Genomic DNA, 139902 nt, shown 5'->3' on the forward strand with positions numbered 1-139902 from the left:
TTTCCCACTAAAGTCATCTGGATCTGAAGTTTTGACTAGTTTAATTTCTTTAGTAGTTATAGGACTATTCAGATTTTTAAATTTCTTTTGGAGTCAGTCGTTTTCCCCTCTGGGAATTTATCAAAGCTATCTAAAATTTTCAAGTTTGCTGGCATAAAATTGTTCATAATCTCTTTATCCAGTGCTCTTCTAGCCCGTAAGGTATCTTCAGGTAGGTTAGAAAAAGACACCCCTCCTTGAGGCGATTGAAGCTCTGGGTGGGGCACACAGCGTGGTGGACAGAAAGAGTCTTTGTGAAGTGGCATTTGCCCTGCTCTCATTTTTTGAATGTTTCAAAAACCATAATAATGTCTCCCCACGCCCCCACCATTTCCCATAATAGCTGTTGTGCCTTTTTTTTATCTTGCTCAAAATTTCCACCAGTTTTTCAATTTCATTCATCTCTTAAAATAGCCGACTCGTTTTGTGGATTCTCTTTATTGATTTTTCTATTCCCTTCACATCTGCTCTTTATTATTTTCTATCTATACTCTTAGGTTTATTTGGTTGTTCTTTTTCTAACTTCTTGAGATGGATGTTTAGCTCATCATTTTCAGTCTTTCTTTTATAATATATATTTTATCAATGTATATAATGTATTACATATTACACATATGCAACATATATTGCATATGTTTTAATATCTAGCATTTATACACTTAAGGCTACAAATCTTCAAAATGCTACTTTAGCTGCATTGCACGTTTTTAAATGCTGTATTTTCATTATCCCTCAGTTCAAGATATTTCATAATTTTCCTAAAATTTCTTCCTTGATCAATGGGTTATTTAGGCCTGGTTTCCAAAAAATGGATATTTTTCTTATTATTGTTTTAAAGTTGATTCCTAACTAAATAGAGTTTTGGTCAAGGGACTGTTTCCTTCAATCTTGCTTTATAACCCAGTGTGTGCTTCAAAGAAAAATGTATCCTGTAGTTGCTGAATACAATGTCCTGCATATATAGGCCTATTAGATCACATTTATTAACTGGATTGTTCAAATATTCTGTATCTTTACTGACTTTTTTGGTTTACTTGTCCTATCAATTACTGAGAGAGATGAATTTAAATTGTTCATTATTCCTGTGATTTTAACTGTCTCTACTGGTAGTTGTGTCAATTTTTGCTTTACGTATTTTGAGGCCATGTTATTAGGGTCACACAAATTAAACATTTTTATCTTCCTGAAGAAGTGAATCTTTTATTATTATTATTATTATCATCATCATCATCATCATCATCATCATGTCCCTCTTTATCTCCAGCAATGATTTTGCCTTAAAGCATATGTTGTCTAATATTAATATAACCATTCTAGCTGTCATGGTATTTCTATGGTTATTTTCCCCATCCTGTTATTTTTAAACTTTCTGCATTTTAGTGGTTTTTATGTGTCCCTTATAAATAAGATAGAGTTGAAATTTTAAAAAATCCAGTTTGACAAACTGACCTTTAGTGGAACTGTTTAGCCCACTTACATTTAATGTAATAACTGATATCACACTTAAACCTGGAGTTAAATCTACCCTTTGATTTATTTTCTACTTTTACCCTTCTATGTTCCTTTGTATCTCCCCTTGGCCTCTCTGGCCTTCTTTTAGATCGTTTGTGGGTTTTGAAAACAAACCATTGTTTTCCCTCTGAACATCTGGAAGTTACAATTCTGCTTTGATCATTTTAGTGATTTCTTTAGAAATTATAATGCATGCTTATCAACATGCAGAGTTCATCAGTGTTGTCTTACTTTTGTCCCATGCAACCGCAGACCTGGAACACTTGAACTCCATGTACTCCCTGAGGACTTGTTTTTTTTCTGCTGTACATTTTAATTCTATCATTTTTTTTAACTTCAGGAGACATTCTTATTGTTTTACGCAACTTACGTTTGTTGAGGTTTTCCCAAGTGTTTACTCCTTCTTTATTCTTTATTCCTTCTTATAATCTTGACCTTCCATCAGGGATCACTATCCTTTTGCCTGAAGTCATATAATTTAGAATTTTCTTTAGTTGTGAGTCCGCTGATGGCAAAAACTCTTTATGAGTTTCGTCTGAAAAAACTTTTATTTCAACCTCATTCTTGAAACATTTTTGTTGTGTTGGCATTTTTCTTTCAGCACATTGAAAATGTCATTTTGCTTTCATCTCGCTTCCTGTGCTGCTGATGAAAAGTAGGCTGTTTACCTTGTCACGCTTTTGAAGTTAATGTGTTTTTCCCCCACTAGCTGCTTTACAGACTTGTTGTCTTTTTTTTCTCTATAAACATTTTACTGAAGTGTAACATATATACAGAAGAGTGAGCAATCATGTGCTTGACAAATTTTCAAAAGTGAGAACACTCATGTACCCTGCCTCCAAATTAAAAAAAAGTCACGAATATTTTCTAACTTCCATTATATTTTCTTCTTTAATGACACATGGTAATTTAGAAGTGTTCTTAAAAACTTATTTGGAGCTAGTTTTAAGAAATACATTTGTTGTTGAATGCTAACTCAATTCTCTTGAGAATTGCTTAGCGAATGTGGACTCTAATACTAAGAATTCTGGGGAATTTGTGATTACTTTCTCAGGGTCTAGTACACTGACTTTTTTTTTTTTTTTGGCCAGAAGTCTATTTGGTCTGATATTGATATAACTACATGAGGTTTACTTTGGTATCAGCATTATTTTCCTTTTAACTATGTTGTGTACTTATATTTCTGGTGTGTAGGTCACAAACTGGATACAGATGGATTCTGTGTCTTAAACTAGCAGATTTGCTTCATTTACACTCATGTGACTCCTAACGTTTGGATTTCTATAGTCTTATTTTGTGATTTCTATGGCACAGAATGAAAAGCTGTAGTGCCGTTTTCAGTGCTGTCTATTATTAAGACATTCTTAAGGCACCCGGTATTTATCCTAAGTGTTTATGCCCCTCTCGCCTTTCCTGTTGGTTAGTTAACATTTTCTTTAAACCATTTCCTAACCACTGGTTTGGAAGTTATACATGAATATGTAGCTTTTTTAGACTTTAGTCCACCTTCCTCCCAAACCGTATAAAGACTTTGGGAGGTATTGATGCCAACTGCCTCTCTGTTTTGCAGGATGCTGTCCAGAATTTTAGTTGTACCTTATGTTACTACTCAGACATTACTAACTCATCATTACCACTGCTTCATACAGTCAATGATAGTTTAGATATTCCCCATGGTTTCCAAGCGTTTTCAGCATTCCTCATCAAGTCTCTTTCCTTCCTCCTGCACTGAATCTCCTTCTTGATGTATGCAAGCTGCTTGATGTATGCAAGCTGCTTCCAGTGTTATTGTTACACTTCTAATTTTGTCCTTTTGCAGTTTAGCTGGGCACGGAATCGGTCATCACAGACTGGTTATCTTCTCTCAGCAATTTGAGCCTATTCTTTATCTTCTGACTTCCATTCTTGCAGTTGTGAAGCCAGCTCTCAGCCTAATTGTTTTTTTCTTTTTTGCGTGTGTTGTGTGTTTTTATCTTCTTTGCATTGCTTTTATGATCTTTACTGAGACTGCGTTCTGACTGTGATGTTTTTCAGTTTTAGACTTAGGTTTACTTATCCTGATTTGGGCTCACTGGTTTCCTGAATCTGCGAATTTAAAGATTTTCATTGATTTTGGAAAATTCTCTTTGTATATTGTGGCTCCCCAGGGTCTTCTGGAGGGAGGCCACGGGGGTTTGCTGTAGATGCGGGCATGGCAGTGAGGGGTGGGGCATCAAGGGTGACTGCAAGGGCTCTGGCCTGAGCCCTGGGCCAGGGCAGCGTCCTTTACTCCATGTGGTGGAAGGCCAGCTATCCTCTCAGGCTGACGCCCACTAGACCTCCAAGGAGGAGCAGAGTGATACGGCAGAGGGAGAAGAAAACACAGCCCTTGAAGGCCAGAGGGTGTGGGCCAGGCAGGGCCGTCAGTGTTGAAGGGACAGGGGTGCAGGTGCCTGCAGGGGGAGACAAGCGGCCTCTTGCCCATGTTACCGCCATGATCCCCTCTGTGGACCAGGCAGCAGTTTTCAGACTTCACTGTGTGTAAGAATCCCAGAGCCTGTTAACCGGTCTCCTGGGCCCCATCCCCAGAGACTCTGCCTCCGCAGGTCAGCGTGGGCCTATGAACCTGCATTTGTAGTGAGCTTGAAGGGGATGTTGATGTTGCTGGTACTAGGACCACACTCTAAGGAAGACCACTGGGCTGGGGAGGGATGGGGGCAAGTTGTGGGTGATCTGAGGGTTGAAACAGTCACCTTAGACGAGAGGGAAACATTTTGCCTTGTGCTCTCCCCTGTGCTGCCCCCCTAGGAGGCCCCCTGGGCGGTGGCTCTGCTGTCCCACTGGCTGTTCCCATCTTCCCCTGGGGGACGTAGGGGCGCCGGGAGCTGGTGACACCACACGGAGCCACACACAGCTTAGTGTGACCCTGCACCTCCCCCTGGGTGACCAGGGTGCGTCGCACCACGCTGCATCACAGGAAAGGCAAGCAGCATGTTTAATTGATGGAATTTAATGTACTCATGACACAAACACAGACAGGGTTGAAGGGGGTGGCGTCCAAGCACGGACATTGATAACCCATGCCTCCCACCCTCCGAGGCCAGGGGCCCTCGCTGGACCCCACCTCCCCTGGTGGGACAAACACTGATGTGGCCAAGTGACAGCATCGTGTGGCATGGGCTGGCCCTGAGAAGGCGCCTACGTTGAAGCCTATGGGTCCAGGCCAAGGAGCCTCCAAGGAGCAGCCAGAAGCTGCAGCCTCCAATCAAAGTGCCAGGTTCTGGCCTGACGTGGGAGGGCGACCCAGCGTCAGCCTCACTAGGGAGGAGGGCGAGGAAAGGGGAAGTCCTGTCCTCGCTAAGTGCTGCCTGAGCGCTTCAGGATGAGGGGCAGGAGGCGCGGACAGTGAGGTTCACGTAAACAGCAACGGACCAAGACAAAAATCCAGGAACACTCAATAAACCTACAGCGTTCAACAGAACGGCAACAAAACGGCAGCCCTGCCAGCCCGGCCAGACAGCGGTTCTGGTGAGCGTTTCCCAATCTTTTTGTGACTAGGAGCTAAACAGCACAGAAGGCTGTATTTGACCTCTGGAGAGAAAGATTTCCTTCCTTCCCCCCAAACTGACTCGGGGGCAAAGAGATGAGACTTCTCGAAGACGAGCCTCTTCTGAGAAAAGGGACTTCGGGGACGAGGGGGGCAATGGCAGCGCAGGTGCACCTGGAGGAGGCGGGGCCCCTGGGTGGAGCCGGGAGGGTGGCTGGTGTCGGGGGAGCCCCGCCCTCCGGCAGGCTCGGCAGGCGCTTCCTCCCGGTGCTTCCCCCAGGAGCCCCAGCGCCAGGGCCGGGAGCGCGGGCCACCGCGGCCCCTCACTGGGTCCGGAGCTGGTAATCTAGGAGTAGGGAGGGAGGCGTCCGTTGTCTGCTCTGCACCCTGGAGGAGAGGCCGCCCCCACCTGCCCTGACCCTGGGTCGGCTCCACGAGCAGCGCCACCCTGGCAACAGTGGCACGCCCACCGGGGATCTTCTCAGCCCCACTCCCCCATGCCCCATGGGTGGGCCACACGCACCTCCATTCTGAGTGATGTAACGAACCCATGGTAGGGCCTGGTAGCCGCTCTTCTCGATGATCTTCAGGTAGCGCACCTGGGGCACAGGTACCAGGACCGTAAGCGTGCACACGCCCCCATCCCCCTTCCCGCTCCCCCTTGAGTCATTCCTCCCGGGGCTGGGCTGTGGCCAGGAGGGTGAGGGAGGGGGTCGAAGGGCCTTGATCTGTCTGCACCACTCTGAGGCCAAGGGAGGGTGGAGGTGCTTCTAGAAGGTGCAGCAAAGAGCTAGATGTGCACTCATGGGCACAGCCCTCCTGGAGAAGGGGTCCAGTCCAGGGTTCTCTTCCCTGTGCAGGTTTCCCGCAGAGGTGCCCAGGAAAACGGGTCCCATGGTGGTAAGTGTATGGATGCTAGAGCCTCAAAACTCTAGTTTGGCGGCTAAATGTGCCTCTGAGCTTGGAGCTCAAGCACAAGTCAGGTCTGGGTAGACAACTGTGGGCCTCTTTCCTTCAGGGCTGGGCTGCCTGCGGAGGTAGGCAGAGCCGGGGAGCACCATGGAGCCCCAGGAGAAGCCAATTAGCACCCTTTTCTAACTGGTTGCACTGATGTCTGTCACCTGCAACCCTCGGAGCCTGAACTGACACCTGGTTCCTGTATCTGCTCTGGGGCCCCGGCCGCCCTGGTTGCATGTACCTGGATGCCGGAGGTAGTGAAGTAGGGGATCTCAAACTTGACACTGATTGGGGGCTTGCCCTCCTTGTCCTCCGCCTCCACACTGGGCAGGCCGAAGTGAGCCCGCATCAGGTACTCCTTGCCGCCCTGGGGGAGCAGACCATTTCAGAGACGGTCAGGCCAGGGCCCCGGGCAAGCTCCGCCAACAGCCGCTTCTGGAGAACACCAGGCTGCCGGCCCAACTGCCGGGCCCCTTCCTGCATGGCCCGCAGTCACCCAGAGCCTTGGTTCCTCCAACACACTCACACTTGTCCTCCAGGCCTCACAGGCTGCCCCCCCCAGCCCTGCTGGGGAAAACCGTTGAATTCTGAGGCTGAAGAGAAAGTTTCACACGTTGTCAGGCACAGAAGCCTAGCTGCTTCAAGGAAAATTAGACCAACAGGCCTTGGGAAGGAAGAGGGGAGAGGGAGAGCGAGCACAGACAGTGCAGGTGCGGGCTGCTGCGGGACGAGGGCCCCACCTGCCCGGGCCACCGTCCAAGTGAGCACCCCCCCAGCCCAGTGTCAGGAAGGTGTGCGACAGCAAGAGGGAAATGTCAAAGAAAAGAGAGCAGGGAGAGGCAACAAAAGTAAGAGACCAAGGTCGGGGGCGGACTGATGAGCTGGCCCTGGGTCCTGCCCCCGAAGGGGGTGACCCTGGCCCCGGAAGCGGAGCAACGACTCCAGAGATGGAGCTCGGAGCGGGGCCAGGTATGACTGGAACCCTCCACTCGGCCACGAGGAGTCAGGAGTCTTGGCCTGGTTGTCCAAGTGCCCGGTGACTCTTGCCCAGAACAGCAGGGAGCAGTGGGGAGCACAGCTCTCGTCACACCCGGGACACGGAGGGTTTTGATCCCCAGGCCTCTGGCAACAGGAGTCACTGCCGGCCAGGGCTGCTTCTCCCGCCAGGGCTGCTTCTCCCGGCCTCCCCGGGCACAGCACGGCAGAGCCACGCCTCCCCAGTGCTGGGCTCAGGCTCTCCTCCCTGGGCAAGGAAGCGAGCGGTCCGTCTCCGCTCATCAGTGCAGGAGTGTGGACTCTGCCTGACTTGCTGCTGTGCGCTGAGTGAAGATTCTGGGACAACGAGGGGAGATGAATGTGGTCTCATCAACAGACAAAGCAGGCAGCATAGGAATAAAATCAGCTCCATCAGCCTGTGTGCGAAACAATAACCGGACCGAAAATCTGAGCCTTATGAAAACAAAGTGGAAAATGAAAGCAAAAGAGGGAGGCCCTCTCTGGGGGGTGGTGGAAGTCTGCAAGCCTACCTTGTGTCAGTCATGTCCATGTAAATGGGTTTACTTCTCCTCTTAATGAGAAAGACTTAGAGGTTGGCTCACAGACTAAAACCCAACTCTACACTATAAAAGCAGAGTGAGAAAGGCTAAACCAGTAGAAATAATGGTTGAAGGTGTGCCAGCCAAAGTCAAACAAAATAGAGCAGGCCTGCTGCCACAGGGGAGAATTCAGGGCAAAGAATTACAGGTGCAAAGGACAACAGTCCACAATCCTAAGGGCTACTGTCCTATGATGCATAGGGAGGATACAATAATTAGAAGCATCTTTGCTCCAAATCACATGACAGCAACTTTTGTTAAGCAGACGCTGTAAGCGATGAGAGGGAACAGAGGAAGGCATAGCTGACCCAGCTCTCTGTCTGGCTGGTGCTGTCGTGGCATCATGGCCGAGCTCGTGGCTCATGTGTCAAATTCTCTACCCCACTAACAGAGGCCTTATCTTCTTCTCAACTACATACGGGATATTCACAGACTCTGATCTTATATGAGCATACAATGAACACGCCAATAAATTCTAAAAGTAGAAACAGCATGAATAACATTCTCTGGTCTCAATGCACCAAATTTGTAGTGAAGAGAAAATGGAAAAGGCCCCCTAGACCAGGAAATTTAGACAAAACAAAGCAAAATAAAAAAACACTCTCTATTCAATTACAGAATTTCTAGATAATAATATCAAATATTACATGCCAGATCTACGGGCTAAACAGCTAAGGCAGGGTTCAGAGGAGCATTTGTGGCTTTCATATTCATTTACATCAATACAAATTTTAAAACAAAATAATCAAATTAAAATATCTAACTTGAAAACTAGAATAAAGAAAGGATGAAGAAACTAAAATTAAAGACTTATAAAACTGAAAACTATTACAACAAATAAACCAAAAAATGAATCTGGAAAAAAAAAATGCAAACCACCAGGTAACCTTATTAAGGAAAAAAGAAGGCACAAATATGCAAAATAAGATATAACAAGGAAGAAGTAATTGTCATAAAAGAAGGGGAAACATCTTCTACAACTCTGTGTAGACAAATCTGAAAACCTGGTTAGGATGGATAATTTTGTAGGAAAATACAATTTACCCAAACTGACTCCAACAGAAATAGAAACTCTAAATGTCCTAATTTCCACAGATGAGGTAGAGAAAGTAACACAGATACAGACGGTCACACAGCCAAATTCTATCAGTCCTCTCAAGGCCAGATGATCTCAAGGCTACTGAAACTGTTCTGCAGCATGGAAAAGGGAGACAAAGAAATGATGACATGGGAACAATATTGATACTTGATAGACACTGTACCAAAAAAAAAAAAACCAATCTCAGTTATGAATCCCAATGTAAAAATCCTATATATAATGTTAACCAACAGAATTAATAGCACATTAAAGAGAAAATATATCATGATCAAGTGGAGCTTGCCAGAATGCACGGATGGTTCAAGATCCATCCTATATTAACATCTGAACTTATAGACACCAAACAGGCATTTGGGTAAATTTGTTGCTCATTTGTGCTAAAAGCACACTAAAGTAGGACTGGAATGAATTGTAGCCCAAAGCAGGAATGCAATTAGAGGGGAAACCTTGGAAGCTCCAGCTGGGGGCAAAATCAGCAGGCTGCTCTCTCCATGGCCACTCACTGGCCCTGGAGACAGCAACTGAAGCAGAGAGACACCAGAAGCCATCAGGTGCCCAAGAACAGAAGCGGAGAAGGGGAAACTGAATCTGGCTGCAAACAATATGAAAGAATATCTACAAACCCATGAGAACTGAAAGAAAAACTACCACGAACAAAAATTTTGGTACGGTGCCAGGACACAAAATTACCATACAGATGTTGGAAGATATAATGGAAGAGAAAACCCCATTTACCAAAACGTCAACTTAAAAATTATCTTAATGAGAAATATGCAAAATCAGAAGAGATCCTTGGGGTGTCCTGGAGGCAGGGAGTGTTCTGTGGCTGTTATCTGGCTCAGATGTGTTCACTCTGAGGAAATTAACTGAGTTGTTCACATATCGCTTCTCACTTTTTGGCATGTTCTATTTAAATAAAAGTACCTTTTTTTTTTAAAAAACAGTGGGAAAGTGCATATGAGGTATATAAGGTAAACATTAAAACATTCCCAAAGGGCACAAAGGTGAGAGTGGAACAAGGCTATTGATAGGATAATTCAGACTCATAAAAGTGTTAATTCTTCCCAATGAACTTACAAATTCAGTGCAAATAAACTGATTCCAAAATTTATAAGGAAAATGAAACAAGCAAGCGTTGTCAGGAAACAGACAAGCAGTGCAGCTGTGGGGAGTCAGGGTGGGTGGGGGTAGGGCTGGCCCTACCAGATGTTAAAACATAGTAAAGTCAAAATGTGGCCTCACGGCATGGATAGGCAGACAAGAGGATGTCCAGAAAGAGACCTGATGCCTCATGAAAATGTGATCTTTGAGAAACACGGCGTTTCAAACAACTGGGGAAAAGATGGGACTTTTGAGTAAATGCTGTTAGGAAACTGGATAGCCACTTGGGAAAAGATAACATTGGATCTGTATGTCACCCATTTACCAGGCCCTGCTCCGAAGGGACCTCAAGTCTAAGGTGAAAAATACTACTGTGCTCTTTCTAGAAGCAAACACGGGTGAATTGCTTTATAACCTGGAATGGGCAAGGCTTTCAAAGCATGACTTAAAATCCAAACACAATAAAAGCAAGAGACTGAGAAATGTGACTACATTAAACAACAATGAAAAAAAGAGGCAATCAAAAAAAGGTTACACAGCAGAAAACACCAGAAGCAAAGTCAAGAGACAAACACCAAAGTAAGGAATACCATTAGCGACTGATAACAAAGAAAAGGTACTAACCTTGCCCATGTATAAAGAGCTCTTGGAAACTAAGAAGAAAACTTGATAGAGAAGTGAGCAGGAGACAGCTACTACAGTGCAAGAGAAAGAAGTACAACCAGCCCTTGAGACGTAAAAGAGGCGCTCCATCTCGTTTATCACGAGAATGGCGACGGGCCACACGCAGTCAGTGCAGCCGCTTACCCGCCTTCCAGTCCCCGGGCACTCTTCCCACAAACCCAGACTCAAGCGCTCACAATCCTGACCGCAAGCCAGGCAGCCGCTCCAGCCTGTGGGGCGGGGCAGGAAGTGCTCTACGTTCCCGGAGCTGGTGCTGGATTCCCAAAACCCGTGAGGCTCTGGCCCCAAGGCAGTCTGTTCCCCTGGAGAGAAGCTGAGTTCTGAACAGGAGTGTCAGAGGGAGAAAAGAGGGATGGGGTGGGGGCCCTGCCTTGACTCTGAAGACAGGCTGGTTCACACACAAGAGGAAGGTGGAGCGCAGCCCGCCCTCCCCCCGCGAGCCAAGCCGAGCCGAGCCAGCCTCGGCCCCTGCCTGTCTGGAGAGGGTGCCCCGCCGAGAAGGGTGCTCACCGGGAAGGACTTGATGGACCACACGATCTCGCTGTTCTCAGGGACCCACTTGACGCTCCCCACTGTCGTCTTGAACTTGGGCGAGTCGGCGTCGTTGGGCACGGGGATGTGGATCTCCACGTTGTTGGCTGTTGACCGCCGCTTGAACTGACTCTTGGCCTGAAGACAAGGCCAATGTGGCCAGGGTTGTGGAGGGCGAAGGTGAGGCAGCCCAGCTCCCACCCAGCCTGCTCCCACAAGGGCCACACGCCTCTTGGCCTCGCCTGTGGGAATCCCACCCCCGGCACCGAGCTGACCCCCACCCCCTCCCCCACCCCCTGAGATTTCCCTTAAGCTCAACTTTGGAAGGTCAGTCTCCGCCCTCCTGTCCCCTCAGCCTTTGGGATTCCCCATCCCGCTCTCTGGCCCCGGCCTCTGGGGACAACGTCTGTGTCATCAGGGCTGGCCTGGGCTAGACAAGGTCACTGAGTGGCAGGAGTGTTTCACCTGGACGCTGGGTCACAGGCCGCTGCCACAGTGGCTGCACTCAGGACCTGAGCAGTGTGTCCTCTCTGTGCCCCAGGCTCTGCCTGCGTGAGCTCACAGTGAGGCAGCGCGGATGACAACCACGGGCCTCACGCCCGGGACAGGGCTCACAGAGCCCCAGAGCACCCCCAGTCCTGGGTTAGGACCCTGTGCCAAAGGCCCTGGACAGGCCAGAGAAACCGGAAGGCCTGCACCAGGTGGGCCACCCACACCCCCCTCTTAGGCCCCGCACACCCAGCTGATGCCGCGTGCAGGACGCACACGCACCTTGATCATGTACTCGATGCGGCTGTGGGAGTGCTTTTCAATCACGGACTCGATCCAGATCAAGGGCTTGACCTGTGGGGGAGAGTGAAGATGGCGCTCACAACCAGTCGTCTTACAAAACCCTGTTTCACAGAGGGGAACTGAGGGCAAGGGACCACCGGGCCAGGTGAGCCCAGCGCACTGCTGCTTGGGGCTCTTGGAGGAGTCCGCAGCCGGTGCCAGGATGGCTCAGAGCATCAGAGAAAATGCAGAAACGTGCTGGTGGGGCTGCCTGGGAAAAGGGGCAGTGGTGCCAAAGCGGTCTGGCTCCTCAGTTCAGAAAGTTCAGAGCCTTGCATTGTCAAACAGGCTCCTTGGAGCCTGGGTTGCCCGTGGGGAGCTGTGCCCACCCTGGGCATCACCTTGCAGACGTGAGGCTCGCCGTGGATGGGGACGGCTCCCACCCAGCAGGGAAAGCGGGGGAGGCTGCCCCAGGGGAGGAGCAGGGGTGGGGGCCTGGGGGCCCTCTTGGCGGGCGGCTGGTGCACTCACATGGGTGTTGAGGCGGTAGGACATGAGCTCAAACTCGCCATCCGGTGGGATGAAAGAGATAGTGCGGTCGTTCTCAAAGCGTGAGAGCCGCACACACTGGTGGAACTTCACATCCTCCAGCTCCACGGACTTGCTTTTGCCACCTAAGGGGAGGTGGGGGTGAGGGCCGGACAGACCCAAGGCCCTCTGGGCCACTTTCTCACTTTCTGGGGCCCACCCTGACAGAGCAGAGTTGCCCCCCAAATCTGTGATAGCATCTTGGGCCACGAACACCAAGGGAGCCAGTTTCCTAGAGGCAGCCACCTCCATCTCTCCTTACTCCTGTGGAAGCCCCATTACGTCCCAACACTGGGCTGAAGGCAGGGCTGGTAGAGCTGGTTTGCACTGAGTCCCCAGCCAGGGTTGCTGCTTGCGGCGTGTTTGCTGAATGATTAACAGACCCCACTGGGGGTGCTCGGCGATGACTTGGGACTCCCTGAGGGCCCTGGTCCTGTCATCCCTGGGGTCCTGTCTTGGTTTTCCAGCCCAGAGAGGCTGTGTGGGTCAGGCTCAGTCCTGGGAAGGGAGCTGCTCTGATGCACTAATGTCTGAAAGGCCCTCTCTAGCGATGCTGCAGATGTAACCATGACAACACGGGCCACTGCTCCAGCTGCTGGTGGGCCTGTGGTTGGCGCTGGTGGGCCTGTGGTTGGCGGGGAGGCTGGTGGTCCAGTTTGCAAACACGGAGCCTCTGCAACCCTGAGCTCCTGAGGCCGCTCTGGTCATGCCCCACCACAGGAAGCACTACACCCAAGCCAGGCAGTCCATGCTCGAACCACTGTGTGTGGCTTTTGAACAGCTCAGACCCAGCGCCAGAGGTGAGGGCAGAAACTGGGCCCGGGAGGGAAGACAGAGGTCGGCAGTACCTCCAGTAGGTGGGGATGAAGGTCTGTGGTATGATCCTCCAGGTGCTTGGCACCTAAGGTGTTCACCTGCGCCTCTGGCCCTCTGAGTGACGAGGGGACCTGATGAGGATTTTCACTCTCCCATGTCCTCTAAGTCCAGGTGTTAGTTTATTAGTTTTCACAGCTGTCTTGTAAACAACGTGAAAATGTTTCTAAGCCAAGTGCTTGAGGTGAAGTTGTTCACCATGCAGGTGAACAGCCTCTTGGCGGCCCCAGGGGCGAAATCTGCTCTGTCCACGGGGCTGCCCTGGGCCCGGGTGGGATACTCACGGCCCGTGTTGTCGAAGAGAACCTTGTCATTGAGGCCCAGGCGCAGCTCGGGCATGCCCGACAGGAAGACCCGCATCTTGATGGAGCCCACGATCTCACTGCGTAGGACGTTACCGTTGGCACTGACCTAGAGGGTGGCGGGGTGCGGGTGAGGGGAGGCTCCGTGACCCTCCCAGCCACTCCCATTCTCAAAGCCCTTCTCACTGTCCCCTGAGCTGGGAAGGCAATGCCAGGCCAGGCCAGGGATGCAGACACGTATAGGCCCCCACTCAAGGCCTCAGGCCACACTAGGCTCCTCCTGGGATGGGTCAGATGATACTGTGCCTGGAATCCAGTCTGAGGGTCTTTCATGCACTACTCCCCGCTCTGAGTTGCTCCTAGGATGCCCGGGACAGACCTGGTGGGTTGAGGTCGTGTGCTCGGCTGTCCTGGACAGGGACTCTACAAGTGTCTGCTCATCTGCTAGGCCTTGTGGGGCTCTCTTGGAGCAGGCCAGACTCACTTTCCTGGAAATGTCTGTTTCTCCATGTGGGGCCTGGGCAAAGCCCCTAGGGCTTGTGAAGATGGAGCATCCTGGGCCCTGCTCCCAGGGCTGCCTTGATGTCTGATAACCACTGATCCCAAATAACAATACAATTGAGCAAACACTGACTGAGCACTTCCTTCTCGACAGGGTGGGGCTGTGACTTGGGTGACCTTTAACTCCTGTGCAAACCGGAAGGGATCTGAGAGTGCAACTAAAAATCACAGCAGGACAATGGCCAAACTTGGAGACTGTCCTCAGGGAGCCAGGCTCCTGGAACACCTCTCCTCGGGCCCATTTTAGAGACGAAGACATGCAGGCACAGAGGGGATGCCACTTGCCGAGGGCAGAGAGCGCTGGCAGAGGTGCTGGGCCTGCATCCCGGACCACCACCCCGCAGGGCCATTCTGCATGAGGCCACATCCACACCAGCAAGTGAGACAGAGGGCTACGAACTCAGAGGCCCTAGGGCCATACGGGATGTTCCTAGGAGGGCCTGAGTTTCCAATTTCTGCACAGAAGCAGGAAAATCTGTCCAGAATTTAACTCACATGTCTGGAAGTAACACGTGCACACATGAAAGCCCTTTGCCTCTGAGGGAATTGGAGAACTGAGGCTCCAAGTGGACGACAACCTCAAGAAAAGCACAGAACAGGACAGAAGGCCCTGCAGAGTGTGGCTCTGTCACCTCCCGTGGCTCATTATATCCTGATCACGCCGCCTCTCACTGTCCTCGCCTCCGCAGGCAGCAACTTGACCCCACAGTGCATAGCAGCTGCCTCTTGCCAGCCCTGTCTGCCTGTCCGTCCATCTCTGTCCATGCTCTGGTGTCAGGCTGCTCACTGCTGGGTCCGGCACAAGGACAGTGCCCGGGGCAGCGGGCACTCAGTGAGCCTGTGCAGACACGGCCCCTCGCCCCTGGGCTCTGGGCAGCTGCAACTTCCACCTGCCTGACTCTGCGGGTCCTCCATGCTCCCCCTGACAGTCTGCCCTTAGACCGCCTTCTCTGGGGGGCTATCTCCCCTTGGGGAGTCGGGACTGCACCGCCCTCTATAGCTGAACGATGGGAAGGAAGGCTCAGGAAGTGGAGACAAAAGCCACGCAGCCTCTAGGGCTAACCCTGGCCCTACGAGCAGCAACCAGGACGGCACTGAGGCGTGACTGGCGGCCCAAAGCCGGTGCCTTCCCCAGGGCGGGCGTGGAGGAGATGTCTGCCGGGGGATCGGCTGCCTAATTACACCAGTACAACCAGACTGTCAGAATCTGGAGGCCAGTGTTGACTCTGGAGGCCGCCCGTTCTGCAAACTGACTTAGGAAGGTGTGTTCTAACATGCCTGGGATGTCCACACCTGCCTCGTGCTGCCCTGTGTATGGAAGAACAGGGGTCACTGGGCAGTGCCATGTGTAGGGACACAGTGGCTGGGACGCCCCTGAACGCCTATCACTTTCCCAGGCAGCTATTTATAAGCTGCTCCCTGGAACTTATTTCTCCACCTCAGGACACCCCAGAGTCATGTTCCGGGCTCACTAAACAATTCAGATGAAGGTCCTCAGGCAGGAGCGGAAAGCAGTGAGCGAGGCTGAGGCCACTGTCTTGCCTCACGGCTTAGAAAGTAAGAGGGCAAACATGTTTACATTCAATCCACTAGAAGAATCTTTTTGGAACGCACTGTCACTTAGCAACTGCATGTCTGGGAACTCAGCCCTCCAGAAATCCTGCCCAGGTAAGCAAGATGCCCAAACACACATCTGAGGATAAACAATCATGCTCATTTCTGCACTGGCTGCAACAGCAAGAAACGGGCACACCTAAGTGGCCCACATGACGAGACTGGCCCAGCCAGCCCTGGTCGGCCCCAGCAATGGGAGTCAGAGCCTCTCCCATGTGGAGACGGGCAGGCTGCAGGTGAGATGGAACTGGCTCGCATCACTCTTTCTCTGCTACCGACTACAGCTATAAAGCCTGGGCAATGAACAGGCAACTACTAGAGGACTGAAAAGGTGGATCTGGAAGGAGCCGACCGAATGAGCAGGGTCCCCACCTCCACCCCACCCCATGTGAAAGTGCAGCAGAAACCTGGAAGTGGAAGTGAGCCGTGGAGTGCAATCAGAGCTTGCGGAAGCCTCTGGCTCTGGCTCCAGGGCCAGAAGGGGAACTCTTGCCGCTCAGAGGGAGTATGGAAATCCCCCATTTCCCCCTTCACTCTGTTTTTACTCTGTTTTCTCATGTCCTGGGCCCCAGGCAATTCAGCTGCCTTTCTGAGCGGGTGTGGTGTACCCAGGATTCTGGCCCAAGTGCAGACAAGCATGAGAGTGGGGATCTACAGCCCCAGGTTTTTGGCCACAGAACCAAAAAGTGAAGCCCCGGGCATCCAGAAAGCACCAGGTAGACAGCAGAGTGTGAAAGGTTCAGGTGAGCAACCTCATGAAGTTGTTTATGTCTCCAGATCGCTCTAGAACCAGGCATGCATGGATGTGACCCTAACTGGCATGCCAAAGACTTCAAGAACCAAACTGTCCCCAGTCCCAGATGGACCGCTGGGCAGTGCATATTTGGGAGAGATTCAAATAGCAAACGGCACAAAGGATTTGAAAACTGAACTGATACTCATGGCCAATAAATTGGGGGTTGAAACTTGTGGCCTGAACCTAACCAGGTCGACTGTCAGCTAAAACAAACAAACAAACAAACAAACAAATATCAACATTTTCTGTATAATTTAAATAAGACCGAGAATCTTACTCCAGGATATAATCTAAAATTACTCAGCATACAAAGAACCTGAAGAGCTGAAAGAGCTGAAAATTTCAGCTCACATGGAAAATGCAATCAACAGACACCCACAATGACATGGATGCTGGTATTATCAGACAAAGGCCTTAAATAGCTATGATAAGAATTGCAAACACTCTTGCAACAAAGGTCAAACTAGAAAGTCTTGGGAAAGAAACACGACTACAAGAAGAAGAATCAAACGGAAATTTTAGAACCGAAAAATACCATAACAAATAAAAACTCACTGGATGGGCTCAATAGCAGAATGAAGATAACATAGGAAGGGGTCAGTGAACTTGAAAGCAGATCAATAGGAATTATCCCATCTAAATAATAGAGAGAACAGAAGATGAAATAGAATGAACAGAGCCTCAGAGACCCTGGGACAATATTAAAAGGTCTAACATTCATGTCACTGGAATCCAGAAGGAAATGAGAAAGAGTGAAATGGTGAAAACATATTTGAAGAAACAATTGATGAAAACATCCCAAGTTTGGTAAGATACATAAGTCTTCAGATCCAAGAAGCTGAACAAACCCCAAAGAGTAGGAAAACAAAGATCCATACCTAGACACACCATAAACTATCTGCTGAAAATTAAAGAAAAAGAAAAAATCTGGAAGGCAGCCAGAGAAAAACAACACATTACCTGCAGGGGATTATGGATTCGAATGACTGTGGATTATCATCAGAAACCATGGAGCCCGGAAGGAAGTGGCACAACATTTTTAAGGTACTAAAAGAGAACTTTCAAATTAAGCAGCAGGCTCCACTCCTGTTGGTGCCCTCACCCGGCCCGGACACAGACAGGATTGACAGATTGATAGCTCCTTCTCAATTTTGTGGGTGGTGGTGCATGGCTGTTCTTAGTTGGTGGAGTGATTTGTCTGGTTAATTCCAATAACACATGAGACTCTGGCATGCTAACTAGTTATGCGACCCCCAAGCACATTTCTCCAAAGAAGACATACAGATGGCCAAGAGGCACATGAAAAGATGCTCCACATCACAAATTATTAGAGAAATGCAACTCAAAACTACAATGAAGTATCACCTAACACTAGTCAGAATGGGCATCATCAAAAAATCTACAAACAGTAAATGCTGGAGAGGGTGTGGAGAGAAGGGAACCCTCTTGCACTGTTGGTGGGAATGTAAATTGATACACCCACTACAGAGAACAGTAGGTATGTTCGTTAAAAAGTTAAAAATAGAACTACCACATGACCCAGCAATCCCACTACTGGGCATATACCCTGAGAAAACCATAATTCAAAAAGACACATGTACCCCAATGTTCACTGTAGCACTATTTACAATAGTCAGGACGTGGAAGCAAGCTAAATGTCCGTTGACAGATGAATGGATAAAGAAGATGTGGTGTATATACAGTGGAATATTAGCCATAAAAAGGAACGAAACTGGGTCATTTGCAGAGATATGGATGTACCTAGAGTCTGTCATACAGAGTGAAGTAAGTCAGAAAGAGAAAAAACAAGTATCATATATTAATGCACATATGTGGAATTTAGAAAAATGGTACAGATGAACCTATTTGGAGGGCAGGAATAGAGATGCAGATATAGACACTGGACATGTGGATATGGCGGGGAAGGGGAGGGTGGGAAGAATTGGGAGATTAGCACTGACATACATACACGACTGTGTGTAAAATAGATAGCTAGAGGGAACCTGCTCTATAGAACAGGGAGCTCAGCTGGGTGCTCAGTTACGACCTAGATGGGTGGGATGGGGGGGAGTGGAAGGGAGGTCCAGGACGGAGGGGATATGTATATACTTACAGCTGATTCACTTTGTTGTACAGCACAAACTACCACCACATTGTAAAGCAACTGTACCACAATAAAGAATAACAATAAATAAAAGAGAACTTTCAACCTGGAATTTGATATCCAGTGATAATATCCTTTTGGAATGCAGGTAAAATAAAGACATTCTCAAATGAAGGAAAGACAAGGAAATTTGTAGCCAGTAGGCCTGTTCTGAAAGAACTGCTAAAAGAAGCTTTTTAGATGGAAGTGGCAGAAGAAAACCTGGAAAATTGGGAATGAGGGGACAGCAACTGAGATGGTAAACATCTGGGTAAATATGGTAGAGTCTTCTCCTCTTGAGTTCTTTGACAATTGAAAGCAAAAATTTTAACACTGTCTAATATGGTTTTCAACGTATGTAGATGAATATATAGGACAACTCTTATAAGGGGTAGTAAAATTTCTAAATTCCACTTGAAGTTGTAAAATATTAACTCTAAGTAGATGATAAGAAGGTAAGTATGTATTTTATAGTAACCACTAAAAAAATTATACAAAGAAAAAACCTATAGAGTGAAGAAACAAAATGGAACACTAAAAATGTTCAAATAGATCACAGAAAGATAGGAAAAGGAACAAAGGAATGAAAAACAGAGGGAATAAACAGAAAACAAATAAAATGGTACACTTTAACCCAAGCAAATTAATAGTTCACAGTAAGTATAAATGCTCTGAACATATCAAAGAGACTGACAAAATGGATTTTAAAAATGACCTAACTATATGTTTTTCTACAAGATACATGACACAGGTAAGTTAAAAGTAAAAGGATTTATCAAAAAGAAGTAGAAGGATAGAAAGACACATACCATGTAAACACTAATCAAAAGAATTCTGGAGTGACAACATGAGTGGCAAGATAGACCTTCGAGCAAAAAAATCATCAGTGATAAAGTGGGACATTATATAATGATAAAAGGGTCAGTTCTCCAAGAAAACAGAAGAATTCTAAGTCTGCTTGCGCCTAATTAGCAGAGCTTCAAAATGTGTGAAGCAAAGACATAGACAAATTCACAATCACAGCCGGAGATGTTAATGCTCCTTTGTCAGTAACAGTTAGAACCAACAGACAGAAAATTAGCAAGAACCGCTAGAAGAACTAAACAATGCCATTAACCAACTGGGTTTAACTGGCATTTATAGAACACTCGATCCAACAAGAGCAGAATATACATTTTTTTTCAAGTGCACATGGAACAGTCACCAAGATAAATCATATTCTAGATCATTAAAATGAACCTTAACAAACTGTAAAGCATTGACAGTATATATTCTATATTCTCAGACAATAATGGAATTAAATTAAAAACCAGTGACAACAAGATAGAAAAATCTGCAAACATTTTGAAATTAAACCACACACTTTTATTAAATAATCCTTGGGTCAAAAAGGAAGTCTCAAGGGAAATTTGAAAATATTTTGAACAAAAATGAAAATACAACATCTCAGTGTAGGATAAAGCTAAAGTAGTGCTTAGAGAGACACTGATAGCATTAAATGTTTATATTAGAAAAGAAGAAAGGTTTCAAATTAGTATCTTCAGTTTCCACCTTAAGAAACTAGGAAAAGAAGAGCAAAATAAGCCAAAATCACGACGGAGAACATGCTACAGGTGAGAGCAGACATCAGTGAGACTGAAAATGGAAAAATAACAGAGAAAATCAATGAAATCAAAAGCTGATTCTTTGTGAAGATCAATAAAACAGATGAACCTCTCACAAGATTGACAAAGAGAAAAGGCAGATGCCATAAATTACCAATATCAGAAATGAAAGGGGGGGGGGTATGAGTACAGACCCTGCACACATTAAAAAGCTAATAAGGGAATGCTATAAACAACACTATACATATAAACTCAAGCGACTTAGATGAAATAGACCAATTTCTTAAAAACAGCAAACTACCAAAGCTCACTCAAGATGAAATAGAAAGCCCAAATAATCCTATAACCATTAAATAATTGAAATTTGTAGTGAAAAATATTCTGAAAAAGAAATCTCCAAGCTCAGATAGTTTTACAGATGAATTCTACCAAATAAAATAAAAAATAAGCAATTGACAATAGCCTCAAAAAAATGAAATACTTAGGTATAAATCTAACAAAAAAATTTGTACATGGTAAAAACTATAAAATGCTGATGAATGAAATCAAAAATGACCTAAATATATAGAGAGACATATTGCACTCATGGATAGTGAGACTAAAGATATCAAATCTCCTCAAATTGATTAACAGAGTTATTTAAGACAATACCAATCAAAATCCCATATAAGCGGATTCTAAAATTCTATACAAAGGAACTAAATAGCTAAAACAATTTTGAAAAAGAAGAATGTTGAGAGAATCACATTATCTGATTTTCAGACTTACTATAAAGTTACAGTTATTAAGCAGTATGGTATTGGTGAAGGAAAAGACATACAGATCAATGGAAAAGAACAGAGTCTAGAAATAGATGTGCAAAATACGGCCACTGATTCTTGACAAAAATGCAAAGGCAATTCAATGGAGAAAGGATAATCTTTTCAAAAGATTGGAACAAATGAAAAAAATTGTTTGAAACGCTGGAACAAATTAAAAAAATTGTTCAATATGCAAAAAAATGGATATAAGACTCATACTTTACATAAAATTTAACTCAAAATTGATCATAAATCGAAATGTAAAACTACAAAACTTTTAGAAGAAAACTTAGGAGAAAATCTATGTGACCTTGGGTTTGGTAGTGAGTTCTCAGACATAGCACCAAAAGCATAATCAATTTAAAAAACTGATATTTGGACTTTCTTGAAATTAAAAACTTTCGCTCTATGAAAGACAATGCCAAGAGAATGAAAAGACAAATGATAGACTAGGAGAAAATATTTGCAAATCACATATCTGACAAAAGACTTTATCCAGAATATATAAAGAACTTTCAAAACTCAACAATCAGAAAACAAACAACTCAAAAATGATCAAAAGTCATGAACAGACACTTCTCCAAAGAGCATATATGGATGACAAAGAAGCACAAAGAAATATGCTCAACAGCATTAACCATTAGGGACATGCACATTAAAGCCATAATGAGATATCTATTAGGATGACAAAAATAAAAATGGTGATCAAGGAGGTGGAGCAACCGGAACTCTCATCCACTGCCGGTGAAATGCAAAAATGTTACAGCCACTCCAGAAAACAGTTTGGCAGTTTCTTATAAAGTTAAACATATACTTACCATATGACCCAGCAATCCCACTCCTGGGTATTTGCCCTAGAGAGATGAAAACTTCTGTCCACACATAAACCTATACATGAAATGTTTACAGCAACTCTTTTCACAACTGCTAAACATTGGAAACAACCCAAATGTCCTTTGTGGGTGAATGGATAAACAAACTATGGTTTAGAATATAAAGTAAACAAATATAAAGAAGAAACAAATTTTTGATAAACAGAGCAACTCAGATGAATCTCAAAGGCATTATATTGAAGGAAGCCAGACTCAAATTGTCACACGCTGTGTGATGCCACTCACATGACAATCCCAGAAAGACAAAATTACACCAGATGGAGCCCAGATCAGCAGCTGCCAGGGGTTGAGAACAGGCAGGAGGGCACAACTACCAAGAAGCAGCATGAGGGAGACTTTCAAGGTGATGGAGCTGTTCTGTTTCTTGGTTATGGTAATGGGTACACAAATCTGTACATGCACTAAAATTCACACAAAATATGGTTGATTACCAAATAATAACTAAAAAGATAAAGAAAGAACACACATACACAAAACGGTAAAAACCAAAAACCAAAAAAAAACCCCCAAAACAAGTTGCAGGAGAACTACATCTTATGTTCTCTGTTTTATAGAAAAACAACATATGTCTGTATATCTATAGCATGGGGTCCCAAAGGGTGACAATGAATCCTTAAGCACTGTGGCCTTTCTGATTATGGAGGCCTTTGCTTTCTAACTCTATATACTGCTTTGCTTTTTTTTTTTTTAAAACGATGCGCATGCGCTCATTCTAAATAAGAACAAAAACTAATTAAGATAAAGCAAGCTCGCGCTGCAATGAGCAGCCCAAACTGAATCCTGCTGATCTGCTATCACATGGGAACTGTTTCTCAGGGCCTTGCTAGTTTTAGGAGCTGTTTTTATTTCCAATCGTGGAAAAGACAAAATTTTTAAAAAAGAAAAGGAAGCCTACCAGGAGATTGACGGACTCAATGACGTCCAAGAACACCTCGTTCTTCCGGTACTTGATGCCCTCGGAGCGCCAGGACACTGCATTGGTGACGGTGGCTGGGGGCCGTGGGGCCCCCGTTTCCAGCTTGTGGCCCTCCTGAGTGATGTACCTGTGGGCCCGGGCTCAGAGTTAAGCAGCTCAGGCACTGACATTCTTGAAAAAAGCCCCTCCCTGAAGCAGGCACCAGGAAAGGCAGGCTCTGGTTTAACACAAGAATATTTTACAATTTCCAAAATTCCCAACAAACTCTTCAGTTACAATGAGTGCAGAGAGGTCACTTTTAGGGGGCCAAGGAGACAGTGTTGGTGAGGAAAACAAGAAGTAATCATGAAGTGCTCCCCCGCTGGCTGTGCAGAAGCGACCAGCCTCCTGGGAGAGTAACCTAGTGACCCTGATCCCACTTGCGTAACAACAGATGTGAGGTGTGTGGAAGTTACATGGCTTCTCTAAGTGTCCCTTTGCTCCCTTGTGAAATAGGAAAACAGAGCCCCTGATTGTAAATGGAGTGAAAAAAAGTGCTTGCACAAGGGTCTGGTTCACAGAAAAGTGCTCAGTCCACGGTGACTGTTATTTGATGGGCAGGATTCCAAAGGAGGGAGATTTTTTTTCATCACAGCCTTACTTATGACAGTAAAAACAAAGGCAGGTGACTCCCTAATAACAAGGCATTTAGTGCACTCCTGTGGATGGAAATGAGACCTAGTAACAGGAAATACACTCATACTACGCAGGGATGCTGAGTGGAAAAAGGACCCACAACTGCCTCAGTAACGTAGTAAACTTCAGGTGCGGCTGGAGATGGGTGGGGGGACTGACAACATGACTATACGTTTGCTTCCTCCACCTCCAATCCCGCCGATGACATCAGTGTTGTGACATCCCCTGGGGCCTGACCCCCGCCCCCCATCCCCGGGCCCCATCCCACCCACTCACTCCTGCAGGATCTTGCTGTCTGTGGTCTGGGGGTAGCCGAAGTCCATGAGCTCATCCAGCAGCTCGTAGATGATGACGAAGTTGTCGCGGATGCTCTCCTCCTCCAGCTCCTTGAAATATTCTGAAAATACCTGCGGTGTTGGTGTGGGAGGCAGATGGTTGAGAGGAAGGATGAGAAGGGGGTGAACACGTGCACAAGTTCATTTGCCCTCTGTGCCCCGAGGGCCCTGCCAACAGCCCTTTTGTCCACAAGCTGAGTCTGCCTGTTTCCCAGAGTGCTACGAACGAGGACTTGGGCTCAGGGAACATGGACAGGAGGACAGCAGTGGCTGCCTGTGAGGCGGAAACCAGGCTGGGGCGGTGCAGACATCCTCTGAGGCCTGGTCAGAGGCCCGAGTTCCCACCCCTGCGGGCCCACTCTCCTCCCCTCCCTGACAGACACCACCAGGCGTGGGGCCCCTGCCCAGCTTCTCTTTAATCCTGACTTGTGAGGGACAAGAGCCACTGTGGACAGACAAGTGGCTCTTCCCGCCTCTTCTGGCCTCCCTGAATTCCAGTCTGTACAGCTGTGCCTGCAGACTAATCTGCCCCATTTCAACAGAAAATTAAGAGGATCAAAACAGGAACGCCAAAGGAGACAAGGGGAAGAGGAGCTTGGTAGAAGCCCTTTCATGAGCACAAACACTGAAGCAAAAAGGCAATGCCAAACACTGCAGGGAGGAGACCCTTTCTGCTTCCCACTTCCCTGTCTCCACATGCCAGGACTGCAACCGCTGGGCCTCTCCTATGAAATCACAAGCAGTGCGGCACGGCCTGTGACAGCTCCGGAACGCAGGCCTACTCCTCAGCCCACACTCGGGGCCTCCCTGGCGGACGCACTGTTCTCCTGCCCCGTGTCCTCAGCGCCCACACCAGCCTGTTCCCCAACATTTGGCAAAGGTGGCTCCTGAGTGGGCGGCACGTGGCACCACCTGAGGGATGAAAACTCTCCTGGGCCCATCCCAGGCCTCCTGGGTCCGACTGTCCACTTTCTTCAACCCCACAGCCCCCACTTCAGCCAGGCCCTTCCCTTTCTCTCCTGGAAACCTGCCTGCCGCAACCTCCTCACTGGCATCCCTGCTGCCGTCAAGTTCTTTTTCTACTCAGCAGCCAGAGACGATCTTCACTCAAATCGGGGCTTGCCTGTCTCCTGCTTAAAGCCCCCAACATCTCTTATCAGACTTGTAGCAAAATCTAAACTCCTCACTAGGCCCTGGGCATCAACCCCCTACCCCGTGGTCCAGCCCCACCAGCCTGTTGACTCAGCCCCACACTCTGTCCTGGGTAGACTGGACACCACATCACTCCTGCCCCAGGGCCTTTGCATGTACCGCTTTCTGCCTCCCCATCTCGCTGTGAGCTGGGCCTGACATGTGTCATCTCTTCCTAAGGGGGGGCCTCAGGCCTCTGTGCCTTTAGAGCCCCCTGAGGAGATTCTGAGCAGAACTTGGCTCCACCCTCCTCCTGGTTATCCCACCTCCCTAATTGCTGCCCTTCCACCCTTCCACAGCCAGCTGGGGGTATGCCTCTCCCTCTTGGAATCGGGCTGCACCCCTGGCCTGAGCCCCTCCTCCTGTTCACTTTCCTCTCCTCACCAGACAGAGGGGCAATGAAGGCTGCAGAATCCCACTCACGGATCAGGTGGAGCTCCCCTATCCCACTTTTGGGGTTCCAGCTCCAGAACTCTCTAAGGCTGCTGCAGCCCTCGGGGGGCTGGTATGGGGAGGCACACTGCAGGGCCAGGGGGACAGATACCCCGCGTGGCCCCTGTGGCTGGACTCACCTGCACCACCTTATAGAGGAAGGAGAACACCAGCGACACGCATGCATTCTTCTTGGAGGTGGCGACCACTGCATGGCAGCCGCAGTTAAGGATCATTCCAAGGCCTGGGCCGCCGTCTCACAGACCCCAGTTCCCCGCATCTTTTGGAGCCACCCCCAGCCATTGACTTGGCCCTCAGCGGGTGACTGAGCTCCTGGTCTGAGCCAGGACTGGGACACAGCAGTTACAGCCAGAGGAGGTCCCGGCTCCCAAGGAGCGCTTGGCTGACAGAGGGGCAGCAAGGGGCACAGGGAACCCACCCTGGCTGCTGGGTTGGGTTGGGGTGGGTGATGCCTAAGCGCAGGGCTGAAGCCCCAGGTATGGTAGAGGGCACTTCACGGGGTGGGGGAAGCCTGGGGCAGGAGGAGGTAGTGTGGCTCATCCCAGAGTGGAAAGCAGGAGCACCATCGGCCCTTCTCCAAAGCCCATTGCTTACGTGACCCACCTGAGGTCCAGGGCTCCCCAGCCAGGCTCTGAGGGAAGCAGCCAGGGCCAATTCTGGCTCGAGACTTTCTTTGAGCCTTTGCCCCTGAAGCAAACCTTCTGAATGAAGCTTCCATTTTCTCACCAGTGTGATGGGGGCCTGAGAGTGGATCCACATATAAAGTGTCTGACACACACTACCTCTGAAGGGGGGCCGGGGGGGCGCCGCCCCACCTCTTGGGGTCCGTGTGTACTGTGCACTTCCTATTCCTCTGTCCCTAAAGGGCCTTGAGCCACCTGGAGAGACCAGTTTCTGTGCACTGTGCCCTGGCCATTCACAACAATGGCCACCCCAATGCCAAGCTGTGAGCTCCAGGAGGGAGAAAGGGGCCGCCTCCACCTCACTTCCTGCCTTATCCTGGCCCAGCGCAGGGCCCCAGGAAATGGACATGGGGACAATCAAAGGAGTGCTGGCTTCCCGCCTCCAGTCCGGGCAACATGCCCTCCAGGTGCTTTCTAAGGAGGGTCAGCGGGCCTCATGGCCAGGCCTTGCTGACGATGGAACTCAGGCTGGAGGTGAGAGGGTATCCACTCAGGCAGGGTGTGCTGGGCACTGGCACCCAGAGGGGCAAGCCCTCACTGTCTCCTCCCTGGCTGCCCACGCGTGAAACCCTGGGGCCCAACTGGGAACTGGTCTGACGGCTCCTGCTGAGCTGGCACAGCCGCCCTTCCTTCCTCTCCACACCTGGGTAACCCCTGCCCAGACCCAGGGCAGCTTCCAAGACTCACTCTTGGCTCACAGGCCACCTGCCATATTCTGCAGAGCTGCTCCTGAGGCCTTCCAGAGAGAGGTGCAGAAACAGAGGTGTGCTGAAGGGAGCCAGACATCAGGGTACTGGATGAGGGTCCTGGGCCAACACCTCCCACCCTGTTACGTGCCCACAAATCACTAGGGATGGCCTTACTAAAATGTAGATTCTGACCTGGCAAGGCTGCGTGGAGCCTGGGATTCTGCATTTCCAAAAGGCTCCTGGGGGATGCTCTGGCCCGTGGACCACACCTGCACTAGCAAGGTCCTATATGTCTCCTCGAATATGGGAAAGGGGACAGAACCCAGTTCTGTTGGGTGCGATGCACACGCACCAGCTCAACTGACCCTAACAATCCTGCAGGGAGGGGTCGTTGCTCTCACTGGACCGTGGGAAGGTGAGGACTTGCCTCCAGTCACATAGCTACTGGAGCTCGGGCCTGAACGGGGCTGTGCGTTGCAAAGCCAGGCCCTTCTTGAGCAGTGCAGATACCAGAATGTGCCTAGGGGGCTGACCAGAGCCAAGGAGTGGCTGGTCAGACCACGTGGATAGAAACTGGCTTAGCCAGGTCTTCACATGAGCCTGAGTGCGGTGGCGGGGCTCTGAGATCTGGGCAGGATTGGGAGGAATCTCTCCCCTCCTCTGTATCCCACCACCCTTCATGGTCCAGGCCACTGCCCCTTCCACTTGGATGCCAACTCCTGCCTCCCCACCCCTCCCCATGTCCACTTCTGATCCCTGAAGTGTGGCCTCCACTCAGCAGCCGGAGACTTTCAGCAAATGCAAATCTGACTGTGTCACCCCTCTGCCTGAAACCTTCCAAAGACTTCCCAACATGCTTAAGGTGATTTTCTATGAGGCCCTGCAGTGTACACGCTGCTCACCACTTGGGTCCTGCTCCTACCATGCAACCCCCTCCAGTGCTCCAGCCACCCCCACTGTAGCTTCGGAATGAGACTTCACCTGGGCCTAGGGCTCCTCGTGCCGGCCAACTCCTGTGGCTGGCAGACACCTGGCCTTCCTGCAGGTCTCCTCCAGGATGCTGCCTCCTCAATGAAGCCTTCCTGGCTCCTTGGGCCTCTGTCACACTTGTCATCCTCGGGCAGCAAGGAGCTCCAAAAAGACCAGGCTGTGCCTAATGGCCCCCGCTGGCCCGAGCCAGCCCTGGGCCAGCCAGCACAGGGGCCGGCAGCTCTCAACTGCATGCGCGTGTGTATGCACACACATACAAGCCCACACAGGAGCCCCCCGGGAGCACCCTCACAAAGGGATACGATACAGGTTGTTGTGCTTTATCCACATGAAGCGGACTCCCCCATGCGCCAGGATGGGTGACAGCATCCCTTCCTCCTCCTTCTCCATCAGGATGGGCATGAAGTGCTCCACCTCTGACATGTCCACGTCGCCGCGGTAGTTTCGGCAGATGAGCACCTGGGTGGAGGTGGAAGAGAGGGAAGACGCTTTCATCTTGAGTTCCACCAGCTGGACGGCTGGGGTGTGGGTGAGACGCACCAGCTTCCTTCCCTCCAGAGACCCCAATCACACCTGTCCATCAAAGGGCTATCCAATCTCCATTCCTCAGGGAATTCCTCAAGGAATGCATTTCCCCAAGTGAACTTCCACAGGGACCAGCGGGAATCTTTGCAGGGGGAGTGTGGGAGGGGACTATGGGGCAAGAGTCCAGGACTGCATCACTTGGGAGACGCCAGGTTAAATGTCCTGCAGGCTTTTACTGCGGACCTTCTCAGAGCCTTTCTGTGCTAATGCGCCCTGCTCTTCTGTCTGTGTCAGGAGAGGGACAGTGCTGAGTGTTCACATCTACTGGAACCTGCCTGTGGCCTGAAGAGAAGCCCTTCTCCTCCTCTCTCTCTGCCCGTGGGTTTGGATGTGCAGCCTCACTGCCAATGGGAATGTAAAATGGGACAACCACGCTGGTAAAGTTTGACAGGTTTTCAAAAAGTTAAAACCAGCTTATAACCCAGCCCTTCCTCCCTCAGGTATTTCCCCAAGAGAAAGGAAACCATATGGACATGTGAAGATGTGTGCGCAGGTGTTCATGACAGCTTTACTTTAAATAGACTCAGACTGGCGAGAATGCGAATGCTGTCCTTCAACAGGTGAATGGAGACACAAACTGTGTCCACCCATACCACGGAACACTCCTCAGCTATGAAAAAGAATGACTACTGACACTGGCGACAGCATGACAGAATCTCAGGATTACCGAGCCAAGTGAAGAGAGAAACCAGACAATGGAGAACCTACCTACATGATTCCACTTAAATACATCCTGGGAAACGGTAACAGAAAACAAATCAGTGGCTACCTGGGGACAGGCCGGACACAGACAGGTGTGAAGAAGATTTAGGGGGTGATAGAATGTGTGCTTGTGGTTTCCTGCGTATATATGATGACTGAACTCATCAAACTATATAATTTAAACAAGCACAGTCTGTTACATGTAAGTTACACCTCCCTGAAGGAATGAAAAAGGAGCTGTGAAGCTACACTACTCTGAGCAAGGCCCTATTTGGAGATACCACCTAGAGCTGCTGCCACTCTCATGTGTCTGTGAGGACAGCTGGCTGCAGGACTCAGTAACATGCTGAGAATGACACTACCGAGCTGACCAGCCTGGAAACTGCCTGCTTCAGAACCTGTAGTTTCATAAGATACATTGTCTTACTGTTTCAAGCCAGGGGGAGAAGAACCTTCCTTTCCTAGTTTCTCCTTTGTGGCCTCTGGGCAATGGAGCCTGTGCCCTCATTGCTGTTCAGAAGGCCTCTTAGAGACCCAGCACTCAGTGGGTGAGCTTGTGGGTACCTGGACCAAGCCCTGGCCCAGGGACTCCCAAGTTACCCTCTCATATATTCTTTGCCAGGAGTATATACTGCCTCATATACTGGCCCCAACATGAAGTAGGACTGACAGTTTTAAAGAGATGGACAGTGATGTCCAGAGAAGTGGCGCCACCTGCCTGAGGTCACAAAGTGAACAAAAGTGAGCCAGGATCCTAATCCCACTTCTCACTCCCTGCAGGGCCACTTCTGCTCAATACACATTGCTTTCCTTGGCTTCCCAAGCCCACCTTCTACCCCAGGTATCCTATTTTGGGGGATGCCATGGGCATGGAGCCCTTGGGCCCCCAGTGTGTTCAAAGCAAAGGGCAGAGAGCAATTTATTTTGCTTGCTTTCGTCACCAGGGTTGCACACAGGTCCACTCATTCATATCTTCTACTGTACACTATGCTGATCCTGGGGACACAGGGTGACCGAGACAAACAGGCTTCCTGCACTGAGACACTTGCTCAGGGGGAAATGAGAGACTCTGCAAGGGTGTGATCTTCAAACTGAGGCCTGAGGGGACAGGTAGGATAGAAGCAGAGGGACCAGTGTGGCGCAGCCATGGGGAGTACCTAAGAGCACTGGTTAGGCAGAATGAGAGCAGCCTCGCAGCTGGGGCTGCAGGTCACGACAAAGGCAGGAAACAGGACAGACTGGAGGGAGGCAGGCAACAATGAAGTGACAATCCGCTCCCCCTGCTGCTAATCATGACCCCACAATTCCTTCCTCACAAAGAGTGAGATGGGCCTTCTTAAACAGAACTCAGATCAGATCTCTTCCCTGTTGAAATTGCTGTCTACCCCAGCCACGCCTCATACAGAACAAACTGCAACTCCATCCCTATGGCCATTTGGCTCTTCATAGCCCCTTCAATGCCTCTCTATCCATGCTCCCTGGGCTCACCTGATTCCAGCCATCCTGGCCAGTACCCTATCTCTCTCTGAGCAATCTATACCTGCTCCTACCTCAGGGCCTTTGCACTTGCAGTTTCCACTGGCCAGAATGCCTTGCCCTAGATATTCTCAGTTTTCAGGCCTCAGCTCAGATGGCACCTCCTCCAAGAAGTCTTCCCTGCTTGCCCTGGCTGAGATGATATCCCGTCCCTTTCTACTCCCAACCCTACTTTACCTTCACTGCCCACATCACCACTGTATTATCCATTCACATCCTCACTTATCACCTGTTGCTTCTACCAGAGTCTAACACTCCCTGAGAATAGTGACCACTTCAGTCTCATTTATGGCTGTGTCCCAGCACCCACCAGAGCCTAGCCTACAGTAGCTGCTCAGTAAATGTCTGTGCAGTGAACGTGGCGGTGAGGAAAAGGAGGACAGTATAATGCCCAGGTCTCCAACAGGGCAGCTGCACGGATGGCGGTGTCACTCACTGAGATGGGGAGAGAGAGCAGGGCTGGGGGGAGAGGGGAGCTCATCTGGGGAAATTCCGAGTTTGCAGTGACTGTGAGACCTTCAAGGTGTCCTGGAGGCCAGTGGATCTCCAGATAACTGTTCTGGACTTTGATTCAAATTTGAGTCATTTATGTCACAGTGACATAAATCAAAGCCTGCCCCAAGGAGAGCCACAGAATGGGAGGCATGCCAGGCCCAAGCATGCGGAGCCGACATCCAAGGGGAGGGCAGGAGAGGGGGGGCAACAGTCAGTGAGAGAAATGGGGAAAATATAGAGCGCAGCAACCTTGAGGCCAACGGAAGCCTGCTGAGGAGAAGCATGGTAGTGGTGTCAGAAGCTGCAGAGAAGAAGAAAAGATAAGGACAGAGACGTATCCATGGAGGGCTTTCTATCAGTTGAATGTGGCCCCGTTGGTTTCCTTGGTGATCAGAGGCTCTGGCTGGCAGGTAGACATGTGGTTGTGAATTTCCTGATGTGCCATTACCTTATTTTTTATTAAATGCAGTCTGCTCAGAAGGCAAACTTTCAAAATGTGAGGACCATGGGGAGTGGAATAATAAATGGCGTGATGGCCACTGAGGACGGGAGGCAAACCCACAGCTGCCTAAGGAGCTTCCTGAAAGGCACGTATAATCATGCTTCTCCTGGGCTACAGTCTCCTCACGGTGGCTGTTCCTTCTTGGGATCAAAGTGGTCTCCTCTGTCCCGCTCTCCCGTGTGGACATCCTCAACACCCACGGCTCTCTGGGTGCCATTCTCCAGGCTCCAGCAGTAGGCTTGCCAGTCCCAATGGGCCCACTGTGACACTTCTTCGTTTGCCTGACTACCACCTGGTCACCTTCCCAGCTCTGGCACCTCCCTCCTCCAGGAAGCCTTTCATAACCGCTTCTCCTCCTGCCAGCCCAAACTGAGGTTGGGTAACTGCATTACCTGGGGCCTTGTCCCTGACACTGTGGCTAACTGGATCTGATCGTTTGGATCCATGCGTCTGCTTAGATCTGTCAGCTTCCATGCCTTCCATGCATCTCTCCTGCCAGAGCTCAAGGTCTGCGGGGACTAACATGGCCTGTGGACCATGGCTGGTGCCAAGCCTGTCTCATGCGTCTGCTCAGCAAGTTCACACACCTGCCTTAGGTCACACAACTGAGCAGCAGAGACAGGTTTTGAGCTCAGCCCTAACTCCTCAGTCACACAGCGATGGTCAGCACCAGACCCAGTGCATGCTAGGTGCTCATGAAATGTCTGCTGAAGAAACGAGTGATCTGAGTAGGCAGCCTGTGGGACCTCTGGCGACACGGTGGTCAGTGAGGAAACAAGAACGTGTGCTACAAAGACTCGGGGAACACTGCACCCTCCCAGCCCCTGGTGTGCCCTGTGTCTTACCTTGCCTCCAAGAAGGTTGAGGAAGGGAGCCCAGCACTGGGCCTCACTAGCTGTTGACTTTGGGTGGCATCCAAGGCAGGCAACCCACTTAAGGGACTCTGGGAAAGTGCTGGGGGTGGGGAGTGGGGCAGCAAGGGACAGTCACTTCACCTCTTCACTCCCTACTGCTTCTAACTCCTGCCCACTCCACCTAGGCCCGACACCCACGTTTCTCTTACCCATTGATGTAGGGCTTCTTTAATACTGTTGGTCCTGTCCTATTCTTGTTACTCCCCAATACAAGAGGCCAGATACTCACTTGCCTTCTAGCCGGGACAGACTTTTCAGAAGGTGGCAGGCCACTTCTGAAAGGCTTTGAGATCCCTCCTTTAAGAAGCTTTCCCAGAAACCCCTGAGAAAGGCACCTAGGTCCTGGTTATGTCCAATTCCTCCTTCGTGTCTCAGCCAGATTTGTCACTCTCCCTGGGCAGCCCCAGCAGAGGCTGACTCTCCCTACTATATCCTCACTGCTCCAGCACCGCAATTTACATTTATTTGTGCTTTTTTGAGGTCAGTGTCTCCTCACCCACCAGATTGTGAGCTCCAGAAGGACAGGGACTGGCTGTGGTTTTGCTCCCCAAAGTCAGCCCAGGGCTTAGCACCCTGCCTGGCACTTAGTAGGTGCTCCTCAAATATCAGCTGAATGAACAAATGATTCTGGGTTCAACTCCTAGACCTGCCACTTCTCTGAGATCCGTGTGACCTTGGGCAGGTTGCACTGCCTCTCTGTGCCTCAGTTTCTCCCTCCGTTAAAATGGCACTCCCACCACTCACCTCACCAAACTCTTGTAACTCAATGTCTCAGTGAACGTTAAGAAATCCCTACAGGGACTGGCACAGAAAAAATCTTTGGATAAACAGAAGCTGCTGCGCTCCCAGAGGGCGGGACTGGCCCGAGGGCACATTGCCCCGCCACGCCTCACCACCTCTGGTCAAGGGTCACGCAGCCCCTCAGCGCCAGGCCTGACTTCCAAGCCGGCTGCGGCCCGCGCTCCTCATGGCCTCGGGCTCCCCAGGGTCCCCACGGAGGCCTGAGCCCCCAGCCCACAGGGCTGGGGATGAGGGTTGTCCATCCGGTTACCGAGCAACGGCGGCAGCCCACCGCGTTACCTAGCAACGAGGCGGGCCTCGCGGACCGAAGACCCCTTCCTGGTTACCTAGCAACAGGATGGAGGCCTCAGGTGAGGCCAAACGGCTTCCTTGCCTAAGACCAGGGTGGCTCCCATTGGCCAGTTACCTAGCAACAGGGTGGGTCCCCATGGGGCGAGGCCCCCGCCGGTTGCCTGGCAACGCGGAGGGTGGGACGCCCTCGGTACCTTGCCCTTCAGGTCCAGCACGTAGACGGCACTGGCGGACATGGCGGCTGCGGAAACCCTCGGTAGTGGCCGAGGGCGGCGGCGACAGCGGGGACTGCCAGGCGGTGAGCCAGGCCAGGCGCGCCCCGCGACAGTTCGTCTCCACTTCCGGTCCGGGGAGCCGCGCGCGGACCGTTATGCCCGTCCGGGGAGGAGCTGACAAGAATGCGCCGGCGCAGGGCGCAGTGTGCGCAGGCGCAATATGTCCGATGCGCCCTTATTTCCCGCTCCTCCCTCAAGCATCCCGGAAGTAAGCCCAGAGGGGCGGGGCGAGGTGGGCGGGGCCGAGAGGGGCCAGGCGGGGCCGACTGAAGCTGAGCTCTCTACCGCCTGACTGGGCGAAGCTGTGGCAGCTCGAAAACCCCACTCTGTGGGCCAAGCTAGGTAAGCGATCCTGGTGGTTGAACCCACCTAGGCGCCAGCCGTATGGAACTCACAGCCTGGTGCGGAAGTCTAGGAAATTATACCGTCACCAGTTGTGATACCCTTTATAGGGAGGGGTAAGGTAGCGGTTACTTGGAAAGAAGTCAGGCAAACTCTCTGAATGGCAATCGAGGCTTATCAACAGTAAGTTCCTGTCACCTCTCAGTGTCAACATTTGTCAGTGAACAAGCGTGCCAGTTTATTGCCTGAAATGATCTCCTGAAAGCCACACCCCACTGAACCCAGGCAAAAAGCAGGTGATTTCTCTAATTAGTGATCACTGTGGGTAATGCAAATTGTGATCCATGATTAATATAATTGAATTTTATCTCATTTGCTTTTATGAATACTCGGCCTTTGGAGAAATGCCTGCATTCTGTCCCAATGAACCATCATAGTGTCCTGGGCCCAGTCCTGCAGTATCAGAACCATATATCCTGGCTGCCTGCCTCTCTCTTGTCTTTTATCATCTCTACTACCTCCATTTGGGGTTTTGAAAGATAGTTTTCGCAACTCTGTGGTTATATATCCTCTACTTGGGGTAGAGATGTGAGTGCAAGAAAATCCAGAGAAGAAAACTGGAATCTTTAAAGGTCATCAAGTGAATCCTGGGCTGGAAGAATTCTTCCACAAAGCAGCCAAGAGAGGCTTTTTGTTTTTACATTTATTTATTTGGTTGCGCTGGGTGTTAGCTGCAGCTCACAGGCTCCTTAGTTGCAGCCTGCACATGGGATCTAGTTCTCTGACCAGGGATCGAACCTGGGTCCCCTGCACTGGGAGCGCAGAGTCTTATCCACTGTGCCATCAGGGAAGTCCCCAACAGAGGCTTTTTGACACCAACCATCTCTTAAGAAATCCTACCACACCTGGCCTCATATTTTACCCAATTTATTGCAGTGTTTTAGAAAAACATGTCTTTTTTCTAATTACAAAATTTTACATCTCACGGAAGAAAAACTGAGGAAATGACAAAAAGCATAAGGTGAAAAGAAATACCATCCAGGAGAGGTAACCCCTCCTGTTATGCACCATTTCCTTTCAGGGTTGCTCTGGGCATTTTAGGTGTTTAATACAGTATCAAGGGGGCTAAAAGGACACAACTCTTTTGAAGAAACAAAGACTTCCAAGTGCCAAGAGTACTGTCACAGTAAATACTCTACACATAAACTGCTTGTAACCTCCTTTTCTCCATATGTGGAGGAATTTAAATCACATCTGAATTTCATCCTTGGCAGTTACTGTATAAGCCTGATTTGACCTCTGTGACATCTCAGCAAAAACCATACTGACTGTGCTAGATCATTGTTTCTCAAACCTTGCTGCATGCTGGGATCACCTGGGGAGCTCTGAAAAATCTCAGTGACGGAACCCCACCCCAGGCAGCATCAGTGGTTCTTAATGCTCTCTGGGAGAACCTAACATACAGACTTTGAGAACCACTGTGGTAGACTGTAAGTGATGGCCCTCAATACTACACCTCCTGGTTGTTCGTGCCCTGTGTAGCGCCCTCCCAGGGTGGGTCTGGCAATGACTCCTGTTGGCCGATGGAATAGGTTGTGTGAAGAGAGATTCTGGAGGACTTTCTGGCCCCAGGCAAGTCAGTGTAACTTACGCATGAGCTAAACTATACTTCGTGAATCAGACATATCCAGCTGAGCATGGTCAACCCACAGAATCATGAGCGAAATTCTGTTGTTTGCAGTCACTCCGTTTCGGAGTGGCCTGAAGGGCAGGGAGAATTGGAATAGCTGTCTTCCCCACCACTGATGCAGGCTTTTCACAGCACCACGGCATCACGCTCATAGTCCCCAGCTGCTGGCTCGTGGACGGCAAGGGCCTGAGAGGGCCTTTCCACCAGTCGAGGGGAACTCCACCTCAAGGAGCCACTCCACCTCAAGAGAGTACGTCACCTCCTTTAGGCGGTTTGCAAACCGCAGGTGGAAACACACATCATGTAATTTGCTCCATCCTGAGGGAGAACAGTCGTTTTGCTGTATGCACATCCTTTGTGTGTGATTATCCTAAAGGCAGTGTTTCTAGTCACAATCAAACAGCCTGCAATTAAGATACTCAGACTTATATTTAGTAACTTTTCTGTTGTTGTTTTATTCTGCATTTCACATATAACAGTCCCAAACCCAATACTTGGTTTTTCTTTTTTGCCTTTCTTATTCTTTCAGCATCTATGCCAACACACTTTCTCCCAATAGCATATGCAATCTGATCCTCGTCTGGTGGGTACACACAGGCCCTCAAAGATCCTGGCTCTCCAGCATGGGAACCTTTCGGCTATACCCACGTCTGTCTATGCTGGGGCTCTGCCTTGGTCCCATCACCCCTGAGGGGTCCTTAGACCAGGAACACCAAACACGTCATGTGCCAACTCTGAACAAATACGGGGGGGCTGCTTGGAGCCCAGGGTTGAGGGTAAGATGGCAGGCTGTGTCTGGGTTCCATTACAAAGAATGCTGTGCTCGACTGGCAATGTCTGCGATGGCCACACTCACGTCTGGAATGGGGATATTGGGAGAAGAGGCTACACGCTGGCCACAGGTTCAGAAAGGGACAAGGTGTATGTTCCATCCTTGCCTTCGGTGGTTGTTCTGTTTCCCAGGCCATGTTGTCTCACTGGCCAGGTGGCTAAAGAGGCAGTCTGAAGGCCATAAAGCTGCAAGTGGCTTCCCCAGGCCCTGGATGGGAGAGCACGAGCCCCAAGCTAGAGGGAGCTTGGAAGGGCAGCCCATGCAGGGCCCTACAGGGGTCTACATGCTGTAGGCCACGCTGGCATTAGCTCCTTGTCCTCTGGAGTCGGTTTCATCCAGGCAAAGCCAGCTGGCTGGCTGTCAAAGAGTCACATGCAACTTGAGGGTAAAAACACTTTTCCATGGCACTTACACAGAAATAACCTTAATCTCTGGATACACTTTCCAAACTTAAAAGGTTTCTCTTCTATGTGCTACTGAGAAATCAAAATAGAGTAAAGGGATGGTCTTACTTTAATCAAGTTCCAGAATAAGGACATACAGCTCTGAAAAGCACTGTCTCAGCAGAAGATGCAACGGTGTGTGTAAAAGAATATTTCTAGAAAATACCAAAGGCACCAAACATAACCTCAGCTTTGCCTTCTGCTTCTCCTTGATACTACTCCATACCCTGGGCAGGGAGGCTACTTTGTCCAGCTGACTTTGGGAATGTCATAGTGCTCGGTGAGTGTGTCCAGGTGTCTGTTGAAGTCCTGGGAAAGCCGAGGAGAAAGCCCATGTCAGCACAGACCCAAGCAGGGCACCAGATACACAGCTCTGCCCACTCCCACTTCTCCACATCCTGTCTCTCCTCAGTGAGCCCCTCCTCTCAAAGCCACCCTGCTCGTCCTTATGGATGCCTGAACCCTGGCCTTGCCCTTAAATGACCCTGGGGACTGGGTAAACGCCCCTCCCCGATGACACTCCAATGGCTCCTTTGCCAGCCTCCCAGCCTCGGGGCCCAGCCTGGTCCCTACATGGCTGTCTCCCCCACTGGCACGTGACTTACCTCTACTCTCTGCTTGTGGGTTTTGGATGCCTTCTTCAGGATCCTTTCCATTTGCTGAAGAGAGGAGAGAAATGGAGGTGAGTCACACCTGTGATGCAGCACAGGGCAGCATGGGATGGAAGATAGGAGCCCCGGCCAGCCTGGCTCTCACGCTTAGAATGGCTGGAGGTCTCCGGGTGTACACCTCGCCCCTCCCTCAACTCCACACAGGCGGGTCCAGCAGGGATGCCTGACCATAACACACGCCAGTGGGAACCCACATCAGCTGCCCTTTGGTCTGAGTGGCGGGAAACAGACCAGCACTAACCTAAGAAGACTCCGCTAGGAGCTGTACATGTACTTCCTGTATCCTCAGGCAACTAACTGAATTCCCAGTTTGCAGAAAAAGAAAGTCTGAGGAAGGATGATCAATGAGGAAGGTAAAGAGCCTGACACAGAGTAGGTGCCTGAGTGACAGTACGCAGTGCCAAGGGGGCTATGAGATCCAGCTCGCCTTGACAAGTATGACCCTGGTACATGCATCCTGTACCACCACGACCCACCCTACTTCTCATGCTTAACACCCGTGGTACCTGGTGTGAGTTAAGAGCACGGGATGCAGAGCCAGACAGACCTGGGGCCGCACCTGGCTCTACACTTACTAGCTGGGTGACTGTGGCTGACTCACGTTGGTGCCCCCTCACGAACTGAGCTGCCTGGTATTGGTGCCCTGGTGAAGTCCTCTGTCGCACTGACTCTGGGTTGGTCCTGTGACACAGTTTACTTAACGGAATGCAGTGCCGGTGCTGGGCTGAAGCTGTAAGAAGACCTAGCAGGTTTTGCCTTGTGTTTCTGGAAGCGAGCCACCATGCGGGAAGTCTGATGACCTTGCTGGAAAGAAAGGACCTGGAGAATGAGATGACATGTGGGGAGGGAGGCTGTGAAAGGAGCACTGAAGCACCAGACACGTGATGGTGAAGCCACCTTGGATGTTCCAGCCCACTTGGGCCTCCAGCCCCAGCTGCCATCTGATTGTACCAGTTTCCAAGGGAGGCCAGCAGAAGAACCACCGAGCTAAGCCCAGTCAAACCCACAAAAGCATGAGATATACTATAGACTGTAGGACCGCTCCTCTCTTCCCCTCCTCTTCTCCTTTGCTGCCTCCTCATCTCCCTCTACATCCAGTCAGCTCCCACCGGGCTGACACTCCCTCTGCCTCTGAAGTAGCTGTCTCGTCCATCCCTGCCTCTTCCTGCTGCCATGAGCCCACGTGAGGCCCGTGTCTCCTCAAGAGAGGCCACCCTGACTTGATCAGCTGTCACCAATGTGAGGCACTTGGTGGGGCTCTGCTCTCCCTCTTCTCACTCCATGCACCAAGTTCACAGGGTATCATGGGTGCTGTTGCAAACCCCACTTCACAGACAAGAGAAAAGGAGGACTAGAGTGCACAGTGGGTGATGGGGCTACAGGTGCCAAACCCTGACCCTTTCCACCAGGTTGGCGCCTTCCTTCCAGAATCTGTCCAGCCTATAAAACCCACCGTGCTCAATCCACCACTCTTCTGTGAGGGAATCCACATTTCCCAACGGTACCTTGCTTTGTCCACACCTGCTCCATTCTCTCACTCATCCACCTCGTATACGTCCCTCTCTCCCTCCCTCCCTCCCTCCCTCTGCTGGGTCAAACAAAACCCTCAGGAGTACTTCTGGTTTCCACTGCCAACAACAAAAATTTCACCTTGACGTTCTACCTCCAGCTAGAGGCCCATTTCTCCATTCCTTTTGACAGCAAATCTCCCAAGACTTATTTCTAATCCTCGTCTCCACCTCTGCCTTTCCCACCCCCACTTGGATCCACTCTAATCAGCCTTTCCTCCTCCTCCTTCCAAATGCCAGCTAAGGGCTCCGAGCACTCACCTGACTAGACCTCCTACCAGCATATGACACAGTTGATCGCTTCTTCATTTTTTAAAAATTTTTGGCTGCGTTGGGCCTTTGTTGCTGTGTGCAGGCTTTCTCTAGTTGTGGCAAGTGAGAGCTACTCTTCGTTGCAAAGCATGGACTCTAGGGGTGTGGGCTTCAGTAGTTGCAGCACGTGAGCTCAGTAGTTGTCGCATGCAGGTCCTAGAGTGCACGGGCTTCAGTAGTTGTGGCATGCGGGCTCAGCAGTTGTGGTGCACTGGCTTAGTTGCTGCGCACCATGTGGGATCTTCCTGGACCAGGGATTGAACCCGTGTCCCCTTGCATTGGCAGGCGGATTCTTAACCACTGCGCCACCAGTGGACCAGGGAAGTCCATTTCTTCCTTCTTGAAACACTTTCTCCACTCGGCTCCTAAGAGCACGCTCTCTCCTAGTATCCCTCTGTCCTGTGCTCCTTTGCAATTTCTTTTCTGCCACCTTCTGATCACCAGAGGTCAGATCCTAGACCTCCTCTATAACTATCACTCCTCAAAGGATCTCATGCAGTCCCAAATCAATTCCCAAATGTTTATCTGGGCCCAGAGCTTTCCTCTAAACAGCAGATTCAGGTACCAAACAGTCCATGAGAATTCACCACTTGGGTTTCTAACAGACACCTCAAATTTAACTTCTAAGATGAAGATCTTGATCCTCCACTTTAGAAACCTGCTTTACTGGGGACTTCCCTGGTGGCACAGTGGTTAAGAATTCGCCTGCCAATGCAGGGGACATGGGTTCGATCCCTGGTCCAGGAAGATCCCACATGCTGCAGAGCAACTAAGCCCGTGTGCCACAACTACTAAGCCCGCACCACAACTACTGAAGCCCACACGCCTAGAGCCTGTGCTCCACACTAAGAGAAGCCTCCGCAATGAGAAGCCCATGCACTGCAATGAAGAGTAGCCCCTGCTCATCGCAACGAGAGAGAAAAAGCCTGTGTGCGGCAATGAAGACCCAACACAGCCAAGAAAAAAAAAAAAAAACCACAAAAGAAACCAAAAAAAACTTTACAGAAAAAAAAAATCTGCTTTACTTACAGTCCTTCCTAGTTCGGTAAAATAGAACCTTCACTGATCCAGATTCTCCCACCAAAAATCTTGGTCATCCTTGATTCCTCTTTGCCAGCTCACACCCAACTCAACAGCTAATCTGGTTGTTCTTCCTTCAAAACCCATCACAAACCCGATACCGTCCATCACCTCCACTATTACTGCCCTACTCTGAGGGGCCATGTTGAGTCACTTTGATGGTTGCATGAGCCTCTCTCCCCACCCCACTGGCCCCAGCAGTAGAATCCCAGCCCTCTAACTATAACCTTAAAGAAGGGGCTTATGTGTAATCACTTGTTAAATCCTCACCACAAACCTATGAGGTTGGGCTTGAGTCCCACTTTACAGATGAAGAAATTAAGGTGTGCGAGGTGAGCCAACTTGCCCAGAGTTACAGCACCAACAGCAGTAGAGACAGAATGGGACGCTGGTGAGTCCTGTCAAAGCTGGTGAGTGTTTCTCTCCCACGATTCAGTTAGGCCTGGGAGCAATGAGTTAATGTTTACTGATGTTATGGGACCAAATCACCAAGACCAGCATTAGTGTTTCTCAGCCCGGGCACTATCGACATTTTGGCCCAGGTCAGTCTTTGCTGTTGGGGGACATTGTCTCAGGCACTTCAGGAGGCTGAGCAGCATTCCTGCCACTCCACCCCCCCCCCAATCTGTTATAACAAACAAAAATGTCTAAACATCATCAAATGTCTTCTTGGGGGTGGAGGTGGGGGACGAAACGACCCTCAGTTGAGAACCACCGACCTAGACTGACTATTCCCTTCCCCAAGCATAATGGGCTGAACTTATCTGTCCTACACGGACCTCTCCTCTCCTTTGCCACCTGAATTTATTAAGTATTTAACATTAAGAGAAATCATTTATCAGAGCCTGAATATACAGTGTATGTGAGGCTGCCAAAGTTGTCACGGAAACACTCCGTGGTGACTTACAGCAGCAAGGATGCCCATTTAATATCAACAGCTAACATCAATTGAGCACCGACTTTATGCCAGACGTAGTGCCATGTATCTGCGTTATGTTATCCAAAGTTCCCATCGCTCTTAGGAGAAAGCATGATCCTGACCCCTACATATGTGGAAACTGAGGCATCGAGAGGTGAGTCACTGAACCCAGTGTCCCGGGGCAAATAAGCGACAGCGCTGGAATCCAAAAGCGGGTATCTAGTTCTCCCCTCTGCGGTCCAATCCGGCCTGAGGTCCTTCCCATCCTCGGAGCTCCCCCATTGTGGACTCTTCCTCTCTTACTCAAGCAGCATCTTCTCCCCGGAATTAAGGTCCTCACTGACCGCTCGCCCTCCCCGGAGCGTTCCGGGGCAGACCTCGGTTACGGGTCTCCGGGTCCTGCCTCTGAATCCACCCCGCGAGACCCAGGCCAGCGATGCCGGGCATCCCCAGGCTTTCCATCCGCCTTACCCTCTTTTCCTGCATCTTCTCGAAGGCCGCCTGGGCCGGTGTCCGCTTGTCCAGGCCGCGCCGCTTCTCCTCCTCGTTCTTTTTGCTTGTTCCCATCGCTTCCAGGAGTTTCGCCTTGTCTTTATCCTTCTTTTTCTTCTTCCTGGGAGGGGAGATGGAGTAACGGTGGGTCAGGGGGCAACGCCCAGGGACCTCAAGAAAAGGCTTAAAGGAGCAGAATACGGGGTACCGCAGGCCCTCGGGACTCACCGCTTAGTCACTCCGAGCTCTGCAACACCTTTCAGCTTCAGAGGCCCCTTTTGGACCTGCTCATAGGCCTCCATGGCGCCCGGCTGACGTTCGGGTCGTAAAATGCCACACTTCCTGTTTGAGTTCCACCTGAACGCCCGCCTTCCTTCGTCTTGATTGGCCAATCTAGGCGGCGAGCATGCGTCGGTGGAATCTGGGCTTCGGCCACACCTTCGGGTTCCGGGGCGGACTTGGAGAATCAGATGCGTCTCCAGCCTCTGCGTCCTGTCGGCTGCCACACTTCCGGCTCTGGTAGCCACTTCCAATTTCCTCTGTCTTAGGCGCGTAGACGTGGGAAGCCTATTTGACAAAACACTTGTTTTCAAAAACCCCGTTTTCTTGAATGTTTTGCTCGTATTTGGATGTTCTGTTCTCCTTCATTGCCGTATTTTGAGGATTCAATAGATAACCTAATTTTGTAAACCTAATAAGTACTCGTTAGTTTTTCAGCTTTTGGTAAATGACGGTAGTATGCGAAATATGTGCTCGTGGTATTTAAAATATTTTAAAAATCGATTTCATTGAGGTACAATTTGTAAACAGTAAAATGCTCCCGTTTAAATTGTACTTTTCCACGAGTATTGTCACATTTATACACCTATGTAATCGCCTTTAGAATCAAGATATAGAACATTCCTTTGCCCCCAAATTCCTTTGTTCCACCTTACAGTTAATCTTCCCATCTCCCTTCCCAGGCGGTTCCAAATCTGCTTTCTCTCACTATAGGTCATAATTGTCTTTTTTTTCAAGTTTCATGTAGGCGGAATCATAACACGTGTTCTCTTGAGTTAGAGTACTTTAACTAGGCATAGTGTGTTTGAGATTCTTCCTGTTGTTGGGTGTATGTCATTCATTTTTATTGGTAAGTGATATTCCATTGTAGCTGAGTAGGACCCTTCCTGGAATAGTACCCCCCACTCACCCACCGTGTCCTCTGCCTGCCTCTTGTTTGTAGAAAAGCTTTAGTCTCCTAGGCCTTCCCCAAGTTCCAAAGTGTAAATTTAATCAGAGAAGTGAGACAATGAAGAAAGAAGAGAAAACAGTCAAGCAAGACAAAGTAATAATAGTTCAGCCATTAAACAAAGTTAAGGGGACTTTTCTGGTGGTCCAGTGGGTAAGACTCCATGCTCCCAATGCAGGGGGCCCGGATTTGATCCCTGGTTAGGGAACTAGATCCTGCATGCATGCCACAACTAAGAGTTCCAATGGCACAACTAAGAGTCTGCATGCCATAACTAAGAAGTCCACATGCTGCAGCTAAAAAAGATCCCACATGCCACAACAAAGATCCTGTGTGCCACAACTAAGACCTGGTGTAGCCAAAATAAATTTAAAAAAAGAAACAAAAAAAACCCAACAAAGTCAAGGACTTTTAGTTCCTCCTCAAGGTTTATAGATAATATTCTGAGCCATATCCTTTGAGCTGTTTTGCAGATACTGTAACCCCCACCAGGTGGAAGAAATTAACTGTATGATGACCTCAAGCACATAGACCCCAGAACTGTTGGAACCAGAAGATTGGTGATGTTGACTCCCAATTGCCTCATAACAAACCAATCAGAAGAATGTCCATGAGCTGATCACAATACCCCACAACCCTCCTTCCTCATACTGTCATTAAAAATCTTTCTCTGAAAGACTTTGGGGAGTTCAGACCTTTTAAGCACCAGCTACCTGGATTCCTTGCTTGATGCCCTGCAATAAATGCTCTACTTTCCTTCACCACAACCCAGTGTTAGTAGATTGGCTTTACTGCATACAGGCAAGTGGACCCAAGTTTGGTTTGGTAACACCATTTTGTATAAATGTATTCAATTTGCTTTTCCAGTCACCTGTGGATAGATATCTGGGTTGTTTCCAGTTTGTGGCTATGATTAATAGAGCTTCTGTGAACATCAGTATATATCTGTGTATAGACATATATCTCATTTCTCTTGGACTCACTCCAGATGCATTTGCTACTTGAGGTAGAATTGTAGCAAGGTTTGGTTTTCCTCAGAATAAAGTGTTGATTCTTAGCCACTCTGGCGTTGAGGCTGTGATAAGAGAAAATAGTTACAGAAGGTGTACCAAAAAAACCCTGATCTAATAGTGTCATAACACTTGGGACTCCAATGAGTTGGGCTTTTTATTACTTATTAACACAAGTAATTTGTTTGTTGAATAAGCAGAACTATTGTCATAACCAAAACACAGTTCTATCTTTGTTTCTTTCCATCCTTTTAAACATTATGTTTTCCAATGTGGGTCATCTTCCTCTGCCCTGGATGAAAATGCTGTCAGCTCCAAGACTCTCCTCTCATTTTTCCATGTGACATAGAGGAAACTCTCTTCACATAGTAAATAAGCCTCAATTCAATAAGTGGAATGTCCAGAACTTGATTTAGAGACAATAATCTCTTCTCTCCCTCAGCTGGAACCTACACACTGCTAAAAAACAAACAGACAACAGACCTCATATACACTTATGCTAAGTGCCACATCACCAAATTGAGACTTAATTACAGTTTTGGCTCTTCCAGAGATGGAATCTTAAACCAGCCAATCACGAATTGCCCAGTCAGCACAAATTAGGTCATCTTCCTGATAGACTCCTACCATCCCCTAAAGAAAAGTAACCTTGGGGGACTTCCCTGGTGGCCCAGTGGGTAAGACTCCCCAATCCCAATGCAGGGGCCCAGGTTTGATCCCTGGTCAGGGAACAATATCCCACAAGCCACATCTAAAGATCCTACATGCAGCAACGAAGATCCCATGTGCTGCAACTAAGACTCGGCACAGCCAAATAAATAAATAAATATTAAAATAAAGAAAGAAAAGTAACCTTGCAATAACCAACCAAACTTTAAATTGTACAACTCATCAACATTAAATACATTCACAATGTTGTGCATCTATTTATTTTTATCAGATTACAAAAGATATAGAAACATTAACTGTGGAATATGTAATTGAAAAAAATACAGAGAAACCCAAAGAACAGTAGAAATCACTCCCATCCAGAAAAAAAATCTGTTAGTGTTTTGATTTCTTTGTTTCAGTCTATTATTATCTATAATTTAAAAAAAATTAAAATTGAATTTTACTCTATACCTGCTTTGTCACTGACCCTTTCCCCATCAGAATATTGTGACTGCTTTCATGTATTTATTGAGTTAAAAATTTTTGTCATTGGGTTTTTAATACTGAGGGAAACAGGGAAGAAACCCAAAATCTCCTATAATTCTTTTCTGACATTAAATATATACATACATGCAGATGTTCCATGCAAGAAAACAACACAGTAAAAAAAAAAAAAAAGGAAAACAAAAAAAGTAGAAACTTCCCTTCCCACATCTATCCAAAGTGATTAAGTTCATTTTGATTCTTTGCAGCACAAAATGTGTATATGCCAACACACACACACACACACACACACAATCTGTGTGATGTTCTTTTATTTCTGGCCTCAGCTTTTTATTTATCGAAATGTCTTGAAGCTCTTTACAAGACAGCAGGTACGTCTCTACCCCACCTTCTTCAAAGCTGGATGTCCTGTAGCTGAGTGAAGCCTCCCCACCCAATGACCATCTAGGTGCCCGCACATCTTATCTGACATTTGCAAGTGACCTGAATCTGTAGCAGTGGAATTGCTGAGTCCAAGAGTATGTGCATTTGTGCATTCAAATTTGGACTACCGTCGCCCAAATTGTGCTAGGGACTTTTTTGTTTGTTTGTTTGAGAGCATTAGGTGGGTGGAGGAGGGAGAAGCAGCAAGAAGAAGCAAGCACCTGCAGACCTAGAGGCGGCCGCGACAAAGGAGGGCACGGAGCCGGCCTTTTCCTGTTCTACCTGCAGGGGGCAGCAAACAACAACCGAATTCTCTAGCCATAGGCTCAACCTTTGGCGATGCGGAATTGATGATATCGCCAAGAAAGGAGTGGATATACATATATATGTAACAGATTCACTTTGCTGTACACCTGAAACTAACCCAACATTGTAAATCCACTATACCCCAATAAAAATTCAAATAAAAAAGAAAGAACGGCCTTCCCCGTGCCAGCAGATGGAGGCGACCAGGCGGTGCCAGCTTACTCGTGGGGCTGTCCACGACAGAATCAACTCCACAGGGAGGGACAGGACAGACTCAGATGTGGAAATCTGTCCTCCTCCAGCCAACCCAGCAGCTTTAGAACTCCTTTTCGGGCACTTCCAAGGCTGTGCGCCCTGGAGCAAGTGGTCTGACCTCTCTGAGCTGCTCTTTCCTCCTTTATAAAATGGCGATGGTGATGGAGATGACGACAGCAGCTGATACTTTATATGGATTCATATGGGTCACCTCATTTACTCTCACAGCCACCCTATTATGTAAACCATCCAGATTTTATAGGTAGGGAAACTGAGGCACAAACATAATCCAATGTACACTGAGTGTTCAATCAAATAAGATGCATCACTATTTATAAACCTTGAGAAAGTGTTTTTCAACATTTTCCCCCCTATTATTACCCCCTAAAGAGACTACTTTACTTTAACTTAATGAAAGAAGTTAAATACTGATGCATAAGGTTTTGCCAGGGAGGGTTAAGCTTTGGAGGACCACAAACCATGGACATATCTAAGTTTTTTTTTGTCACCTCCTCCCCTCAAACCAATTTTCACCCTCTGGGGGGCAGTATTACCCCCATTGATAACTTGTGCTCTAAGGGGGAAAATGTGCCAAATGAACTACGACACAATGCTTTTGATAACTTAGAATTTTAATTTTATATCCTTTTCAAGAGCCTTGAGATTTTCATCATGTACTACTGCCTTGTATACGTGCAAAGAAAAGCAGTAAATCAGTTAAGGCTTCCTAAACGTCTTCATATTCAGAGTATACTCTTCAAAATCACTTTCCAACTCTAGGTTGTCAATGTCTGTGCTTCATCACATGACATCTCCCTCTGCACCATCACGGACCCCTGTAAGGAGCATGTGTTTAAGACAATTTCCATTGTTTCCAAAGAATAGGGTGTGGAAAGGGAAAAAAACTTGGGGTATGCTGGGAAAACATGGGAAATATCACCTTTCAAGCAATCGAAGCCAACCATTGCTGGTGAAGTGGTATAGCTCTCAAGTAATCCCTGGTTCGGTGTGGTGATGAAACTGAGCAGGACCCTGCAGGGCCCTCCCAGGGACAGACCCCCACGTCCTCCACATCTTGTTTGTAGAAAAGCTTTAGCCTCCTAATCCTTCCTCAAGTTCCAAAGAGCAAACAGAGAAGTGATAACATGAAGAAACAAAGGAAAACAGTCAAGCAAGACAAAATAATAATAGTTTAGCCATTAAACAAAGTGAAGACCCTTTGGTTCCTCCTCAAAGGCCATAGATAATATTCTGAGCCATATCCTTGAGTCGTTTTGCAGATGCTAAAACCCCTAACAGGTGGGAGAAGTTAACTGCATGCTGACCACTAGCACGTAGACCCCAGACTTGTTGGAACCAGAAGGCTGATGATGGAAATTCCCCAAATACCACCCTGCTACCTCACCACCAACCAACCAAAAGGACACACGTGAGCTGATCATGCACTCTGTGACCCTCTCCCTCACCTTGCCTTTAAAAACCCTTATTTGAAAGCCATTGGGGGGGTTCAGGTCTTTTGAGTGTGAGCTGCCTGTTCTTCTTGTTTGGCCCTACATCAGGCACCTTGCAATAAACACTGAACTTTCCTTTACCAAGACCTGGTGTCAGTAGATTGGCTTTATTTCATGCAGGCAAGCAGACCCAAGTTTGCTTCAGTTACAAAGAGGAGAGTCTGAGGTCTTCCCCCAACCAACCCATAAATCCAGTCCAATCATGAGGAAACATCAGGCAAATCAAAATGAGGGACGTTCTAGAAAGTACATGACTAGCACTCCTCAAGACTATCAAGGTCATGGAAAAACAAACAAAAACAACCCCAAAACAAACAAACAAATAAACAAACCCAACCCCCCACACAAATCCGAAACCAACAGACTGATGATCAGGAGCCTAAGGAGACATGATGATTAAACACAATGTGGGATCCTGGAACAGAAAAAATGGACATTACTGCTTGTGTACACCCATGTTCACAGCAGCATTATTCACGATAGCCAAAAGGTGGAAGCACCCAAAGTGTCCATCAGTGGATGAATGGATAAACAAAATAGGGTAGATCCATGCAATGGAATATGATTCAGCCTTTTAAAAAGAAGGAAATTCTGACACATCGTATGACATGGAGGACCTTGAAGACATTATGCTAACTGAAAGATGCCAGTCACAAAAGGACAAATACTGTGTGCTTCCTGGAATAGGCAAATTCATAGAAACACAGTAGGATTGTGGGTCCCAGGGGCTGGGGGAGGGAGAATGAGGAGTTCGTGTTTAATGGGGACAGGGTTTCAATTCTACAAGATGAAAGAGCTATAGGGATGGATGGTGGTGATGGATGCCTAACAGTGTGAATGTATTTAATGTCACTGGACTGTATACTTAAAATTGGTTACGTTTGGGGGGGAGGGGAAGCTGGAACAAAATGAGAGAGTAGCATTGACACATATACACTACCAAATGTAAAATAGATAGCTAGTGAGAAGCTGCTGCATAACACAGGGAGATCAACTCCATGATGGGTGATGACCTAGAGGGGTAGGATAGGGAGGGTGGGAGGGAGGGAATATGGGGATATATGTATAAATACAGCAGATTCACTTTGTTGTACAGCAGAAACTGGTACAACAGTGTAAAGCAATTATATTCCAATAAAGATCTGAAAAAATTTTTTTAAATGGTTAAGATGGTAAACATTACATTATGTGTATTTCATCACAATAAAATATTTTGAAAACAAAGAAATAGTACAGAAAGATCCCATCTACCCTTTGCTAAGTTTTCTCCAATGGTCATATCTTGCAAAGTTATAGTACAATGTTACAACCTGACATTGACATTGCTGCAGGCAGGATACAGAACAATTCCATCATCACCAAGTTTCTCCTGGTTGCACTTTTATAGCCAAACCCACCTCCCCTGCATCTCTGCACCCTGGCAGCCAGCAATCTGTTGTTCATTTCTATAATTTCATCATTTTAAGAATGTCATATAAATGGAATTCATACAGTAAAAATCTCTCAGGATTGGCCCTTTTTTCCCCCACTCAGCATAATTCCCAGAGATTCATTTGAATTGTCATGTGTATCCCATTTTCATTGTTGAATATTCTGTGAGTCTGGATGCATCAGTTTGTTTCACTATTCACCTATTGAAGGACAAATGAGATGTTTCCTGTTTTGGGTTATTATGAGTAAAACATCCATTACAGTTTTTTGTGTGAGAGTAAGTTTTCATTTCTCTGGGATTGCCCATGAGTGCGAGTGCTGGGTCATATGGTAGTTGCATGTTTATTTTATTTTATTTTATTTTATTTTATTTTATTTTATTTTATTTTATCTTATCTTATTGTGGCAATAACAATTAACATGAGATCTACCTTCTTAACAAAGTGTATAACACATTATTTTTGGCTATAGATACAATGCTGTCCAGCAGATCTCTGGAGTTTATTCATCTTGCATGATTGAAGCATTATGCCTATTGACTAGTAAGTCTCGTTTCCTCCTTCCCCAAATCCCTGTCAACCATTTCTACTCTCTGCTTCCAAGAATTTAATTATTTTAGATATCTCATATAAGTGGAATCACATGCAGTGTTTGTCTTTCTGTGACTGGTTTATTTCATTTAGCAAACATCCTCGAAGTTCATCCATATTGTCACATGTTGCAGAATTCCCTTCTTTTTATGGGTTGAATAATATTCCGCTGTTTATATAAATAGCACATCTTTATCCATTCATTCATCGATGGACTTTTAGGCTGTTTCCACGTTGCGGGTATTGTGAATAGTGCTAAAATGGACTTAAGAATGCTAACATCTCTTCAAGGTCCTGATTTCCATTCTTTTAGATATATACCCAGAAGTGGGGTTGCTGGATCACATGGTAGTTCTATTTTTAATTTTTGGGGAACCTCCATACTGTTTTCCACAGAGCCTGCACCATTTTTGCATTCCCACTAACAGTGTGCAAGGGTTCCAATTTCTCCACATCCTCTGGGATTGCCCATGAGTGCGAGTGCTGGGTCATATGGTAGTTGCATGTTATTCTATTTTATTTATTTTATTTTATTTTATTGTGGCAATAACAGTTAACATGAGATCTACCTTCACTTACTGTCTTTGGGTTTGTTTGTTTGCTTGCTTGCTTGCTTGCTTGTTTTTGATAGTAGCTATCCTGACAGGTGTGAAGTGATATCTCATTGTGGTTTTGATTTGCATTTCCCTCATGATTAATGACATGCAATATTCTTATTATTATGATTCTGAGTTCTGTATCCTATATGGTAAGGGGATTTTTAAAAGACCTCTTTGTTCCCCATTGCTCATGATTGAAGTCCAGGATGTAATATAAGGTATTGTTGGACGTTGTTTATTATAATAAAGCTGAAATTGATCTATGCCAAGGTAAATTTATTTATATCATGAAAAATGATTTCTTGGAGATGCAAAAAAGAAAAAAAATTCCATCATTGGAGCTGGTGTACCAGAGAAGCAGTCTCTAATAGCAGACATGAACAGCAGCTTAATTAATAATGATTAATTAACTTAATCATAGTTAGTGCTTGCTGAGCCCCTGTAGAGGACTGGCCAGCTCGTTCTCTCTATCAACTATGTGATGCTCGCTCCAGCCTCAGGGCCTTTGCACTTGTGTTCCCACTGCCAAGGACTCTTCCATCAGCTTATTCCATCACTTCCTTCCAGTCACTACTCATATGTCACCCCATCAGAGGTGCCTTCCCTTCTTAATCTATATAGTGCTCACCCTCACTTCTCTCTCTCTCTGCCCTGTTTTATTTTTTTTCCTAGAACTTAGCATTCCTGATAATTATGTGTTTATTTGGTTGTTTGCCCACTGGAATGTGAGCTCCATGAGAGCAGGAACTCAGTTTTGTTCACGGATGTATTACCGGGACCTAGGACAGTGCCTGGCACATAGTAGATGTTCAATCATTAATTGTTGATGGGAGGAGGGTACATAACCAAATCACAAATTGTCTGATGGGGTCAGGCATAGGAATCTGGACTTCAACCATGAGGCAATGGAGAGCAATGAGGTCTTTAAAAATTAGTTTTGTTACTGTTTTTATTTATTTATTTATTTATTTATGGCTGCGTTGGGTCTTTGTTGCTGCAGGCAGGCTTTCTCTAGTTGTGGTGAGTGGGGGCTACTTTTCATTGCAGTGTGTGGACTTAGTGTGGTGGCTTCTCTTGTTGCTGAGCACAGGCTCTAGGTGCTCAGGCTTCAGTAGCTTGTGGCGTGCTGGCTCGATAGTTGTGGCACACAGGCTTAGTTGCTCCACGGCATGTGGGATCTTCCCAGACCAGCAATCGAACCTGTGTCTCCTGCATTGGCAGGAGGATTCTTAACCACTGAGCCACCAGGGAAGTCCTATTGTCTTCATTGAAAAAAAAATGTATTTATAAGCAATAAAATTCACCCTTTCATTGTCCAGTACTATGAATTTTGAGAAATGAATACAGCCATGTCACCAACACTACAATCAAGATATAGAACAGTTCCATCACCCCCCAAATTCCCTTGTTCCCCCTCCCACCCCCCAGCCCTTGGCAACCATTAATATATTTTCTGTTCCTATAGTCTTGTCTTTTTGAGAATGTCACATACGTGGAATCATCCAGTAGGTGGCTTCTTGACTCACTTGAAAGAAGTGAGGCTTCCTTCACTTAGCATAATGCATTTGAGATTGTTTCACGTTGTGTATATCAACAGTTCATTCCTTTTTATGGCTGAGTAGTACTGTATTGTATGGAAAAACCACAGTTTGTTTATCCATTCCCCAGGTGAAGGGCATTTGTGTTGTTTCTTGTTTTTGAAGATTATGAATAAGACTGCTATAAAAATTTATGTACAAATATTTTTAAAGCTGAAATATAATTCACACACCACAAAAATCACCCTTTAAAGTGTGCACAATTCATTCACATTGAGTACATTCACAATGTTGTGTAACCTTCACCACTATTCAATTCCAGAACATTTTCATCACCTCAAAAAGAAACTCTGTACCCATTAGCAGTCACTCCCCATTCCCCCTCCCTCAGCCCCTGGCAACCATGTTTCTATTTTCTGTCTCTATGGATTTGCCTGTTCTGGACATTTCATATAAATGGGATCATACAACATTGTGGCCTTTTGTGTCTGGCTTCTTTCACTCAGCATAATGGTTTTGAGGTTCATCCACGTTATAGCATGACTCAGTGCATCATTCCTTGTTATGACTGGATAATATTCCATTGTGTGGATAGACCACAGTTTCTTTATCCATTCATCCATTGATGGCCATTTGGGTTGTTTCTATTTTTCACTCATGTACAAGTTTTCATGTGGACGTATATTTTCAATCCTTTCCACTTAGAAGTAAAAATTTCTGGGTCATATGGTAACTCTTAAGTTTAATTTTTGAAAGAACTGCCAGACTGTCTCCCAAAGCGGCTGCATCATTTTACATTCCCATCAGCCAGTGTATGAAGTTTCCAATAACTCCACATCTGGGCTACACCTATTAATCTGTCTTTTTTATCATAGCCATCCTCGTGGGTGTGACGTGGTATTTCATTGTGGTTTTGATTTCCATTTACCTAATGACTAGTGATGTTGAGCATCTTTTCATGTGCTTATTGGCCATTTGTATATCTTCTTTGGAGAGATGTCTATTAAAATCCTTTACCCATTTTGTTTTGTTTTAATGGGCTTTATTTTTAGAGCAGTTTTAGGTTCACGGCAAAATCGAGAGGAAGGTACAGAGATTTCCCTTACATCTCCTGCCCCACCAATGCACAGCCTCCCCAGTTATCAACATCTCCCACCAGAGAAGTGCATTTGTCACAACTGATGAACCTGCATTGACCCATCATCTGCCAGAGTCCATAGTTTACATTAGAATTTACTCTTTGTGTTGTACATTCTATGGGTTTGGACAAATGTATAACAATGCATAGCCATCATTATAATATCATACAGAGTAGTTTCACTGTCCTAAAAATCCTCTGTGTTTCACCTATTCATCCCTCCCTCCCCCAAACCTTTGCCCATTTTGTCTTGGGTTATTTGTCTTTTTGTTGTAGACTTGTAACAGTTCTTTATATAGCTTGGAGACTAGTCCCTTACCAATTATATGATAGCAGATATTGTCTCTATTTTGTGGGCACATATAGGTTTTTGTGTGCACATAGGCCTTCATTTCTGCTGGACAAATACCCAGGAATGGGATTGCTGTGTTATGTGTAAGCATATGTTTACCTTTATAAAAAAACTGCCAACCCATCTTCCAGAGTGGCTGTACCATTTTCCATCACCACTAGCAATGTATAAGAGTTTCAGTTGCTCCATATCCTTGTCAACACTTGATATTGTCAGGTTTTTTCCCAAAAAAAATCATCCTCAGGGGGTCTTTAAGGCTTGATCATAGCCATATTTTACAAGACGGCTTCACACGGTTGTCAAAGGTTGGAAGCTGAGGCAGGGGCCAGAGGAGCCTGGTGGGAGGAACTGTGATGGTCCAGGCCAGGGAGAGTGGGATGAGGGAAGGGGAAGACTCGAGAGTGATTCAGGGGGCCTGGGGTGTGGGGCTGGAACTAGCTGAGCAGAAGAGGAACGTGGAAGGAGGCCAGATCCAGAGTGAGAAGCGCAGGGAGTGCCAGGCTGGGAACTTCCAACTCCCAGATTTTCTGCCCAAGAGGATTCTAGATCTTAATTAGGTTGGCAGCTGCTACGTTGTATTTACCTCTTGAGGATGCATGGTGCACATTAACATATTAAAGGCTCTGACAAGTCCTGCAGTAAAGAACTCTGGTGTTATTTAACCCAAACTTAGACATTAGATTGCTTTTCTCAAACCATAACATCATCTTTGCCATTGTCCTCATCATCATCTCCAATGCATACGTCATCCAGCTTGTTCATCGTTATGTGCCTAGAACTGGCTTATATCCAGTGGTCAAATATTTTTCAGGGCCTTGTGTTAATGATCTCATTAAGTTTTCAGAACAACTCTATGAAGTAGGTACTAATACAATTCCCATCTTACAAATAAGGCTCAGAGAAGCCAGATGACTTGCCTAAGGCCGCACAGCCAGTGGGTAGAGAGCTGGAATTTGACCAGGGATGTGGTGTGAGCCTCTCCACCACCCTGCCCATCTCTCGAAGGTGTCCCATATCCCCAGTCTCACTTGGTGGTGGCAGGTGTGGTCTCCCCACTGAGGCCTGCCCTGACCTCCCATGGACCTTCTCCTTGCCCTCGTGGCTGTGGACATACTCAGGCTATTGCCCAGAGAGCTCAGCTGTAACTTGAGTCTCACCCAGGCTGGGGGTGATGAGGAGGGTGGGCAGGTGACAGCCAGGGCAGGGAGATTTGCCCAGACACTGGTGCTCAGCAGCCTGGCAACCGCTGTGGCCCCGGGCAGACTGGGGGCTCTGGGAGCTTGCTCCGGAGTCCTGGCAGTGGGCTTCACCATGGGCAACAAGCAGACAGTTTTCACTCACGAGCAGCTGGAAGCATATCAGGTAGGGGTAAAGGCCTGGGCCCTTGGTGGGTTTGGAGCCTTGGTTTCCTGGTCCAAGAAATGAGGATGGCATGCCTTCATCCTCGGTGTGCGGTCCGCAAGCATTCCTGGGGTGGCTCTGTGTGTGGCTTCAGGCAGTAAAGGGCGTGGGGTTGTGCGAGAGGAAGCAGGCCCCCCAGGCAGGGTTCGGGCCAAGCTGACATCTCTCTCCGCAGGACTGCACCTTCTTCACGAGGAAGGAAATCATGAGGTCAGTCTGGGGAGGAAGGGAGGAGGAGCTTTCTTTACATTGCTTGATTTGCAATTGGGCCATGCTTAATGCTTCATAGGGGTTAAAGCGGTAATGGGGGGATCGCGTGCATGGTCAGTGGATGAACACAGAGACGGGAAGGCTGAGAAGTCACATCTGGTCCTGTGGTCACGCCTCTAGGCTGACAAGTTTGGGCTTTCTCCCAAAGGTGGCAGGGAGCCACAGAGAGTGTGTGAGCCCGGGAGATGCGGATCAACATGTTAGAAAGATCCCCCTGAGGCCAGTGTGATGAGGCTGGAAGCCCAGGGGCAGAGTCTAGAGCCAGCTCCAGGCTGTGGGGTTGACATCAAGGTTAGAGAGTGAGGAGGTGGCCGCAGGCAGTTGCAGTTCCCTGGTGTGAGCGAGACAGACATAGATGGGTATTCTACATCATCACTCAGCCTATGGAGCCATTATCCAGAAGCCCCGACCCATGAACTTGGAGCTGTGAAATCCAAGCTGGCTGGGGTTTGGCTGCAGAGTGATCGGGGCCAAGGCCCCAATTGTGTGGGCACAGGACATCCATTATTGATGGGCACACCTTTCACCAGAGAGCCCCATTGTCTGGGTGAGGAGAGCTCACAGGGTCACCCTGGCCATCGTGATCAAATTACTATGGGGAAACTGAGGCTCAGACAGGGGAAGCTGACCCAAGGCCCCTGGGCAGATGGGTAGAGCCCCAAGGAGTCTGAGACTAACGTTTTGTCTGTCTCAAGCTTCTTGCTTGACAGACAGACCTACCGAGGGGAAAGGGGGAAGAGAGGAAGGGGGACTTGCTCAAAGCCAGACAGAAACCCAAACCCAAACCCAGGCTATTCTCTGAAGAGACCCAGGAGTGGAGTTTCTGATACTCCCTCCTCAAATGCCTAGCTATCATATGACCCAGAGGCTCTTGTCCCCTTCAGAGACAGTCCCTAGCAACTCAGAGACCTCTGACTCATCAAGGATGGTCTCCACAAGGCTACTGCTCAGCATGTTGCAATGATGGTATGGTGTCACCAGGTGAGGGCATTAGAGTGGAGAGCTGGCCCCACCATCTAGCTAGTGTGTATGACATTTGGTGTTTTGCAAAATACTTCTCATTTACCCCTTTGAAAGTACCTGAATATTAGACTTTTGTCTCTGCTCTATCCCATTGAGGGAACCCCATTCCCCATTGTGGAGGGAGAGAAAGAAAGTGTGAGGATGAGCATCTTTAGAGGCAGGGCCTTGCCAACAACATGATGATGTCCAGAGATTCATAGATTGGCTCAGAGTCTCTGAATGCTCAATGTGAGATGACCTTACCTTAAGCACTCTCCCTTCTGTCAACCCCATCTGCCTGGTAAACTCCTATTCATGCTTCAAAGCCCAGTACCAATGCCACCTCCTCCAGAAAGTCCTTCCTCCTCCTCGGCTTGCTTCCCTCACTCTAGTTTCCCTTAGCTCTGGGGTCCTCTCTTTACCTTGGCCTTGGGCCCAGGGAGATAGAGGTGTCTGTGTCTGGCTCTGCATGCATGAGGGTTGGACCCAGGGCTGATGGATCTTAGGGACTTGGCATCCTTCAGTGTAGAGTGAGCAGATGCAAGAGTGGAGACATTAGGGACAAGGCCACCCCCACCCATCTCCCAGACCTCGTTGTTTCCCTCCCCACACCAGGCTCTTCTATCGATACCAGGACCTGGCCCCCCAGCTTGTTCCTCTTGACTACACCAGCTGCCCGGATGTGAAGGTGCCCTATGAGCTCATCGGCAGCATGCCTGAGCTGAAGGTATGCCTGGGCTCTGGGGCAGGCAGGGAAAAAGCAGTAAGACTGAGCTTTGTTGCATTCACATGAGGGGGGTGTTGTAATTATTCTCATTTTACAGATGAAGAAACTGGGATTCAGAGAGCTTAAGACACTTGTTCATAGTCACACACTAGGACATGAGAGAGACAGGATTCAAACTCTGGGTTGTTGGGAAGATGAGAGGACATAATATAGGTAAAGTGCTCAGCATAAGCTCTGGCAAGTACTCGGGGAATGCTAGTTTTTCTTTTCATAGCAGAAGCTATTAAATGCAGGTTCTTCTCAGCTGGATGATACATAGTTTGTGACTCTGAAGGGGGCTTGTGAGGTGAGTGACAGTGAGTAGAAATTATTTTATCACAAGGACAGAAACCTCATTCAAGAGGGACAGAACGGGTTGAATTATGTGAACAAAAAAATGCAAGGGGAGGGCTGGTATCATGTACAGCTGGAACCAGGCTCTCCGGGGATGTGCTTGGGAATGTCCCCCCATCTTTCAGCTTCTCCCAGGAAGAGGCATCAGCCTCAGGCAGCCTGTTCTCTTGAAGTAGTGAAGGGAAACACCAGCTGCCCCAGGTTTCCTCCCATCTTCTCTGCAACAAGCAGAAATAAGGTTCCTCCACCCCGACTTTTCAGAAACTTTCCCAGGGCAGCGTCTGATTGGCCACTTTGAGTCACATGCTCATCCCAGAGGTGATCACTGTTGCCAGGTGAAAGGAAATCCCTGATTGGCCTCACCCAGGTCATATGACTGCCTCTGAAGCTGGAAGTGGGGTTAACAATGCCCAGACCACAGGGGTGGAGATTGGATTTACCTGAAGTCCTCTCCAGGGATCATGGAAGGAAGAGAGTCTTGGTGAAGGGTACTTGAATGTTCCCAGGGGTACTCAGAGGTTCCCAGGGCTGAGAGTGAAACCACTTGGAACCCTTCCCCCAAGATCCTGGTCAGGGATGGGCTTCCTGCTTCCTGTCTCTAGGACAACCCCTTCCGTGAGAGGATCGCCCAGGTCTTCTCCGAGGATGGGGATGGCCATATGACCTTGGACAACTTCCTGGACATGTTTTCTGTGATGAGTGAAATGGCTCCCCGTGACCTCAAAGCCTACTATGCTTTTAAAATTTATGGTGTGTGCAGGGCCCCGGGATGGGGAAGTGGGAACGAGATCGGGTTGGGCCAGGGGCTGCCCTACTGTCACAAATGTCTCCCCAAGAGCTCCGAGGCCCTGCCTGGCCTTTTCCTTCACCCCACCCTGGTACCTTCCCACCCTATCTCTTTGCTGACTCCATTCCAGCCACATTGGCCTGGCCGTTACCCCGACACACCAAACTCTTTCTGCCTCTGGGCCTTTGTGTCTGCTGTGTCATTTGTCTAGAATACATTTCCTCTCGCTCCTTCCTATTTTGAAATCTTGAATGACCTCCCAGCAGATCCCTGCCTGCTCAATTCCAAAGCAAGATCCAGCTATTACCCTACAGTCTTGGGTTCCCTCCAGTGCCTCAGTTTCCTCCTCTGTAACATGGGGACAAGATGTGCCCACAACTGGCCCAGTCTGCCTGCCCCTGTTGTCCCCTCACCCCCATGTCCCCAATCTGCTCTGTTGTGGAGACTTTAATAACGACGACTACATCTGTGCGTGGGACCTGGAGCAGACGGTGATCAAGTTGACGCAGGGGGAGCTGAGCGCTGAGGAGGTGAGCCTGGTGTGTGAGAAGGTGCTGGATGAGGCCGATGGGGACCACGACGGGCGGCTGTCCCTGGAAGACTTCCAGAACATGATCCTGCGGGCGCCGGACTTCCTCAGGTGACATTCCTCACTAGCCTGTGCAATCCGTTCCCGTGTATGAGAGAGGCTCTTATGGAAGAGGTTCATAGACTCCCTTTGTGAAAATTCCTCCGTTCATTCCTTTGTGACCTTGGGGAACTTTCCCAACCTCCCTGGCCTCACTCCCTGAGTCTTTAAAATGGGGATAATTAGAGACCCTGTGGACACCTCCTGTGGGTGGACACAGCTCTTTGGGTGAGTGGAATATCGTTGGACTTCAGTCCTCATTTGCCTGAATATTTTGCAGTGAACAGACTGTACAACTGTACTTGGCAGCCCTGGGGAGAATCAGTGCTCCTGCTGTAGGGCAGAATCAGTGCTCCCACCGTAGTGTGGGTTAAATGAGTTAATTCAGGGGCTAGCCCACCACTTGTTTTTGTACCTCTCGTGAGCTAAGAATGGTTGGGAAAAGAAAATATAAGAATAATATCATACTTCATGACACATGAAAACCATATGAAATTCAAATTTCTGTGTTCATTGTTAGTTTTATTGGCACACAGCCACACCCATTTGTGTATGGGGTGTCTATGGCTGCTTTTGAGCTACAAGGTGGTGCTGAGTCATTGTGTAAATATCAACCATTTGGTCCTTTGCAGAAAAAAGTTGACTGACCTCCTAGCTAGTACATGGAAAGAATTTAGAGCAGTGCCCAGCGCACAGTAGGTGCTCAATAATTGTGTGGTATGGTTGCTGTTGTGGCTGTTATCATTGGTGGTGTCCTTTCATTCCCAGACAGCCTCCTTCCTCTACTCTGGATGAGCAAGGCTGGTCTCCTGCCACAGAGACATGAATAGTGACACCAGGATGAATCCCTTGCCACTAATTGAGCACCCACTGTGTATCCCACCCGGCACGTTTTCCTCTTTTTAGCCCTCATTACAGCACAATGAAGGAGGGACAGCTATTATCCCCATTTTACAGGGAAGTAAACTGAGCCCCAGAGAGGGGTAGCCTTAGAGTCTGGGGCAGAGCCAAGATATAAGCTCTGATCCAAAGTGATGTGCTCTCAACCCCCTTGGGGGTCAGACCTGGAGTTTATTGAGGGGGTCCATCTCCCCACCACCCGCCGTGGCTCCTTGCTTGCCTCGGGTACTACCGGTGGGAGTGTTGGGGAGGAGGATGAAGGAAGGGTGCCCTCTGCCTACTGACAGACTCCTTTTCTCTTTGCACCCAGCACCTTCCACATCCGTATCTGAGGGTACCGCGGAGGAGGAGCCAGGCCAGAGGAAGGCAGGGCGACCCCTCATCCCACTGTGGAATCTAGTGTCCCTCGGCTCTGGGAATAAACACACGTCACTGAGTCACAGCTGCTTGGAAGACATGTTTCCCACTTTAAGCCTGGCAGAGAAGGAGGGAGGCGGCCTGAGATCTCACCTCTGTCCTCACTGTGTGATCCTGGGTGTGGCTGCACCGTCTCTGGGCCACGACCTCCCCAGTTGTACAAGGAAAGGTCTGACTTCTGGATGTCTCTCCACTGTGAGGGCTGAAAGTGCCTCACTGCGGGTCTTGGTGGGCAGAGGCGAGGTGTGAAGATCAGGCCTGTGCTGTCCCACCCCAGAGCCTCCCAAAGTCCAACCCTACCCCCTACTGCTCAAATCCCCCCTTTCCCCCTCGATCCCTGAATTCCTCAAGGGGACTAAAGCTTCACCTCCTCGTTGATTCATTAGAACTGCCAGAGGAGGCCTCTGGGGAGGGGGTGGTGGCAGGAATGTCATTCACTGAGGCGTTCATAGTGCTTTACAGTTTATGAAGCACATGTTATTCTTTCATCACATTGGTTGCCTGTGATATCCCAGCAGGGTTGTCTGAGGAGAACTCACACTTCATTCAGAGGCAACGGGGTGACTTGCTCAAGGCCACACTGGAAGTCATCTGCAGAGACCTCTACATCTGCAGAGATCTCCCAGACCTCTACATCTTGCAGATTTGGGAAGCCCCATACCCAATCCACCTGTGGTCATCCTGGGGGCCCATTCCATGCCCTCAATCAATCCAAGGAGTGATCATTGCTGCAACCGAGATCAGCCCCCCAGGGACCTTCCCAGACACCCCCACTGTGTATCACTTCTAGGGCACCCACTCTCACCCTAACCCCCGTTTATTAAGTACCTAGTGTGCACCAAAGCCCTAGGTTTTATTCGAATTCTGCTGGTTTATCCTGAGAAAGAGGGACTGCTCTTCTCCCCATTTTCCAGTTGAGGAAACAGGCCCAGAGAGGTCTAGTGACTCACCAAAGGTCACACAGCCCCACAGCCCAAGATTCCCTCCAAGCCCTGGGCTACCTCTCCCTTTTTAAAGGAAAGGGCCTCCTATGCTTCTCCTAAAGCTGCCATTGTCGTCAGGAGTGCTTACTCTGTGCCAAGCCCTCCAGAAGTCTCATCTCCTCCATTTGCACAAGTCGTGAACAGCCCTGTTTACAGACAAGGATGTACTCTATGCATTGTGCCCAGGCTATGTGGGGAAAGGGCTCAAACTGACCTGGCTTCAAATCCTTCTGCTGACACCCCAGCCACGTGACCTTGGCCACATCTCTCCTGTCTCTTCTTTATTTTTTTTAAGTTTTGATTTAATTTAACTTAATTTTTTAGCCAAGCTGCACGGCTTTTGGGATCTTAGTTCCCCGACCAGGGATCAAACCTGGGCCTTTGGCAGTGAGCGCACAGAGCCCTAATCATTGGACTGCCACGGAACTCCCCTGTCTCTTCTTGTGCAGAGTGAGCCTACCTGATGGGCCTGCTCAGAGGCATAAAATAAATAATGAACATGGAGGGTCTGGTGTGAGGCCAGGCACACAGTAGGTTTCCTAGACCTCATTAGTATAACATTATTATTATTATTATTATTATTATTATTATTATTATTATTAAAATCACCAGATCACCCCACCGGAAATTGCAAGACCAGACCTAAGCAATGTCTTTATTACACTTCTCAGGTGCCTGAGGGATAGTGGGTCGTGGCAGAGAGCAAGAGGTCCAGGTATGAACAGCCCCCGACAGAGAGGGTCCCAGAGCCAGGAAGAACCTAGCAGTACCCAGGAGCGAAGGGTGGCGGGTGGCGGTACTCCTCAGGGAGACAATCCTGTGGTTCTTTCAAGTCCCTTGGCTCTGGTTTGGACACCTGTGAGGACAGGGCCCTCACTACTGCCTGGTGCCAGTCCTTGACCCTGGTGGTTGCCTCGCTCCAGCTGACTGACCTTGAGACTCTTTGGGAGGGGTCATCTCTGTTTCTTGGAGCTTGGGGCTGTGAGGGGCTTGCGAGGGATGTGGCTACAGAGGGGTCTGTGTAGACGTTATTTTCCCAGATTGAGTCATCTGCCTTGGCCCCCGAGCTGTGGGTCACCACCGATGGCTTGGCATACCAGAGCGACGAGGAGCTCGCAGCCGCCAGGTGGGATTTCATCTGCTGCTGGACCTTCTTGCCTGTCTGGGGGATCATCTTGAGATTCCTCCAGAGTTTCTGGCGGGCCTCCTCAAGAGGAGCTTTTGGGGGGCAGGAGGACGTAGGTTCCTCTGTGGACGCCCTGTCCGGCTCTGCCAACGGCTTCCTTTCTTTTGTCCGATGGAGCAGGACTGGCTTTGCGGAGGCCTGAAACTGAGAGCAGGTGAGACCTGGGCCACCCCGCCCACAAAAGCTCTGAATCTGCCCCAGAAATTGGGACCTGGGTCCCACCCAGATACCCTGAGGCCGAGAAAGTCCCCATGAGAACCCCTAAAACTGATGCCACATCCCGTCCTTCCTGTCTCAGTAAAGGGCTTCACTATCTCCCCCAGTGGTTGGCAGACTTTTTCTGGAAAGGGTCAGAGAGCAAATGTTTTCAGCTTTGCAGGTCAAACACTCTCTGTTTCATTACTCAGCTCTGCTGTTGTAGGGCCAAAGCAGCCAGAGATCATACGTCAGTGAGTGAGTGTGCCTGTGTCCAATAATACATTATGGACACGGAAATGTGGATTTCATCTGATCTTCAAGGGTCATGAAATACTATTTTTCTTTTGATTTCTTTCAACCTTTCAAAACCATAAAAGTCAAACTTAGCTCATGGGCCACATAGAAGGAGGCAGTGGCCTGGATGTGACCCTAGGGTGGTAATTTGCCGACCCCTGATCTACCAGGTTGTTCAGGCCCAAAACTTGGGTGTCATTTGTGGCAGATGCTGTCAATACCGCATCCACATTCCTCTGCCCCAAGCATGTTGGTGCCCCCAGCTCCACTCCCAAATGCCAGCAGTAGGGACTTGCCTGGGGGACTTCTTTGCCCCCAGATTTCCCATGCCTGGCTTCTTGCATCAGTTCTTCTTCAAGTGTCTCCCTCCCCAGTCTCCAGACCTGAAGTAGCCCCTCTGCCTTCTCTATCACATCATCCTGTTTATTTGCAGCAGAGCACTCTGTAAAATTTGAAAAGTCTTATATATTTATGAGTTTTCATGTTTCCTGCCTGCCTCTCCCATCAGACAGTGAGCCAGGTCCCCTCTGAGGCACAGGAGAAGCAAAGTGAACAAGCCAGATTCCCAGGCCTCCCAAAGCTCACACAGCACATGCAAAGGCCCTGAGGTTAGCTTGATGTGTATGAACAACAGAAGGGTTGGCAGAGGGGCTGAAGTTGGGCTAGTGATGGGTGGGAGGACCTGAGATCATAGTTGGGCTTTTAATCTCAGTTCCTTAGGAAATCACTGAAAAGTTGTTTTTTTATTTGTTTGTTTGTGTGCCACACCCCATGCGGCATGTGAGAACTTTGTTCCCCGACCAGGGATCAAACCTGTGCCCTCTGCATTGGAAGCATGGAGTCTTAACCACTGGACCGCCAGGAGAGTCCCACTGAAAAGTTTTAAGCTCAGAGCTACAGGATCTAATCTTCATTCTACAAAGTCTCCTCTGGCAGCTGTTAGCCACCTCTGCTCCTGCATCGCCCCCCCCCGCCCCCCTCCCACCTTCCAGATTGGAGGTGCCAACCTATGACACATACCTCCTCAAGTGGGGCCACGGGACAAGAGGAGGGATTCTGATGTTTGCTGAGACCAGGAGCAGAGCTGGTGGCTTCCTCAGCCAATGCGTTGGAGCAAAGGAAGAGATCCGCATAATCTGCATTGGCTGGATCCTTCTGCGGGGCAGAGGGGACCTGTGGCTTAGTCCCGAGGAGGGGGACAGGGATGGGGCTGGGGTCCCAGATCCTGGAAACGGGCTCAGAGGCTGTCCCACCCACAAACATTGTAAAGAAGCATGTCCCTCCCACAGCAGCTACTGAGGGCCAGGCCCTGCCCTCTGCGCCTCATAAGGAATATGTCACAGTCACAGCCCCAGCTGAGGGCCTAGGCCATGCCCTTCCATCCTTATAAGGAGATATGCCCTCCACAGCAGCTTCTGAGGGCCTAGGCCACACCCATCAATCCTTATAAGGAGATATGCCCTCCACAGCAGCTTCTGAAGGCTAGGCCATGCCCATCAGTCCTTATAAGGAGATATTCCCCGCCCACAGCAGCTTCTGAGGGCTAGGCCCCATCCCCTGAGTCTTATAAGGAAATATGCTATTCCTGTAGATCAGCCAAGGTTATACCCAGTACGTGAAACTCTGTAAAAAAAATCAGCTGGGGGGTCGGGGCGGGGAACAAGGACCAGGAGGGGGCGGGGCCACAGGGGCACAGAGACCACAAGAATGACAGAATCACAAGAGGCTGAGGGGGCGTGTGGGAGCCAAAGAGTCTGGGGTCTTGGCCCTTGGGAGGGTGGGTATGGCCCTTGGGGGTCCCAACTCTCACCTGCCGGCAGGGCTGTGTCAGCAGATCCCCGTGTGGCCGCAACGGCTGCTGCTGATGGAAGATGACCAAGGCATCTAGACAGGCATGGGCTCTCTCTTCCCCAGGGATCGTGAAGCTCCCATCGTCCGAAAGTTTCACCATGAAGTGGCGGCAGCAGTTCTGAGCTCTGCGGAGACATTGCCAGGGCTTGGCTATCCCATTCCCCATCATTCTGTCCCCACCGCCCAGGCCTTGAGCTGGCAGCACCATGGCTACAGCCCAACTGCCTAGATTCCCATGTAGGCGCCTCCACTCATCAGCCATGTGACATTGGGCAAGTGACTGCACTGTGCTGCAATTTCCCCCTTTATAACATGGGGCTACTGAGGCTGACCTCAGGACTTCTTGTGAAGATGGAACAAGCTATTGCAGGTAAAAGCTGAGCTCCATGCCTGGCAAGGGGAAAACGATCAATGGAAATGACAACAATGCATATTGGTACAGGTACTCAACAAATGCTCCACTATGTGCTTACTGTGTCGCATTTAATCCTCACATCAAGACTCTGAATTAATTTTAGCATTCTCATGTTAGAGATGGGACTTTTGAGGGAGGCACAGAAAGGGTGAGTAACTTGTCCAAGATCACACAGCGTGTTAAGTGGCAGAGCTAAGATTTGGACTGTGTGACTAAAGGCCTAAGCTTTTCCCTCTGTGGATAACTCTGCAATAGGGCCATTTAAAAAATTCCTTTGGCCTGGAATCCTTTTGAAAAGAAGTTTGTGCTGCCGAATCCTCTGAGATGCTGGATCAGGCATTGAGAACTTAAGGATCTAGGCTGTCTTGGTTTCCCCTAACATGTCCCCCTGAGTGGAGTCAGGGAGTTGCCATTTAAATGGTGGGGGAGAGGGATAGTTACGGGAAAGGCAGTAGCCACTCTTGGGCCCCCAACAGCCTCTGTTCTCAGACACACAGTCTCAGTTACCCAAGTCTGCTGGTTATAGCCAGACCTGCAGTCGCCCACTCTTCATTTAGATCTGGTTGCTCACTGAGAAGTTGTGATATGAAGCACCCCTTGAGCCTCCAAGCAAGCCCCAGAAGCCCCCTGCCCCTGCCCCGGCCCCTAGCTCAGGCCTTACTTGTAAGAGAGAGTGTAGCCCACGTGGCTGTGACTGATCCTGATGAGGAAGGATCCCAGTGGCTGTGACTCCAGCAAGTTTTCGGCATCCCTGGAAGGGCAAATACAGGAGAGAAATGGCAAAGTATACCGGCCAGACGTCCAGTACACCAGTTATCCCAGTCCTTGTGCCCCCTGAACCAGAGAGGCCTATAGTTGTCTGTTTTCTAAGTGCACAAACAGCCTCAAACCCCTTCTTTTCTTGGTTGTTTCAGACCTTGGGATATTCATGGACAGGTATATTCTCCCAGAGGTGGCAGGAAGCCTCTGATGACCTTGCCATCTCTCACAGCCCCTGATTGCCTTTCCAATGCCTGGAAGGTCCCCCAAAGACACCTTTGGGTAGATCAAGGTGTCACAGGTAATAAAACAGCAGCTGTTCTCAGATGTATTTGGTTTTTAAAATCCAGCTCTGCTTTTCATTAGCTGCGTGACTCCTGGTGAGGGTTAGTCCCTTTCTGACCTTCAGCTTCCTTAAGGGGAAAGTAAACCCTTACTCTCAGGGCCCATGTGAGGACAGATGAAATGCATGCAGCATGGGACCTCCCTGGTGGCCCAGTGGTTAAGACTCTGCGCTCCCAATGCCAGGGGCCTGGGCTCGATCCCTGGTCAGGGAGCTAGATCCCACATGCATGCCACAACTAAGAGTTTGCATGCCACAACTAAGGAGCTGGTGAGCTGCAACTAAGGAGCTTGCTGGCTACAGTTAAGGAGCCCATGTGTTGCAACTAAGACCCAGCACAACCAAATAAATAAATAAAATTAAAAAAAATAAAGTGATGAACAGAGAAATATTTTGATTAAAAAAAAAAAAAAGAAATGCATGCGGTGTGAGTGTGGGAACTGCCAGCTGGTAAGAAGATGCTCACAGGATGTTCACTACAGTAAGTCCCCTACATACAAACCCTCAAGTTGCGAACTTTCAAAGATGCAAATGTATTATAAACCTACGACAGTACAGTACTATTGGGTTGGCTAAAAAGTTCATTTGGGTTTTCCCTAAGCGCCTATGGCAAAACCTGAATGAACTTTTTGGCCAACTCAGTATATAGCCAATTGTGTTAGTTGGGTACCTAGGCTAACTTTGTTGGACTTAACGAACAAATCGGACTTACGAACACACTCTCGGAACGGAGCTCATTAGTATGTTGGGGACTTACTATATTATTTTTACTATTATCCCAGGTTCACACAGAGTAAGGTGGCCTTCTAGGAGACAGAATGGGGATTTTGGAGCTGAGCTGCCTAATACAGAGGCTGCTGGCCACGTGTGGCTGCTGAGCACTTGAAATGTGGCTGGTAGGGATTGAGATGTGCTTTTAGCACATAATACATGCTGGATTTTGAGCACTAAGTGCTGATTACATGTTGAAATGAGAATGTCTTAGATATACTGGATTAACTAAGAAATATGATTAAGAGTAATTCCACCGGGCTTCCTAGGTGGCGCAGTGGTTGAGAATCTGCCTGCCAATGCAGGGGACACGGGTTTGATCCCTGCTCCAGGAAGATCCCACATGCCGCGGAGCAACTAAGCCCGTGAGCCACAACTACTGAGCCTGCGCTTTAGAGCCCGTGAGCCACAACTATTGAGCCCATGTGCTGCAACTACTGAAGCCCACGCGCCTAGAGCCCGTGTTCCACAACAAGAGAAGCCATGGCAATGAGGAGCCCGCGCACCACAACGAAGAGCAGCCCCACTCACCGCAACTAAAAGAAAGCCCACGCACAGCAAAAAAAAAAAAAAAAAAAAGACCCAACACAGCCAGTAAAATAAATAAATAAATAAATTTATAAAAAAAAAAAGTAATTCCACCTGTTTCTTTTCACTTCTTTTTAACAAAGTTACTAAAAAGATTTAAAATTGCAATATGTGGCTCACATTATATTTCTGTTGGTGCACCCCAGAACTCAGAAAACATGCCAAATTCCTCTTCTCTGTGGCTTTCACAATGTTTCCTCAACTTCCTGCATGCAGAATGTGGCAATCAATGTTCTTTTTCACCATTTATTTAGAGCCAGCCCCTAGAGGTAACTAGGTGGATTTGTTTATGTCCTCAGAGCTCAGTCTGATGTAGAAAGTGCATGTTGGTTAAATCCCTGATGGGTTGAGAGCAGCTGTTTGGGGCACTGTGTTAAGAAAGATTCTGGGGACTTTCCTTGTGGTCCAGTGGTTAAGACTTCACCTTCCAATGCGGGGGGTGCAGGTTTGATCCCTGGTCGGGGAGCGAAGATCCCACATGCCTCATGGCCCACAAAACAAAACATAAACCAGAAGCAGTATTGTAACAAATTCAATAAAGAGTTTAAAAATGGTCCACATCAGGGACTTCCTAGGTGGCGCAGTGGTAAAGAATCTGCCTGCCAATGCAGGGGACACAGGTTCGAGCCCTGCCCTAGGAAGATTCCACATGCCACAGAGCAACTAAGCCCGTGTGCCACAACTGTTGAGCCTGTGCTCTAGAGCCCATGAGCCACAACTACTGAGCCCATGTGCCGCAACTATTGAAGCCCACGGGCCTAGGGCCTGAGCTCCACAACAAGAGAAGCCACTACAATCACCACAAGAGAAGCCACTAAAATGAGGAGCCTGTGCACCACAATGAAGAGTAGCCCCTGCTCGCAGCAACTAGAGGAAACCCGTGTGCAGCAACAAAGACCCAACACAGCCAATAAATAAATAAAATAAATAAATTAATTAATTTAAAAAAATGGTCCACATCAAAAAAAATCTTAAAGAAAGAAAGATTGCGAGGCTGCATTCCACCAACATTGATTGGTGAGGTTGCATCCCCACTCGGGTGTGGTAGAGGGTGGAGCCCTCTCAGGTCCCTGGCAGTACTGGTCTGGTGGCCACTTGTAGAGAGAAAGCTGAGGACCAGTAACTCGCCCAAGGTCACAGAGTGAGTCTAGGGAGGAGGCAGGATTCAAGTCTGGGGCTCCAGAGCTCTTTTCACCCACCCTCTTAACACACTTAGCTGAGCTAAGCCCAGGATTCTGCAGTAAAAACCTGCCGAGGGTCGGGGCAGACAAGGAAAGAGGGTGAAGCGCAGGGTAGAAGGTGTGGGTGTGTCCTTACTCTCTCGAGATGGCACCGTGGAACCACTCAGGGATCCCCCCACAGGTCAACTCGTCCAGCTGAGTCTGCACGAACCAGTCCAGTCGTGGAGGCAGTGGTGGGGGCAGCTTTCTGGCCTCTGTCATGGCTTCCAGGGGCGAAGGATGATCTGGGGACGGGAGGGAGGAAAGCGAGTCAAGCCTGGTCCACCTCCCACCTTTGCTCTATTCATGCAGCTCATGGTGGCTCCACCTTTGAGAAGTCCTCCAGGCCAGACAGAGCAACAGGATTGAAAGTGGCTTGTGTTTCTGGAGCACCTAGTATGTGCTGGTGGTACTTTATGCACATTCGTTCATCAACTCGCCCCAAAACAGCATCCCCCCCAAGGATTTTTCTTTTTCCTTTTATTCTTATTATGCCATTACTACAAGTATTAGAAAGTCCCTTTTATAAACATATGCGTATTTAAGAACTGAGTTTATTTAAATATTAAGTAACTATCACTGTCCCGGGAGGGACGTGGAGATGGCAAAATGATAAATGAATGAATGAAATAGCAGGTGCACAGCAGGTGCCACAAAAGGTTGCCATGGTGTCAGTAAACACTATAGAGATGTGGCCCCAAACGGTTGCTTCTGCCACCATCGTCACCATGAGTGGTGGCTACAGATGGCACACCTATAACTTGTCAGGTGCATGGTTAATTCACACTCATTGTCAACAGTTTTAAGCTCAGGTACCACTGGACTTTGTGAGCCAATGACATAGAGCTGGAAAACAGAGAAAGAAAACAGCAGCAATTTGCGAAACAGTATAAGTCATTGAAAAACCAGCAAAAGGATTCTGCCCCTCTGGGTTGTCCGCATATGACCCCTCACTCTTACCGTTAGTTCTGTCTCCAAACTGCAGCTTGGTCCTGCTTCCTACCCGCACTGGTCTAATTTTTCAATATCTCAGAAGGTCTTTGTCACCAAGCTGTTTCCACAGGGAGGGGGATGTGATTACCAACCCAGTCAATATTGACTTTCTCCTGCCAGAATGCAGGCTCCCAAGCACATCCTCTGGGGAAGGACCCAAAAGAATTCTGCAGCAAATGAAATTAAATAGATCTATTAAGAAATGTTAAATAAAGCAGGGTGACAATTCAATTGAGCCCAATCAGAGCCAGACAACCTGGGTTCAAACCCCAGCTCCCTCATTTAGTTGCTGTGTGACCTTGAGCAAGTCACTTAACCTCTCTGTGCCTGAATTTTCATCTGCACTTTGGGGCTAATGATGGTAATTACCTGAAAGGGTACAGTTGGCACAGAGGTAAGCACTGTATGTGTGTGTATGTGTGTGTGTATTTATATACACATAATGAACATTCATGAATCCAGTAGTGACCTAGCCTGAGGTAATGTTTACAAGCTTGTTCTTTTTTTCTACCTGGGAGAACTCTTACTTAAGACTCAGCAAAAATATCCCTCCTGCAGGCAGCTTTCTTGCCTCTTCTCCAAGACAAATCCCTGAGCATCCTTCTCTGTCCCCATCTTCCCCACCGTTCCTGACTCTGGTCTAGCCTTGCTTCATGAAGTGTCTGTGTCTGGCTCTGTCTCCCCAATATTAGGGGCTCTTGGGGATCTGGTCCAGGGCTAGGTTCTTTTGGATTTTTTTGGGTCCCCAGCATCACCTGGCACTGGGTGGGCACAGAGGCGGATGCAGGGCTGTTGGCTGATGAATGAAGCCACACTAAGTTCTAAACTCCGGACCCTTGCATTGGGCCCTCGCCCACCTCCTTATTCCCCATATCCTTGCTCTTCCCCAAACTGGTCAAGCTCTCTCTCCTCCATGTCTTTGCCCATGCTGTGCCCCTGCCAGGAACACTCTTTCCCTAACGCCAACTCTACTTTCCAATGGTCACTCATCAGTGCCCCCAGAAAATTCCTCCTGCCTCTCTGGACCCCGCCCGCCCTGTCCCTCCTTCTGGCCCCGCATGGCCCCCATGTGCTATCTTCTCAAGGGTGGAGATGAGGCCGAGGCTCTTGGGGCCCGAGTCTCACCCAGAATGGGGTGGGCACAGAAGTAGGCACGTACCTGGGAGACCCCTGGGGGGCCCGAGGCCCTCACTCTGGCTGTGCCTCGGCACCTGCAGGAGCCTGGGTTTCGGTTCAGGGTCTGCACGTCAGCGGGGCGGGGCGTTGCCCCAAGTGGTTCCTGTTTGCTTAAGTAGGTGAGCCCTGGGCGGGGACTAGGGCAACCCTCCTCCCCCTCCCCCAGTCTGCAGCCCTATGGAGCCGCTAAGTTGCGTGCCAGTGGAGGGACCCCCTTGCTCCATCCAGACTGCGACAAGCCTTTATTGAGCACCTGTTGTGTGCCAGATCCTCAAGGAACAAAGAGGTGACCTGAAGACAGGTATAGGTCCTGCCGTCCCAGCATCTATAACCTGGCCAGCAATGAAGAGGAGTGAGAAATGATTAATGTCGTTGTTTCAAAGTGGAAAGCCTGTCAGGAAAGGGAAACTGGAGTTGCAAGAACCCCCCAGAGTGGGCCTAACTGATCAGGAGGAAAGGGCATTGGGGGCAGGTGGGAGTCAGTGTGATTGGGGGGTTATTGAACAGAAAGAGTGCTCTAGGAGGAGGTAAAAGCACAAGCAAAGGCCCTGAGGTGTGATTGAGCCTGGACAGGCTGAGGCCTGTGTGCACAGGGCTACATTATGGCTTCCTCTGTAAAACAAACCAAAAAGCAAACATCCATTTAAAATTATATTTTACGACCGCATTGACATCAAGACCAATGTCATCCAGGCTGGATTCATTTTATATATTCATTATTATTGTATCCATTTTTTTCTCCCGATTTTAAAAAACTAAAACATTTTGGGGGCCCCGACACACATTGTGGGCTCTGAGTGTGGGAACCCCTGCCTAACGGATCAGCTAGCTCCAGATGTGTGCTGGCTGCCTCACCCCTCCCCGACAGGCAAAACCACTTCCTCCTCCCTTTTCAGACAGAAACAGCCCAGATCCTTGCGGCTGAGCTGGGGGCCTCCCTGTGGACCTATCACCCTGGTGCAGCTGGTCTAGATAGCCCCCTCCCGCCATTTCAGGCTCAAGCTGGATGCCCCCATCTCCCCCTGCTCTGGGGGTTGTTGAGGGGGGTGCTGACCTTGTCCTGGAGTCTGTGGCTCAGTAAGGCTCAAACAGGAGACACACGGGACCTGGTTTCTCATTTACTAACTGTGTGGCTTTGGGTAAGTCACTCAAACTCTCTGGGCCTCAGTTTCCTCATCTGTGAAGTGGGCACGATGATAGCCCCCCTTAGTCACATGATGATGATGAGGCAAGGCAACCTTCAAGCATGCAGCACGGGGCTCAGTTAAGATTAACGTTAGGACTCTTTACTGGGAATTAAGCTGATGCCTTTGTGCCTGGCTGAGGGAGATGGAAACTTGACCTCCAGACCTCACAAGCTGGACTGTCTTGGGCAACTCACTTCACCTCTCGGATCCTCCATGCCTTTCATGGCCCAGTGGACCGGCTCCCAGCCTCGAGGAGAGGAGCAATGCTTTGGGAAGGGGATCAGTATTGCCCAAGAGACCCTTGTCACTTAGAAAGTCTGGCCACCGGGGATCTCATTTACATGGAGTTCAGTCTCCAGAAACATGAGGTGTTTCAGTCCACCTCCGGCCTGCCCCACCACAGAGGGCACTGCCCTGTTTACCGTGACCTGCGTGGGGGATGTGGTCTTTCACAAACTAATGTCCTCCCCTGAGATTGTCGCAACAGAATCATCCCCCATCTCTTGGTGACCACAGTCTTTGAAACTGTGAATAGATACACGGCCCTCAGAGGAATGTTCCAGAAGGGGACCAGCAGAGAGATGGTGGGACTGGGGGACTCCAAGGCCCCTGTCCCTCTGTAGTCAACCCATTACCCTTCCAAAGTCAGGTCTGGGCTTCTCACTGGAGGCTCCAGCTGGTGAGTGGGATATTCACTGGCCCCCATCTGGGGTGGCTCTCAGGAGAGGTGGCCACAACGGTGTCTCAGTCCAGGGATATGCTGGGGCTGCAGATGTCAGGAGTGGGGAAGCCCTTAGGCTCTGTCAACTCAGGGCTTTACGCAATTTCACAGTCCTCTCATTCTCCAATGCCTCCATTCTATTCATTCATTCATTCCACAACCACTGGCTGAGCCCCAACTGTGGGCACCGTGTTAGATGCTGGGGATGAAGCAGAAGACAAAACAGGCCCTGTCCCTGTCCTGATGGAGCTCAGAGTCCACGGGGAGACTGATGCCACACAAGTCCACGTGCAGGAGAGGCTGGCAGAAGAGGAGACGGGAGGGCGAAGGCTCTGGGATAGGAACAAACTTGGCATGTTTGAGAAGCAAACAACAGGCAAGGTGTCCAAAAGGTGGAGACAACCTAAACGTCCATCAATGGACGAATGCATAAAAGATGTGGTCCAGCTGCACGATGGAATACTATGCAGCCATAAAAAGGGATGAATCTCATGACTGATCTCAAAAACTATGCTGAGTGAAAGAAGCCAGATGCAAAAGACCACAGTGTGTGATTCTATTTATATGAAATGTCCAGAACAGACAAATCCATAGGCAGAAAGTAGGTCAGTGGTTGCCGGGGGCTGAGGGAGGGAAGATGGGAGTGACCGCTAATGGGGACTGGGTGGTAAAGATGTTGTAAAATTGACTGGTGACGGTTGCACGAGGCTGTGAATATAGTAAAAACTACTGAATTGCACACTTAGGTGGGTGAATTGTATGTGTGTGAATTACATCTCAATAAAGCTGTTATTAAAAAGAATAAGCTGAGGTATCATCTGTCTCAGTACAAGGTGACGGTAGCTGAAGGGCTGCTTCCCCACTTGCTACCCCAGCAAAGTCTTTAGAAACAAGGAACAGTAATGACTCTCTGAGCAAGAAGTTGGTACAAGCTGGCACTGAGGAGTTCAAGGACTCCACCTGACCTGGTTGGGGGCAACTGGCGGAAATTTGGGGCATTATGGGGCAAATACTTACAGCTCGAAGCTGTAAGCTACTTGGATGACTTGCTCCCCGTTAGGGACCAGATGTAAAAAAAGAGAGGTGAGCTTTTCTCTTGGGGCACGAGACGCATGATGCTGATAACGGATATGAATATGATGATAGCCTGGGATGCACCCTCTCACGGGCTCTCCATAGCCATCCTATGAGGTGGGAACTATGATCGTGCCCATTTTACAGACGAGGGAACTGAGGCTCAGCCCCTGGTTGTGCTGTGGGTCTGAAGCAGGATCTTGGGGAGGGGTGGTGCTCCTAAGAGGTAAGGGGGGCTTACAGGGGAGCATTCAACTTGGCAAGATGGGTCCAGTGGAGATAAGACAAGAGAAGCTTGGTGGCATGATGGGGACTGATATTGCCCAAGCGGGTTAAGCAGGGGCTGTGGTGTACAAAGTGGTGCTGTGGAGAGGGACACCTCTCTGTTTCCCGGTGCTGCGTGTATATGTATGTATTTGGCGGGGGTGGGTTGGGAAGCTTCTGTTCCCCAAGTCAGTCTTTTGATAATAGTGTCACCTCCTCAGAGATTGGGGTGACCTTCTCCAGCTTGAGGTAACCCACTGCCTCTACTTTGATCTTGTCCAGACCCAAGGCCCCGATGGCCTGGGCTGTGTTTTAAATAGTGGGCATCCTGTGAACCCAACGTTTGGCTACATCCGTGTACCTACACGGAAAATGCGGACATAAAAATCCGTTAACTTTAAAATGAGCTTTAATTTGCTTTCCTTAAGTGCATTTATTGATGTAAACAGAGCATGTTAAGAGATTCCAAGGGGAGAGGAGACTATTGCTGGTATGTTTGGTTTTAATTCAGAAAAGAAAAAGAAAGGCTCCCTGGTGACACCCCTCTGACCTGATTACCTGGTCCCGACTGCAGTCTCTACGGGAAGGCAGAGCTGTCAAAACAGAACCGGGCGATGGCAGTTAAGAACCCACCCAGACTGCGGTGCAGTCAGGCCCCGCAGGCCACCCTGCGCTCTCAGCCACATGTCCAAGGTGGGGTGGGGGTGTGTGCGTGTGTTCCCGATCACCTGGGTCTGATACTGGAAATCAAAGACAGAACCACCTCCTGGCACTACAGATCTGGAAAAATAAAAATCTCTAGAAAGAATGTCCGACTTGGAGACGGTAGGAAGACAAAGAGGAGTGGGTGCCCCGGTCAAGGGTGGGCTGTGTGTGACTGTGTTTTGGAGGTCACCTGTGGCACACACGGTGATCCTTCGGTGCTCAGGTGGGGACTGCAGAGGGACCTACTGGCCGTGCCTGAGGCCCAGCTGGACCACGGGAGCAAACCCTGGCTGTAAACAGGAAAGGCCACCCCATGCTTCTCTCCTCAGGATTTGTGCTTCCCTTTGGTTTGAGTTAAAATGGGGTGGGAGGGTGGCGGGGGGGGGGGGCCGCAGGGCATAATGGTTTCTGTCACTTGTCCAAAAACTGAGAGAAGAGGTGAAAGTGGGCCTCGGATGTGTTGGGCAGATGCTTCCCGGGCCTGATGTGAGTCGCCTCGCTCAGGGTGCAGAGCCCGGTGCTCCTAGAGCTATCACTGGCCTTTGGGGGGCCTCGCTTCTGCCGCTGGGGACGTGGACGGGCCTTCCGGCGGGGCTCTAGCTGTGTCGTGGCCCAGAGACGGAGGCCTGCCATGTGGGCTTCTACTGACGGCCATGCCGCGACTCCATCTCTCTCTCTAGTTTTACACGGTGCGTGGACCCATTCGGTGGACGTCGCAGGAAAGATAGCAGATTCTTAACTCATTCCATCTCCAGAGTTGAAAAAGATCAGTTACTAAAATAAACAATTTCTCGATTGTGTTCTGGTGGCCGCGGGCCCGGTGACCATGGGCCCAGTGGCCGCAGCGCGGCGGGGGTGGTGGGGGGGGGGAGGGCCCCGGCTGAGTGAGGGGCTCACTCAGGACAGGCACAGTCAGCTCGGCTGAGCGAGGCTCAGAGTAAGGCGGCATTCCTCACAGAAGAACACATCGGAAAAAGCTGCTTCTCTTCTGCTGGTCTGGTGTGATTTTGACTCCCTGGTTGCTCCCCTGGGGGCTGTTGCCTTCCTGAAATCACAAGAGGTTTTCTCAGCGATGTGAGCTATATGTCTCTCAACCCACCAGCCAGTAAACTAAAGAACTAACCAACCGACCATCCATCTGCCAGCCTATGTATCCATCCACCACTTTCCAACCAGGCACCTGCCCATCTCCTTCCTTCCTTCCATCCAACCCCTTCTAACCAATCACCTATCTATTCCCTTCCATCCAATCACCCACTCATCCACCCCTCCCATCCATCAAACCCCTTCCAACCAACCATCCATCCAATCCATTCCATCCAACCACCCACCCCTCCCATCCATCATCCATCCCCTTCCAACCAACCAACCATCCCCTCCCAACATCCATCCATCCATCCATCCATCCAACTGTTCCCTCCAACTGACAATTCATCTTTCACAAGCCCATAGGTCTGCTTTTCATCTACTACCCATCCATCACTCCTTCCAATAATTCATTCCTTCATTCACTCACTCACCTACCCATCCACCCCTTTCCATTCACCCTCTCAACAGCTTTCCAACCACTGATTTACGCATCTCACTCTCTTCTTTCCCCATTCCCTTCTTTCCATTCACCTACCCAACCCTCCTTCCCATCCAACTACCCATCTGTGTTGGACACCTACATGTGAGGCAGCTGACGGACAGCAGAAAGGCTCTCTCTCTTGGGATTTGGAGGGGCTGGGTTCAAGGTCCCAGCACCACTCACAGCCAGCTGGTCTCCCTGTCCCTGTGCCAAGGCTCTAGCTCCCCACCTCTCCCCACAGTTCGCCTCCCACCCTGCTGCAGGTAGGGTAAGCCCTAAACTCAAGCCCTGTTGAAAACCCATCCGTGCTGTTGCCCGGCATTTGAAGCCTCTGTTCTGGCCCCGTCAGCCCTGGGAACCGAAATCCTGTTTTCTCTCACACCACCACGTCTGGAAAGGTTTGGCCCTGTTTCTTTGACTAATTCCTTCCCATCTTTCAGCTCTCAGGTAAAACCTGAATTTATTCAACAGGAACTGCTGAATGCCTACATGGTGCCAAATTTACACAATGTCCTACGTCAGCTACATTAAAAAAAGATAAGAAAAAAATATCAAATTGTACACTTTAAATATATGCAGTTTATTGTATGTCAATTATATCTCAATAAGAGTTCTTAAAAAAATTTAAAAAATTTAAAAAAAGACGAATAGGAAGTGGTATGGGGTTGCAACTCTGAACATAAACAAAAGTGGTAGGAAATGGATGGACTTTAACTGTTGGTGATTTGCAACCTAGTTAAGAAAAAAAGAGAAACTGTAAGGATTACGGTTGAGCATCAGTGCTTCACACTCTACACTCTGGCAGGATACGGCGCATTCTGGAGGCAGCTAACAGGCCGGTATCAAAAGCATAGGCAATGTGTTGCCGTGATGCCAGGTGTAACTCCCAGGGGGCACGAGTGAGTCAGAAGGATTGTTAAAAATAAACATTTGGGGACTTCCCTGGTGCTCCAGTGGTTGAGACTCCACACTTCCAATGCAGGGGGCCCAGCTTCGATCCCTGGTCAGGGAACTAGATCCCACGTGCCCCAATTAAGATCCCACATGCCGCAACGAAAGGAGGCCGCGTGCTACAATTAAAGATCCCGCACGCGGCAACAAAGATCCTGCCTGCTGCAACTAAGACCCTGTGCAGCCAAACAAATAAATAAATAAAAATAAAAATTTTACTGTTATTAGACTGAAGAGAAAAGAATTCTAAGAAAATTACGATTGTAAGAAGGATTTTCTAAAAGTACACTGGTTTATATGGACGGTTTCTTGTTTTGGCTAAACAGCTGCTACTAAATCGTGTGCCCTGCAATTCAATTCACAGCATCTTAGAATTATGAAAATGACACTTATTTTAAATCAGATGGGAACCACTTGAATGGCGTTTTGTGTTGTGTGCATAGTCCTGTACGAACAGACATAGAAAGGTCACAAATAGAGTGCTTTACGCTCTCGTATCAGACAACGGGGAGGATCACTTGGCAGGAAAAGTGGTCACTGGAACAGAGGCTCTGGAGCAAGACGCATGACAGCGCTTAGGTGCTGACATGCCCAAAATATAGCTGAGCGTTCAGACCCTACCAGGAAAGCACTAGTTATGCCAAATGCTGGGGACAATTAAACCGCTCACGTGGTAAACAGGAAAGCTGGAAATGAATGAAAGGGTGGATGCGGAGGGATTCAGGCAGGACCCCCTGGAAGCCTCAGAGCCCCGGCGCCCACTGAAGGTTGTCACAACCTGCAGAATTTGGGGCTGGAAGGAAGAAAAAGGCTATCGTCCTGCCAGACTCTGCCAGACTCATCAGGATGGAAAGCCAGTAGCTGTCAGACACAAGACTTGCTTGGGAGCCTCATTACGGGGTGGCCTGTGGTTCTGCGCCTGCCTGGGGGCCCCCTATCTTCATGCGTGCTGGGCTCCCAAGAGGGACGGAAAGGGTCGGGTGTCCCCAGCTAGCTTGTGTGCTTAGTGAGCAGTGCCTGGTACTGAGCAGCTCCGGGCCATGGAGGAAAGATGAAGCTGATGAGCATGCTCAGGGTGGCTGCCCCCACCACACCTGGTGACCCTTGCCCCTCTTCCTAGCGATGCCCTACGAGGTGCAGCTGGGCCCTAAAAAGCAGGATAGGCCCAGGGATGCATCACACCACTGAGGACGATGCCAGCCAGCTCCAACAGGCACGCATGTGGGGATCCGGGAAGGACACACACTCACCAATTTTTTATCCATTTTTGCTTTGATGTCTCTGGCGAGAGTGAAAAATGCCTGTAGAAGAAGCACATAGTTAGTATCCCAGGAGTGGGAAGCAGATGGGGGCTTGCTGACTCCTGGCTGCTGTCACACAGTGGGCATGGCTCAACAGCAGGGCCAGTGCAGGGGACAGTGCTAGGACAGGGACCCGGGAATGGGTCTCACCTGTTCAGTCCCATCTCCAGCCCCTAGAGGGATACCCCCGCCCACCTGGACTGCCACTTCCCCTAAACCAATGACCGTGGGAGGTGGGATCACCCTTGAGTGGTCAGAGAGGAAGCTGAGGCTTGCTGGGGCCAAGCGACTTGTCCCAAGGCATCTGGTGGCGAACTGACTAATTGAACTCTCTGCCCGGACCCCTTCTAACAGTCAGGGGCAGCGCAGAAAGACAAATGGCTCCTTGGCCAAACAAGCTTCACTTTGGGTCCTTGCCTTAGTAAAGGCCTGGTAGGTAGGGTGAAAGGTTCATCTTCCCAGGGTTGGCGGAGGCTCGAGCTGGCCTGACCCCAGGCTGCCACCTTGTCAGAGTCTCCTGACCATTTCCTACCTTCCCCAACCTGGACAACACTTATAAACCCCACTCTGGCATCAGCCCTGCCCTGGGCCTTATACAGAGACGAGTCAGCCTCAGCATTTGCAGTCGCAGGGCTCCTGGTTTGGGGAGAAGCAGGTCTCAGCAGACACCCATGTGATGTGGAAAGTTCTGTTGCAGAGGGTGTCTTGGGGAGCTGGGGAGGCCGAAAGTGGTGGGCCTAAGGGCCTGGGGAATGGCAGAGGCCTTCTCGGGAAGGGGCCACATGGGATGGTCCCCAACTGGAAAGGGAGTGAGGGGGAGGGGGACAGGACTGTGGCACAGGCGGTGAGGGATGGAGAGTGGTGGGCGAGGCCTGAGCCGTGGGCTGCACACACTGGCGGGGACCAGCTAGAGAGGGCCTTCTGTGCCTCACGTAGGGGCTGAGGTTGGGAGTGGTGTGGAAGATCTGTTTTGGAAAGATCCCGGGAGTGGCAGAACGAAGGAGAAGGCAGGTGAGCTGCAGGGCTGGCGCTGCTGGTGGAGAGGAGAGGGAGGCCCGGAGCAAGGCTCGGTCAGGGCACCCGACCCTGTATGGGCTTGTGGTGGGGGCCTGTGTGTGTGGGTGGTGTGAATGAAAGCACAAACCTGGAAGTAGGCCTGGGCGCCAGCCAGTGGGGACTCTCTGAGCCTCGGTTTCCCCACCTGCAAAACTGTGCCTGCTCCCCAGTGCTGCCAGAAAGCCAGTGAGATCATGTCCTAGGTGCCTAGCCAGGGCCGACACCTGCTGATGTCAAACATGGGGGCAATTCTCCCAGGCTGCCTGGGCCTTGCGAGAGGCCTAGCACACGGCACTGCCCAGGAAGTGCCTCTTGGCTGTCCGTCCAAGAGGCAGCTGGAGCCTGTGGCCAGTCCCTGCGACAGAGCCTCCCTGGAGGCTGCAGCCCAACCCTTAGCCCAAAGGGGCCGGTGCTGTCGGCCCAGGACTCACGTTCTCCACGTTGATGTTGGCCTTGGCGCTGGTCTCCATGAACTTGATTCCATAGTCCAGGGCCAGCTACGAGGGAGGGAGACACACATGTGAACATCAGCCACCAGGTTCCCTGACCCCACACAGCACCCTGAGTGGGGAACAACGAGGAGGACCGAGAGAGACAGAGAGTGGGGCCTGCACTCTTGAGCCACCAGTGGAGAGCAGGTGGTAAATGTCCCTGGCAGGAGGGTGGAGGGTCCTGACTCAAACCACAGCTCTGTTCTCTGGCCTCTGTGGCCTCGAGGGGTCCCACGAGATGCTGTGTGGGAACAAGCAGCGCACACCCAGAAGCCCTTGCTGCTTTCAGTCTTTAGCCTGACGCCCGGCTGGGTGTGTGCTTCCCACCTTGCCCCCCGTGGCATGTGCCCCACTGGGACTTATCTCTGTGCCCAAGCTAAGTCCTGCATCCTGGGATGATGCTCAGAGATTGTGAGGGATTCTCCCCCAACGCCCAGCCTCGCCATCAGTGAGCAATCAGGGGACCCTGTGGGGCAGGGCAGGGCTGGCCTCCATGCAGGAAATCCCAGACCCTCAGGTCCCTCTGCCCCGAGGTGCCTGGCAGTGCCGGCCACCATGCCCACCTTTTCTCCCCGTTCCTTGGAAACTTGTCTCTTGTCATTCACGTCGCACTTGTTCCCAAGTATCATCTTTTCGACGTCTGCAGAGGCATGCTGGGGAGGGGAAGGGCAGATGGGGGAGGTAAGAGATGAGGTCAGACTGGACGACAGGCCAAGCGGTAGCCCGTCCCCCAAGATCAGAGTGGTGGGGTCAGGACTGCTAGGCAGCCTGTGAGCAGCTGCACTGGGCCACCTCCCGAGACCCCGTATTGCTGCTCCAGCTAGACTGTTCTGGGCTCTAGAAACAGGTTGTGCCTGGGGTGGTCACAGCCCTCAGCTGCCACCAGCCCTGGGTGCTTTGCCATCCCCTGGTGTTCCCGTTAACTCCGCCCTCACGCTTGATAATGGCTCCTTCCTCCAACCCTCCCCCACGTCCCAACCCAATGGGCCTCGCTTCCTGAAGGACTGGGCCATCACAAAGGCTGTTCTTGTTGCAGCTCACATCTGGTCTCATGGAAAGGCGCTTCACTGCTCTCTGACTTCCTACTAACTGGAAGGCCTACTGGCCAGAACACAGAGCTTCCACAGAGACCAGCGTGAGGTCCCCCTCCTCAGGCCGGGTGCAGCCTGCTGCTGGCAAACGCAGGGTCATCGGGAGGCGGCCCAGTGCAGCTGCTCCCAGGTGCCAGCTGTGATGTGACCTTCTGCCGTGGCTTCACAGGTGGGTAAAGCTCTTAGCCCCAAAGCCCCACCTGATGAGCCATCAAAAGCCACAAGCGAGTTGTCCAGGGAGGCTGTGGGGGTGCGGGTGAGCTCTTTGGAGAGCAGGAAAGTGATGACACTGGCTTCGGGACACGGGCTTTGGGACAGAGAGGCAGGGCTGGCCGCAAGGTCTTCCACAGGCAGCTGTGGTGAGAGCACTCCTGGCCTGAGCATGGCCACACATAGCTCACACCAGCTCACACCCTGCTCTGCTGCAGCTCAAAGTCCAACCTGACATGTGCCCTCACCACACCCACCAAATACAAAGGTCAAGCCAATTCTAGAACTTTCCTTCTCTAGAAAGCACCAAATGCTCACAGTGACTGGATATCCTTCTTCCATGACCTCGATGTCACTCAAACCTGACAGCCCAGCTGGGGAAATGGGCTCACGGGGCTGCTCTGTGACAAGGCCAGGCCAGTGTGGTCTCCAGGGTTGACTGGGTGGGTTCCCGTCCCCCTGACCCTGTTCCCAGCGAGTTACTTCTAGGTGCCTCTGTACTCAGTGATCTCATGTGTAAACCAAGGAGCTCGGGGGTGAGGGCTGAGGACAGGAGGCGTGGGAGGGGTCCTCGAGCCTTACCTCCTCAATGTTCCGAATCCAGTTCCGGATGTTGTCGAAGGACTTCTCGTTGGTGATGTCGTAGACCAGCATGATGCCCTGAGCAGGGGGAGACAGAAGCACGCGCTCTGGACACACTGCAAACTCTCTGAGGGGGAGGCCCCAGCAAGCTGGGCAGCCGGGATCCTGACAGGACACCCTCCCTGGGGACCGTCCTCCTGCTGGGATCCAGCACCAGCCTCTCCCTGGTGTCCCAGGCTCCAGTCCCCTGCTCCTCCGCCCCCGATGTGACCCTTCGCCCCCCAGACCAGACCCTACCACACCCGGGCTTACAAAGGAGCCCTGCTGTCTCCCCACTGCTGGCAGGATAAGGACAGCCCACGTGCCTCGGCAGCCAGTGAGGTTCCAGCAGCCAACCTCCCAGCCTCACATCCTGCGGCCCCTGTTCTACAGGCTGTGTTCCATGGCCCTGACGCCCACTGTGCTCCCCCTCTCGCCCACCCTCGGCTATGCTCAGCCTCTTCCACACCCTCCCTCACTCCCCACCCTGCCCTGAGGCATCTCCTGGGCTCAGCCAGGGCCACCTCCTCTGGTCACCCCAGCATCACCCCTCATCTGGTGCCCACCATGTGCCAGGCACTGCAACGGGGTCTCCTTGAGCCTCACAGGCTTGGGTTGGGCGCTGCCACTGTCCCACCCAACCTGGGGAGAATGGGGAACCTGAGGCTGGAGCTGGGGGGCTATGTCCCTGTCTCTAGTCCTATGAGAGAATAAAGGACACAACTGGGCCTTTCAGCAACCCCACCAGAGTCAAGGCTGGCTTCAAGCACTGGGGGCAGGCAACGCTGAGGCCTCTGTGGTTCTATAACCAATGCATGAGCATGTGGGAGATGGTCCATGGGTTCTGAAATAGCTACAAAGCGAACCCGCCTCTACTTGAGCCTACCATCTCCCCATCGCCAAGGAGAAGGGCAAATGTCCCCACTTGATAAAAGGGGACACTGAGGTGCAAAGAGATGTGACCTTTAAGATTCAAACGCAGCTCTGAAGCAGCTGATGATACCAGCTCCCAGGAGGAACCTGCCTGGGTCCTTGTCAGGATCAAGCAACACTCAGGTCCACCTTTCAACAGTCCCCTGGCTGCCCTGGGCGTCCTCTCAGGTCACACGTGGTGAGCCAGCCTGCAACACTGTTGCCAGGGCCCCTGAGGCTCAGCCCCGGGGTTGTGAGGCACGTGGCTGCAGCTGTCCTGCCCAGGCCCGGCTCACTCCATTCCCTCGCTCTACCCCCCTCCAAGGGCCTAGCCCTCCATCCACAAGCTCTGGTGCTGGCCTCGATGCCTCTGAGGCTGCCTGAATTTGCAGTGTAAGAACTCGGGCCATGTGTGCTGGGCAGATGACTGCAGGGGCAAGGGTGTGTGACAAAACCACACAGGCAGGGCAAGCGAGCCGCTGCAATTCCAAATCCCCACTGTGACCCTGAGGGTTTACACAGTGGCCTGATAGCCTGCTACAGCCACAACCCCCTAAAAACGCCACCTGGGACCCCTCAATCAGTGGCTTCTTGGACAGACTGAATAGAGGCCGCTGACAGGACTCGGAGGCGCTTTTAGTGGCTGTGGTGTGTGACACTCTCCAGCCAAGGCCAGCGTAAGTAAAGCAGACTCCGTGAGCTGAGCATCACAGGGGCCTCTGCCCAGCAGCTGTCCTCCCACCATTAGGGGCAAGAAACGCCCCAGGGACATGAGGCCTTTTTGCCTCTTTATCCAGGGACTGGCCCCTTTGATGGCCCAGGATTCTGCTGCCACCACTACTGGGTTGGCACCATGTGTGCAAAATTCCAAGGTCGCAGATTTTTACCTATGGGGGGTTGGGGAGCAATGGATAAAGCTCTCTATCAGGAAAGAACAGAAGTCCCTGGAAAACAGTGTCACCCTATTCCAGGTCCTCCCTGAAGCTCCCTCGGGGCTCCAAGTGACCATTTTCCCAACCCCAGTCCAGACACAGCTCCCTATATCTGTTTGCAAGCTCACAACAGGACAAGAGACATCAGCTGCTCCCCAAATTTGGGACCCAAGGGTCTAGTGCCACAAAGACAAAGGAGGTGATGGAACTGCAATGGTGGCAATATTCTCTGCACTGTCCCATATGGTTCCTACAGACTGCACATAGCTCTGGGGCACCTGAAATGCAGCCAGTATGACTGAGGGGCTGGGTTTCCTACTTTGATTTAAATTCAAACAACCACACACAGCTAGTGGCTTCTGTATTGGTTCGTGGAGGTCTAGGAGAACATACCATGTTGGGGCTGGACAGGGTCTTACTGATGGCTCAGTCCAGCCTCGTCAGGGCTGGCTGAGAATGTGGGGGCTGGAAAGAGCCAGCCACTACCGGCCCAGACATTTACACTCTGTGTGAATTAAAGCAGGGCCTGGAATGGTGCCGAGCCTCAGGCTCCTCACCTGTAAAATGGGGATAACGGTGGCACCCACACTCAGGGGTTTATGGCCAGGATCTGGGCCCAGTACCTGCAGGGAAGGGCTTGGTGACTGGGTCAGGCAGTGCTATTTCGGCCCAGAGAGGGATGGGGCCTATCTAAGGCCACACAGCAGAAGCTCCCTTAGGACACCAATGCCCTAAGGCCCCCGCCCCACCAGAGCACAGCAAGATGAGGGGAGAATTAGTAAATTAATTTTAATGAGGAGCACTAAGGTTGCAACCCACATGATTGAGTTTCTATTATGTTCAGACGCTGCATGAGATGCTCTAAATACTTAATGCCTCTCTTCATTTCTACCATCCACCAATATTTCCTGAGCTCCTACCACATACTCAGCGTGGTCCCAGGCACCGGGCATGTGACAGGGACCAAGAGGTGGCCCAGCCCTCCTGGAGCTTATGGCCTAGTAGAGGAAACAGGTCTCTGCAGTTGATTGATGGGGTGCACCATGGAAAGGATGGGGTGCAGTGGGAGCTGGAAGTAGGGAGCTGGCCATCTACCCTCACAGCTGCTAGAATACACTCCCGTTCTCTGTTCCACTTTCCATGTAAGGAGACTGAGCTCAGAAGGCGACCTAGGGTGCTGAGCTAGGTCCTGGGGATCTGCCTCCCATTGCCCGCAGTCCCCGAGCACCTCGCTCTGTACACCCCTCATGCGTGCATGACCAGCTTGGGGCTCTCAAGGACAGGACCCTGGCCCAGTCCAGGTTGCCCTCTGCATCTAGTTCAGGCCTGGCCTGGAGAAGATGCTCAGTAAAAATATTTGGGGGATGACAATCGAGTCTTCCTATCACATCACTCCGCCTCAGGCCCGGGCAACAGATATAATGGCCAACAGCCCAGAGCAAGTCAGCTCCTGGATGGTCTTCAAGTTTTTGGTAGCAAATTCCATAGAGACTGACGCGGGTCACGTGAGTGCTCCTAAGTGTTGGGGCATGCTGGCTCTGATTTCCCTGACCTCACCTGGAAGAACCGGCTTCCTGTGTCTTCCTTCACTCCCAGAGAATTAGGTTTCCTTAAAGCCTGCATTGTCTCTGGAGCCAGAAAGGGATGTATGGATGAGGGCACAGAGGTAGGGCACGCAGCCTTTTCCTAAAACTAACCCAGGACCAAGGTCCCCTCGAGAAGCCAGAGTGTGGGCTCCCCAGAAACATGCAGATTTCGGTATCCAAGGCGGCGATGTTCATTTTGACTTAAAAAAAAAAAGACACCTCCCCCCGCCCAACCTGGGGCAAACCAATCCATACCATTGCGCCCCTGTAGTAGGCCGTTGTGATCGTCCGAAACCGTTCCTGACCAGCTGTGTCCCTAACGATAAGAAGGAGAAGGGATATTAGTGATGCAGAACAACTGTCACAGTGAGAACGAGGGGCACTGACCCAGGATGGATGTCTGGCTATCTCATGGGTCAGCATCTCCCGCTGTGGGCCAGGCCCACCCCCGCCCCCGCATTATTACAGAGAAGGAAACTGTGGCGTGGGTAGGTATCTGATGTTTCCTGGCTGGGGATGTGGCAGAATGACTCCTCTTCTACATCGTGTCTTCCTGGGGATTTCCCCCCGAGTTTCTGGGCCACAGAAGAGCCAAGGCTGGATGTTATTACTTGTGAAATAATAACACCTTGCGTGTGGAAGGGGTTGGTCACATCGCATGGCAACACAGCCCCTGCTGGTGCGCTAAGCTGGTCGAGCTTGGTGGGGCTCAGGAAGAACCTCCATGCTCGGCATCCTGGTGGAGGCCAGGGGGAAAGTCCTTCCTCGTGAGTATGGTGGTGACACCTGGATAAGACGCTCCCTTGCCCAGCCCAGCTCCTGGCAAGGAGGGTATTCAGTGTTTGGTTTAAAGGTGACAGCTGGTCAGTGGCAGAGCCAGAGCAAGGCCATGTCTTTTGTCTCTGGGCCCAGGGCTCCTCCTGTCACCCTGTATCACCCTCTCTGCAGGGCTCCGCGTGTCCGGACTGTATAGACGCACCTCATCTGGGGCTAAGGTGACTTTCTGCCACCAACTGCAGGTGATGTTAGCAGTTATGATCAGTTATTTTATGACTGTTCTAGAAGAGTTTTAAGAGAGTCATTAACTCCACTGAAATTGCTAAGAGCAGAAGCAGAAGGACAGGAGGAAAGGAAAGCAAAACTTCTGCTTGCTGGTACAGTGTCACTTTGGACTTGGGCATTGAGTCTGCTGGGGAGCCAACGTGTTATAAATAGAGGAACTGCTACAGCCTGTAACTTATGAGGCAGCCAGAGACTGGCTGCCTCCCGAGCTCAGTAGTATCGGTTGGGCCACACCCAGATTTCGATTCTGAAGTCAGGTTCAGAGGTAGATACCGCTGAAGTGGAGGGGACCTGCCAGGCAGGCAGGGCAGTGCTCAGGCTCTGACACTTGAGTTGGGGAGATGAGCTGCAGGGAGGGAGGCTTCACGGCCCATCTCAGGGCACCCCTCCCACCCACAGGCACGTGCCTGGACCAGACGGACGGAGCCACCCTCCCAAATGTGACTTCTCTCTCTTTTGCTCAGGGTTCGTACCTCCCTGCAAGTGATGTGGTTGCAGGGTTGGAATCCCCTACATTTGACCATCTGAACCCAGCCTTCCTAGCGCAGTGGGCTGTAGACCAGAGTCAGCGTCCATGCAGCATCTGTGATTGGGACTCACAAATTCTCTGATTTTATGTAGCATGGGAAGTCAGCCCCAGGTGAGGAGAATAGAAATGGTTCTCACTATCGGGCCTGGCCTTATTTTTGGTTCTGGGGTTTCAGGTCTGTGCGTTAGGAAGTGAGGCCTGGGTGTGCCCAGGAGAGAAAAGAGGAAGCAATGTCAGGCCTTCTTCAGCAACCTGATAGGCTCAGAAGGAAATGCTGGGCTGGGGTATCTTGCTACCCTGGCAGCCTTCACTGCCACCAGCAGGGCTCTCCAAGTTCAATGGGAGAAGGCTGCTCTGAAGTCCAGGCCCAGACTGTGCCCACACTGGAACTGGGACTGGCAGCTATGTCCTCACAAGGTACTGACACAGACTGTAAGCCCCAGCAGCCAGCAGAGCACCGTTCCTGGGGCTTCTGAAGAAAGCCCGATGTGTCCGGGGTGGGCTCAAAGAGGTGGAGGCCATGGTCACAGGGAGTAAGGGCGGGGGCACTGGGGGCTTCTGGCACAAAGCACTCGCCGGGTGAGGAGCTGATGAAGGCAACGATTCTTACCATATCTGTAGTTTAATTCTCTTGCCATCGAGCTCTATGGTCCTAATTTTAAAGTCAATTCCTGAAAGAAAAGAAAAAAAAAAGAAAAGGCGCATCACGGTTGGCCCTTTCTCAAGCTGCATCTAGGGCGGGTGCTGCCAACCTGTGCAGGGCACAGCTGCCACGGTTTCTGGAGCACCTGCTGGCGATGGGCACGCGGGAATCTCAGAATCCCTCAAACAAAGCTGGAGGCACCTGGCAAACTTTCTCCTCTCGCAGAAGGGGAGGCTGAGGCTCAGAGGGCAGAAAGGAGCAGCAGAGAGTGAAGCTGGCGAGGGGCAGAGCTGGCGGGCAAACACAGATAGCTCGGGTGCCAAAGCCTTGTTCTCTTCCCTTCCCCGGGAGGCAGCCCCGTGGAGTGGGCTCCAGAGCCCCACATTTCCCGCCACCCGCACCTGGCCCTCCAAGCACACCGGGCACTAGGCCCTGAGATGCACCTGATGCAGGTGGGCCTCTAGCATTTACACAGTGCTGTTCCTTCTCTGTGGGTGGTCCTCATCCTGCCCACCTGTCAGCCTGGCAAACGTCTCCTCCTTTAAGACCTGCTGGAAGGTCACCTCCCAAGAAGCCTTCCTGACCCTGCCCTCCTTCTCTCCCACCCTCTGGTTTTAGTCCGCTTTCCCCAGAACCAGGGCAACCTCTCAGCCTTCTTGGCTGCTCTCCAGGCTCCCACTGTCGTCCTCTCAGTCCCCTCCCCAGCTTCTGAAACACATGCTCAACCATGTCACCAAGCTAACCTCTGTTCCAAACCTTCCAGTGTGTTCCCCAATGGATGAATGGATAAACAAAACGCGGTCCTTCCCTACAGTGGAATATTACCCTTCCATAAAAAGGGATGGAGCATGGACATGTGCTACAATGTGGATAAACCTCGAAAATACAATGCTGAGTGAGAGAAGCCAGACATGAAAGGTCACATTGTACATAATTCTATTCATATGAAATATCCAGAAAGACAGAAAATAGATTAGTGAGACTGACCAAGGGGTGCTGGAGTGCCTTTCTGTCACAATGAAAATGTTCTAGAACTGACTGTGGTGATGGTTGCACAACTCTGTGAATATACCTGAAGCCATTGACTTGCACACTTCAAATGGGTGAGTTGAATTATATCTCAATAAAGCTGTTTTGGGTTTTTTTTTTTGGCTGCACCACGTGACTTGCGGGATCTCAGTTCCCCAATCAGGGATTGCTCCCAGGCCATGGCAGCAAAATCCCAGAATCCTAACCACTAGGCTACCAGAGAACTCCCAACAATAAAACTGTTTAAAAACAACAACAACAACAACAAAACCCAAAACACCTTCTAGTAGCTTCCCACTGCCTCCTTGGCCCCAGAATAAAGTGAAAACAGTTGCCTGAGTGCTCCTAACCTGGTCACCTCAGCACCCATGGCTCTTGCCCTCCTCTCTGGCCACAATACCCAAGCATATTCCAGTCGCAGAGCTTCTACGCTTGTGCTCTTCTCTCCTGGAATGTTCTTTCCTTCCATGGCCACCTGGCTCCCCTCTTTTCAATCAGGTCTCTGTTCAAGACACTTCCTCCGGGAAGCCTTCCTAACCATCCTCTCTCCCCTTACGTGCTACATCTTCTCCACACGCTATCCCTGACGCTGTATATTTGTTTCTTTGCTCTGAGAAGCTAAGAACAAAACTGGCCGACCTGAATGGCCCGAGTGGAGGGGTAACAGCCAAATCCAGCCTTTGCCCCCAGAAGTTTGCTCTAAATCTCCACCTGTGAAGCCTTGAGACTGAGGCTGGGCTTGACCCCTGAGAACCCGATGCTAATTCCATCCCTGCCCATCTTGGGAGTTGTCCTGGGGACCACAGGGAATATAAGGCTGCATTTGAGTTTCACCCCCTAGAACATAAGCTCCAGGAGGGCAGGGGCTCACGTCTTATTCATGGTTGCATCTCCAGCAACTAAACCTGGCAGGGGCTGAGTACGTATTTGCTAGAAGCTGATCAGCCTGTCCTGCACACACACTTTGACTACAGGCCTTGTTACAGTTCTGCTTCCCTCTGATTCATCCAAGTCATCTCTGCAGCCCCTGCACTGAGGTGGATGCCTGGTGCACAGCAGGCACTGGAGAAAGATGGCTGGATGAAAAAATAAAGAGCAACGGGATCTATGTGCTACCACACAGTTTACCAAGTGCTTTCCCATACATCATCCATCTCCCTGAAGGAATGAATGAATGGGTCCCTGAGGAGGAGCTGGGGGTTGAGGCAGGCTGGGGAGAGCCAATTCCAGGAGCCATGGGGCCAAGTTCACACCACAAATGATCGATGGAGCTTATGAGAACAGGCTTTGGCAGAACGCAACCTGGGCAGAAAATGAACAGCCACTTACTCCCTGATCTATAAAGAAAATCCAGAGGTACATTCAGTGCCAATACAGAATCACCACTATGCATTAGGTTATATTTCAGGACCAAGCCACCCTGTGTTAACTCTTCTTAAAACATCCCCCCCCACCCACCCCACCATCACACATGCATGGGGACATATGAAATCAAGAAGCACTGTTCAATCGACAGAACCCAAAGCATCATTCCGTTCCAGCCGCCTCTTGGGTTTTATTAACACATCAAATGTAATTAAGAAGTGTAAACTTTACAAAGCCTAAGAGTTATGAGGCCATAACTTCAAGGTCAGGGGGAATTAAACTTTCCTAGAAGACAGAGGCCTGCAGGAAGGCTACAAATGCAATGAGAATCCCGGGGTGGGAGGGAGGGATCCTAAGTTCAAGTGCCACGGCCACCTTCTTGGATGACCTTGCCCAAGTCACGTCCTCATCTGCAAGTGCAGGCTAGCCTCTTCAGAGCCCTAAAGGGCTAGACTGGGTTTTCTGGTCAAGAATTAAAAACCAAACAAAAAACTCAGTCTCCGAACTGATCTCACTGGGAAGGTTCGGACTCTCAAAAACTGAGGTCTGGGTTGAGAGTATGCCACAGTCTACCAGGAGTTAATATCACTTCCTGATTGGTGGGGATGCAAGGGCTATCCCAAAGTTTGACCTTGGAGTTAGGAAAGGGGAGGAATCAGAAAGACCTGTGCCCAGGGGAAGGATGCTGCCACTATAAGAGACATTCTGCTTCCTTTATATGGTCTCTGGCAGTGATGACAACCACCTATTCATTGTACAGTTCTGATCCTCAGTCATCCAGGCGCTGGCCAAAGCAGAGAACACCACTCCTAAACTGTAGAAACATGGCTCAGACAGGCAAAGGGCTCGTTCAAGGGCAGACAGCAGCTGGAAACCAGACATAATGATTTTCAGTCCAATTCTCTTAACTTTACATCTGGCAGCTAAGCGTCTCACAAAGCGGAGCTCCTGGAGGATGGCAAGGCTGGAATCGGCTGCTCACGGTGGGGTTTAGGGAGATAAGGTACACAGGGTTAAAGCAAAGCCCATTCCCTAGGTTTCTTCCAACTCCTGGCCTTGGTCACCATTCTCCTGCTTCCCCACTCTACAGCAAGGCTGCACAGCTTACAAACCACTCTGCTTGATGGGTGTTACTTCCAGGTGAAACCTTTCCATGTGAGCAACGGGTGTTTTTGTGGTGTGGGGAGAAGTCAGCTCCACTTTTGTGGATGTCAGAACTGAGAAGCAACGAGCCAATTCTGTTCAACCACAATGTGGGCTGGCCCTGCAGGCAAGGCTGCCCTGCAAAGTGACAACCGGTGTCCTGCGCCTAGCGATAGGGAAGTCAGGGCTGTCTGTGGCAGTGGCTGATTTTGCTTTCCCACTGAGGCTTTTATCTCGCATCTCCTCGGGATGACAGGTCCCAGAGCAGGCAGCTGTCACTCGCCATTTCTGTCACCCTCGAGTAAGATGGAAGGCCAGGCAGGGGAAGACTCTGGATTCCCTCTCACTACTCCTTCCAGAAGAAATTCATCCCTGGGAGAAACAGGGTCAGGGAGAGAGGCTCAACCCCTGTGTATCCCAGGGGAAAGAGCAGGAGAGGTCTGGGTTGGAGTCCTGGCTTCCTGGTGGATCAGCTGTGCTTGTCGTGGGGGTGAGTGCTGGCATCTCTCTGGGGTGGTTTAGCCTTGAGTTCCGGTCAGATACGCCCAGGTAGAGATACCATCCTTGCCACCCTGTGACCTTGGGCAAGTCCAGTATCCTCCCTGAGCCTCAAATTCCTCCACTGTGAAACCAACTCATAACAGAACCTAAGACAGAAGGCTGGAAAGTGTGATAATGCACATAAAGTGCCTGGCACACAGTAAATGCTCAGTAAGATCAGATGTCACTTGTCACTGTCCTTTCCCCATGGACAGCTCTCCATGTCTCAGTTTCCACTTCCGTAAGACGAGGACCCCAAAGAACTGCTTCAAGGGCTGCTGTGAGGACAGAAGAAGATGACGGGCGCCAAGACCTCGTCCAGGTCATATACTCCCTGAGCAGCCTGAGGGCTGGGGCCTCAGTCTCCCCATCTGCAAAATGGGCACCTGGTTCCCACCAAGCCCGTGGCCCGGGAACCCCCAAACGGCGCTGCAGACGACGGTGCTCTTTTCCCCTCCGGCCCCCTCGACCATCTGAGATCCCTGGTCCATCCCGGCCGGCCGCTCCCTCAGTCCCAGCCCCTCAGGGGTGCGCCCGGCCCGGGCCTCCCACGCCCCCGGCCGCTCCCCGGCCCCGCTACCTATGGTGGAGATGAAAGTGGAGTTGAAGGCGTCCTCGGAGAAGCGGAACAGGACACAGGTCTTCCCCACCCCCGAGTCCCCGATCAGCAGCAGCTTGAACAGGTAATCGTAGGTCTTCGCCATATTACACTCTCTCCCCGACGGGAAGTGGTGCCAGCGCCTCGCCACTGGCCGCTAGCCCCGTCCATCAGCGCCGATCCCGCCTCCCATTGGCTCCCGGCCTGATGCGCGTCACCGCGGCCGACGCCCGCCCCCGCCCCAGCCTGTCTTGGGAAGATGTGGGGAAGGGGCGAGCGCGGCGCAGAGCCGGAAGCTGCCCGAGCGCACCGCTCATTGGCCGGCGCTCAGGACAGGGCGGGCTGCGATTGGCCAGCGGTGAGGAGTAGAGGGGCTTCAAATAGGGACGGGGCGGGGGCGTGGCATCCTGTATCCCCGCCTTCTTCCCGCGACTCCAGGGCGGCCCCGCCCCGTGATGGGAGGGGGGAGCTTGGCCAACGGCTCCGCGCGCCCTCAACCTGGGGGCGGGGTCTGGGGCTCGTGCGCACGCGCGTCGGGGAGACCGTTGGGCGCCAGCAGAGGGCGCACGCGCGTGGGTTCTCCGGCTCCCTCCCTCCAGGGCCCGCGCAGCCTCAGTTGGTGCCGGGACAAGCGCGGGAAGGTGGCGTGGCTGTGGTGGTGCCTTCTGGAGGCCTCCGCGTCAGGCCAGGGGGAGCCAAAGAGGAAAGGAGAGTAGGGGCGCCGTCATAGTCGAAGCGAGGTCCCCTCGAGACGTGCTGCGGGACCTCGGCGCCTACCAGGGGACCTACCTGGAGATACCCAGGCCTCAGCCGCCAAGCTCCGCCCCGAGGTCCGCAGGACTTCTCAGGACTGGCCCTTGAGCCTGTTTAGAGGTTGTCCAGGTTACCCCCCCCCCCCCCCCCCGAAAACCAGTCAGCCCTTTGAGGCGCGCCTGGGGGCCTCGGAACCCCCGAAGGAGTTAGCGCAGTGAGAATTACAGGGAATACTTAGGAGCGTTGGTTTTCTGCCTGCCAGTGTTGTTAGCACTTACAAAAAATGTGTAAAATACTTCATCCCCACCCGGACCCACTGAGGTAGGTATTACTGTCTCCCCCTCCCCCTCTCCCGCCCCGCTCTATGGTGAGAAAACCGAGGCCAGATAGATTAAGTGACTTTCCCCGGCTCTTAACCAGATCAGTTGGTTTTTGAACCCAAAGCGACCAGCTTCAGAGACTGAGATCTTGATCACGATGGTTTCGTACCTCGTGGAGATGAGCCACACCGCCTGCATGTCACTCTGGGGTACCAGTCCTGGAGACTTGCCCAAGGCTCCTGCAAAAGATGGCCCCTGCCTCTCTTCCTGCCTCCTCCCGCAGCACATTCTCCTGCTACTCTGGCTCTGGTTAGGAAGAGCTTCATTCAGAGCCACTGACCACTTGTAGGTTTCAGCCTCCGTGGCATCTGATACTACCGACCACCTTCTCTGGAAGTTCTTTTCATGGTACTCTTCCCATTTTATTTGCCTATTTCTTGTATTAGCTATACCTCCCTTTCTCCGGGCGCTGCTTCTCAGATTCCATTGCAGTCTTTGGGGGCGGGGGGGTGTTTCTTGTCCCTTAGATACTGGTGTTCCTCATGGTTCTATCTCTGTTCTGATCCTGGGGTGATCTTCCTTGGCTCCCACGGTCTCTATGCTGGCGATTCTCAGTTCTTAGAGAACCCATAGTCCAGCCATCCCTCCGCGCCCCAACTACTTCCTGGGCATCTGCCTTTGGATCTGTCAAAGATACTTCAAACTCATCATATCCACGACTGAACTTGTCATCTTCTACTCACACAAGCTTGTCTTGAATTTCTTTCTGAGTGAGACCTCAGTCACCTTTGATGCTTTTCTTTCATCCCTCACAGTCTGGTTTTTAAGGATGTTCTAAATAGCTCTTAAACCTTGCTCTTCTGTTTCTGTTGCTTGTCAGATCCTCACACCTCTCCACTGGTCTCCCTGATCATTCTGTAATCCAGATTCCACCCTGCAGTGTGCTTGGTCTAAAACATTTATCCAATATCCATCTGTGGTCCATTAGCAGGACAAATCCCTCACAATCTGGTCCTAACCTCACCTTCTGTCCCACCCACACTTCATGGGGTTGGGAGCTCCCCAAAAGCTGACACAGGTCAGTTTAACAAACAGTAAATAAGTGCTGCGGCACCAGGATGACTAAAGCAGTATCGTGAGATTAGATTATAGCCCAAGGGGATGGGGAGGAGGGAGAGGAGGAACTTTAATCTAGCAATGGTAGGGCACTTAGAGGGCATTATACTTTATTCATCAACATTCCCTGCATCTACCATCTAAACAAGCTCACAGTGTCAGCTAAATATTGAATTAAAATGAAGGAAATGTTTTAAATTTTACTTGGTAACAAAAAAATTGTTTGCATACTGCATTAATGTTTTAAAGGCTTTCATTTCTCTTTTTGATTCCCTAACCCCCTTCCCCAAGATCAGATCCTAAGGCAAATGTCAAAACAATTCAGGTAGTGAAACACCTTTGACACTTTCTTCTTTAAATTCCTGCCATCCCATAAGCTAAGTCTTAAGATTACTTTCCTTCAGATCACTTCTTCCTTCTTATTCCCATATGGCAAGCACTACCCTGGATTAATTGAAATATCTTCCTAACTGATTTTCCTGCCTCTAGTCTACCCCCATCTGGTCCTTCCTGACAATGAACGCTAAGTGGATTTTCCTAATTTATTTCTTTAATTTATTGATAACTGATCAGTGGCTTTCCACTCCTGACCAAATTAAGTTCAGGGTCTCAGCAATGTGGACCCCCGCCTACCTTCCAGTTTTCCTACTTCTTTTTCATATGTAACACAGACAAAACCTTACCCAGGCAGTCCTTGTGCTTTCCTGACTCAAGTGACAAGGGCCATCTTTCCTGCTCCCATCTTGTCTATTAAAATCCTTCTCATTCTTTTAGTCTGGCTCAGGAAGGATTGGGGATAACAAAGGACAGGAGTTTTGAGTTATAAGGCAAAGAGCTCTCACCTGTAATACAGAGATCATAATCCTTATATAGTCATGGTAGACAGCAAATAAATAACATTTGCTGAGTTCCTGGCACAGTTATCTTTCCTTTCTATCCCCTTTACATGTGTTGAACCAAAATGCTGTGTATGTCCCCACACATTCTAAAATTCACACAGATTGTAGTTTATGTAAAAATTTATTTGACCAAAACGTAGAAAAAGTGATACTATTACATATGATACAGTTGCAAGAATCTAAATGAAAAGTGTGGGTTTTATTCAGTTGCACAATTTGCTAGTGTATCTCCTGGGTAGTGTGATGCTTAATAAATAGGAGTGAGGGGCAGAGGATTTGGATAAGCTAGAAGCAGGGTGATTTTCAGTCAGAATTGTAAACTTGAGTTGGCCCCCACACTGCTGGGGAATGTGGAATGTTTCGGCTCTGAGATGTTAACTGAGAAAGCAGAAATATAACAAAGCCAAAATGTGCAGCCCTGTCTACAAAATACTCCATATCCAGTTTAATCAGGAGTTTCTTGGTCATTTTATTAACTTGGTCCTAAAGAAGGAATTAAAATTCCAAATAAGTACATCTCTAATTTGCCAGTCCCTGGAGTATAGAGGAGATGAAGTTAGGCCAATTACTTTTTTATCTGTCAGAGAGAGCCATTCTGCCCAATATTTGTTTATAGAAAAACAGTCTTACTCAGTTATTGACGGCTAGCAGTCTTTTTGATATGGCTTCTCTGAATAGGACTGAATTCTACAACATTCATTCCTGCTGAGTGGATGGCCTCATATCAGAGCAGATAAGCATGGGTCACTATTGGAATAAGACATCAGCTCCTCAGAGAACAACTTTAGAGTGAAAGAAACATATAGAAGAGCATATCAAGGATCTATCCAGAAAACATTTGGGTAATCATTATGACTCTTTTCTAAGTATTCTCATGCTGACTGCTCAGAGGATGTTTGTTCTGCACAGTGGAGTGTGGAAAAGAGCCAGGATGATTAGGTTAACCTCTCTGTGGTTTGTGACTTCCCATGGTAACCCCACCCCTATTCCCTTTTTTTGCTCTGGATGGAAAATCCCCACCCATTTTAATGTGATGGTCCCAGGCCTCCTATAGTGTGACCAATGGTGGATATTCTTCAGTCTTTTAAATTGACCCATGACTAGACATCGGAATCTGTGGTTTGAAAGTGTGGGGTTGTCTATTCTCCCAGGAACCAAATGCCCTCAGTCTCAAGAGAGTATGCTCAGTATGAAATACCCTGCCTACCTTAGGAATAAATGCAATTTAAGGATAAAAATAAGAGCTGAAAAAGCTGGTGCCATTTGAAAAAAGGAAGGAATAGATTTAACTGGTGCTCAAAGCTTCTCTGATACAAAATATTTGGTCATGTATTCATAATTTGCTTGACATTTCCAGCAAAGCAAAGAGGCAATAACAAAAGAAACTTCTTACAAGAGAAGAGAAAGACACGGAGCTCTGGAGTTTCTGTTGGAACAAGACTCTTCTGTTTTGGTTATATACAGTTTAGTTCGTTTAGTGTCTGATCCAGTGTCTGATGTAAGCCCACGTTCTCTTCTTTGGCCTGGGCAAGTTTTTCTGGTGAGAATTAAGAATGAGGGAAAAATAAATTAATAAGCATCTTTGTTAAAGGGGGAAAAAAAGGTTTCTAAACTCCACATTGCCAGAGTGAAAGAGCAGAGAAAGTACTCTGCATTTTAATTATAGCAAAACACCAAGGACTAGTAGACACTAAATACCAAATCTGGGAGTCAGGTAGGGTTGCAAAATAAAACACAGGGTGCTCAGTTAAGTTTGAATTTCAGATAAACAACAAATAAATTTTTTAACATTAGTGTATCCCAAATGTTGCTTGAGATATGCTAAAAATTTATTCATTGCCTATCTGAAATTCAGATTTAACTGGGTGTCCTGTATTTTAATATGCTAAGTCTGGCAATCCTAGAGTCAGAACACCTGGATTTAAGCCCCAGTTGTGCTACTGAAGTAAGCCATTTAACCTTTCTAGGTCTCAGTTTTCCCATCTGTCAAATGAGGATAATAATACCATTGTGTGGCATGGGGTTTATTATGAAAAACAAATGGGAAATGCTTCAGAACTTAAGAAATGCTACACAAACGTAAGGTTTTAGTCTAAGATATGGATGACTTAATACATTTTCTCCCTAGTGCTAGTTAATTAGTCCTTGAGCTTATGGAAGGGAAAGATAATCCTATAATGCATCTTTCCTTTGGAGCTTCTGGGAATGGCTGTTTAAATTCCAGGCATAATTGTGTTATTGTGTCTGTGTCCATAGCAGTGTAGTTAAACTGCAGGTAAATGCAACATGACTGAAATTTAAGCCAGACTATAGGTACATTATTAAGTGATTGAGCTGATGAAACAAATGGAAAACAACAACAACAACAAAAAACAACAAAACCAGAAACTCTAAGATGCCATCTAGGGCTGTGCATGACAGAGCATGAGAGAGAACTGGTTTACAACGAGTGATGGCTGATAAGAGACTAGGCCAAGACTCATTAAAATACTGGAGGAAAGCAAAATGCAGCATAAAATGTGATATGATCAGCTTGGAAATTTTCAGGAAGAAGAAAAATGACTGCAAAAGATGGCAGCCTTTCAACTGCAACAGAACCTTTCATTTGATGTGGCACTTAAAAACATCTAATCTAGTGACTGACTATGATCTGGGAGGATTCTGTCAGAGAACAGTGACCTGGGCTTGTCCAGTCCGAATTAACAGATAGTAACTGAGTGCCTATATTGGGTGAACCAATTTCTCCATTATCTCTTTTAATCCTCAACAACTGAGCTCTCACTTTTAGTTTTGCAGAAAAGCTAAGCAGCTTGTTCAGGGTTGCATAGCTAAAATGGTAGAACTGGGATGCAAACCCAGGTTTCCCAACTCCAAATCCTGACCTCACTTCTCCTTGCCACTTGGATTCCCTGGCATCTAATTTATTATTAGTTCTGAGAGAGAATAACTTTCCCCTAAAGTATTAATTGCCCTTGAGAAGTGTGACAGGCCTCCACACTGTCAACAGGTAGTAGTAGATCTCCATAGCCCTAAAATGAAGTTCCGCCTAGGGGCTTAGTTAGGCAGAATGACTGGATAGGCAGGGCTGCAGTTATTTCAAAGGGTGGAGGCTACATATGTCTGGAAAAATGCCAGGAGCAAATACACAGAGCAAACAGAAAACACCCACCAGTTTAATCTTTCCGGGGGCATATGTATGGCACTACATGAGGGAAGTGGTTTATGCAGAAGTTCAGGATGGATGACAGAAACAGAGACAGGTTGGGGGTGGAAGGGCGTGGGTAGTTTAGGGAAGATGTATTTTGGAGGAATGAATATAAAGAATTGTGACAGCGGTTCCCACCTGAATAAAAAATTACTGGATGAGGGATAACAAGCTGCAGTGACCAAAAATTAATGATTTAATTGGAGCTTTTCATGCCATTTTCAGGTTCAAGGGGCAATCTGGAAGACGGCTCGGACTTCAAAATATCAGTGTTTCTGGGACAACTTGAGGTGGTAGTGGTAGTGGGGTGCCATAGACTATTTGAAATTTGGATTCTCTTGGGAAGACTGATGAGCTTTTGGTCACCATAGGTGTGACCTTTTAACACCCACACGAAAACTTTATGAGCTCTCACTAAACCAAAGTTCCTGGTTCTAGTTAACTCAAGGATGAGGGGAGACAGATGTTAGTATCTCAGGCAACTTCGTTTGGAACTCAGGAAAGAATCACCTCACTTCTTTTGTTTGGCATTCCAGCAGCTTCCATTCCCTTGCCTTGCTAATGGGATGCCCTTTAATTCCAAGCATAGTTGTTTTCTAAGGGCAGGGTATAGAGGTGAACTTCACTGGTGAACTTCCTCCCTGGACTAGTGGTCCATGAAGAATGAAGATATAGGGAACCCCAGACACCATTCTCTGAGTATATCACAGAGAAAACACGAGAAAAGGAGGACTAAAGAGACCAAAATGCCATTGCCGCTATTTGAATCCACAGATGAAGCCTCATCCAAAGGTAGCCTCTTTTTAGAGGTAAGCCTGCTGGTTTTTGAAGTTCTGCTGACTCTTAAGCTGCTCAAGAGGTTGGATGATTCTCCATTGAAAATAATTTCTATTTAAGGAAAAACTGCTATTGGCATGCAGATACAGTCAGCTAATACATTTGAGAGCTCAGGCCAAGTGGGCTTCTGTTTTTACATTGTCAGAAAAGAATCATGTGGGCCTAATTTTCTTTTTGAAACGAGCTCTCCATTTGAACCACTCACTTTTGGTTGCAATCATGGTCAAGGGCCTCATAGCTATGGCTCAACAGCGGCAAGTGGAGAAAATGAAAATGAGAGGGCATGAAGATGAGGATTTCCTGTCTTTATTTCAGTCACACAGTCACAGACACAGCAGAAGGCTTGAAAGATCAAACCGGGAGGCAGGAAACTTGAGCTTCTAGAAGCCCACAGGAGTTGTAGGCAACACAGTGAGAAGGCAGACTTCAGTATTGCTAGGACAGAGGGCGGCGCCGCAGCCGCCTCTTAGAGAGAGGTCATGTCTTTGAGAGCATGGTCCAGCTCCTCGCCGCTGATAGCTTTGTACTTGAGCTTCTGAGCATATAGCTTGTCTAGAGGGTGGAGGTCCCCAGGGAGAGAGTTCAGAAGAAGAGGTACAGGGGACAGAATGCGCGAGTCGCAATGGAGTGCCACACTTGAACGATGAGAGGAAGGAAAAAAAAGGTAAGAAAGCATGAACTAGGAGAAAGTTGTGTCCTATGTAAAACAAACGAGAAAATAAAAGATCTGTGGAGTGATTTCGAAGTGGCGTGAAGTTCTGCAGGGGATTAGGCGTAATGAACCTTTGAAAAGAGTAGTGACTAGAAATGGCTAGAGCTTCTCCCCACCAATCTCCCACCCCAGGTTATTTCTGACTTTCAATGATGTCATCCAGTCCAAAGGTTATACTTTGGAATGGGGCATTTTTCACTTATGTGGAAACCTCACTTCCTAAACCAAACACTGGGACACATGGTTTGAGGAGTGAGTTCTGTACCCTTTCCGGGTGGGCTAGGCAATTTGGGAGATTTCATTTGAACCCCAAGATTCTGGAATTTCTGGTTATTTCATGAAGAACACGGGACAGAATTTTTTAAAAGATGGAACTCTTCAAGAAATTTTGGGATATGTAGGCACCAGACTCACAGACTGCAGTCTTTATTCAGGTCTCTAAGGTCTCTAAATTTCCATATTCTCATATTGTGATAAGCTTTGCTTGCTCTGGGAGAGAGCTTCTCTAAAAATGCAAGGCATTTAAAAAATGCAAGGCGTCTCAGAAGTGAGCAAATTGAAGGAAATTCTAAAGACTTAAAAAAAAAAATCAGCCATATTTGGGTCTCTGTACTCACATGTGGAGCTAATTAAGCGGAAATATTTTAGTTCTTGAAAAAGGCAACCCTAGTCTGAATTTGATTTGCACTGTCCCATTCCAGGGCTCCAGACTTCCAGATGTGACATCACTCTGCACTTTGCTATCCTAAAGTGGACGAAGCCCAAATCAGCCTTTCCAATTTTCTCCCAACTGTCTGTGGACGTGTCATGTAGGGGGAGGCAGAGCAAACATAATTAGATGGTAATTTCATACCTTCCAGGTCGTCAATTGTCTTTTCCAGTTTTGCAACTGTTCTCTCTGCAAATTCGGCACGGGTCTCAGCCTAGGGCAGAAGAAAGGAGTCACTATGACTGCTTTAAGACCAGCCTAAGGAGAAACCTGAACTAGTTGGCTGGGAATCACACTCACCTCTTTCAGTTTGTCAGACAGAAGTTTAATTTCTTCTTCATATTTATCCTCCTTTTCAGAATACTGTGGGAGAGACCAAAGTACTGTGTTTAAAAAAGGAAGGGAGGGGCTTCCTAGATGGCACAGTGGTTGAGAATCCACCTGCCAATGCAGGGGACACGGGTTTGATCCCTGCTCCAGGAAGTTCCTACATGCCGCGGAGCAACTAAGCCCATGCACCACAACTATTGAGCCTGTGCTTTAGAGCCCGTGAGCCACAACTATTGAGCCCATGTGCTGCAACGACTGAAGCCCACGCGCCTAGAGCCCGTGCTCCGCAACAAGAGAAGCCACGGCAATGAGGAGCCTGTGCACCACAACGAAGAGTAGCCCCCACTCACAGCAACTAAAAGAAAACCTGCAAACAGCAAAAAAAAGACCCAACACAGCCAATAAAATAAATAAATAAATAAAAATAAAAAAGGAAGGGGAAAACACAAAAGAATGCACCTTCCCTGCTCCTCAGAGAAAACTGTGTGCTTGAAGCTATGAACCTGCCTAAGAAGCAAAGCAGAGACAGGCACCTTTCCAAGCAGAAGAAATGTGTGCAAAACTCTGAGAATCTGGGGGAGATCCCTCTGGGATGGTATTGATCTCAAGACCTGAGCTGATAACTCGAGATACACATCATGAAGATGGGGCTGATGAGTGAATGGAAACAAGGCCCTGCATAGAAGCTGGCCTAACCTACGTTTCCAACCCTGCTTCCCACCAGCTTCCCCAAGGTGCTGGCCACTTCCTAACCCTCTCCTGAGTACTCTCTGTTCTCCCAGCCCTTGACTACGACTGGGCCCCCCAGCACGGAATGTTCCATTCCTCATTACTGTCTTGTCAGAAGGTATGTCTGTCTTTCAAGGCTCAACTCAGATGAACATCAGCGAACCTTTATTAACTGCCTGCTATGTTGTTAGATATCATCAATCCCATTTTACAGATGAGTAAGGAGCCACAGAGAGGTTAGCTAATTTGTCTAGGGTCACATGGCTATGAAGTGACCAAGCCATGTCTGGAACCTGACTCTGGAATGGGAGCTCCTGGCCAGCATCCCGCTCTACGGTCTTTTCTCACGTCACCTCCTCGTGACAGCTTTCCCAACTTTGCACAAAGACCCTCTGTTGAAGCCCCACAGCACTTTGTTACTTTATCAGCCCCTCTACTCAACTAGACTGGGAGATCTTCAAGAGCAGGAGCCGTACCATCACTGTAGCATCTCTCCCCATGACCAACATCTGGCACACACACACAGACAGCATTTATTCACCAAGTAACCTAACATGAAATATATGCCAGGCACAACGCTAGTACTAATGACACAGCTCTAAACAAGGCAGACATAGTCCCTGTCCTTAAAACCTATAATCCAGCATGGAAGGCATGCAATTAGTTATGATAAATGTGATCAACCCTCAAGATAGGAAAAGAAGTAGGTGGGGCTACGCAGCCGAGAAACACCTAACATAGATGAACAATCAGGGAGGGCCTCTGAGGAAGAGGTCTAAAGGATGACCGGGGGTGCCAAGCAGAGAGCAAAGGGAAGGCCCCCCCAGGCTGAGTGGAGAGCAGGTTCAAAGCACTGAAGGTGAGCAACATGGAAGTTCCATGTAACTGGAGGGGAGTAGGAGGAGGGAGCGTGAGGAAGAGATGAGGGTGGGGAACTCAGCGTGCGGGCTGGCAGGGAGGGGAAGAGGCCACGGAAGAGTGTGCACATTACTCCTAATGCTCTCTCCTGTCATGACTGCTTTGGGTACTGTTTAAACCCAGAAAAGCCCAATTCCACCTCTGCCTGATGCTCGACCTTCTAGAAAGTATTTCTGGAGGAACCTGGGGATTCAGTTGAGAGTGAGGCTCTGTATTTATATGGTGATGCTCAGATCTCTCTAAGAGGAGCCTGACCAGGTCCTGAACTCATATTCCATTCATAGGAGGTGGTGATAAAAGATGGCGCTAACGGACTTCCGTGGCGATCCAGTGGTTAAGACTCTGAGCTTCCACTACAGGGGGCACGGGTTTGATTCCCTAGTCGGGGAACCAAGATCCTACATGCTGTGCTAAGAAGATCTAGCCACTGGACACCTCTTTCTATAGGGGGGAAAAGCTGGCTGCTGGGCACCGAAGGTACTGTTAGCAAATACAGGTCAGATCCCTGATACCCTGGCACGCTCCTGCATACCTTGGGGGAAGAAAAGAAGAAAGTCCGGCAAATCACCCTCCAGCTCAAGCCAACTACCAACCTTTTCAGATGCAGCCTCTAGCGACTTCAGATTGTTAGTGACATTCTTGAGTTCTTCTTCCAGGTCACCACATTTTCTGCCCAAAGACAAAGGATTTTTGTGTCATGTTTTCTTACAACAGGCAATTCCCCTAAAAGAAGTTTTCAGAAGGAGGAATCTGTACTGCCAAGGGCCCCCAGAAGGAATGCGGGGAAAAATGTTAATGGCTTTTTCTGAGACGCAGCGCTGTGTACTTATCAAAACCTTATCGTGCCAGGCAAAGGCACGGCAGGCAGGGGAGTATTTAGAAGGTTTGTAAAGCACTCCTGGGCTCCCGCCAAATCTGAGGCAACAGGGACTTGTGAAATCTATGATTGATGAGGCTGACTCCGGAAGGTGTTTAAGAATGAGATGGAGGCTGGGAGCAATCAAAGTTCACACCGGACACTCCAGGAAGCAAGCTTGGAATGGATTTTCGAAACCAGATCTCTCCCAGCGCTGCAGGAATGCTCTGGGGAGCTGGATTCCTCACCCAAGTCCAAGGGGAGAGGCTTTTTGGTTTTCTGGGGGGAGCTTGTGGGGATTCTGGTCAAGCTTCTCATCTTACCCCCCTGGAATGTGTCCCAGCCAAACAATGACATCTAGAACAAGGCATTTAAACACCGACATGGCAGCCTGCCTTCAGTGTTCTCTTAAGAAGGCAGAGCCTCCTGAGGGATCCTCTCTGGGAAAATGGGACTTCTGGTCTTCCCTGCTACTGCCTGTCTCACTCATCTTTCCCAGTACCTTTGTGGGAAGAGTCAACACGTGGGCAGCACTTCCCAGGGCAGTGAGAACAGTCACCCATCACTCTTGGTCAGCCATAGACGCAAAGAGGGGGGACTGAGCAGCGAGTCCCAGACGCCCGTCCACTTGACTAGAGGTCCTGGTCCCAACACAACCAACTCCCTCCTGGCTCCACCCACCCCTGGAGCTGAGCTGGGCACCACCCAGCCTTGCTCTGCCACTCACAGTTCAGACACTTCAGCACGCTCCTCTGCCCTCTCCAGCTCGCCCTCCAGGATGACCAACTTACGAGCTACCTGCAGAGACAGGAAGGATCGACCAAGACTGACCCCCAAGAGCCACGTCTAGTATGATGCCCTCCCCCGTGCAGCCAGCAAGGCCACACCCAGACCATCTGCAACGTGGGGCTTTCTGCTGCTGCTCTGACTCAGACAGTCCTGGAAAAAATCTAAATTCTCTCCCTCAGGCCCGGGAAGGGAAAGACGAGATGGGACCATGAGGGCAGGCAGAAGGAGCAACTGAGCTTTCATGGTCTGAAGACGCACGGCCGCGGACCACAATTCCCCATTTTAGCCTAACACTCAGCTGCAGGATAAAAAAGGATCTGATCACTTGGTTTCCCCATTAAGTCTAAGTCCCCACTTGTCTGAGTGTCACAGAATTTTCCAGGACTTTTGGCATCGTGGAAGATACAGTTTCCTAGCCAAGTGGCTGTCTTAGGAAAACAGATGTGGACGCAGAAGGACAGCTGAGCTAACCAAGAGCTTCCTTTAGGCGGCCCCAGGGTTCTCCCTATCACAGATCCATTTCCTCCCCACTTCCTGCTGCTGCCATGTGCCAGCCCCACTCACCCCCACTCACCTCCTCGTATTTGCGGTCAGCCTCCTCAGCAATGTGCTTGGCTTCTTTGAGCTGCATCTCCTGAATCTCCATCTTCTCCTCATCTTTCATGGCTCGGTTTTCAATCACCTTCATTCCTCTGCAAGAAGCAAACCTTGTTATTACCTCCATACACACATTACTGCCTCATCACACACTTGCATGCATCTGCTCATGTAAACACGTCTCTGACATCTACCAAGAACCATACTCCAAAAAGGAATTTGCAGAGCTGCTCATATCACTTCATCTTTACTGAACACCAGGCTCTAAGTGCCTTAAACTTCACAACCCCCACTCCTATAAATAGGTACATTATCCCCATTTCACGGGGGAAGAAACTGAGGCATAGAGAGGCTAAGTAACTTGCTCAAGGTTACACAGCCAGCAAGTGGCAGAGCTGGGGTTCAAACCCTGGTGATGTGGCTCCAGAGTTCGCTAACTAGTAACAAGGGGACTTGTATGCCAAGAGTTACCACAATGTGCCTGAAGGTATTGGCCAGCTTGGCTGTCAGAATGATGAATTCTGCTGCAGTGGAGGGTGGGGGTGTGTGTGTGTGTGCACACGTGTGTGTCACGAGGGGCTTTCCAGAAGAAGGTCCACAAATGAACAAGGAGGGGAAAGGTATTCTTCAGTGAGACAGAAAGCCCGAGAGGAATGAAAGAATATGGCAGGGGGGTCAGGGTGGCTGGACCACAGGCTGCTTGAATGACACGCTAAGTGTTTTATGCCATGGGGACAGGGAACCACAGGAGGGTTTCAAAAACAGGAATGAGTGGAAACCAGAATGATGGATGGACTGCAGTGGGAAGACCAGGTAAGAGGCAGGTACCCGTAAGGTGATGGGTGAGGAAGGCCTGAACTGAAGTGAATAGGTCCACTTTGGAAAGGATAGTGTCCTGGGGATAGCTGGAGGTCTCCTACAACTTCTGACCATGAAATGGAGCTCACTCTGGCCTGCACTGCCTGGAGTGGACAAGGTAAGATCAGACACCTCCAAAGAAGAGGCCAAGGCAGGATAATGTATTGATGTGTGTCGTGCCTGCCCACAGCAGAGGAACATATACTTCTAAAAACTACTTCCATTCGGACTATCACTACCATTCTCAGCTAACTATCAAACCACTTGCTACGCCTGTACCAGGCCTCAAGATTAATAAGCTTGGAAAACCCTCTGCTGTAGTGGAGAGATCAAAGTAACTTGCCCAAGGCCACATAGTAAATGTGGAAGGACTGAAATCTAGATTCTCCCGCTCCCAAGTATAAAATTCTCTCTACCTAAACAGCAGTCTCTAACAAGGATGCCATCAAAGGCCTCTGGTAACATGATATCAACAAGTGAGGGGCCTTCCCAGGCTCTCTCCATTTGCCTTGCGGGGGGTCATAGAAGTGAGACATCTGGACAGGCCGGTCTGACTGTGAACAAGGGTAGCAGCTAATCTAGACCCCAGGCACAGCCATGCACAACTTGTGGCTGGATCCTTCACACTTCCTTGCGACTGCCCTGAGCTGCCACCCTCTCCCTCTATTAAGAAGCTCTGAAGCACAACCTGCATGGGGATCTGTGCCCTGGGTAGGGGCTATTCCACTGCACGGGAAGAAATTTCCCACTTGGGCAACTCGAAAAGTTAGTCTCCAAGATTCCCCAGTTGGTTTTCCATCTCCAGTGTATGGTCACAACAGTACAATCAGGAATGAATCCTTAGGAGGAGTTTATACCAGAAAACTATGGTGGATGGGTCCAGTGAGAATTGTGGTGTGATGATGTGGCAGATACACGAGGACCACTGGCCCAGCCCACACCATCACCACACAAGGAACCCATTTACCACCACACAGAGACGGGCTGCTTCAGTGAATTACACAATCTGCCCTCAGTCCTCCCGAGCCTGCGCCAAGGCATGCCAGAGAACTCGCCCGCTCCAGAGGACACAGTACCCTGCTGGAGGCAGCAGGAGGATGCCCTGAAGCTGAGTAGTGCTATCAGTTGCAAATACATTAATGGGACTGGTCTGTGCATGTCCCTGACACACAGTTGTCCAGTAGCCCAAAGCCGGAAGCACTGCTAACAATCATCTATGCAGATGGCCCATTCCAAATTTTCATCCTGCCCTTCTCACATCACCCTGGAAACCGATGTCTTGAGAACACTGACGATGAGACGCACGGTGACTTTCAGGGAGAATACAGAAAGCAGTGCTCTGCAAACTGACTGCCAATGGCAGCCACAGTTGCAATCTTACATGTGCCCATTTTTTTGCCTTCCTCTGCCTGTTGGTAGTTTTCCTTCGTAACCACCACATCAGATGCTTCTACATACAGCATGATGGTGTACCAGGTGTTGTCACGCATTTGTATGTATGCACACATGTACATGTTCGTGAGATCTCATTTACTCTCACCCCAGCTCTGGGAGGTCAGCTATACAGCACCATCCCAGAAGCAAATGCTAATGCCACCAGTTTCAAAGCGTCCTTACCTCTCGCTCTCATCTGCAGCCTTTTCTGCCTCCTCCAGCTTCTGCAGGGCTGTGGCCAGTCGTTCCTGAGCCCTGTCCAACTCCTCCTCAACGAGCTGGATGCGTCGATTGAGAGCTGCCACATCACCTTCGGCCTAGGGAGTTCAGGGGTGCAGCCAGGTTAAGAAGGAAACAGGTCAGCTAGCAGTAGGAGCCCTCCACTCACACAGTGCCCTTGCCCCTGCTAATAAACTTCCCTCGCCAAAGCCCACCAACGAATCCACTTGATAAGGAATTTACACTCTATGCCATTTGGAGAATATGAGTTTTCCATAGGGTCTTTCCCCCAAATGTCAGCGAACATCCACCACAATGGGACAGGCTGTCAAGTCAACACAGGAGAGAGAAAAGTAAGCTGGATGTTCCAAGAGGATGGTGCTGGCCTCTCCATGGGACTTCTAGAGAGCAAGGCCACCAGTGACCAGTTCACCCTGTCATATAAGGTCTGCCCCAGCCACCCGAACAGCAAGACAAATGCAAGAATCTGGAAGCCTCAGTTATATTTTGGCCATACCGTTGGGAGGGGGGCTGGGGGCAGCCCGGTCAGAACTCCACCCTTAACCAAGGCTGGCTGAGAGATGTTGGGACAAAAAGATATAAGATAGGAAAGAAAACTTGGTTACAGGCATGGGAGAGAAGTCAGAACGGTGTTACTGGTTTTTCAAGGTGTTTTCACCTACAAGGAAGGTCATATGGCAGCGTGCATAAAAGCAAGAACTCCAGGATCAAAATGTGCTGGGTTGGAATCCCCGCTCTGCCAGTTTATAGCCACGTGGCATTGGGCAGGTCGCTTCACCGCTTGCTCTGAGCCTCCCTATCTCTATCCTTCACACCTCTGTGGTGTGAAGGGTATGGCACTGCACCTGGCACGTGGGAAGTCCCACAAAGGGCAGCTCTTACTGCCATGATTTCACCTCATTTAATCCTCTATATCTCACCCATTTTACAATTGGGGAAACTGAGAAACTGAGAGATCCAGCGAGGTGAAGTAATTTTGTTCAGTGTCGCAGAGCTGGTAGGGAATGGCTTCTTGAGCCCCAGCCCAGGGTTCCTCCCTTGCCGAACCTGCAGTCTGAGTCCTGCGGGGGCTTCGAGGCCGCACTAAGGAATACTGAGAACTGGTAAAATGGAGCTCAACTGACAGAAGAGCTATAAAGCCACCCTGGCTTCTTCATAACAAGACAAAGAATCTCCGAAATGGGGAAGGCTGTAAAAACTAGTGGAGTAATAGAATGAGGCCAGAGTTGCTGAAAAGCACCGAGTCAGGAAACTTTTCTCAGCTCCTGAGTTCTAGCAGCAGAGGGAGAGGGAACTCCCATAGGTGCGTCTGATCGCAACTTCCTCTGAAACACCAATTTGGAGAATCCATTTAAACCGCTGATGGACTATTTTAAGAAATGTGACCCACTCCTTCCAATGAGTGGGTAATTTTTATTTGTTTTAAATTATATGAATCAACTCCTTCAGCAACTGGTGAATTAGACTCCCCACCCCCCAAATTTTTTTAGTACGCTCACAAAATTGCACAACCAGCACCATCTTAATTCCAAATGTTTTGTCACCCCAAAAAGAAACCTCATAGCCGTTAGTCAAGGAATTGATTTTTTAGACCATGCAGAGGTGTTTGATTCATGAGGAGTCTTTTTAAAAAAGAGACCCTCATGTGGGGGATTCTGAATCCTGACAACCACGCTTTTGGCACATTTTCAACTACCTGGAATCAAAACAGTTCTGAGATACATTCATATAGTACATACATACATATATATGTATTTTTGAAAAACTGCTAGTCACTGCTAGTCATTTGGGGCTCCACCCCTTCCTGCAATCAAAGCTTCTACACTCTACAAAGGATTTCCCTTATAAGGTAAAAGAGGCTTGCTAGATACATGTGGCAAAGGAACAGGAAGATGTCGGTTAATCACACAAAAATCTAAACGAAACCAGCTGTTGGGAGGCAGACCCAGAAGTCTGCCACACGCCGGCTCTTGGCTTTCTCTACAAGAGACTGAAAAAGGTCCCCGCCCCCCCGCGCCAAACCCAGGGCTCAATTCCTTTTGCCCAGGAAACTTCTTAAGGCTTTTTCCCTTTCCTGACCAAGAGAAGCATGCTTTGAAAAGTGAACTTTTTAAGAAGTTCGAAACTTTCCAAAAACATCTTTCCTCCCAACTGGACTGTCCCACTCCTAAGTCTTGGCTCACAGCTGAGGGCCATTTTTAAGCAGAAGTAATTGTCCTCCAGCGAGATGACTTGGGATGAGATCAGAGGGAGGGTTATGCCGGTTACGTGTGTGAAAGAGGCCAAACTGGCTACTGTTGGAGGCTTACACCAGGTTTCTGAGGCCTCTTTACGCCAGAGCAGCCCTTACAGGATTAAATGCTTTGATTCCGGCCAGCGGGGGAAACAGTCTGGGGGGGCTGTTCCCCACACCTGTCAGTACACATGGCGCTTCCATCTGGTTGGGCATTTTTTCCACTTCTGGGGTCCCCACCCTGAGTCTCAACACTCCAGCTTTCAGGGACCCTGGGCTTCCACCCTCTCCCGCAACTTTCTTTCCTCTGAGTCTTTGCAGTCTCTTGTCCCAGCAAACTCTTATTTACTCTATAAGACTGCTCAACCTCCATTTTGAAGCCTACCCCACTGGTTGTCTGCTTCTGTCATGCTCCTGTAACAGAACACAGGACACCCCCCCACACACACACACACAATGTTAATCAGTCTTATTTGTCTGACTCCTCTTGTCCCCACTAGGCTCTGAGCTCTTCTAGGGGTAGAAAGAGGGGAGAATAAGATCCAGGAATAGAGCACGTACTATATGCCCGTTGCCGTGTAGGGAGGTTTTACTCCTGAGACCATCCCAGCTGTCCTAGGAGTCAGCATTATTGTCACCCCTACTTTACAGATGGAGCCATGCTCCTAGGAGTTAAGTACCAAGTAGTACGAGACGGGATTGGAATACAGATCGCTCTTCAGCCCCAGAGGTGGCCACCACCTGCCCCGTCCCAAGGGGCAAGCAGGGGACGGAGAGAGGGCGGTGAGGCCCTGTCCTCATTCGGTCCCACTATCTGCCTCAGGCCGCACAACTTGCAGCGGCCGCACACGAAACGATCGTGGGTCGAGGGCCCCGTGCTAACATTCCAAGGGTCTTCTAGAGGAAGGCAGGATTCCCGCAGGGACCAGCTGAGGAGGGAAAGGCCGGCGGCCCGGGACTGAACTTCCGCCCCCCGCCTGGAGCAGACACGTCGCCGCCGCGCCCCTGGGAGCAGCTGGGAAAGTTCAGCAGGAACCTGGGAGCCTCGAAGAGGCAAGAAAGTGCGACGCCCCCACCCCCACTCCCAGGATCGGCCTGTCCAGCCCCAGACAATGGAAGCTCAACGTTTTCACTCTCACTTCCCGCTCCTAGGTGGAGTAGCAGCTCCCCGCCCTCCCCCGCCCGGACCCCGGCGCCAGCGGCGAGTCGGAAGGCAGCAGGGTACCCCGTATCCCACCTCCCCACTCCAGGACCGCGTACACCCCTCTGTCCCATCCCCCCATTTCCCGCTCGGTCGGCCCCGCCCGACGCGGATGCAGCGCCCCCTCCCCCGTCCCAAGCCAGAGAAGGAGGATGGCGGTGGAGGAAGGGGCCTCCGCAGCGGGTCCCGGGTTGCGGGTCCGCGATCGGGAGAGCCGTGGCCCGAGGGTGCAAAGGTGGGATAATGGGGGGCGACAGCGGCGGGCGGGCAGGGAGCGCGGGAAGCAGGCGGCACCGGGAGAAGGGAAGAAAGGAGGGCGCGCCGGGGCCCGAGGTGCGGGAGCTGGCGCGCGCGGGGCCGGGGCGCAGGCTCTCACTTTCTCGCGCCGCTCGCGCTCGCCGTCCAGCTCCCGCTGCAGGCCCTGCGCGCGGTCCTCCGCCTCGTCCGCCTGCTGCTGCAGGGCCTGGATCTTGCGTTTCACCGCCTCCAGGGAGTTGAGGCCAGCCATGGCGCGGAGGCGCACGCAGCGGGCGGCGGACAGCGGCGGGCGCTCGGCTCAGTTCGGCTCCGGCAAGAGCTGCAGCAGCCGCGCCCCGGCCCCCGAGCCTTTGCCTGCGCCGGGGCCGCCCCCGCCTCTCCCCGCCCCCAGCCCGGCCGCTGTAGGGGCGATGAGGTCACCCGGCCGGGCAGCCGACGTCAGCACCGCTGGGGGAGGGCCTGACGTCGGCACCGCTGGCCACAGCAGCTGGAAAGTGCCCCTTTTCGGGACTTATTTGGAGAAAGCGCCGGGAGGCACCGCCTTCTCCTCTTCCTCCTCCTCTTCCTCCAGCGCTTCCCGCCCGCCCAGCCCCGGGGCTCCTGCCCGGCCTTGCCGCGGGCGCCCCCATTACTGGGCACGTACGTCGGAGGCTTTCTTCTCCGTCAGATCCAGCTTCTCCTGCGCGTCCTTCAGGTTCTCGGAGTATTTGTCCAGCTCATCTTCCGTCCCCTTCAGCTTCTTCTGGAGGTGCGTCAGCTCCTCCTCCACCTGGGGACAGATCAGGGGACGCATCAGCCTGGGGGCCACGTCCCCGCGGGGCAGGGGCGTCCCCCACATTCACAAGAGTTCAAGTTTCTTCATCTGTAAAACAGGGATAACAGTGTAATGCTCTAGTCAATAAATGCACCACTCATACCCGTTAATGTGACTTTCACATCTTTCCCTTGTCCTGGGACGAGCTGTGCTTATCGTTTTGGGGTCCCCCAATACATTTGCAGAATCCATCACGGCTTTTGGGAAACAAGTCCTGCCTGACACATTTCCTAGAAACACGCGTTCAATTTTGCAGCCTCCCCCGGGGAGTCTCATACTCTGGGCCTGGATCATCCCCCTACCCTTAGCCTTCCCAACACTGGCAGCCAGAGAAGCTTCCCAAGTATATGTTTACCCTCCCTCTGCCTAGAAACTGCCATGGTTCCCTACTGCCCAAGAGAGTGGTTCTCACAAAAAACTCCGAAGGGCTGAAAAGCTCAACCCTTACCCCCGCTCCCCACTCCTGAACTTTGGGGGCTTACTAGAAGAGAGCTGCTCTTTAAAGATCACTTTCTTGGAAGGCTCAGGTTAAATCTTTTAAATTCTTGCAATGTGGCTTGTGTTCATTTTAATTAAAATGTCTCCTACATTACCCAAATTTTCAGTCCTCTTTGTTTATCCCAAGAATCTTGCCATCCTCCTGGCACCCCCAGTTTGAGAAGCTCAGGTCTGTGGAATACAAACCACAGACCCCTTCACCTCTCCATCACCTCCCACCACACCAGTTAAGGGTCAACTCAGGAAACTTTCTCTGTCACCCTCCCTCCTTCTGTGCACCTCCCTCTGCTGCCCCTAACTCTGGGCTGTGGTGGTCATTCCAGCTCAGGCTTCGATCTGACTTTATGTCTCAGGTGGTTTGACCCCTGGACTTGTTCATGCGCCCAAGGTGGGCAGGCAGCATCCTTCTCTCTCCTCCTCACAGCTGAAAGTCCAGAGAGGTGGAGTGACTTCCATAGGTCACACAGCATAGGATTTGAGCTCACATCTGAACAGGCCCTCATAACAGGGCTGCTTTTCTGTATCCCTCCCTGACTTACTCGTGTTCACTCCTGAGACGGTGTGCAAAATGTGCCAGGTGCTGTGTGTATGTGTATGCGCACGTGCAAATTCTTAAAAAGGCTGCTGTCTTAGCCTCCCACCCAGCCTCCCACTTCCAGGGCTGCTGAGTGTCCTCTGCTGAGCTGGGGAATGGAAAAGAGGGTGGGGGATCAGAGGAGGAGGGTGGTTACAGCTCCAGCTTAAAACAGGGTCCACCAGCTCTTACCTTGACCTCTAGCAAGGAGCCTGGAAACCTGACTCCACATCCCAGCTGTATGACCCCGACCCCTTTTCTGGCCTCAGTCTCCTCATCTGCAAAATGGAAGCCTTGACATGGTAGTCTCTGAGTGCCCTGGTAGCTGCTTTTGAACTTCCGTTTTCACTGAGATAATGAGCCAGTTTCCTTAAAGACAGGTCAGCCCGACCCAGTGTCCACCTGACTTCCTTCCAGATCTGTGTGGTACAGCATTTCCTAGGTGCCAGCTGTGTGCCAGGCACAATACTCTTAATGTGAAAGAGTGAGGGCAAGATCTGCAGCATTGGGCTCATTTGGGTGTAAAGATTGCTTTTGACGACTTTTTCTGGCAATGTTTGGATAAGGGGTGGGGACTGTGATCAGGTGGGGGGAGGGGGCTATGAAGCAGTTAGAATGTGCCAGGCACGTTACAAATACCGTCTCACTGAAGCCTTGTGTCACAGCAGGATAAACAGTCCCTAAACGAGAAAGGGACCTGCCAAGGCCATACAGATAGGGCATTTGAACCCTTGTCAGACCGACTCCAAAACTGGTTTGCTTGACCAGTAGGCTATGCTGTGACCACTGCCCATGACACCCTCCTCCCATGGACCCCCCCACACCCCGCTCCCTCCCCTGGGTGGCCTGCACTGGTGCCCTGGGCCCCCAGACCCTGGCCCACCCTCTGGCCAAACCCTGACCCCTGAGGCAAGGGGTGTCCCTCCATGTTTGGCTCCATCTCCCCCAGCCTGGGGCTCCTTGTGAGACAGGCCTGGGGCTGAGGTCACCCTGGGCTCCATGCATTACCCAGTATGGCACTGGGCCCGCTGTTCACCACGAGCCCCCAGGGGAAGTTTGCAGAATGAAACAATGACACAACTGCAAACCCCTCAGTGATTGGAGCAGGGTCTGAAAAATAAGTAAAACTGACATAGATGGGGTTCCTTTCCCTCTGTCCGAATTTCACACACAAAGCGTGTATGGGTGTGTGGTGCCTTGCCCGGGGGCTGAGCCTTGCACAGGCTCTGCAAGGTCTCCTTCAAGTCACTTCCTTCTCGGAGCCTCAGTTTCCCTGCCTGTAAAACCGTCAGGAGGGTCATGGACTGTATACTTTAGTCCTTGCAGATGGGGCCTTTGGGCAGGGCTGAGGCAGGATGTGGGGTCAAAGGCCAGTTGGGGCGGATGTCACTGCCCTGGGAGGGAACGGCCAGGAAGCGGGCAGCCTGGGCCTCCCAGTCCCATTCCCGTATTGCACAGAGAGGGCTTGGAATCGGGACTTTTCTGTAGGGTCCCCGAGGGTCAGGCTGGCCCAAGACCCATGCTCTCTGGCCTCCTGAAGCATGAGGCAGTCTGGATAAGTTGAGTCTTTCATGACCTGCCTTTGTTCCCAGGCAGAACTGGCCATCTGCTCTATGGGGCTCAGGCTTCCGCTTTGCACCTCTGGAATCTTGGGTGCCCTGCCATCGGAAGGCATTGTTTGCCCCCATTTCTCCGATGAGAACACTGAGGGCTCAGAGAGGGGCAGCAATGTGCCCTGGGTTACAGAGCTAGAAGATGATCTGGCCTGGATTTGAGCACAAGTTCGCCCCAGTGGGCAGCTTTGTGGAAGAAAAAGAACAGAATGAAAATCCAGCTGGAGACCAGACAACCTGTCCCTGCCTCCTTGGCCGTACAGCTGGCTGGATGCTTTGAGGAGCCTTCCCTTTTGAGCTTGTATCTGCCTTGGTAGAGTATGCTGTATCAGTCACTCACACCTTAGTGCAAATTAGAGCCATAAAATTGCTTTTTTCTAAATCCCCAGCTAAGCCCCGCGAGGTAAGGGCTAAATGATGGATGGAAGCCGGCAGCTTGGCAGCTGGTGGCAGCTCGGGGCCAGCACAGGATGGGCGTTAGTGTTTGCCAGGGAGGGAGGAGGAGAGTTGGTGACAGGGAGCACTGGGGTGGGGCTGTCCTGTGTGGATGTGTCACAGGCGCTTAGGGCAGCCCCGGGACACTGGGGGATGGGGAGGCCCAAAGGGGAAGTAGGGTGGGGCAGGAAAGGATCCTGAGTTTACTGAGCGCTTACACTGTGCCAGGTACCAGGCCAAGGGCTCCACCTGCCCAGTCACCTCTAGTCCTCCCACGGTGGTGAGGGAGGCACCACTGTCACTTCCTCATTTCTCACATGTAGCCACGGAGGCACAGAGAGGTGAAGGTGTTTGCTCCAGGGTGCTCAGTGACTAAGCTATGAACGGAGCCAGTCTGAGCTCAGAGCCTGCACGCTTACCGGCTGCGCTGGCCTGGTGCCCGGGATGGGCAGGCCTGGGCATTTGGTCTCAGCATCCTGGGCGTCTCCTGGGGCTTATCTGAGACCCCGATGCTCCTGAGGGCGTGGCGGTTGACCCCAGGGGTGTGGATGAGCCCTGTGGGGGCAGGGCGCTATGGGAGGGTTCAGGACCCCCTTCCCTCGTCTCACCAGCTGCTCTGGCCGCCCAGACCCAGACAACTGACTTCTGCTCTGCCCCCAGCCACGGCCTTGGGACTGCCCAGCCCAGGCCTCTTCCATTAGCTCCTTGCTGTATCCCTATTGCCCGGGCTTCTTGGGAATCTTGTCCTCAAAGCTCTGGGTCCAGGGCCTCTGCCTGCCGCAAGCACCCCCGCCTTCCCCTGCCAGGCTCACAGCAACAGCACCACAGATACACAAAGACACACTGAGATTCTCAGACTCACCCTTTAAATCTCTACCCGCCCCAGTCCTCAGACCCTCACCCAGGTGCCCCGGTAGCCCGTGACAGCCGGCCCCGCCACACACCCACACTTGGCCGCTCTCCCTGGGCTGTCACTCACAGCTACACCTGGGTGTGCCCTGATACGGGCACCAGATCACCCACACTCACACACACACAGACATGCCAGTAGAAACACAGTTGCACGCATGCCAGCCCAGACACACAGTCACCGCCACACACAGGTACACTCACCCTGACACACACACATTCCATTAATGTCATGTCAACTTCTACACAAGCACAGACACAGCTAGTCTCTTCCCCACACATACCAACCCATGCCGGTACCACCATCCACACGCACAGGCTCACAAACACATCCACACTCTTCCACACCTGCTTTCTAAGAACTACATGCTCAGGCCTCCCTCTGCACATGCACTCAGTCACCTTCGGCCCTCCTCACAGCCGAAACAAGCAGAACACATGCGGACACATAAATCCTCAGACACACACAGCATCCCCCAATCACCCCACCTAGTATACCCTCCACGCTGATACCCTCACCCCAACACACCTCCGCACACTCTCACATTTGCACACACACAAGCAGCCCCTACAAACACCCCTCCCTTTCTCACATGCTTTCTTACTCTCTCTCTCTCATTCACTTTGCCCCCATTGGCTCTGTTGGGAGTGGGTCCAGTCCGCCCCCTCTCTCCCAGCCCAGGGACCCCTCCAGGGAAGACAAAGTTCCCCTCACTCTTTCTCAGCCAGACCATCACCCCCTGTCTCTGCGCCAACCTCCAAGTACCAAGGTTTCCCAGACTCCCACCCTGGTCCCAGAACCTCGCCAGCTCAGAGAGGGTGCTGGGCAGCCCGGGGCAGCCCAGCAGAAGCACGTCACCTGCTTGCACTTCTCCTCAGCGGCTTTCTTATCTGACTCTGCCTGCTCGGCCCGGTCGATGGCATTCTCTTTGTCCAGTTTCAGCATCTGCATCTTCTTCTTGATGGCCTCCATGGCTGGGCGGTTGGGGGCGTGGGCGTTGAGTGGGCTGCGGCGGGGGGCTGCGGTGGCTGCGGGGTTGAGTGAGTGGCGAGGGCGGCAGAGAGGCCCTTATAGGCTCCTGGGGTGTGCCGCCCTGCTGTGGGGCGAGTCTTGGAGGAGGCCCAAGCCCAGGGCGGCTGGGCCAGCCGCCACTTGCTCGTTTGCTCAGGAGAACTTGGCCAGCTCACCGGCCTCCCCGCAGCCCTCGCCTTATTTGGGCCTAGGATTTTGTCAAAGGAAAAAAAAAAAAGGCCCGACCCATTTCCATTTTTAACCTGGTGACACAGGTCCCATGTGGGCAAGCAGGCGCAGCACCGGCCCAGGAAGAGGGCGGCCTGCCGCCTGCCTCAGTTTCCCCATCTGTGGTTGGGTGGATTGAAGAGGGCTTGTGGGTAGGTGCAGAGTAGGGGTCTGATGGGGTGAGGGGGCTCCTGTCTTCGCTTCTCCTTCCCTCTGGGTCCCTTCATGTATTTGGGGGGGGGGGTCAGGACTCCATCCCATCTGCTACCACCCCTGGGGTGGGTCTCCCTAGATTAGTTCCACCTCTGTCTGACCAGTCTCCATCTCATCGTCTCCCTCGGTCTCTCTTTTGGTGACTGTCTCCCGTGTCTCTCTCCGTCTCTTTTCTGTCTCTGTCTCTCTCCATCTCTCTCTTTTTTTAATTTAAAAAACTTTTAAATTTTATTTTAATTTTTTTGACTGCATTGGGTCTTTGTTACTTCACAGGCTTTCTCTAGCTGTGGCAAGGGGGGACTACTCATCGTTGCGGTACACGGGCTTCTTATTGAGGTGGCTTCTCTTGCTGGGCTCTAGGCGGGTAGACTTCAGTAGTTACAGCACTCGGGCTCAGTAGTTGAGGCACTTGGGCCCTAGCGTGCAGGCTCAGTAGTTGTGGCACATGGGCTTAGGTGCTCTGCGGCATGTGGAATCTCCCCAGACCAGGACGTGAACCTGTGTCCCCTGCATTGGCAGGTGGATTCTTAACCACCGCGCCACCAGGGAAGTCCTCTCCCCGTCTGTTTTTTGTCTCTGTGTCTCTCTCCATCTCTCTGTCTCTTCGTGTCTATCTCCATTTCCCTTTCTCTGTCTCCCCGTCTCTTGTGGTCCTTTTCTCTCTCAGACTTTCTCTGTATCTCTTTATCGCTCTTGCTTTCTCTCTGTCTCCTCCTCTGTGTCTCTGTCTCTCTCCGCCATCTCACCTGCCCCTGTGGGTCCAGCTCACCAGGGCGAGATGGACCCGGGCCGTCTTTCTCTCAGAGACTCTGGGAGGCCAGGGCAGGCCCAGACCAGACCCTTGCTGTCTTCCTTAGATCTCTCCCCTCCCCCTCCCGCTGGGAATCTGGCCCCGGCTCCCCAAGCACCGGCAGGAACAGGAGGCCGCTTAGCTCCTCAGCTTCTCACTCAAGACTCCTGCCCGCCCCCACCCCCAGCTCTCCTCATGCTCAGCTCAGCTGCTTCCACTGCTTCCCAGGCAGGGCCGCCATTTCCCCTCCTCCAGGCCTTTCTTTGCATGTTGGATCTCCTCTGCCTGTTGCCTTCCCTCCAGTAACTGGAGCAGGACTCACTGCCTCCAGAAAGATGTATTCCCTCATGCACTCACTTGAGAGACACAGAATGCCTCTCACGTGCTGAGACCCAGCAGCACGGGTTTGGAATATGGGCAGCCGTTACTATTACTGTTTTTATTTGATCGTCTGTTTTGGACTGGTGAGCAGCGTTGAGGCGGGCCTGTGCCTGGGTCTTGTCTGTGGCCCCCTGAATGCACCCAGAGGATCAGAATGTCCTTGTTAATTAAAATGAACAATTCCTTCTATATACTTACATACTCTCTCACACACAGACACTTCTCTCTAACTAGGAAACTTCTATTCATCCTTCAAAGCCCAGATCAGATGCCTCCCTCCTCTAAGAAACCCTCTTGGACTCCTAGACAGAGCCCCAGAGCCCCAGCCCAGCATCAAGACTTCTATGTATATACAATGGAATATTACTCAGCCATAAAAAGGAACGAAATTGGGTCATTTGTAGAGACGTGGATGGACCTAGAAAGTGTCATACAGAGTGAAGTAAGTCCGAAAGAGAAAAACAAATATCGTATCTTAACACATACAGGTGGTATCTAGAAAAATGGTATAGATGACCTTATCTGCAAAGCAAAAGTAGACACAGATGTAGAGAGTAAATGTATGGATACTAAGGGGGAAAGGGGTGAGGTGGGAGGAACTGGGAGATTGGGATTGACACATATAAACTACTGATACTATGTGTAAAATAGACAACTGATGGGAACATACTGTGTAGCACAGGGAACTCCACTTAATGCTCTGTGGTGTCCTAAATGGGAGGGAAGTCCAAAAGGGAGGGGATATATGTGTATATCTGGCTGATTCATTCTGCTGTGCAGTAGAAGTTAACACAACATTGTAAAGCAACTATACTCCAGTAAAAACTAATTAATAAAAAACCCCCAGACCTATATTTAAAAAAAAAAAAAGACTTCTATGTGGGATGGAGTGGAGGTAGTGAGGCCTCTGTGTTTCCTTCCTGAGGCTGCAGAGAGAGTGAGATAAAGGGACTGGGTAGTGGGCAGCACCACGGGGGACTGTGGGGGGTCAGGCTGAGATCTAGAGTCCCCAGCGTCTCTCTGCCCCCTCCTGATTCCTTCACTGCCCTTTAAGCCAGCTTCTTTTCCTTTGTCATGGTGAGGTCATGGTGAGAACCCCTCCCCCCTCCGCCCCGCCCCCAGCCACATTGGCGTGGGGGCCCAAATGGGAGCAAACAATATTCTGGAACCTTTTTCAGGCTCTAAGGACACTGGTTTCTCGCTATGTTCGGGAGCTAAGAAGCCTAAACGCAGACCCTTCCCTAACTCTGTTCTCCGTCTGCCTCCCTTATCTCACCCCCGCCCTGTGTCCTGGCTGTGTAGCCTGTTTCCTCTTATGATAAAAGCAGGCTATCATAATTGCATCTTGAAGAATGTCAATGATGATTAAAGAACATTAGACAGATCACGGAATACTCTTCATTGACTGAGTACCACGTGTGGGACACCACGCTGAGCACTGGGCTCACAGCATCTCACTTAAGCCTCCCTGAACCCTGAGAGGTAGGAGACTGTTCTTAGTCTCATTTTATAGAAAAGGAACCTGAGGCTCAGAGTGGCCCACACAGGATCACCCAGCTTGCGAGTGGCAGAGCTGGCACTTGACCTGGCTGACTTTAGCACAGAGCTAGAGAGAAGTCCTAAGACTCTGCTCTCCCACCATGCCTTCCTGCCCCCCAACTCCCATCCCCTGACTGTCTCAGGCCGAGTCACCAGAGGTCAGCTCTCTCTACCCCTGATGTCTCCCCCTGGAGACCCAGAGACCAGCCTCATCTCAGGTGCTGTGGCTAATTCCAGGCCTGACACCACCGGCTCCAAAAAGGGATCCCTCCCCCAGGAGATGCTGGCTTGCTCCATGGCCTTGTAGGGTAGACCCTCGTCCCTGGAATGGCCTCTTGCTCAGGGAGCTCCTGGAGGTGGAATCTGATGCCAGGGAAGGGAGAAGGTGGCTAGGAATGGTGGTAGAGCCCAGCTGTGCCCCTTGCCCTGCAGCCTGAGGGCTGGAGTTACGCACTCTCTGTGTATCTGCCCCAGGGACAGCCAAGAAGTCCTGGCCAGGGCTGGAAGGGTCATCTGGGTTCCTGGCCCCTGAGACCCCTGGTCCAGCTGTCCAGTCAGGTGGATGAAATCTGCCACTTACAGCTCAGAAGGACTGAGCTCACCTCCTGCACCTTAACTCTCCAACTGGGGGCATCTGAGGACTGGTCGCCACCTCACGGCCCTGAGACTCAGGGTCACTTATTGAACATCTACTACATGCCAGGCACTGTGCAGGCTTTGGTGGCATGGTGCTGGACATGACTCAGCCTGGTGGGGAGAGACAACCAGTACTAGCAAACCACTGTGGAGCTTGTTAGGATAGGGTAAACTGCTGTCTTAGGTTGGGATCCCCCAGAAGCAGACCCTGAGACAAAAATTCGAGAGCAAGTGATTTATTTGGGAGGTTACCCAAAGAGACACAGGTAGTGGGTGGGGAAGTGAGACAGAAGGCAAGGAGGGCAGTAAAGGCTCCATAATGAAGCCGGTCCCCCTGGACGCCTGGGGCACAGTCCCAGCAGGGACCTCTGGGGGGCAGCAGAGAGCATGCCCTTCAGAGCTTGAGGACCTGAGGGTTGAAGGAGCTGGGGTATTTATCCACCAATTTCCACCGTTGTTGGTTGAAGGCAATTCCTGGGGGTGTTGATATACCAGCACATCTATCTGGCCTTTGCGTGGGCCACTGCCAGCTTCAGTAGCTGGAGAAAGACCCTTCCCCCACCCTTCAAACCCTCCCCCGCTACCCCCTCCTCCATGTGTAGGTTCTGGAAGAAGGAAGCCCTTGGCGTAGGGACCTGATTAGTTTTGGATGGAAGTCAGGGAAGGCTTCCCTGAGGAGGTGAGGTCTGAAGGAGGACTGTAAAGGGGTTGCCTCTCCTCCCCCCGCAACATCTCTCCTGGAGTTTGAGGCACCCAGAGAAACTGAAGGGCCAAAGTGAATTTATGGAGTACTGGAGGAACAGAGTGAAGATGTTCTCAGCTTGCATCCTATGGAGTCTTGCTCATTGAATAATATAACGATGGTGATTGAAATGGCACTGGCTAAGGATGAGCCAGAGTGTGTGCTGAGTGGGTCATGGGCAGCATGTAGGGGTGGGGTGGCTGGGGATGGGGGACTGGACCTTTCACTGAGAACCTTGTGCAGTGTGTCCTTGGAGTCCCCTCAGCAGGGAAGTTACTCATCAAGCTCACACAGCTGGCACATGACAAAGCCAGGATTTGAACCTGAATCTGTCTGATTTCCCCAGACCCTGAAACCACCACTGTTCCAGCCCTGCTGCTCTGTTTATTAAGAATCACCAGGGAGGGCTTCCCTGGTGGTGCAGTGGTTAAGAATCCATCTGTCAATGCAGGGGATGTGGGTTTGAGCCCTGCTCCAGGAAGAACCCACCTGCCGCAGAGCAGCTAAGCCCATGCACCACAACTACTGAGCCTGTGCTCTAGAGCCTGAGAGCCACAATTAATGAGCCCATGCGGTGCAACTACTGAAGGCTGCATACCTAGAGCCTGTGCTCTGCAACAAGAGAAGACACTGCAGTGAGAAGCCTGCGCACCGCAACAAAGAGTAGCCCCCGCTGGCCACAACTAGAGAAAGCCAATGTGCAGCAACGAAGACCCAGTGCAGCCACAAATAAATTAATAAATAATAAAATGTCTTTAAAAAAAAAAAAAAGAAAAAGAAAGAATCACCAGAGAAGAAGTCAGTGTGGGGAGAAGGGAGCAAAGGGCCCCGTGTCCTCCCCAAATTCTCTGAGACAGACTCCAAGGGAACTGTGTGAGTTACAGAGCTTGCCCACAAATGCTGAAAAACAGGCATGACCACAAACTTTATGTCATCATCATAATAATTAGTAATAATTATAGTTAACACTGACATGGCCCTCAATCTGCCTGCACTGTTCTAAACGCCTCACATACTTAAACTCATGTATTAATTTTCACAATAACCCTATGAGGTGGGGCTATTATCATTCCCATTTTACAGCAGGAGAAACTGGAGCACAGAGAGGTCAAGAAACTTGCTCAAAGCCACACAGCTGAAAATGGCAGAATCAAGATTTGAACTCAGGCTACCTGACTCCAGAGTTTATACACTGAACCACTGTCCTATGCCCTGAACAGCCTCATATGCTTGACCTCCAGCCCTCACAGATGACAGCTACTGCCTGTTGGGTGTCAGAGCTACTACTCTTGAGAGTTGATTTTCTGGGAGTCCCAGATATTCCCATACAACTCACAAGCAGGGATGTGGACAGCTTTCGTTCTGGTTATCTTTTCAAGGATGTTTGTATAGCAAACAGCCCCAGGAGATAGAGAGAATTTCTTGCTGCAGAGAAGAGGGCAGGTTTGTTTGCTGTCCACATAGTAAAGTTAATGCTTCCCTCTGAGGTAAAGGTAGAGCAGGTTTGTTCACAGTTCACTAGAAGAGACAAGAATTTCTAAGCTCAGAGTTACTCAGCTATGGTGCGAACCCAGTGTGCACCTGCGTTGTCCCTATGGGACGTGGCAGGAACCAGCAAAAACATGAAGTGCATGCTGCCTGCTCTGCTCTGAGTAGTAAAGTCCTTTGTCTCTCACCCGGGGGGCCTCATATCTTCTACCAGCATCCACAAAACTGGCAAGTTAAATTGTCAGCTTGCAAGTAAAGTCTCAGACCCTTCACAGTTCTAGATACCTATTTGTTCTCTCTGTGATGCTACCCATCACCAAGATGTCTCACCACGGATCCCGGATTTAGCCTGTCTAGGTCCCACCTCTGCGGCTGGCTTTCTGACCTGGTGCAGAGTGGGGCATGATGAGTTAACCTGTCATCCTTTAAGGTTGGTTTCTCAGCCTTGACACTGTTGGCATTTTGGGCTGGGTCATTCTTTATAGTATAAGGCTGTCCTGCACACTGTAGGATGTTGAGCAGCATACCTGGCCTCTACCCACTAGATGCTATTAGCATCTCACCCCCAGTCATGACAATACAAAATGTTTCCATACATTGGCAGTGTCCCCTGTGCATGGGCTAAATCACCCTCCTTGTTGAGGACCACTCCTTTTAGGAAGGACCCACATCATGGGCATCAAGCAAAGCTGCCTTCTTTATCTGAGGGAGTCTGGTTTTCAGAGAAATCCCTCTACACTCCCAAATTATATAGAAATGATTCCTGGAATACCCTCAGTTTGAACACTGGCATATTGGAAGTCTTGGGACTTTGAATGAATGAATGAGTTAATGAGAGTGATAAAAAGTAACAACAACATTGTACACGTATGACAGCTAAAAGGTGGAAGCAACCCAAGTGGCCATTGATGGATGAAGGGATACACAAAATGTGGTTCATCCTCACAAAGGAATATTTTTCAGCCTTAAAAGGGAAGGAAATTCTGACACATGCTGCAATGTAGATGAACCTTAAGGACATTATTCTAAATGAAATAAGCCAGTCACAAAAAAAGACAAGTATTGTATGATTTGTCTTATATGAGGTCCCTAGAGTAGTCAAATTCACAGAGACAGAAGAAAGTAGAATGGTGGGTGCCAGGGGCTGAGGGGTGGAAATAGGGAGTAAGTGTTCAATGCTGACACCCCCAGTGTTGCAAATTGAAAAGAGTTCTGGAGGTGCATGGTGGTGATGGCTGAGCAATAATGTGAATGTACTTAATGCTACTTAACTGTACACTTAAAAATGATTAAGATGGAAATTTCATGTTATGTGTATTTTACCACATTTTTAAAAAACAAAACAACAAAACAACTAATAACATCTGTTGAGTAATTTACTGTGCAACAGGCACCGAGGTTTTTTGTTTTGTTTTAAATATTTATTTATGTATTTATTTTGGCTGCCCTGTGTCTTAGTTGCGGCATGCAGGATCTTTGTTGCGGCATGTGAGCTCTTTTTTATTTTTATTTATTTATTTTTTTAAATTTTTTTTTTAAATTTTTTTTTTTTTTTTTTTGGCACACGGGCTTAGTTGCTCCGCGGCATGTGGGATCTTCCTGGAGCTGGGATCGAACCCGTGACCTCTGCACTGGCAGGCGGACTCTTAACCACTGCGCCACCTAGGAAGCCCGAGCTCTTTTTTTAAAAAAAACATTTAACTAATTTTGTTGTGCTGTGTCTTAGTTGCAGCTTGCTGCCTCCTTAGTTGTGGCATGCAAACTCTTAGTTGCAGCATGCACATGGGATCTAGTTCCCTGACCAGGGATCAAACCCATGACCCCTGCATCGGGAGCTTGGAGTCTTACCCACTGGACCACCAGGGAAGTCTCCAAGCACCTAGTGTTTTAGATGCATTATCTCAGAGTTTACAAACTTCAGTCATTCCCATGTCACCTCTACCCTTTTGTCCATGTCTTACTTTGGGTTTCCCCAAAAGTAGACCCCCCTCCCCAAAACAAAAATTTTTGGCAGGTGGTTCCTGGAAGCCTGATGAGGGAGTGGGGAAAGGAGAGAGGGAGAGGTGATACATACATGAGCGGCTACTGCTGGGGGCAGTCAGGGATTGGTTCCACTTGGGATCTTCTGAGCCATTTCTGACATCTACTCTGAAGACATCTTAGAGTCGTCCACCTGAAGGGTCAGGGGGCTGAGAATATTTGCCCACCTCTTGACCCTCAATTATTGATGGCTACTCTCTGGGCATTAACACCGTGGTGCTTCTGGTCTGCCCCACCCGAGAACAAGAACACTCTGTATTACAAGTTGTTTGCATGTGACAGGAACTGTCTGCAGGTGAACTATGGGTAGGTTGAAGGAATATGGGGAGAGATCAACAACAGTGGCTGCTAAGGCTATGTCTGTGTACCAAAGGTACTATCATTTCCTTGATATTTTTTTCCTTAAATATATCATTTAAGGGACTTCCTAGGTGATGCCGTGGTTAAGAATCTGCCTGCCAGTGCAGGGGACACAGGTTTGATCCCTGCTCCAGGAAGATCCCACGTGCTGCGGAGCAGTTAAGCCCATGCACCACAACTATTGAGCCTGTGCTCTACATCCCGTGAGCCACACCTACTGAGCCCACATGCTGCAAATACTGAAGCCCACGCACCTAGAACTCATGCTCTGCAACAAGAGAAGCCACTGCAATGAGGAGCCCCTGTTTGCCACAACTAGAGAAAACCCATGTACAGCAACGAAGACCCAGTACAGCCAATAAATAAATAAATAAATTAATTAATTTTAAATAATCTATCATTTAAAAAAGTCTCAGGGGGTGGGGGACTTCCCTGGTGGTCCAGTGGTTAAGATTCTGCACTTCCATTGCAGGGGGCATGGGTTCAATCCCTGGTCAGGGAACTAAAGATTCTGCATGCTGCACAGTGTGCCAAAAAAAAAAAAAATTGGGACTTCCCTGGTGGCGCAGTTGTTAAGAAACCACCTGCCAATGCAGGGAGAAGGGTTCAATTCCTGCTCTAGGAAGATCTCACATGCCTCGGAGCAACTAAGCCCATGCACCACAACTACTGAAGCCCGTGTGCCTAGAGCCCATTCTCTGCAACAAGAGAAGCCACTGCAATGAGAAGCCTGCACACTGCAACGAAGAGTAGCCCCTACTCGCTGCAACACGAGAAGCCACCGAAGGGAGGATCCCGCACACCACAGTGAAAAATAAATAAATTAATTAATAAAAAAAAAAATCTCAGGGAGGGGGTTGTTTCTGTGAGCATCCGCCGTGGTGTTTGGACTGTGGTCAGAGCCAAAAAGTGCAGAAGGTAACAGTGCTACCCCTCATATTCAGATACTTGCAAAAGAGATCTTGGATTCAAGTGTGGCTTTATGAGCAGGTGAGTATGCAAATAGAGGGCTGTATCATTGGTTGTGATGAGTACAGAAACCTTATGTTATAACAGGGAAGTACAAAATCTGATTCCATGCTGGATCTGTTTCCTTTACTTTAATCTTTGCTCTCCATTGCTTTTTGTTGTTATAATCACTGAAAGGATGTCTATAGCTGTTGGCATACACAATGGCCTCCCTGGGGTAACCCTGTCTCTCTACCTAAATGTTAAACTCAAGTGCCTTGTTCAGCTCACAGGGTCACATTCCGACCCTGCCCACCTATGAATGGCTGCAAGAAAGAAGAAATTAAAGCATCCCCTCCCTGAGGCTAGCCAAATCAGGAGATATTTTGCAAGACTTATGACCTTTTTACTTTACTTCCCACCTCCTCCCCTTCTCTGTTCTACAAAAGAAACTAGCATCCAGACCCCGACAAGATGGTACTCCAGGATGCCAGTCCACCATCTTCTCAGACACCAGCTTTCCAAATACAGTTGCTATTCCCTCTTTAACAACCCGTCTCCTGATTTATTGGCCTGTCGTGTAGTGAGCAGAATGACCTTGGACTCATTAACAATATTAGATCATGTAGAGAGATTCATTCTAAAACAAAGTAAAAAAAAAAAAAGGGTGAATCATGCTCAAAGGAGATAATGTTATTCCTCTCCAAAGTGTCTCCAGCTAGAATATTACTCAGCCATAAAAAAGAACAAAAGAATTCCATTTGCAGCAACATGGGTGGACCTAGAAATGATGATACTAAGTGAAGTAAGTCAGAAAGAGAAAGACAAATAGCATATGATATCACTTGTATGTGGAGTCTAAAATATGGCACAAAGGAACTCATGTACAAAAGAGAAACAGACTCACAGAGGTAGAGAACAGACTTGTGGTTGCCAAGGGGGGAGGAGGGTGGGGGAGGGAACGATTGGGAGTTTAGGGGTTAACAGATGCAAACTATGATATATAGGATGGATAAACAACAAGGTCGCTGTAGAGCACAGGGAACTATATTCAATATCCTGTGATAAACCAGAATGGAAAAGAATATGAAAAAGAACATATATATATATATAACTGAATCACTGTTGCATGATAGAAATTAACACAACATTGTAAATCAACTATACTTCAACAAAATTAAAGCAAAACAAAGTGTCTTTAACTAGACCTTTTCAGCTACGGCGCATGACTTTGTTCAGTCCAGTGCACGATGCTGACAAACTTTAGGGCTGGTGCTTGAACGACAGAATTGCGGTGCTTAAAAGAAGCTTTTCAAGGAGATAAGGTATATTAGTGTAACCGAGCAGGACCCCATGCAGGCCTTCCTGGCACAGGTCTTCCCCCATAGCCTCTGTGTTAGCTCCTCTCTGAAGTACCTAGATAATAGTAATTGGTGCAGATTTCCTGAGTTGTTCTGCAGATGTGGAAACCCCCCACCAAATGGAAGCTGCTAACTACTTGGCGACCAGGAGCACATCACCCCAGGCCTCCTGAAGCCTAAGGACTGATAATGTTAATCCCTGCGACACCATGCTGTTCCCTCATCATCAGCCAATCAGAGAATTATGCACGATCTAATCATACCCTGTGACCCCCCCATCCCCACACCAGCTTGGCCTTTAGAATTGTTTTGCCTAAACCCTTCCGGAACTCATAGAGGTTTTTGCTTTCTTTGTCCCTTTCATGGTGGTAATGGGGTGAACTTTTGAGAAGGTGCCAAATATCTAAGAACATATATATGCCCCTTAGAGAATTTCTGTAGAATTCAATCCCATTAGTTAAAATAGTTTTTCTACCAACCAGCCCCAGCCTGAAGCTTGACACAGTAACTAGACTAGCTATTTATTCTAGGACTTGCTTAAGACAACTCTGTCAACTGCTTTCATTTACAAAGGTTATGTTTAAATTCCATTCTTTTGACTATGCTAAAGGTTGTATGTTTTAAAACATCCTTTTAAAAACTTGGGTTTTGTGTGTGTGTGTGTGCTTACAATTTTTTCTATAGTAGATCATTTTAATGATTGAAATTGACCCCCTGGACAGAAAACAGATCAATGTATTTCTGAGGATCAGGGAAGAGTTTTTTGCACAGTGTTTTGGGGTGGGGAGCGGGGGTGAGTGGGCTGATAGATAAATGGATAAATGAGATTCTGCTATATCAGTAAACAAAGGATGTGCAGTCATCAGTGATTGCAGTCCTCCAACGTGAGCAGGTGAGCCCTGACGGAACTCAGGAAGCAAAGAATACCTGCCATCAAGCAGCCATCAGCCTGCAGCCACTCCCTATGGTGAGCCCTGAGGAAACTCAGGATGTGAAAACACAGGATACAGTCCCCAGATAGCTGTAGCGCATATCAAAGGAATGATTTCAGTAAGCCCAGACTCTTTCCTCCTCCCATACATAGAAAAGCACTAAATTCCTTAACATATCTGGTTTTCTTTAATTAACAATAATCTTTTGATGTTCAGACTACCCGCCCTTTGTTGCAAAACTCCTATATAATCCGGTTTCCCGCTCGCCTCCTCGGAGCAGTTCTCTCAGGATTACTTGAGATGCTGCCTCCCAGGCTTGAAGTCCTAAAAATTCCTGCCGAATAAAACATAACTCTCAACTTTTAGGTTGTGAATATTTTTTAAGTGGACAGGGCTGAAGGACTGTTCTGCTCTTTGATTATGGTGGTGACTGCATCTGTCAAATTTTAGGGTGAGTTTTACTGAATGTAAATTCTACTTCAATAAACGTGACTTTAAAAACTTAAAACTGTCTCCAACTAGAAATGATCAATGAAGTGAAAAATTGTTGAGAAAGCAATGCAGTTTGTTTTTTTAGGTGTCCTTTGTTGGGACTGTGGTTCTAAAACATTTGTTCATATTGTTTTGATTAACCTTAAGTCATTACCAGATGACAAAAAAAAAAAAAATCTTATAATTTCTTTGGTCTCACCATAGTGCAGGCTCGAGATACCAATTATGTTTTCTCCTGATACACATTTAAGTAAAATATGTTTATCCATTTCACATCTAAAATCATCTTGCTTGCCAGTCACTCATGAACCATATTATCTCATTTAATTCTCCTAACATCCTTGTGCACTAAGTGTTATTACCTTTATTTTACATAAGGGAGCTCAGAGGGGTGAAATGACTTATCCAAGGTGACACTCAGGAGCACAACATAATGATTCCATATTTGAATGTGTTGCCAAATGGTCACCACAATAAGTCTAGTAAATAACCAGCACCATAAACTATAACGGGAAAGAATTGAAAGAAAATATATAGATATAAAAGTATATATGTATAACTGAATCACTTTGTTGTACACCTGAAACTAACACAATATTGTAAATCAACTATACTTTAATAAAAATAAATAAACAAGGGACTTCCCTGGCAGTCCAGTGGCTAAGACTTTTGCACTTCCAATACAGGGGGCACAGTTTCAATCCCTTGTTGGGGAACTAAGATCCCACGTGCTACACGGTGTGTCCAAAAAAACAAAACAAAACAACCACTCTCCCCACCCCCCAAAAAAAACCAACCAAACAAAAAACAACCATGACCAGACATAGTTACAACTTTTTTTCTTGTGAAGAGAGCTTTCAAGATCTATTCTCTTGTAGCACTGACATATACACACTACCAAATGTGAAATAGATAGCTGGTGGGAAGCTGTTGCATAGCACGGGGAGATCAGCTCAGTGCTTTGTAACAACCTAGAGGGGTGGGATAGGGAGGGTGGAAGGCAGGATCAAGAGGGAGGAGATATGGGAATATATGTATACATATAGCTAATGCACTTTGTCGTACAGCAGAAATTAATACAACGCTGTAAAGCAGTTATATTCCAATAGAGATGCGTTAAAAAAATCTACTCTCTTAGCAACTTTCAAATACACTGTACAGTATTATTAACTTTATAGACTGTACTGTACTTTACACCCCATGATGCAACTATTTTAGGACTGGAAGTTTGAACCTTTTGACCACTTTCACTCTTTTCCCCTGCCACGCGGTCTCTTCCTCTGCTGAACACCAATCTGTTCTCTGTATCTATGAGTTCATTTTATTGATGTTGTTTTTTAGATTCCACATATAACTGTATAAATGAGATCAAACCATATTTGTCTTTCTGTGTCTGACTTATTTCACTTAGCATAATGCCCTTAAGGTCCATATTGTCACAAATGGCAGATTTTTTTTCTTTTATATGGCTGAATAGTAATTCATCCATCTTCAATAAACATATCGGCAGTTGTATGATACAGCTTCTAGATGAACACCAGATAAGGAACCAGGCTGCCCCTCCCATGAAGCTTTCCTTTCAGAAAGACCTGGGTAACCTAGATAACTGACCACTTGTGTGGCCCCAATTCTCCCCTCCTGTGCTCTAATTCTTATCCTTAGGCTTTAAATTAACCACTAAAGAGTGAACCCACAAAACCCCAGGGACCCCACCCTTGGGCCCCTAATAAAGGCAGAGCCTCAGGTCTGTGCTGTCTCTCTACCTGTGACCTCATTATGTGGCCCTCAATGTGTCCTGTACCCTCCAGGACCTGTAAGAAGTCTTTTTTTCAAAGTTCCTCAGTGGTTATTGCTCAGGTGTGTCTTGCAAAAGGAAAAACCACAAAGGCTGGTCCAACCACACCATTGGCTCTGATTGGTTGGGGAAATGTCTGTGGGGGTTCCCACAAGTGGTAGAAGTCCAGGTGAATGCCCCCAGGTGTTTCTAGCTGAGAATGACACACCTTCCCACCCAAGACCTTTGTTTCAGAGGATCTCAGGTAGCCACCATTAACATGATAAAGAGACGCATGTAAGTGAAGGAATGCAAAAACTTTAGCTAGGAAAAAGCTTTGAGTATGGTTACTGACGGAGAACAAATAGCCTGCGACGGGTTCCCTGGAATTACCTTGAAACTATGCACCCAGCCTGTGATCGTTTGAGCCTTAAAACAATACCCTAATTTGCACCAAAGGTATCGGGTGATGATGGCTGCAGAATTCCTAAGAAGGCTGTATCTCCTTCCATGTTTACTTCAAATGTGGTGTGAAATAAAATTCATATTTTATGGCAGGACAAAAAAAAAGATTAACGGTAAAAATTCTCTGCCCTTTGGATACCAAGCAGGGCCCTGTGGAGCTCCTGGGCACAAAGCCTTTCTGTGTCCCCTATTTCCTTGATTATAGGAAACAGCCTTCATTCAGCCTCCATGATCTTCCCTGAGTTCTGATGGACAGATTCGAGCAGTTGTTAATTAGGGAAGGGAGGGGATGCACGAGACCGGGGAGAAAGAGTCAAGAGCAGCCTTGGGGCAGGGTCCTGTTTCCCCATCAACAATACACACCACAATACCTTTGAGCTATTTTGCAGATGTGGAAACCCCCTCCAGGGGGTGAGAAGTTAATGATTAACAACTGGTACGCTACCCACAAGCATGTAGACCCCAGACCAGTTGGAGCTGATGTTTAATGATGCTGACTCCTACTTACCTCACCACCGACCCATCAGAAGAATGCCGGACTGTGACTGCCTTGATCCTTATCGCCTACCCCTGCCCACGAGCCCCCGACTATAAGACTATTCCCCAGGGAGGGGGGCACAGTTCTTGAGGTGTTGGCCTACTGTGTTCCCCCTTTGCCTTGCAAAGTAATAAAGCTCTCCTTTTCTACTTCACCCAAAACTCTGTCTCTGAGATCTGATTTGGCACTGGTGTACAGAGAAACTGAGCTTTCAGCATCACTTTGGCCTCCTCTGTCCCCCCAAATGTGCATTGTGTACGTGCATGATGTGTCATCAAACTGTTGCAGGAAGGGGGAGCACTTCCAGGGTCTGAGAGTGGGCTCTTGTCTAACATCCGGAAATGAATTGTCGGAGGAGACACATGCTGACAAAGCAGGAGACTTTATTGAGAAGGGGCACCCGGGCAGAGAGCAGGAGGGTAAGGGAACCCAGGAGGACTGCTCTGCTGCGTGGCTCACAGTCTCAGGTTTTATGGTCATGGGGTTAGTTCCCAGGTTGTCTCTGGCCAGTCATTCTGACTCAGGGTCCTTCCTGGTGTTGCATGCGTTGCTCAGCCAAGACAGAATCCAGTGAGGAGGATTTGGGGAAGTTGGTAGGACATATGGACTGGGTCTCCTTTTGACCTTTCCTGAATGCTCTCAGTTGGTGGTGGCTTGTTAGTTCCATGTTCCTTACCTGGACCTCCTGTTTAAGATAACTCAAGCAAATGGTTATTGTGGTGCCTGGCCAAGGTGGGCTGTTTCAGTCAGTGTTTCCCCTAACAAAACCTCCCCCATTGGCAGGAAACCTGGAGCAAAGGGCAGCATTCTCCTAGATCAATCAGACAACTAAAAAATAGCATTCCTTCTTGATCTTATCAGGGGTCACATGGCCCACCACAGTCACACTTAGATCTGGATTATGTAAATTGTCAATAATACATCATTTGATACACAGCCCTCTGTCTCAAAAAAACTTTTATAATTGTGCCATGACTTCTAACAGGTGGAACAGTTCTCAGAGTTTTCTGAAATGCTCTTCCTGGGTTATAATCCTCAAATTTGGCTGAAATTAAAATTTCCATTTCCTTCTTAGATCAACTGATTAATTTTTCATTAACAGTGGCCACAGAGGGTAATGGACAAGGAACAACATCCCAGATGGCAAAACCAGAGACTGCAGTGAGCAACAGACAATGGACTTTCCCCCCTAGAGCCAAAGAATTTATTCCACTACATAAGCAGGGAATTCTTAAGTAAATTATGCCCTGTGGGATTTGATCATTATGATGGACCAGTAGCTGGTCTCATATTGTACATTGGGTGAGGGGAGGGCCAGATAAATAGACTTTTAGTTGAAAAATTACTGGATCATGGGCTAAACATTCCATCCTGATGAAGAAGACTGTGTATCAGCCAGAGATTTTGGACTCTGAGCTGAAAGCATCACTGGATGGGACATTAGGTTATCCTCTTCAGGATAGGGTATAAATGGATTCTATGCGTATGGAGAAGCATGCTTTCATGTATTTGGTGGCTGGAGGGATGGAATGCGGACTGCCAGATTTCCACAAAAATGTACTCTCTCTTTTTTCTGTAATGACAGAATCAAAGCCTAGCAACATGGCTGAACACCTATGTTGTATTTCCCAGCCTCTCTTGCAGCTAAATATAACCTGCTATGGAATGTGGATGTACATGACACCTCAAGATTATGGACTTTCTTCCCCTGTGCTTGCTGATTTTTTTTTTTAATCTAGAGTTCACAGCTTCAGCCTCATAGACAATAATAATGTCCAGGGAAATAGACAAATAAAACATTGGGAATCTGGTGTTTCTTCTTGATCCAAAGAAGTAGAACCATCCACTGACATAGAACTCTGACTGTTGCATGAGAGGGGAATAAACTTCTACTTTGCTTGAGCCATTACTCTTCTGGTCTTCAAAAAAATTTTTTTTCTTTTTTTAGCAAGTGTTATGGATTGAGTTACATCTCCTTCCCAAATTTATATGTTGAAATCCTAACCTGCAGTATTCAGAATGTGTCCTTTTTTTGGATACAAAGTTAAGATGAGGTCATATTAGAGAAGGGTGAGTTCCTAATCCAAGGTAACTGGTGTCCTTATAAAAAGTGAACATTTGGAGATAGACATGCACACAGGGAGGATGACATATAAAGTTGAAGGCAGATATCTACAAGTCAAGGGACACCAAAGATAGCAGGTAAACTACCAAGAGTGAGGGGAGAGTCATGGAACAGACTCTTCATTATAGCCTCAGAAGAAACCAATCTGCTAAAGCCTTAATTTCAGACTTCTGGTTTCCAGAATGGCAAGACAGTAAATTTCTGTTATTTAAGCCATATGGTTTGTGATATTTTGTTATAGAAGCCCTAATACAGCAAGTAGGCTATTTATCCAAACTAATAAAAAAAAATTAGTATCAAAAGTCAGGTGTTACAATCACAAAAACAAAAAATTAGTTGCATTAACTTAGTGACTTGGTGGTAAGGTCACAGTTACTGAAGACTGGAAATCTAGTGACCCTTGTTATACCAAAGAACAATATTTGTTAAATGTCATTACCTGCGATAACCTACCTGAAAGGTAGGTCATATATCTACTGAGCCTGTGTTTCTAGAAGTGATTGGAAAGAATTAGAATGTCACCATAAGTTGGCTGCGCATAAGAAAGAGATGACCTTACACAAGAATTGGCCACTTTTCAAACTCAGAAGCATTACAAAATTGGAAGAGCCAACAGCTTCCTCTCTCCCTAAAAAATATAAACAAGGATCTTGCCTCCTGCCCAAGGCTATTGTTTCAGATGACCATTAACAGAGAATGACAAAGAAGTAGGTTGTTCAAGGAAGCAAATACTGCAAATTAAATAGACATAAGAACTCTGGCTAGAAAAAAACACTGAATGTGGTTCCCAGCAATGAGATTAACTAGAAATAACTAGACCAGATGTCTGCTAAGTGTTTTGAAGGAACTAAATTACAAAAAATCCAAGAGTTCAGTCTGCAAAATCTTATGATATTTGAACTTTTGTCTTTGGGTCTGTTTGCTATAGCAGCTTAAACCTGATGCTTAACCCAAAGTGGGGCTTGAATCCTGTTCTCTCTGATTTCCAGAGCACTTCCTTTTAACCATGATGTATTCTTTAGGCTGCAGTTTAAGTGCCACAAGTTCCGGGATTATGTTTGTTCCCTGATAGACCCATCAAAGAGTGTAAATAGTAAACAGTAAATAGTAAAATGTAATAGATGTTCAATCAGTATCTGTTAGAAGGATGAAGTAATAAATGAATCAAGAGTGATACGAAGAAAATATCTAAGACTGGGACTGTGCAGGGAAGTTCAGGATAGCTGGGAGCTGTCGTTGGACACTCACGACATTCCAGTGCTGTGGCCACTGAATGAAAACTGGCCTCTTGTGTATGAGGGCCCCCAAGGCGCCCTTCACATCGCTGTTGCGTAGGCTGTAGATGAAGGGGTTCAGCATGGGGGTGACCACGGTGTACATCACTGCAGCAGCTGTGTCCTTCTGGGCTGTATGGGAGGACATGGGGCTGAAATAAACCCCAATAAGTGTGCCGTAGAACAGGGACACCACAGAGAGATGAGAGCCACAGGTGGAGAAAGCCTTCTGCTTGCCTCTCGTGGACGGGATCCTTAACGCAGCGGCAAAGATGTGCGTGTAGGACACCAAGATGCCCACAAAGGGGGTGATGATAGGCAGGGCACCTACAGTGTACACCATTGCATTGTTGAGAAAGGTGTCAGAGCAGGCGAGCTTCAGCAGAGGGCTGAGGTCACAGAAGAAATGGGGGACCTTGTTGTGGGTGCAGAATGAGAGGCGGGTCAGTAATACCGTGTGGGTCAGGGCATTCCCGAAGGCTGCAGTCCAGGATGCCGCCACCAGGAGGCTACAGAGCTGTGGTGTCACAGACGTGGCATAGTGCAGAGGGTGACAGATGGCCACGTAGCGGTCGTAGGCCATGGCAGTCAGCAGGAAGCTGTCGATGCCAGCGAACCCGATGAAGAAGAACACCTGGGTCAGGCAGCCAGCATAAGGAATCCCTTTGTGTCCTGACACGTGATTGGCCAGCATCTTGGGGATGGTGGTGGAGGTGAAGCAAATGTCCACGAAGGCCAGGTTGGCCAGGAAGAAGTACATGGGGTTGTGGAGCCGGACGTCGGTGGCAATGGCCAGGATAATGAGAAGGTTCCCCAGTTCTGTGACCAGGTACGTGATCAAGAAGAGTATAAACAGCAGGTGCCGTTGCTTGGGGTCCTCCGAGAGGCCCAGGAGCAGGAACTCGGAGACCAGGGTGAGATTTGCCCCTTCAACGGCCATCCTGAATCAATTAGAAATGAAACGGAGGAGCTGTCCAGGGTCCTGGCCAAGGCCAGCCTCTCCTTTGCACCCTGGATCTCATCCCCTCTCAATAGTTCAGCCGTTCATCAATTCTTCCCACTCCCTCCTGCAACAGAACTCCCCCCACCCCCAAGTCATTTGCTGTATCATTTCCACCAGTGAGGACACCATTCATTCCCCACAGCCCACTTGCTGGATGTCACTGGAGCTTGGTGGACAGCTCCCAAGCACACTGACTACGTCTCAGCTCCACCACCTGTATCTCCATGCCCCAAGCCTTCATCTGGTCACTAGAGCTGGCTCAGCCTGCACTCAGGGTAACGTGGAAGTGCTGTGAGTTGACACCCCAAGAGTGACTTTTGGCTAGTGAGGGACAGACCTTGTTGGGTGAATGCCCTGGCTTCATCACTTCTGAGTGAAGCAGTTCTGGGATGTGTTCTCTCAAGGATCCCTAGAAGGGTGACCCCTTAGTTGTCAAGATTGGAAATCTGCTCATCCACACCTCCTTTCCCTGAGCATTCACTGGGTCTCCTGGAATTATTTCCCAAATAAACTATTTGCACTCAAGCTCTTAACTCAGAACCTGTTTTGGGGAGAATTCAAACTAAGATGTAAGGATTCCAAAATTTCTTCTGTCTTTGAAAAAATCTCTTTTTTGTCCCAAATAACCCTCTCACTACTGCCCCCTTTCTCTGTTCCATTTTATCTCAGTACTCATCAAAAACATTGCCTGTCCTTGCATGTCAAGAGCAAACATGATCTCTATTGCTAATCCAAGGCTAATATACAGTCAGTATGCACCAGCACAATTGTCCCATTGATAAAATCTGGAAAGATTTGGCACAGGCTGGAAAATATCCTTATAAAACCTCCAACGAATAGTAAAATTAACTAACAATACAAATCATAATATAACACAACTTCAAGTTAACTATTGTTGAATGTTATAGTGAGCTTGGCAACATCTGAGAAACATTAGCAAAGCTATTTGCCAATTTGGCTACTGTCACTGCAAACAGTGTGGTTGTATGCTTACAAATGTTCTGTGGGGACTTCCTTCGTGGTCCAGCGGCTAAGACTGCACTCCTAATGCAGCTAGCCCAGGTTCGATCCTGGTCAGGGAACTAGATCCCACATACCACAACTAAGAGATTGCATGCCACAACTAAAGATCCTGCATGCTGCAACTGAGACCTGGTGCAGCTAAATAAATAAATAAATAAATAATTTAAAAAAATGCTCTGTGCTATAGGAGAAATACCAGTTTATCCAGAAATACCAGGAGAAATACCAGGAGAAATACCAGAAATATCATTATCCTTAAATTTTGAGGTTGGTGCTGGTTTTAAATTTATTTATTTATTTACTGCACTGAGTCTTTGTTGCTGCATGTGGGCTTTCTCTAGTTGCAGCGAGTGGGGGCTACTCTTTGTTGCAGTGTGCAAGCTTCTCATTGCGGTGTCTTCTCTTGTGGACCATGGGCTCTAGAGCGCAGACTCAGTAGTTGTGGTGCAATGGGCTTTGTCACTCCGCAGCATGTGGGATCTTCCTGGACCAGGGATTGAACCTGTGTCCCCTGCATTGACAGGTGGATTCTTAACTACTGTGCCACCAGGGAAGTCCCCTGGTTTTAAATAGTTAAGATTTATTTTGTTTTTTATTGTTTGTACATTGTAGTTTTTGTCTAAGTTGTAGGTGTGCAATGTTCTGATGATTATCAAATCAAAGCTTACGATAAAACATGAAATGAAAGCATCCAGAATGAAAAGGCAACAAAGTTTGGATAATGTTCTTATTAAATATTGTGAACAGTACTTTGCTATATTTCTTGAAGAGCAGAAAAGAAGTGATATTCACAGTGAATAGCAGTCCTGGAACATCTGATACTTGCAGAAGTCTGAGCAACCTGAAACAGTGTTGTTACTGTGTAAGACTCACTATGAAATGTAACAATTTATATTTTTGGAATGAAAAACAATTAAAAAATAAAAATACGGATAGTTTATGATAATAGGTGATATAAATATTGAGTCCAAGTGCAGCTCAAAATTGTTCATTAAAGTTGGAAGTGCTCATACTTAAGTATTTCGTCTGAATAGCAATCATGTTTTGTTCATTTTGGGCTCAAATAAAGAAAATTTGTAATGGTCAATGAGGAAAAATTAAAAGAACATCATTATTCAGTGTGACACCAGAGAGTATTTAAACAACAGAAAATTCTGGGAAAAATTTGTCTTCATTTGAATCGTGGTCAAATGATGTTTGAGATGCTTGGGTGGTGTTTTGGATGTGTCTTCTCAATGAAAAATAGTCACATGAAGACCTTCTTGACATTTATACAGATACAATGTAAGTTTGGAGTTTCAGGTAAATTTTACAAAGCTTCCTGGATGTTTTAATTTAGTTTTATTCAAGTCTCTTTGTTCAGTTATCTCTGGGAAATTAAAAAAGGATATAACTCAAGTCTGTTCTCTAAATATGCATCTTTGTTCTTGCCTTGTCACTGGGTTCAGCGGTACCATTTTTTAGATTCCATGTATATGAGTTAGCATATGGTATTTTTTTTTTTTTTTCTGGCTTACTTCGCTCTGTATGACAGTCTTTAGGTCCATCTACCTCACTACAAATAACTCAATTGGAAGCTGGGACGAAGTGAGAGAGTAGCACTGACATATATGCACTACCAAATGTAAAATAGATAGCTAGTGGGAAGCTGCTGCAACACAGGGAGATCAACTTGATGGGTGATGACTTAGAGGGGTGGGATAGGGAGGGTGGGAGGGAGTCGTGGGAGGGAGGGGATATAGGGATATATGTATAAATACAGCTGATTCACTTTGTTGTACAGCAGAAGCTGGCACAACAGTGCAAAGCAATTATACTCCAATAAAGAGCTTAAAAAAAGATATAACTCAAATGAAACACTTTAAACCTTTTCTGTAAAACTTTATGTGTGCCACCATGCACCCAATAAAC

General features: G+C 49.2%; 7 protein-coding genes across 16 annotated transcripts; 1 reads left to right on the plus strand and 6 right to left on the minus strand.

Annotated features, from left to right (window-relative positions):
• Positions 1 to 4525: 4525 nt before the first annotated feature.
• AP1M1 (adaptor related protein complex 1 subunit mu 1) lies at positions 4526 to 34149 on the minus strand. 4 transcript variants are annotated; one of them, XM_057709485.1, is made up of 13 exons: positions 33942 to 34144; positions 28224 to 28380; positions 25679 to 25746; positions 23857 to 23987; positions 22885 to 23032; positions 21915 to 21950; positions 13561 to 13687; positions 12347 to 12489; positions 11816 to 11887; positions 11024 to 11182; positions 6276 to 6401; positions 5601 to 5676; positions 4526 to 5423 (listed from the first exon to the last, which is right to left on the minus strand). In XM_057709485.1, exons 1-13 carry the CDS (start codon positions 33981 to 33983, stop codon positions 5401 to 5403), a joined length of 1308 nt encoding a protein of 435 aa, XP_057565468.1. In that variant the 5' UTR covers positions 33984 to 34144; the 3' UTR covers positions 4526 to 5400. The 4 variants fall into 4 exon arrangements, with proteins under 4 accessions (XP_057565468.1, XP_057565469.1, XP_057565470.1 ...); XM_057709486.1 differs by lacking the exon at positions 21915 to 21950 and having other exon boundaries at positions 33942 to 34140; XM_057709488.1 differs by lacking the exons at positions 4526 to 5423; positions 5601 to 5676; positions 6276 to 6401 and adding an exon at positions 6566 to 8820 and having other exon boundaries at positions 33942 to 34149.
• A 3232-nt stretch (positions 34150 to 37381) lies between these two features.
• Positions 37382 to 42735, minus strand: FAM32A (family with sequence similarity 32 member A). The gene is made up of 4 exons (XM_057708677.1): positions 42600 to 42735; positions 42351 to 42492; positions 37935 to 37988; positions 37382 to 37638 (listed from the first exon to the last, which is right to left on the minus strand). Exons 1-4 carry the CDS (start codon positions 42671 to 42673, stop codon positions 37570 to 37572), a joined length of 339 nt encoding a protein of 112 aa, XP_057564660.1. The 5' UTR covers positions 42674 to 42735; the 3' UTR covers positions 37382 to 37569.
• Positions 42736 to 55218: 12483 nt separating this feature from the next.
• CIB3 (calcium and integrin binding family member 3) lies at positions 55219 to 60452 on the plus strand. 2 transcript variants are annotated; one of them, XM_057708675.1, is made up of 6 exons: positions 55219 to 55269; positions 55484 to 55518; positions 57196 to 57307; positions 58303 to 58450; positions 58932 to 59127; positions 60326 to 60452. In XM_057708675.1, the coding sequence occupies exons 1-6, from the start codon at positions 55219 to 55221 to the stop codon at positions 60345 to 60347; spliced, it is 564 nt and encodes a 187-aa protein (XP_057564658.1). In that variant the 3' UTR covers positions 60348 to 60452. The 2 variants fall into 2 exon arrangements, with proteins under 2 accessions (XP_057564658.1, XP_057564659.1); XM_057708676.1 differs by lacking the exons at positions 55484 to 55518; positions 57196 to 57307 and having other exon boundaries at positions 60326 to 60439.
• A 1592-nt stretch (positions 60453 to 62044) lies between these two features.
• Positions 62045 to 80537, minus strand: HSH2D (hematopoietic SH2 domain containing). Of its 4 annotated transcripts, none has more exons than XM_057708669.1 (8): positions 80470 to 80537; positions 78932 to 78982; positions 71193 to 76205; positions 69138 to 69285; positions 66021 to 66110; positions 64904 to 65069; positions 64114 to 64248; positions 62045 to 62745 (listed from the first exon to the last, which is right to left on the minus strand). In XM_057708669.1, the coding sequence occupies exons 4-8, from the start codon at positions 69260 to 69262 to the stop codon at positions 62176 to 62178; spliced, it is 1086 nt and encodes a 361-aa protein (XP_057564652.1). In that variant the 5' UTR covers positions 69263 to 69285; positions 71193 to 76205; positions 78932 to 78982; positions 80470 to 80537; the 3' UTR covers positions 62045 to 62175. The 4 variants fall into 4 exon arrangements, with proteins under 4 accessions (XP_057564652.1, XP_057564651.1, XP_057564653.1 ...); XM_057708668.1 differs by having other exon boundaries at positions 69138 to 70200; XM_057708670.1 differs by having other exon boundaries at positions 64114 to 64245; positions 69138 to 76205.
• Positions 76584 to 93078, minus strand: RAB8A (RAB8A, member RAS oncogene family). 2 transcript variants are annotated; one of them, XM_057708673.1, is made up of 9 exons: positions 92773 to 93078; positions 88083 to 88143; positions 86137 to 86197; positions 82413 to 82490; positions 81093 to 81182; positions 80470 to 80535; positions 78932 to 78982; positions 78352 to 78474; positions 76584 to 77462 (listed from the first exon to the last, which is right to left on the minus strand). In XM_057708673.1, exons 1-9 carry the CDS (start codon positions 92894 to 92896, stop codon positions 77364 to 77366), a joined length of 753 nt encoding a protein of 250 aa, XP_057564656.1. In that variant the 5' UTR covers positions 92897 to 93078; the 3' UTR covers positions 76584 to 77363. The 2 variants fall into 2 exon arrangements, with proteins under 2 accessions (XP_057564656.1, XP_057564657.1); XM_057708674.1 differs by lacking the exon at positions 78352 to 78474 and having other exon boundaries at positions 76585 to 77462; positions 92773 to 93068.
• Positions 93079 to 95980: 2902 nt separating this feature from the next.
• TPM4 (tropomyosin 4) lies at positions 95981 to 117794 on the minus strand. Of its 2 annotated transcripts, XM_057708485.1 has the most exons (9): positions 117487 to 117794; positions 112428 to 112553; positions 108036 to 108169; positions 105538 to 105655; positions 104902 to 104972; positions 103912 to 103987; positions 101642 to 101704; positions 101486 to 101555; positions 95981 to 97415 (listed from the first exon to the last, which is right to left on the minus strand). In XM_057708485.1, exons 1-9 carry the CDS (start codon positions 117598 to 117600, stop codon positions 97333 to 97335), a joined length of 855 nt encoding a protein of 284 aa, XP_057564468.1. In that variant the 5' UTR covers positions 117601 to 117794; the 3' UTR covers positions 95981 to 97332. The 2 variants fall into 2 exon arrangements, with proteins under 2 accessions (XP_057564468.1, XP_057564470.1); XM_057708487.1 differs by lacking the exons at positions 112428 to 112553; positions 117487 to 117794 and adding an exon at positions 111903 to 112341.
• Positions 117795 to 135879: 18085 nt separating this feature from the next.
• LOC130836279 (olfactory receptor 1361-like) lies at positions 135880 to 136905 on the minus strand. The gene has a single exon (XM_057708340.1). It carries the CDS (start codon positions 136903 to 136905, stop codon positions 135880 to 135882), a length of 1026 nt encoding a protein of 341 aa, XP_057564323.1.
• Between the last annotated feature and the right edge of the window lie 2997 nt (positions 136906 to 139902).

Source organism: Hippopotamus amphibius, chromosome 15 (assembly GCF_030028045.1).
Source record: "Hippopotamus amphibius kiboko isolate mHipAmp2 chromosome 15, mHipAmp2.hap2, whole genome shotgun sequence".
In the NCBI taxonomy this organism is placed as follows: domain Eukaryota; kingdom Metazoa; phylum Chordata; class Mammalia; order Artiodactyla; family Hippopotamidae; genus Hippopotamus; species Hippopotamus amphibius.

Excerpts from the sequence above, each read along its gene's own strand:
- AP1M1 (XM_057709485.1), bottom strand. The coding sequence starts at position 33,983 with ATGTCCGCCAGTGCCGTCTACGTGCTGGACCTGAAGGGCAAG. Across the intron at positions 23,988-25,678 it reads TCCTCTATAAGGTGGTGCAG|GTATTTTCAGAATATTTCAA; the intron begins GTGAGTCCAGCC and ends CCAACACCGCAG. Across the intron at positions 5,424-5,600 it reads TTACATCACTCAGAATGGAG|ATTACCAGCTCCGGACCCAG; the intron begins GTGCGTGTGGCC and ends CCCTACTCCTAG.
- FAM32A (XM_057708677.1), bottom strand. The coding sequence starts at position 42,673 with ATGGAGGCCTATGAGCAGGTCCAAAAGGGGCCTCTGAAGCTGAAAGGT. Across the intron at positions 42,493-42,599 it reads GAGCTCGGAGTGACTAAGCG|GAAGAAGAAAAAGAAGGATA; the intron begins GTGAGTCCCGAG and ends CTCCCCTCCCAG. Across the intron at positions 37,639-37,934 it reads CCCACAAGCAGAGAGTAGAG|GACTTCAACAGACACCTGGA; the intron begins GTAAGTCACGTG and ends CGGCTTTCCCAG.
- CIB3 (XM_057708675.1), top strand. The coding sequence starts at position 55,219 with ATGGGCAACAAGCAGACAGTTTTCACTCACGAGCAGCTGGAAGCATAT. Across the intron at positions 57,308-58,302 it reads GCAGCATGCCTGAGCTGAAG|GACAACCCCTTCCGTGAGAG; the intron begins GTATGCCTGGGC and ends TCCTGTCTCTAG. Across the intron at positions 59,128-60,325 it reads CGGGCGCCGGACTTCCTCAG|CACCTTCCACATCCGTATCT; the intron begins GTGACATTCCTC and ends CTTTGCACCCAG.
- HSH2D (XM_057708669.1), bottom strand. The coding sequence starts at position 69,262 with ATGACAGAGGCCAGAAAGCTGCCCCCACCACTGCCTCCACGACTGGAC. Across the intron at positions 66,111-69,137 it reads CACGGTGCCATCTCGAGAGA|GGATGCCGAAAACTTGCTGG; the intron begins GTAAGGACACAC and ends TTGCCCTTCCAG. Across the intron at positions 62,746-64,113 it reads CCGTGGCCCCACTTGAGGAG|TTTCAGGCCTCCGCAAAGCC; the intron begins GTATGTGTCATA and ends ACCTGCTCTCAG.
- RAB8A (XM_057708673.1), bottom strand. The coding sequence starts at position 92,896 with ATGGCGAAGACCTACGATTACCTGTTCAAGCTGCTGCTGATCGGGGAC. Across the intron at positions 86,198-88,082 it reads AGAATTAAACTACAGATATG|GGACACAGCTGGTCAGGAAC; the intron begins GTAAGAATCGTT and ends TCTTATCGTTAG. Across the intron at positions 82,491-86,136 it reads CCTACTACAGGGGCGCAATG|GGCATCATGCTGGTCTACGA; the intron begins GTATGGATTGGT and ends CCCCCTGCTCAG.
- TPM4 (XM_057708485.1), bottom strand. The coding sequence starts at position 117,600 with ATGGAGGCCATCAAGAAGAAGATGCAGATGCTGAAACTGGACAAAGAG. Across the intron at positions 101,705-103,911 it reads TAGAGGCTGCATCTGAAAAG|TATTCTGAAAAGGAGGATAA; the intron begins GTTGGTAGTTGG and ends TCTCTCCCACAG. Across the intron at positions 101,556-101,641 it reads TGTCTGACAAACTGAAAGAG|GCTGAGACCCGTGCCGAATT; the intron begins GTGAGTGTGATT and ends CTTCTGCCCTAG.
- LOC130836279 (XM_057708340.1), bottom strand. The coding sequence starts at position 136,905 with ATGGCCGTTGAAGGGGCAAATCTCACCCTGGTCTCCGAGTTCCTGCTC.